At 53.2% G+C, this 139,086-nt stretch overlaps 5 protein-coding genes and 2 pseudogenes across 7 annotated transcripts in view; 3 read left to right on the top strand and 4 right to left on the bottom strand.

Moving 5' to 3' along the window:
- Lsm11 (LSM11, U7 small nuclear RNA associated) overlaps positions 1–2,652 on the bottom strand; it is a 7,112-nt gene extending 4,460 nt beyond the window's left edge. Inside the window, exon 1 of the mRNA XM_048334118.1 lies at positions 2,190–2,652. Coding sequence (XP_048190075.1) covers positions 2,190–2,652 — 463 coding nt within the window. The remainder of the gene's footprint in view (positions 1–2,189) is intronic.
- A 2,822-nt stretch (positions 2,653–5,474) lies between these two features.
- Positions 5,475–11,178, bottom strand: Thg1l (tRNA-histidine guanylyltransferase 1 like). Of its 2 annotated transcripts, XM_048334219.1 has the most exons (6): positions 10,987–11,178; positions 9,830–10,006; positions 7,982–8,151; positions 7,292–7,380; positions 6,611–6,718; positions 5,475–6,088 (listed from the first exon to the last, which is right to left on the bottom strand). In XM_048334219.1, the coding sequence occupies exons 1-6, from the start codon at positions 11,175–11,177 to the stop codon at positions 5,927–5,929; spliced, it is 897 nt and encodes a 298-aa protein (XP_048190176.1). In that variant the 5' UTR covers position 11,178; the 3' UTR covers positions 5,475–5,926. The 2 variants fall into 2 exon arrangements, with proteins under 2 accessions (XP_048190176.1, XP_048190177.1); XM_048334220.1 differs by lacking the exon at positions 10,987–11,178 and having other exon boundaries at positions 7,982–8,060; positions 9,834–9,896.
- A 6,536-nt stretch (positions 11,179–17,714) lies between these two features.
- On the top strand, positions 17,715–17,939 carry LOC125342088 (annotated as a pseudogene).
- Positions 17,940–20,164: 2,225 nt separating this feature from the next.
- On the top strand, positions 20,165–35,380 carry Sox30 (SRY-box transcription factor 30). Of its 2 annotated transcripts, XM_048334132.1 has the most exons (5): positions 20,165–21,254; positions 24,004–24,243; positions 25,762–25,941; positions 31,599–32,091; positions 34,999–35,380. In XM_048334132.1, exons 1-5 carry the CDS (start codon positions 20,165–20,167, stop codon positions 35,378–35,380), a joined length of 2,385 nt encoding a protein of 794 aa, XP_048190089.1. The 2 variants fall into 2 exon arrangements, with proteins under 2 accessions (XP_048190089.1, XP_048190090.1); XM_048334133.1 differs by lacking the exon at positions 31,599–32,091 and having other exon boundaries at positions 34,999–35,223.
- A 19,897-nt stretch (positions 35,381–55,277) lies between these two features.
- Positions 55,278–109,848, top strand: Adam19 (ADAM metallopeptidase domain 19). The gene is given in 29 exon segments (XM_048333901.1): positions 55,278–55,448; positions 58,404–58,489; positions 63,380–63,450; positions 82,964–83,042; positions 87,872–87,948; positions 91,216–91,408; positions 92,258–92,323; positions 96,028–96,099; positions 96,296–96,462; positions 97,705–97,789; positions 99,255–99,394; positions 100,251–100,404; positions 100,406–100,429; positions 100,663–100,752; positions 101,078–101,123; positions 101,126–101,272; positions 102,680–102,788; positions 103,313–103,478; positions 103,480–103,518; positions 104,709–104,786; positions 104,881–104,992; positions 106,779–106,923; positions 107,614–107,698; positions 108,008–108,058; positions 108,061–108,234; positions 109,116–109,157; positions 109,159–109,230; positions 109,232–109,270; positions 109,580–109,848. Coding segments are annotated over 29 exon segments (2,763 nt in total). The 5' UTR covers positions 55,278–55,348; the 3' UTR covers positions 109,634–109,848.
- Positions 109,849–116,068: 6,220 nt separating this feature from the next.
- Positions 116,069–123,774, bottom strand: LOC125341819 (annotated as a pseudogene).
- Positions 123,775–136,483: 12,709 nt separating this feature from the next.
- LOC125342015 overlaps positions 136,484–139,086 on the bottom strand; it is a 12,525-nt gene continuing 9,922 nt past the window's right edge. Inside the window, exons 5-7 of the mRNA XM_048334150.1 lie at positions 138,021–138,261; positions 137,633–137,780; positions 136,484–136,651 (exon numbers count right to left, since the gene is read on the bottom strand). Of these exons, the coding sequence (XP_048190107.1) occupies positions 136,484–136,651; positions 137,633–137,780; positions 138,021–138,261 (557 nt within the window). The remainder of the gene's footprint in view (positions 136,652–137,632; positions 137,781–138,020; positions 138,262–139,086) is intronic.

Below are 139,086 nucleotides of genomic sequence, written 5' to 3'. Positions count from 1 at the left end.
CTCGGACAAGAAGGCCTCGGCCCTGTCCTTGAAGGACGCTGTTCTTCCAACCCCCCCCCCCCCCCCGGGGCCGCGCATGCCAAATCCAGGTCAGCTCCACCTCCCACTTCTCCCTGAGGGCTGACAATGGATGCTGGGACAGAAGAGCGCCCCGTCCCGGCTTTCCCACAGCCCCAGTCAGTCCAGAGCCTAGCCAGGCAGCTCGGTCACTGCACGTCCCCGGTCCCCCTCAAACGTCCACAGCCGCCGCTTCTCTCCGGAGCCAGGCCCTGGGGTAAGCTTAACCCCCAGCCCTGACACCGAGGTCCTGCGCTCCGTCCCCATGGAAACGGTGGATAAGCCAAGTGCACCTCCCTGGTGTCAGCTCTCGGTGTTGAGGCCACCGCCCCGGCCCCCAGCAGTTAGCGGGCATAGCGTGTGGAGACCAGGGCTCTTAGTGCGCTGCTCCTCGGTAGCTGGGCCTGGGAACTCGCAAGGCATCTGGAAAACCCTTAACCATAAGGGGTTTGCAGCCCAGGCCCTTCCCAGCCCATCCTAGGCTGGTGCTGTCACTTGAGCCACTTGAGGCCGTTTGTGGCCTTATGGTGGTTCATTGGAGCTAAGAGTCTCGTGGACTTTACTGCCTGGGCGGCTTTGAACCATGATCCTCATCTATTAGCCTCCTGAGTAGCTAGGATTACAGGCATGAGTCACTAACACCTGGCTTTCTTTTGCTGCCTGCCCACCCTCCCTCTCTTCCTTCTTATACTGGGGTGTGGCCCTCGGGCCCTGAGCTTTCCAGCCAGGCTCTCTACCTATTGAGCTACACCTCCAGCCATCTCTGCTTTCTGAGGGTATCAACTCTCTGTAATGTCACCTCATGTCTGTCATGTTACCCCCAACTTCTTTCCTCTGCTACAAGTTAACACATCCTGTGAGGAGGCTGCATATTCTGAGATATTGATTCCAGGTGAATGTTTAACCGTGGGCTGTCTGTGTCTAACAAAATAAAACCACAAATCACCCACCCACAAAGAAACATCTCTTGACAGTCTTGGGAGAAAAAAAAAACTAATAAAAATGTCAGAGTTGGAGTGCATTTCAATAACCGCATTTTGATGAAGACATATAGTCAAAATAGGGCCTCCCTAAATGGCTCTTATTTTAGGAACATTCACATTTTGTGTTTCTACTGGGAAAACAAGCTGGGCAAACCCTCGCCTGGCCAGTGGTACCCTGGCACAGTAAATCACCCAGCCAACAGCAGTACCCACCCCAGCCCAAAGCCTTGCAGGACCCCTCTCTTAATAAAACACATTGTACAAATGAAATAAAATAATCTCTGGCTCTGTGCACTGCTTCCACTCAAAAGGGAGTCATTTGACAATGTAACAACTTAATGCCCAGGCTTTAGATTCTTTCTTTGTATGGCTAAGTAGGTCACTGTGCTCCACCGGCAGATTTTTAGGACAGTTGCTATATGACAGAAGAACCCTGGGCTGCTTGTTGTTTTTTTTTTTTTTAATTAAAATTCCATTTATACAAGACCTAACTCAGCCGTCAGAAGCTCTGCTGCTCTGGGCTTTAAGGGTCTATTCTGAAGCTCTGAGAATCTCCCTCGCGCCATTGACAACCTTCAGATCTTAAAATAACCTGCATTTATGGTATCGGGAGCGTGGCAGACACAGTCCTGCCGGGCCGTCAGCGCCTGGAAACCCCGCCGGTGTCTGGGTGGCATCGTGCGCCGGCTGCATGCCACCACTAGCGATGTGGTTCATTCTGGGGACCCCAGAGACCCCAGTGGCACCGCCGGCGCGGGGGTCACGAGATTGGACCTCTCCACACCCCAGCTGGACCTCAAGACCCTACTAACCGACCGTCCCCCGAGCGCTGGCTGTCCCCCAGATCCTGCCCCCCCGGCACGCAACTTCTGTCCACGCCTCCACCTCCATCACCACGACCCCCGGTCGCCTGTGTGCCCCCCCCCGACACTCCATCACCCCCACAGGCCTGTGATGTCCGTCCCTCCCCCACCCCCCCCCCCCAAGTCTACCACCATCTCTCCAGACCCCACCCTCCTCCTGCAGACCCTCTGCAGAGCGCGCTCCCTCCGCGGATCGCCTCCCTCTCCCCGCCCCGCTCCACCCCGCCCCGGGGCTCCCGGGCGCCCCCCCGCCCACCGCCCCGGGCCGCGCGCCCCCCTCACTCACAGGGCATCCGCGTGAGCACGTTGCGCGGCGCCTTGCGGGCCCGGCCCGGCCCCGGCCGGCGCGCCCCGGCCGCCTCCTCCCCGCCCTCCTTCACCACCATCAGGCGGCGGAGGCGCTGGATGCGCTCGGGGTCCGGGGCGGGGGCGGCGGGGCGGCGGCGGGAGGGCCGGGGCCCCGCGGCGGCGGCGGCGGCGGCGGCCCCGGGGGCGGCGGGGTCCCCCGGCCCCGCGCCCCGCGCCCGCGCCCCGCGCCCGCCCGCCCGGCCCCCGGTGCGCAGGAAGCTCTCGTACTCCGCCACGTTGTTGAAGCAGGGCGCGTTGGGGTAGGGGATGGGCGGCAGGCAGGGCGCGTAGAGGGCCAGCAGCGGGTCGAAGCTGTCCGAGCTGACATCCAGCCGCGGGCTGGGCGGGTTCGCGGGGCTGCCGGCCCGCGCCGACCTCGCCCCCCACTCGCGCTCCTCCATGTTTGAAAGGCCCGCAAGCCGAGGCCGATGGGAGGAAGGCGCGCGGGGCCGCCAGAGGGCGGCACGGCGCAGCCGCGGCGCCGGCACGCACGGCGCAGGCGCGGCCGCCAGAGGGCGGCCGGGGTCCGCGCGGGGCCCCGGGCGGGCGGGGTGGGCGTGGCCTCGCGGTGGGCGGGGCCGCGCGCTGCTGTAACCTGCCCCTCCTGGCTCCGCCCCCTGGGTGCGCCTGACAGGTGCGTGCGACCCGAGCTTACAGACTGCAATGAGAATGGGGGTAACGTCTCGGGAGTGGGGCGCAAGGTTGGCATTTTCACACCCTGCCTCCAAGCCCTCAAGTGGCTACGCGTGGGCTAGCAAGGGCAGGGGCCAGAAGACGGCCGGGACTCGGTGAGGGAGGGCGAACCCCCCACCCCCCACCCCGGGCCTCACCTGAAATGCAACCCGGAGAGCCCACTTCCCAGAACTAGAGAGAGCTGCTGCCTGCAGAACGCTCCGTGAATGGATGCTAGCCAGTACTGCCCACGTGTGCAGCGGAACCCTAAGCCCTCCTTTCCTTCATGACTGCCTGGGGGGAATTTGTACTAAGAGCAGGCAATTTCTAGTATCAAAGGAAATTTCACTTTATCACTGTTTCCCGAACACCGCTGACCCTCCAGGAGAAACCAGGACTCACAAGAACCCATACCACTAGCTACTTAATAGCGTTCTCTGTGCAGGGAAACTTCCTTTTCTATTAAAATGAGTCTCCTGTAGACATTAGCACCTCATCTAACGGCTGTTTCCAGTCCCCTGCAGGCCCCTGGCCACAACTCTCACACAGATAGCATGCAAGCCACAGTGGCTGCTTGTGTGTGTATTCTAGTGTCTCCCACAGCAAGATAAATACACATCTGTGAAATGCACATCGGAAAAGATACAAACCACCACAGAGGAAAAAAAAAACACTATCCAGCAGTGGTTTCTAGGCTTTACTGGTTAAGCCAGCTCCATTGCGGCTTTAAACCACCTGAGAAAAACCTCTAAGCTGTAAAAACTGCTGGCAATCCAAGCAAAGTGTGCTTAGTCTGGGATTTTAGGACAAAATCCATCGATAGGTTTATAGTGTTTCCTAAGACCCCAGAAAGCAGAAAAGGCCTGAGGGTGGTTTTTATCTAGAAAACATCTACTTCAATGCCTTCTTGTCTCTATTTATTTTTATATAAAATACTGTCAATTTACCATTAAGTTGAATTGGTCAGCCAAGAGCCATATTGGCTTATTCTACCAGGGAGTCTATCAAGACACTTGAATGCCCAAGAGTGGTATTGGCTGACAGACATTTCAGAAGCCAGAATTAGATGGCTGAGCCCCTAATTTTCATGAGCCTGAAATCAGCATTTTAAAAACAAGCAGTCCAGGGTTGTTTGTTTTGCAGTACTGGGGGTTGAGGGCTTTTGTTACATTTTGCTTTTCTTTTTTAGGGGGATGGGGGGGTCGGGGCAGTCGTTGGGCGTGGGCACTATCCCTGAGCTTCTCTTGCTCAAGGCTAGCACTCCACCACTTGAGCTACAGGGCCACTTCCGGCTTCTTCTGTTTATGTGGTACTGAGGAATGGAACCCACAGTTTCATGCATGCTAGGCAAGCACTCTACCTCTAAGCCACATTCCCAGCCCCACATTTTCTTTCTGAGACATGGTCTTGCTACCTTTGCTGGCCTAGAACTCCTGATCCTTCTGCCTCCAGAGTTGCTGGGATTACAGGTGTGTGCCATTATACCCATCTCTGAGTAATTTTTTTTTTTGTATTGAAGTCTAACAAACCCTGGCTCCTCAAAGACTTACACAAAAGACTCACATAACCATAAGAAATCAATAAGTAGGCCTAAGGAGTTGAAACCTTTTATTTTTTTCCCTTGAAGAGATCTGAACAATTACCAAACAGGAGGCTGCATCTCTTCTTCCTGTGTGTGGGAGAGAACAGGAAGAGGGGGGGGGGGGGAAAACAAACAACAAAAAACTGGTATGGACAGATGGGGTGTCAATTAAGAGGAGGATGAGGCCAGCCATTGCTCTTTCAAAAATACATTTTCTTCTTGGCTGCAGTTCTGTGATGGGAGACCAGGAGGCACTGGGACAGGGGCTGTCTCTTAATTAATATTTAATGGACGCAAATAACCCTTTTCCTCTAGATTATGAGAATAGGGCCGGACGATGCGTGAGTCACCAGCGGACCCGCCACCTCCTCCTGGGGCGCCCATCAGCTTGCCTTGAGGTGTGCGCTGCTACCGCATCTCCACCGGCCCACCAGCGGGTGGCGCTATTGAGTCCCTCATGGACACAGGCTACCGGGCCCTCAAGAGGCACGCTGGTGCCCCGGGGGTCTTTTCACTTAGGGCCCGTCACACTGGCCACCGTCTTGCCGCAGCCTCCTCTGCGGCGGCGATGAAAGGTGTGCACCTCCGCACTGGGCCCCTCCGCTCTTCGGTTCTATTACTGTTTGGATTACATAGACGCTCCCTGAGGATCTTTTTCAGGAAAATCCAACCAGAAAGCAACCTTGACGGGAGGTTCTAGAGGGCACGGCGTATCTGTCCGTCCTCGTCTGATCTCAGGTTGCCTTTCTCTGTATATGTGCCTCTCCTCTTCTGAACCTCTTCTTAGCAAAGGGGGGGGGGGGGGAAGGAGTCAGTGGCTTGGGAAACCACACCCTGGCAAGACCACGGAGCCCACGCCGACAGCACACACTCCCCCGCGGGCAGCCACAGCCAAAGCCTCGACCCGGGGCCGGGCACAGGGCCTGCACTTCCCCACCCTGGGGGCATGGTGCGGGCCGCCCCCACCCACCGTGCCTCGGGCCTGGCAGAGATGGATGCGAGCTGTCCCGAGGGAGCCTGCCAGTCACGGAGTCTCCTGTTCGTGAGAGCCGAGTGTGGGCTCCTCTTCTGTGGCAGGTGAAAAGCACTGACAAGTTGGGGTTTTTTTATGACTCGATGCCACAATCTAAAAACGACTCATCTTGAAAGGCATGAATACAGATCTTTCTTTATAAAAATAGTACCACATTTTTGAAAAAAAAAAAAAAAGTCATGATCCAGCATTGCAGGCAAGGCGTCTGCTTGGGCAGAACGAGATCCGCCGCCGCCACCGCCCGCCCGTCTCCTCCCAGGGCCTCCCCGTGCTGAGTTGTGTCAGCAGGTCACTCCTGGCGGCGGCGGGCTGGGAGGGGAGGCAGGGAGACTTGGGGGTGCCGTGGGGAGCCCTGCATGGGTAGGCCTGCCGGGCAGCCGGGCCTGGGTCAGCTGTCGTCCTCCAGGATCTCCGGATGCTCCTTCCAGAAGGCGTCGCCGATGATGTCGCAGTGCAGCGCCAGGGGCGTGGCCCGGACCCGGCTCACCGTCATCTTCTGCCCTTCTATCTCCGTGGGCAGCTTCACCTCCTTCGTCGTGACTTCTTCCACCTGTGGGTGGAAGTTAAATGGCGACGCTGTACACTTGACAGCAGTGTTGGGAGAAGAGGACGAGGGCGGAGTTCGCTTTCACACTCGGAGACACTTCTGCCTGCCATATCTTTGTATTCAGACAGGAATGGACGTTGTTACAGCTAAAAGTACGTTAGGAACGGGCGCCCACGGCTCACGCCTGTAATCCACCAAAAAGCCAGAGGTGGAGATGAGGCTCAGGTGGTAGAGCGCTAGCCTTGAGCACAAGAAGCTCAGGGACAGCACCCTGGCCCTGAGTCCAAGCCCCAGAATGGGCAGGGAAAGGGAGAAAGAAAGAAAGATAAGAAAAACCTTCCGCGATTTTACCTACAGAGGGGAGAGGGCAGGGCATGGCTGGCTCGAGAGTGAGCGAGCTCAGCAACCATGGGGGGGGGGCGAAGGGCCTGCTGGGCGTGGCAGGAGCGGGGCTGGCACCAGGCAGGTGGACCAAGCCTGGGAGGCTCACAGGGTTTTTGTCCTAATACTCCATAGCGTCATTACCTTCTGCCACGTCAACACGGTCCCTTTCCTGTACATCAGCGGCTCGTTATTGTAGTTGATGTGGAACTCGGAAAACAGGATCTCATGTTTGTCTGCTGCCAGAGTTCCCTGGGGGAAACAGAAAAGGTTGGGAGGGAGAAGCCGGGCCTGGCCTCGATCCTCCCAAGCCCTGGCTGTGCAGACGGAGCTTCCGCAAACAGATCAAGAAGGGGAACGACCTGATTAAACACCAGTTTGGGCTTCTGTGCCAGTTCCAGGACGAGAACCACCCAGTTCTACAGCCGCTACGGATGCCAAGGGCTGAGGAAAGTCAAGAAGGGCGCATGCTCTGCCGAGAGCTGGGGGCCAGTGGCTCACACCTGTCACCCTAGCTACTCAGGAGGCGAGATCCGAGGATCCCATCTGAAGCCAGCCCGGGCAGGAAAGTCTGTGGGACTTAGATCTCCCATAACAAGCAGAAAGCTGGAAGGGGAGCTGTGGCTCAAGTGGTAGAGGGCCAGCCCTGAGCACAAAAGCTCAGGATGAAATGCCCAGGCCCTGAGTCCAAGCCTCAGTTTTGACACAAAACCACCATCCACAAAGCTACAAAGGGAGCTACAGAGGAACACAGAGTGAACCTAGAGTGGTGCAGGGGGACAGGGGGCATCCGGTGTCCCAGCTCGGCGCTCTGCAGCCTCCTACCTGGAGTCTCTCTTGGGCTTGTACTGGCGTGAGTCCAGACTTGTGTATCAGTGCCCAGAAAACAGTGTTATAAAGGTTATTGATGTGACCTGTAAGAACAAAACAAGGCCGTTTCTCTTTGCAGCATCTTTCCTACCTATCCCTGCAGGAATACAAGGGGCCTGCCTCTCTCTTTAAGTGGGGACCTCGGTGACATCCGGCGGCTTCTAAGACAAGGGGAAGGCACAAAGAAGTGGCTGCGTGGCTACCGCTCTGCTGGGTCAGTTCAGGAATGCCTTACACAAACCTGCTAACCTGGGAGTTCATCTTCTAGATACGTGCAGAGCTGCTGGGATTATCCCAGTCTCCTTCCCGGTTCTGACTAAAGCAGACTACAACAAACGAGAAGAAGTCTCACCAACACCACGGTCATGTGAGTCAAACGTCACAACTAAAATATCCACGCACGTGCACGGCGGGGTGAGCGAGGGCAGCTGGGATGCTCACACGCACCTATAATCACAGCACCTGGGTGACCAAGACAGGAGGATCCTACGTTCCGGCCCAGCCTGAGCTACATGGCAAGATCTCCCTCGAAAGTATTTGTTTTTTGTAGATACTACTATTTCAAACAAAATGCGTATTAGCCAAGCCTGGACCACATCAACACCTGCCACCTGTTCGTGCCACGCTGTATACAGTGCCACTTACAATCTGCCTGCCGCCAGCTGAGGTAGTCCTTTAAGGTTTGGTTGTTTGGGTAGAGCACGACTCTTCCATCGAAGCCCGGGGGGTACAGAAGCTGCTGGTCCTCAAAGTAATCCCGCCAATAAAACACGTAACTGGAGGCAAACTGTGAGGCCACATGAGTCATGAACTTACTTGCAAACGGAAGGCGGGAAGGGCGGGGAGCAAGAAAAGAAAACACAGCAGACACTAAGTCCACACGGATCAGACCTCTGGTGCAACAGAGAGATTACACAAACTGCTGTGAGTGGAGAGATAAAACACATTCAGCTAGGAAAAACCGTTTTAGTATTTCAGCCTGCCTCTCCCTCCGGAACTATTAAGTTATTGACTAACACCAACTTTTCTCCGTAGGATGTGATATACATTTGTGGTTTAACTGTTTTTTGTGTTTAGACGCGCTGTACTCATAACCTGACGAGTTCAATTGATACTCTATTGTATAACTACTTAAAAGCTAATAACTTTTTTTTTTGGCCAGTCCTGGGCCTTGGACTCAGGGCCTGAGCACTGTCCCTGGCTTCTTTTTGCTCAAGGCTAGCACGCTGCCACTTGAGCCACAGCGCCCCTTCTGGCCGTTTTCCATATATGTGGTGCTGGGGAATCGAACCCAGAGCTTCATGTGTAGGAGGCAAGCGCTCTTGCCACTAGGCCATATTCCCAGCCCAAGCTAATAACTTTAAAAAGGGTTTTGTTTAGCCTTTTTGAGTCATGGATAGAAATGAATGAACCACTGCTTTAAAAACACACCAATTCATTACATGATTTTTTTTCCTATAAGTGTTCCAAAATAGTGCAAATTAAATCTTACATTTGTCTATTTTACACGAATACCCTCCGTAACTGGAAGCTTAAATAGAGGGGGAAAAAGGAGTAATAGTGAGGATGAGATTGATTAGAATGTATTGTACAGCAAGAATGACTGCATAAACGAATATTTTTAAGTTTAAATAATAGTACAATGCATGCAGGAATTACACTGGCTAAAGCCAACCAGCGGATCATTAATATGTGTGTATTCACATGGTTTTTGGTGTGTTTTGAGGAAGGGTCTCATTATGCAACCCAGACTAGCCTTGAAGTTGTAATCATTGTGCCTCAGCCTCTTGAGTGGGGTATTACAGACATGAGCCACCATACCCAGCTGTTTCTAGTTTCTAGTTGCCAATTTCCAGATCAGTCTAGACCTAAGCTGATGTGATACCGAGGGGAAGGAATGAGATAAAGGAGGCATACAAACACTCAGATGAAGGACAATATGCCAGTGCTGGTGCCTCACGTCTGTAATGTTGGCAAGTCAAGAGGCTGAGATCTGAGGATCATGGCTTGAAGGCAGCCTAGAAACAAAAATCCTCAAGACATTCCTCTCCAATTAACCATCAAAAAGCTGGAAGTAGGGGCTGGGGATATGCCCTAGTGGCAAGAGTGCCTGCCTCATATACATGAGGCCCTGGGTTCAATTCCCCAGCACCACATATACAGAAAATGGCCAGAAGGGGTGCTGTGGCTCAAGTGGCAGAGTGCTAGCCTTGAGCAAAAAGAAGCCAGGGACAGTGCTCAGGCCCTGAGTCCAAGCCCCAGGAAAAAAAAAAAAAAGCTGGAAGTAGAGGGGTGGCTCAAGTGGTAGAGTGCCAGCTATTAATGGGGAAAAGCCAAGCAAGAGCACAAGGCCTTGAGTTTTGGCACAAATATATAGCAAATCCCGCAGATGTCATCTGCGGTCTGTGAGGTCTCAGTGAAGAGCCAAAGTAGGCAGAAAAGCAGGTGCTGGACAAAAAGGTTCTGCAGAAAGGAAGCAGGTTGTGGGAGTACCTGGCTCTTCGTTTAAACCAATTGGTCTTCCTCCTGAACACAAAGCTGTACTCATCGCTCTGTCCATATGCCATCACAATATCCTCCAGTTCTTCCATGACCGTCTGGGCACATTTGTTCATCAGGCAGAGAGCTCGGGGGTCATTAGGTTTGGCAAAGTTATGTTTTTCAGCAAACCTTCATAGAAGAAGAGGGAAAAGGGCCGGGATGGCTAAGTTTGTCATTGTTCACACAGAACACTGATGTGGGTCAAGGAAGATACTATAACAGCCCAAACTAGCTACAACATAACACATTTCCTTAACAAAAGAGCCATCATTTCTAAGCCTCCCTTCCCTTTTCTGTGAAAGGGAAGTAGAGAATTCACTTCATTGAGGTACCCACTGGGAGATAAAAATAGGCCGGCCTCCTATTAAGTGCTCTACAAATATCGGTTAGGATGATAACTATTAACAAGGTTCCTTTTATAACCTAAATTCCCATCTTTGTTATATTTTCTCCCTCCTTTCCGAGTCTCCAATCCAGTCTGTGCGGCCTGTTCCTGATAACCATAACGCCAAGCCCACACATCTCTGAACAGCACACAAAAAGACATTGAACAGGAGAGCTGGAAAGTCAACTTGCCAGCCTAAATAAGCGTGACTTAAAAAAACAAACACATTTTTTCCTTAAGTAGTCATTCAACAAATCCGTTTTGGATACAATGCATCTTGATCGATGTCATCCCTGTCATCACCCTGTCCCCTCCCTCCCTCCCGGCCCAAGCCCTCCCCTCAATTTTCTTAATTCCACAGGATAAGCAATGACTGTTTGGGTTGCATCCCCGCCCTCTTCCTCTCTCCCACGATGATACTTTCCCCCAACCAGGTTCTCGCTAGGAGGTTCTGTCCACTTCACATGAACACCCCAGGCCCGCTGCTCGCTCGCTTTGTACCCTGCGCCCCCCCCCCCCGTCCCCCCCGCCCCCTCCACTGAACGCCCCTGGACAAGCCAGCCCAGGGAGCCCCGTCCCAGACCGCGGGCCGGGCGACGCTCCACGCCGCACGCTCATTGGCTGCCCCGTTACCGCGGTAACCAAAGCCCCCGCCCCCCCAGCTCCGCTCCCGGAAGTGCCGGCCCACCACGCGGTCCCGCGCCGACCGAGCTCGCTCGCTCACCGGTGGAAGCTCCGGCCGTCCAGCCGCACGACCACCCAGCAGTGAGGTAGGCAGGTGTCGTCCGCCTCGAAGTTCCGCACGTACTCGAACTTGCTCTTTGCCATGGTCACCCCCACTCTCAGGTACCGTCGGAGACGGACGGAAGCCGCGGCCGGGCGACGAGGAACCCGTGCGGCGCCGGCGGCCCACATTCCCCGGGGCGGAAGGGAGCGGGCCGCCTAGCCCCGCCCCGGAAGCTGCGGCGGCTCTCCGTGGCCGCTCTAGCCGCCGCGGAGGTCTTCGTCTCGCTCTCCTCCCCGCCCCGGAGCGCTGTTCTCAGTGGCGCCTGCGCGCTTTCCTCTCCTCCCCGACCTGCGAGGACGCTCACGAGCGTGTGCGGATGGCTACTGTGAACGTGCATTTGAGATTCCTTTTTTTAAATTATTTTTTTGCCTCTTTTAGGTAGCATATATTGATGCGTTGCAGAAAAGGCTGAATATGTGAGTTGCCTGCGAGGTTACCGGGCGAGGAGAGCGCGCCGTGGGCCGTTTCCCCGCGAGGAAGGAAGGTGAGTAACGAGGCCGGCTCGGACGGACGCCTGGATGTGTCCGGAGAGCCAAATTCCTAGCTCCAGACCGAAGGTCACGGACATGGGCGGCCTCTGTCCCCCCTCACCCCAGCCCCGGTCTCCAGAGGAATCGAGGCGTCCGAGACGATGGTGCAGAGAGGGGCGCGTGGGCGCTCAGGGCGAGCCCGCAGCAGGAGGTCCGGCCTGCCCCAGGACAGGGCGAAGAGGAGGAGGAGGAGGAGGAGGAAGGCCTAACTGGCGTTGAAAGCGTACATCTGGACCGCAGAAACGGAGTTTCAAGTCATGAAAGTGACTGGAAGATGAAGGGGTCCACTCACAGTATCAGTCAAAGCTGAAATCAGAGCGGCTGGGCCTCAGGGGCTCATGCCTGTGGGTGAGCTCAGGAGGCTGAGGTCTGAGGATTCAGGTTTAAAGCTAGACGGGGCAGGACAGTCCAGTTAACCAGCAAAACGCTGTTAGTGGAGTTGTGACTTGAGTGATGGCGTACCGCCCTTGAACAAAAACAAGCTGAGCAAGAACTCAAGGCCTTGAGTTCAAACCCCAGGACCAGCACAAAAGGATGTGTGATATGTATGTACCGTGGATGTTATTCAGCCTTAAAAAGGAATTAAACAGATGTTACAACATGGATGACCTTTGAGGACAACATGCCATGTGTGATAAGGTTGTCACAAAAACACAATGTGCAATTATATGCTCATGAGGTAACTGAAGTAGTCAAATCCATAGAAAAGTAGAAAGGTGGATGCAGGGGAAAGCAGATTGATAAATGTGCTTAACAATGACCATACACCTAAATATGGGAAAGATGTTAGGTTTTATGTCTGTTTTCCCACCATTAAAACTAGATAAATTCTATACTCAGTGTTGATGACCCAGCTGAATACTGGTGTATGTTTCTATTATTTCTACCACTTAGAAGATGACTGGCTCCCTGGGGATCAAGAGAAAGATTGTTTGGGGGATGGAAGTCCCCTGCAATTTCTCTTCCTCAGAGCTGACTCATTTCATTTGTACTAAGAGCTGCATTAAATGAATGAGACTCAGGGTGGAAGGAGGTAAAAAGAAGGAATAATTTGTCTTTGTAATCTCCTTCCCTAACCCAATTTCTGGCTGTGAGTCATTTGTCTGCTTTCAGGAATGGTGCCTAGTTCTGTCATGACTGAGGCATCTAGAAGCAGTAGGGTGTACCAAGATACAAAAGCAAACCAAAACAAAATGACTGCAGCGCCCTGAGATTTCTGTGGTTTTCCTGCACTTCAGGGATATTGCTTACATAACTGAGTGGGTTTTATTTCTAAATAATAGTCATTGCTTATATGGCCTTAAATGGACACATTCTTTCACTGCTTAGCAAAAGCCCAGGCGGTTCAGGATGGCCCAGAAAAGGAAGTTAGGAGAACAAATAGAGGCAATTAGATGTATATTTCTTAGTCTCCCCAAGAACTGCCAAGATGTAACTTGAAACGGCCAGTAAATATTTGTCAAATGACTCAAACAGAATCTGCGTGTGTATGTGACGGTACTATAGGGCTTGAACTCGGGGTCTGGGCACTGTTCCTCAGGGTTATTCACTGATGGCTAGAACTCTGCTACTTGAACCACGGCTCCACTTCTACCTTTTTGCTGGTTAGAGAGAAGTGTCTCACAGACTTCCCTGCCCGTGCTGGCCTTGAACTGCGGTGCTCAGATCTCACCCCTCTGAGTAGCTAGGATTACAGTTGTGACCCACCAGTACCCAGCCAATGAATTCCTTTCTCATATAGGTAACTGGTTAAAAAAATTAGTCTCGATTCATTGGGGTTATAAATAGTAATAAATTTAATAAAAATTTTCATACTGCCTGTCCTTCTGTGTTCTTTTTTCTTCCTACCTAGCAATTCCATTAAACACAGCATTGGCCAGGAAAAAAAAAAAAAGGATCTTATCACAGACTTCCACCTGTCATCCCCTCCAACATGGATCTAACTGGGGCATCTTATCCCAGAAACAAAGCCTACTGGTGAAAGAGAAAAACCCTTTAAGCTTCAATAAAAACTTGTGGGACTAAAAGTCATCGTCCTGCTCTCCCTAAAGATGATCTGCTTTCAGTCTATTGAAAGTATATCCCTTTCCTAATCAATTTTTCTATCACTTTTACTAAAAAATAAAGCTGTCATGGCCAGACTGCTTTATTCAGCAGGCCCTTTAAGAAAGTAGGTGTATCTAACTACAGAGCAACCATTAGGGTCTCTGAACATAGCTGACCAGTGGGTATCTCACTTTCTCAGCTATATGCCTTTTATCGGCTTTTTAGACAAGAGGAAAACTAATTCAGACATCTTGTTCAACATCCTGCTTATTGGCTTGGAATGGAATCAAGCCATTCATATAGATGGAATGAACTTCAGAGAGAATAGGATGACATTTTGAGTAAACTCAGGAGTGTGAATGCTGTATGCAAAGTGGATTGTGGAACATGCAAAGTTCCAAAAAAAGAGATGGTGGATAGGATGAAGGAGAAAGAATAACAAGCATAAACCTAAGGACTTGGGCCTTGATGGTGCTGCTTATGGCTCCGGAAAAATTAAAAAATCTGGCCAAAGACATAAAGAGTGAAAGCTGGGAGCGTCTGTGCCAATTGAGTCTCTGTTGATAGCTTAGATGTTCAGTGCTCATCAAGAGGAAAGCATTAATTAGCTTGGTGGCTCTTGCCTGGAATCCTAACTACTCAAGGAGGCTGAGATCTGCGGATAGCAGTTTGCAGCCAGCCTAAGCAGGAAAGTCTGTCTGACTCTTACCTCCAATTAACCAGCAAAAAGACAAATGGTGCTGTGGCTCAATGGTACAGTGCTAGCCTTGAGTGGATAAAACAAAAGGACCAGTACCCAGGCCCTGAGTTCAAGCCCCAGTACGGTATGGGCAATTTTTTCTTTCTTTTTTTTTTTTTCTTGGTTGTTGGGCTTAAACTCCGCCTGGGTGCTGTCCCTGAGCTCTTCAGCACTCTACCACTTGAGCCACAGAGCCACTTCCAAGCCCCTGTACAGGCACAATTAAAGAGAGAAAGAGGGAGGGAGGGATTTTTTTTTAAAGTTTGTTTTAAAAATACTTGAAGTCTTAAATCAAGGTTTTTTGTTTTTAGAAAGAGCAAAGCATTGAGATATTTTGAAATAACACAGATTGTTATAGATACAAAAGTAGAGTCATGTTTAATTAAATAAAAATTCTACCACAGAACTAGGAGTTATTTATAGGGCTGCATAGTGAATGCTGTGTAATAATTTAGCTCTGAACGGGCCCATAACTAGATATCCAGAATGAAACAGGAAGATGTGTTTCATATTTTCCAGTGCCTGAACTGTTCCATTGAATAAGTTGATTTCAAATCTTCATGCTTTTTGCAAAATGCAATCTGGAATGTGGACTGCTTTCTCTTTGGCCTGTATTGTCACCTATTGCCATGCAGTGGAAATTAAAGATGGATGAAAATCCAATAAAAATTGGAAGAATGGGAAGAATTATGTTCTAAACTCCGTAAGATCATCTTTTACTTTAGCAATGGGAAAAAAGGTGAATGATAAATACTACGTCCCTAGCTTGATGTTTATGACCTTTTTGGATAATTGGGGGGAAACTGGCTCCTTGAACACCAATGCACGGACCTTCCTCTCTTAATGCTTTTGGCATAGTTTGCCACCGAGCAAGCAGTTCTTGAAGAGCTGTGGAGATGGGAAGGGCTTGGAAGGATGTGAGAGCCCGCAGACCATCGCATCGCGACACTGCATCCGTTCACACCATTAAGGGAATGTTTTTCCTCTCCAACATGTTTTCATTTTCAAGAGCATTAAATGCCGGCAGTTCCTACAACCTTGGATTTCACTCATCACCAGTACAAGCTCAATGTGCTTATACATTTTTCAGGGTGAACAGCCGCAGAAGATTCATCTCCATATTCCTAGTTAACCAGGCTTGATTCTCAACCAGGCAGAGAGATCCTTGAGACTTCTGTCCAGTTAGCCAGCAACAAGGTGGACGCAGGGGTCGTGGCTCACGCCTGTCATCTTAGTTTCTCAGGAGCCTGAGCTCTGAAGACTGAAGTTCCAAGCTTGCCCAGACAGAGAAATCCTCAAGACTCTTATCTCTGACCAGCCATCAAGAAACCCTGGACTTGGGAGTCATGGCTTAAGTGATAGACTGCTTGCTGAGCGTGAGATAACTAAGCAAGAACGTGAGACCCTGAGTCTAAGCCCCATTACCAGCACACATACATAAACACACAAATCGTGGTTCAACATAGGGTCTCAGAAGCAAATGAATGATGAGTCACGGACAATATGACATCATTTTAGCTGAAACTCAAGGAGTTAGGGATCATAAGGTCTTACCATACAAAAAAGTCACTGTGAGGAGAGGAGAAAAAAAAGAGGATATATTAGTTTTCTAGGGATGCTGGAAGAAAGTACCACATGCTGGGTGGATTAAAATAACATTTATTTTGTCACAGTTCTAGAAACTGGTGTTTCAAAATTAAACTGTGGTCGAAAACCATTTTTTTCTGAGGGAGAAATCTGTTAAATACCTCTTTCCCAACTTCTATTAGCTCCTAATCATTCTTGGCATTCTTCAGCTTGTAAATATCTAATCTCCGTCTACATCTTTACATTTTCTTGTTTCCTCCTTATAAGGGCACTTGTCACTGGACTTAAGAGTTCACCAAAATCCAGTGTGATCTCATCCGAATCCTTAAGGGAATACATCTCCAGACACCCTATTTCCAAATAAAGTCACACGCCAAGGTTCTGAGTACAGACATATTGCGCTACTTAGCATACTGGCAAGAAAGCTGAAGAGTCTAACTCCATTGCCTGCTTGAGAAGCAGGGAATTTCTCGATGTCTCCTTCTTTAACCCTGTCTTACTAGAGTAAATCTCTGTGAAAACTTTACAAAGGAGAAGGAAATACAGGAAGGAAGGAAAGAAAGGAGAGGGAAGGAGAAAGGGAAAGAAAACTAGAAAGGAAGGATGAAACTGACCTGTAATCCTAGCTCATTAGGAGGTTAAGCTTGAGGACAGCCCGGGGAGAAAAGTCTGAGAATCCATCTCCAAAATAACCAGCAAAATGCCGCACTAGAGGCATGGCTCAAGTGGTGGTGTAACAGCTAAGCAAGCAAGCCAACCAAACTAAAGGCCCTGAGTTCAAACCCAAGTACCACCATCAAAACAAAACCCCAGAAGAAATCTGACAGAAATGACCAACGAAGGTAGATTTTAGTTATTAAATAGATACTACCTCCTGCTAGGTAACTTTCATTGTTTGACCCTTATTGATACCCTTCTTTGAGAGATGAGTAAAGAGAACAAAAATCTATCAAACTCTTACAAAATCAAAAGCATACACGAATAGAAACATATTCTAAGTGGAGCCAAGATGCTAGTTATGACAAAAACTTTAAAACTTTTTTTTTTTTTTTTTTGCCAGTCCTGGGCCTTGGACTCAGGGCCTGAGCACTGTCCCTGGCTTCTTCTTGCTCAAGGCTAGCACTCTGCCACTTGAGCCACAGCGCCACTTCTGGCCGTTTCCTGTATATGTGGTGCTGGGGAATCGAACCCAGGGCTTCATGTATATGAGGCAAGCACTCTTGCCACTAGGCCATATCCCCAGCCCCCTAAAACATTTTTTAAAAAGAAAACCTTTTGAAGCATTAAACTAGAACAGTAAACATAAATACATAGAACAGTAAACATAAATAAAACAATAGTAAAAGTTCACACTTTAGAGTTGAAAAATATGATTTGCCGGGTGCCAGTGGCTCACACCTGTAATCCTAGCTACTCAGGAGACTGAAATCTAAGGATTGTGGTTCAAAGCCAGCCCAGACAGCAAAGTCCCTGTGAGATGCCAATCACTCAAAAGTGGAAGTGGCGCTGTGACTCAAAGTGGTAGAGCACTAGCCTTGAGCAAAAAGAGCTCAGGGACAGCGCCCAGGCCCTGAGTCCAAGTGCCACAACCGACAAAAAAGAAAGTACAATTGAAATAAAATTTAGTCACTTACCAGCAAAACTGAGATAGTAAAAAAAAATTTGAGGGCAGTGACATTAGACCAACAGTCATTTCTGCTGCTGGCGCATGAAGCAGGCAGCAATTTTGGTTCCAAAGCATCTCAGCCCTCTGAGTAGACATCATGTGACAATCTCACCCACCCGAGCTAAAAAAAAAAATTTTATGGATAAGAAGCTATCTTTGAAATTAAATGATGGCAGACATGTCCTGCGTAGATTTGATCCATTTATGAACTGGTGATAGATGAATGTGTGGAATGGCTACAAGTGGGCACCAGAACAATACTGGGATGGTGGTTATACGAGGAAATAGTATCATCGTGTTAGAAGTCTTGGAACGACTTTAAAAATGACAGCTAATCAGAGAAATCTGCCTCCCCTCTCCAAAAGACTACTTAACTGTATAAAATTTGGTATGTGCATTTTTATAGTTGACTTTTTTTTCATAAACTTTGGCAATAGTCACAGAAATTGGAAAGCTTGAAGACAGATAACAAATTATGCAATCTGAAGAACAGGTGAGACAAGACTGAAATGAAGAGAGAACTTCAGAGCCTTGCAGAGTAATGAGAAGGTATTCCAACACTTGTAAGGGGAAGTCCCAGACCGAGTGGAATTGCCAAATGGGTAGGAAAATATTAAACACGCATTTTGTCTTATAGGAGAAATACTTTAAAATTCAGTAGACTGAAAACAGTAGTATGTGGAAAGATACATAAATCAAACTGCAACTATAAGAAATCTAGAAAATGGTACATTAATACAAGAAAAGTCACTAGCGACTGAAAGGAATATTCCATAATGACAAAAGGGCTCATTAATCAAAAAGTGCTTACAAACCTATCTGCATATAAAAGTTGTCCAAAAATATGTGGAGCCAACACTGAAAGGAGGAAAATTCAATTTTGGATATTTCAATATTTCTTTCTGGTTAATTGATAATCTAATTGGATAGTAAGCCAGAACTGATATGCAGAATTCTTAAGCATCATTGTCAATCATTATTAGACCATTATATCAGTTATTATTCTAGTTGAAAACACTCTAGCCAACAACAGTAGACTAATACACAGATGAAGTATTCTTCAGAATGGACAATATGCAAGATAAATTAGTCACAGTACATTTATAAGCATGTTCTTTGGCTAAAATGGAATGAAACTAGAAATCGATAATAGAAAAAAATCACAATCTCCATGTAGATGAGAAATAAACATGCTTCTTCTAAACAACTGTTGGGTCAGAGGAAATCACCAGGAATATGAGAAAAATATCTGAATGAAATAAACTCACAACGTTTCAAAACGAATGCAAAGTAGGTACAGTAAGACACGGAGGGAAACATACACAGTTTTAAGAGAGCAGATTTAAAGCCAATAATCTAAATAATAAATAAGCCTTCCATTTAATAAACCAAGGAAGAGCCAGAGCAGGAAATAATAATTTTAAAAAAGTTCCTGGCAGAAATACTGATGAATTTTCACTGTCCTCAAAAATGACATGTTTAATTGAAACTTCTTTGTACAACTACTTACAGATAATAATAAGAAATCAGAAAGAAAACAATGGCTAGGTACAGTGGGACATGCCTGAGACTCTGCCACAAAGAAAAAACCAAAAAGTGGGGCTGGGGATATGGCCTAGTGGCAAGAGTGCTTGCCTCGTATACATGAAGCCCTGGGTTCGAGTCCCCGGCACCACATATACAGAAAATGGCCAGAAGCGGCGCTGTGGCTCAAGTGGCAGAGTGCTAGCCTTGAGCAAGAAGAAGCCAGGGACAGTGCTCAGACCCTGAGTCCAAGGCCCAGGACTGGCAAAAAGAAGAAGGAAGAAAACTACCAACCAGCAGCTTTCATGTCTAACGAGCTGAAATCCCTAAAATAGCACCCTGGGTGGAGTAAACGATGAAGTGGTGACCGGCGGCGTCTCTCCAGGAAGGCGGATTGGCTTGGGAATCGGTGGGAGTCCTCGATGCACTCAATGGCAAAGCGTGACTCACAGTTGCCCCGGGCACCTGTCGTGTGGCCAATAAAGCTTTATTGGGACTCGGCCTGTTCATCCTGGAGAGGCGCGGGCCTGACTCTCCGGGCGGGCCCCGGACGCCCCTAGGTTCATCCTCCCCACCCCACCCCCGTTTCCCGGGCAACGCCATTGTCAGCGCTCCGGGCGGGCGCGGGAGAGAGGTAACCCTGGACGACGCGTGGAAGAGAACGCGGGAGTCGGAGGGGAGAAAATGGGGCCGCACGTGCCGCGGGGCCCCGGGGTAGTGGCGGCCAATTCGAGGGTGGGAACACGAGGCGCGGGAGCGGGGGGGGGGGGGAGGCGGGCGCAGCCGAGGCGCGCGCCTGTGATTGGCCGGCCGGGGGCGGGGGGTGTTCCCCGGCCGCTCCTGATTGGGCGAGGGTGACGACGTAAAAGGCGCGGCGGCGTCTTTTGAACCGCGTAGGGTTCTGGGTAATAAAGGGCTTGGAAGGGTCCTAACCGAAAGGGGGGAGGGGGAGAAAAGGCCGCCAACGGAACGGCTGAGCTCATAATCCGGCCGGGACCGGGCCGGGCCGCCCCCTCCCCCTCCATGGAGAGGGTCCGGTCAGAGCCGCCGCCGCCTCGGCCGCGCCAACCGCCACGGGCCACCCCGCGGCGCCCCGGTCCGCCCCCGCCGCCGGTCGAGGGCACCTGCTTTCACACGGCGGCCGCCGAGCCTCCGTCGTCGTCGTCGCCGCCGCCACCTGCCCCGTGCGCGGCCGCCATGACGACGGTGGCCCCGTCGGGCGGGGAAGGCCCGACGTCGGGCGTCCAGCCCGTGACCCGGCGGCTGCTGCAGATGAAACCGGAACAGGTGCTGCTGCTGCCGTCGGGGCCGCTCTTGTCTCCGGTCCCGGACGACGGCCTGGTGGCCTCGTCTGCGCAGGCGCGGTTGCTGCAGCTGGGTCCCGAGCTGCTGCTGTTGCCGCCGCCGCCGCCGCCCCTCCTGCCCGAGGGCGCCCCCTGCAGGCCGGACTCCCGCCCCGGGCCGCCCCGGGGGGCGCTGCAGGTCAAAGCCGAGCTGCCCGAGCCGGGGCCCGGCGGCCTGGACCTGGCGGCGGCGCTGGGACCCCGGAGGGTCATCGAGACGGGCGGCGGCGCTAGAGCGGCCAGGGCGGCCGCCCGCATGGACCACGCCGGGCTGGCGCTCGACGGCCGCCGCGCCGACGAGAAGGCGGCGGAGGAGGCCCTGCGGGACGCGGCGACGGGCGGCGACGGCGGCCGGGCGCTGGTGGCCATCGGGGAGGGCATCGTCAAGACGGAGGAGCCCGACCGGCTCCACGAGGACTTCCGGCTGGGCCCCGACGCCCTGGCCAATGGCCTGATGCACGGCGGGGGCAAGGAGGTCATCCTGGCGCCGCCGCCGCCGCCCCCGGGCGCCTTCGCGCCGCCGCCGCCGCCGCCGCCGCCGCTGCAGCCCCAGCCGCCCCCGGCCCAGCCGGACCTCCGGCTCCCGCTGACGCTGCACGCGGTGCCCCCCGGGGCCCGCCTCCAGTTCCAGGCGCCCCCGCCCTCCGAGCTGATCCGGCTGACCAAGGTCCCCCTCACGCCGGTGCCCATCAAGATGCAGTCCCTGCTGGAGCCGTCGGTCAAAATCGAAACCAAGGACGTCCCGCTCACCGTGCTCCCCTCGGACGCAGGTACCCCCGCCGACGCCGACGACGCCGGGGGCCCGGGCCGGGGCAGGCCCGACCCCACCACCTACCCACCCCAGCCCCGGACGCACCTCCGCCACCCCCCCCCCACCCCCGCCACCGAGCTTCAGACTCAGCAGCAGCCACGCAGGCATCTCCACGTGCACCGTGAAGTCCTCCGTGCCGCGTCGGGTCACGTCCCGTGCGTCCCGATCCGCGCCCACCCCACCACCCCTTCCATCATTCTTGCTCGTCGTCCCTCCCCCCTCCCATGCCCACCCCCAAGTTGCCCAGTTGAGTTTTCACGTACTATATATACACATGTGTACATGGACGACAATGACTGCAATGCTCGCCCCCCCCCCCCCCCCGCCTTTGTTCTCTTAGGTGAGGAGTTTCGCAGACTTTCCCGTCCGGCCCGGCTTTGAACTGCGATCCCCTCAGCTCTCAGCCTCCTAGGTAGCAAGGATGACAGGCGTGAGCCCCCGGTGCCTACCGAGATTCGGTAGCGTTAAGAATGTTCGTATGGGCTTCGGTGGGGGCGCCGGTGGCTCAAAAACCTGTCATCCTAGCTCCTGGGGGAGCCTGAGATTTGAGGGTCCCTGTTCAAAGCGTAGGCAGCAGGGCAGGGAAAGTCCGCGAGACTCTTACTTCCAACTAACTAAGCACCAGAAAACCTGGAACTAGAGCCGTGGATCGAGTGGTAGTGCTCGCCTTGAACACAAAAGCTCAGGGATGGCAGTAGCCAGGGTCCTAGTTCACGCCCCAGGACCAGCACAAACATCCCCCCCCCACACACACATACAAAAGGGTTTCAATTCATGTCAATGTATGAAAACTAAAGAGTTTTATAAAAAAAAAATAATTCTTCATGAAAATAGAAATATTCTTGCCATAGATGATACAAAGCCTTCAGTTTACACGTTGTGAATAACACCTAAAATACCCAATGATAGCACCTTGATGTATGTCAAGAAATGGAAGAAACTTTTGTTTCGTTTTTAAAAAATTATGATTTAATGGGAAAGTTTCTACTGATTGTGGAAGTTATCTTTTCAGACAATTAGTAAACATTTTGTAGAAGAAAAGAATACATGATTCGGTGTAAAATTTTTGTAATCCGAAAGCTATCACTAATATTAAGAATGGAAATACTGTAGGAAAAGCTGGAATTGTTTTTACTTAAATGACTACAGCAGCAAAATGGTGGTTACACATGATTTGTTGCCAGTATTTCCAAATACATTGCTGAGTCATTAAAAATTAGTCCATTATGCTAACAAATGCTTTGGAAGATCATATTAATCTTCAGTTCATATTTTCATGTATCTTTTAAAATTTCTTTTTCTTCCCTTCTTTTGGCCAGTCGTTAGGACTGAACTCAAGGGCTGGGTGCTGTCGCTCTACCACTTGAGCCACAGCTCTGCTTCTGGCTTTTGGATAGTTAATTGGAGATAAAAGTCTCAGAGACTTTCCTGTCTTGACTGGTTTTGTGTGCCTAGGATGGCTTTGAACCTCAGTCCTCAGATCGCAGCCTCCTGAGTAGCTAAGATTATAGGCATGAGCCACTGGCTCCTTGCTAGTATTTATTTTCTTTATGGATTATTTTTTTAGTTAGCATACATTATTGTACAAGGGGGGGATTGTTTCACTGCAAGATTTCCACACATGTATAAATAAATCCCAGCTAATCTTATCTCATCACTCTCCCTTTCCACCCCCAATTCGTAAAGCCATTTTAAGTTTTATTATTCTAGTTTCATAGATGCAAACAATCTTTTACCATATCCATCCTCTTTTACTCCCTTCTTTGTTTAGTGATTCTTACTGCCCACTCTCCCACCTAGCATGTAATTTTCAGCAGTTTTTAGACTGTTTTTCATTTTCTAAACGAAATAATAGAAAATCTTTCTTTATACAAAATATTTTAACAGCTTCATATTTTAAATTTTGTACATATTGAACAATAACAAAATAAGCAGAAGCAATATTAGAAGCTCATAGGCTATACACTTTTTCTGGTACCAGGATTTGAATGTAAGGCCTTAGACTTGCTTAACTTTTCCTTACTTAGCCAGTACTGTATCACTTGAGCCATATCTCTAGTTTTCTTTTTCCTTGAAGCACAATCTGGCTTTGGATCTCAGCCTCTGGAGTAGCTAGGATTATAAGTATAAGCCGCTGGCACCTGACATAGTCTGTATTTTGTATGAACTGCATAGAGGTGTGAATTTAGCCAGTTTCCTTCCTGGTCATTGCAACAAGCTCCCTAGCTCTCAAAAAGTCACTTATTTTCCTCTCAGGACTTGGAACTGATGATATTGGTGACTGATTTTGGTAGGACTTTCACCTTCAAGTAAATTATAAGTAATATAGTATTGAGATTTTTTGCACTAAAGCACACTTACAGCAGTTTCCTCAAACATTTGCCCAACAGCTATTTGGTGCTCAGTTTATAGTCATGAATGGCCCCATGATGACTATGTTTAGTAGAAAACAAACTAAAGGTCCAATACTTCAAGAGGTGATTCACATTATTTCTCAGTATTCAACAATATTCTCTTTTGGAGTCATTCTAAGCTGCAGTTTAGAATGCTGAGTTCAGGAGTTGTAAGGAATCCTGGGATATTGGAGGTTTCACTATATTGACGTGTGCTTTCAGGTACTTAAAACATAAACGTAGATAAAGGTACATTTGTCTTTAGGAATAGTGTGTGTATGTGACATTAATTTAGTCTCAATTTTTGTCATGTAGGAATACCAGATACTCCCTTCAGTAAGGACAGAAATGGCCATGTGAAGCGACCCATGAATGCATTCATGGTTTGGGCAAGAATCCACCGGCCAGCACTAGCCAAAGCCAACCCAGCCGCCAACAACGCAGAAATCAGTGTCCAGCTCGGGTTAGAGTGGAACAAACTTAGCGAAGAACAAAAGAAACCTTACTATGACGAAGCGCAAAAGATTAAAGAAAAGCACAGAGAGGAATTTCCTGGTAATCCAGCAAAATGAACCAAAGCCCCTTTCTAATTGCCTTTCAGTTTATTTCAGTAAAGACTTAAGTTAGGGTGAGATTGGGAGACAAAAATGTATAACTTTTTTCATAATCCCATATGTATAAGAAAGAGTAATGGCTAGTCTTGTAGTAATGATAGAGTGAATAATAGGGATACATTTCCTTAAAAAGAACCAATTTGGAGAATACGTGGTTTCATCCCAATTAATATAAACCAGGGGCAATCCCGTTCTACTCAAGTTTTGAGATGGAGGGTAAATAATATCAAAATACACGGTATTGGTATAAAGATAGCATAAGGAAACTCACTCAGAGTTACTTTTAAGATGATGGATTGGGGCTGGGAATGTGGCTTAGAGGTAGAGTGCTTGCCTAGCATGCATGAAGCCCCGGGTTTGATTCCTCAGCAACACACAAACAGAAAAAGCTGGAACTGGCGCTGTGGCTCAAGTGGTAGAGTGTTAGTTAGCCTTGCGCAAAAAATAAAAGCCAGGGACGGTGCTCAGGCCCTGAGTTCAAACCCCAGGACTGGCAAAAGAAAAAAAGAAAGATGGATGGATTGATCTTAAATGGATGGTAGAAATGGGATGGAGGTAAATCATACTTCTAAGGTAAAAGGTGCATTTGAAAATATACTGGACATATGAAAATCATAGTGATCGGAAAACATTAAAGAATATGCTTTGAGATCATGAGAATACAGCGATCACCACCATGTTCCATCTTAGTATGATTATCAAAACATAGTCTTTTCTGATTGACATACAGAGTTTGAAATGAGTCTGATTCCTTCCCAGTAGTAAAGACACTAAGATTAAGTTTGTGGAAAAGGTGGTAGGACTAACATAACCATGGGTGGCCTGACAACCTGCGTTTTTCTGAAACTCAAGCAGTTTTTAGGAGGGAGGGTCGGAGGCAAACAATGGAGGGAAGCATTGGTTCTTCTGATTCTATAGTAACTACAACCCTAACTCTTCCCTCTTGACTTTGGAAGGAAATGGAGTTGTTTGTGGTTTTGGAGATTGTTAAAGCCAATCATTCTTCCTGCGCTAGATAGAAAAATAGTGACTGATTATTTCATTGTAAGAAATAGACAATTGTATCTTAAAGAAAGTGAGGAAACAGGAGATGAAAAAATGTGTTTCTGGGGCATTGTTTTGTAAGTACAGGAAAGAAAGGCTTTGGGATCAATGTCAGTGATGTAGACCCTCCTACAGATTCAGTATGTATCCCTGAATGTGTAAGGCATTTGGCCTTCCTTTGAATTATAGATTATGAAGTTGGCAACTAGTTAGGAACTAGGTAGACAGACTTAAAATACAAAATGGAGAAGTCATCCACAGAAATAGTATCCTAAAGCTGAAAATATACTTTTGACAGTAACCTATTAAAATCCTTGAAGTGCTTTGCATTTTTAATATGAGAGGAATTGTATCTAGTATGAAAAGGCTAAGTCGTAGTATATATTTCTATTAAAAAGTCTATCTTTTCCTATAGGTTGGGTTTATCAGCCTCGTCCAGGGAAGCGAAAACGCTTCCCTCTAAGCGTTTCTAACGTATTTTCTGGTACCACACAGAATATTATCTCAACAAATCCTACAACAATTTATCCTTATCGGTCACCTACCTATTCTGTGGTAATTCCCAGCCTACAGAACACCATCCCTCATCCAGTTGGTGAGTGAATTTTATTGTAGATTCCTGTTTTTAAGTCCCTGTGTGAAAAAGAGTCATACCTATTGCAATGAAATTTGGTTTCTGTTAGACTCAGAATTCAGAGCAACAAAATTAAGCAGGAAAAGTCAAGAAGAAAATGAGGATGTTAAATAGGATGAGGAAAACAAGTTGAGAAGATATCAACTTAACTTATCCAGATATAAACCCTCAGCCCTTTTAAGCAAGTCAGGATGAGCCTCTAGATTAGTCCAATGATGTGGGAAATGGCTGAGGTAATTCAGTAAGAAATAGGAGCGGCTTTTGATTCTCAGCCTAAAAGAATGCCTTGCTAATTGGGTAAGAGGCATCCTGTTCTGGAACTTAGTGATGGTATTGATGATCAGTTAAAGGCTCTTCCCCCAACATTCTAGAAAAGCAATGGAAGTGACTCACTTTTTAAAATAACATTTTATTTATTTTTAAATTACATTTTGTTATCTTTAGTCATGTAAAGGGATTACGGGCCACAAATGAATGAGTAAGTGCCCTCCATCTTGATGGATGCTGCCCCCTTCCTTATTCTCGGCCGTCCCTCACAACCTAGCCCCTCTCCTCGGGAAGCAGTTCATTTTTAACCAATGTTTGTTCCATTTATCTTATTATCTATTGTATCATCTCTGTAATTTTTCTCCATTCTTAGTTCTTTACAGAGTTTCTGTTGACTATAGGAATCTGATATTAAGAACACTGTATCTTAATGCAGAGTCCTGTCACTCCCTGATTTGTAGAACCATCTCTAAGGAGAGCATTAACATTCAGCACTACCACTTCCTATCACTTGCCTTATCACTACCTAAGACAAATTTACCTCAAGTTGCTCTCCCATTTCTACCTATTCCCATCTTCCCGATAATAAATCTGCCTTTATGAGAGCTTTAGATATCTTAGAAATTGACTTATTAGAATATTGTGCATCTTCATTATTTTCTTTAAATGCATCTACTTGGCAACAAAGGCACTTTCAAGACGTCTAAAGTCCAGGAGTCCCAAGTTAGGTCTGGGCACTCGCCCACACAGGCCACGTCAAGAGAGATGGTGACGGCAGAGAAAGGAGGTTTATTCCAAGGCAGCCATGGGAAGGCAGCACTTCAGTGCACCTTTATAGAGAGAGCTGGGGGCTGGGACGAGAAGGATCTGCAGAGTTCAAACAGTGCTTCGCTGACCGTTAGGTGGTCTCTGTCGGGGAGGAGTCCCGGAGAAGTTATCGCTTTATCCCTGGAGCACAGGAGGAGGAACAGGTGGTCTTCAGAGCCTAGGGCTGTTTCCTTTAAGATAGTAAGTTTGCATGCCTCACGCGATAGTTATCCTCCTGCAAATGAAGTGATAGCAAAGAAACTGCAACAGAGAGGCGCTCAGACCAGGCACGGACACAAAACTGGGGGATGTTTAGTAAATTCCCAGGACCTTTGAAAAGACATCCTTTATGTTAGCCCTTACATAAGTTCAAGCCGATGTGTTGCCTTGTTCTGTCCTCGCACAATCAGGCCTTTATGATCATCCTTTATTGGTAGTGGTAGTGCTGCTAATTCTATGTCATTCCAAACAAAGATATATAACTAGAAGCTTCTAGCATTGGTTCTTGCACAATTATGTCGTATTTAAGTACGGTAGGCATACTTACAGGAAGTTTCAGAACTATGCACAACAGTAACCAAAGACATTGACTTTTCTGTTAGCCTTAAAAAAAAAACCACACAGAAAATATTCCTTATTTCTGGTGAAAACTAACGTGGAGTATTGCAAAAATTATTTTTAGCAAGCTTTGTGCATTAGTACAATACTGCTTAGATTTGACCAGCTTTTCAAGTAAAAACTCCAACTTAAGCTTAGGACGCTCATGGTTACTTCCAGTAGCTAGAACTGATACTCGCTTAGTTCTCTCTCTTTTTTTTTTTTTTTTGCCAGTCCTGGGCCTTGGACTCAGGGCCTGAGCACTGTCCCTGGCTTCTTCCCGCTCAAGGCTAGCACTCTGCCACTTGAGCCACAGTGGCCACTTCTGGCCATTTTCTGTATATGTGGTGCTGGGGAATTGAACCCAGGGCTTCATGTATACAAGGCAAGCACTCTTGCCACTAGGCCATATCCCCAGCCCCCTTACTTACTTCTTTAATGTACAAAAATGCTCCCACAGCAGCCATTTGCATTTGCTAAATCCAATATTCCTGTTTCACCTCTGAGTTCCTCTACAGTTTTTAGGTGAATGCTACCTATTTTCTAATTCTTTGTTTTCTGTTTGGCTAAAAACAACACCCTATGAATTCCCCATTATTTTGTCACTGATCTGACGCACTTAAACTATCTGCTATGAGAACTAATTAAGGTTCAGGAATCATCTCAAGTCCTTCAGTAGGAAGGAGTTTTGTCTTTTCAGTTGTCTTTCATAAGTTATGACTCAACACTTCCAACTTTTCTTCTTGCTGATAAAGTATTTAAAACATCAATTAGTATGGACTTTGTAGTCTCAGCTTTGGCTACCGAATTTTTGTTGGCACAAAGTTACAACATGTGGGCTCATTTGTTTTATACATTTGGGCAAGGTTTTGATAGCCATAACACCTTTCTGATTTGGGGACATGTTTTTTCTTTGTTTTTGCCATTGTCATATGAAACAACCACTTTTCTTTGATTTTTAAAAAGAAGTTGATTAGTCTAATCAGCCTTTTTTTCCCCTAGCCAGTATTTCTTTTCCAAGAATGGGAGCGCCTCAGGGTGTGTTTTTTTCTTTTCCCCATTAGGCAGGAATTTACATTCAAACATACTGTGATTATACTGCATATTTCACACATTTAATTCCTGAATTTTTAAAGCACTCTTTCTCTGTTATTTGACTGTGGAGCTTATTTTTGTTCCTTGTATATTTTACTGAGACTGTTCTACTTAGCAGTCATTTGCCCTGCAGCAGATCATTATACTAGCATCTGTATCTCATTATGACATCCACTGTCTTAGAAAACTGGAATGTATATTAGGTGTTCACCTGCTTTGGGAGGCTGTCTGTGTCCGGTGTCTTCATGCCTGGCCCCTGTGCATGTGTATAACACATATTCATTACCTATTATAGGCCAGACTGTGCTGGGGAGAAAATGTAAGGATATCAAAGATTTGACTCCATAAAGCAGTTGTAAAAAAAGATACATATGTAACTGGTTTTACTGTTTCCCTGACTGAATTGGTAGTTACTTTCTTGTGTGGTATTGCTTTTATGTCCAATGCATTACTTATTTACTCTGTTTCACACTTAATGCCAATTCCAAATTGTCTCTAGTTTCTGAAAATGCTTCTAGCATAATCATCGAGGATTTTCTTTAGCTTGTGTTAAGACATGTTCATTGCCAGTGCTGTTAACATCCTGATTCATATGAGGATTCAAATTCAATTAAAAGCTTACCAACTTTTGCTGAAGCTATAGAATTATTTTAGCCTGGGCTTTCAATATCATGTCACACATTTTTTTGAATGTTCTGATGATTGTATTCTCTACATTTTGCTTCTTAATCCTAAATTGGTTTTCCTTATTTCATCTTAACTCAGTGAAAGCCTACACCTTTTACGCTTCAGAATTGGAACATTTTCTCTAAATTATTAATTTTAAAATGTTTACTACCATTTAAAATGTTTAGTTGTAGCCATTTTAGTTTAGCTACTACGTAAACAGAACAAAAGAAAGCATTTCTTAAATATTGGTACTGTTATAATTCAGAAAAAAAGGTTATTTAGTCTATTTCCCCTGGGTTTTTCTTGTTTTTTTGTTTTTTGGGTTTTTTTTTGCCAGTTCTGGGCGTGAACTCAGGGCCTGAGCACTGTCCCTGGCTTCTTTTTTTTTTCTTTTTGCTCAAGGGTAGCACTCTGCCACTTGAGCCACAGCGTCTCTTCTGGCCTTTTCTATATATATATGTGGTGCTGGAGAATCGAACCCAGGGTTTCATGTATACGAGGCAAGCACTCTTGCCACTAGGCCATATTCCCAGCCCCTTCCCCTGGGTTTTATGGTGTGTTCTAGCAAAACATTATATCCATAGAAAATCAAATCTGGCTTCAAAACATAGCATTGATAGAGTGATACAGTTCTTTAATACACATTTTCTTAAGTCAGGGAGGTGAAAACCATGTGGTCCCATACAAAATCATGTTGGGCTCCACTTTTCTTAGCGTTGGCCAAACTATTCTTACCAGTTCTCCATCAGTCTCTCTATTCCTTCTCACCTGTCGCGTCACGCGCTCTTCTCCTTTCCATAGTACCTTCCTCTGAAACACTCTGCTCTGTGCTCCGTGTCTGCCATTCCCCACTCTACTGTTCATCCCCGTGACGACTCCACAAAAGCCTGCTGGTGCTGCAGCGCGCCCCGTGCTTTCTTCCTCTCCACGAGGGGGTGTTTGAGACCTGCAGGAGTTACTTTATATATTCTCTTTTCTTTCAGCCTCTTGAACTGCAGCAGTTCTAGCTGCTGTAACAAGCCCTAAAATAGAATCATTTCATGTGAAGCTTATTTTTTGCGCATGTAAAATCCGAAATGCGAGTTTGCAATAGGTAAATAGGGCTTTGTTCCCAAAGGTAATTCAAGGGCCCGGGCAGGCTCCCCCCGTGCTCCTCCGTGCTCTCATCTGTGAAGATCGGGGCGCCCATAGGCCCCTGTGAGTGAGACACACGGCCGGGACTTCGGCTTCTATTCCGGGGCCTTTAGTCTCATGGCCCCTCTAACTGCTAGGAAGGGTGGGAATTAGAATCTCGCTGTGTGCTAGAAGGTGAAAACAGGTGACCATTTCAGACTCACTACTTTCTATATCTCATCCACAGTTTCAAGTCTTTCCCATCCCTACACTTGATCGGACTCGACTATTTCGGATTCTAACCTGGATTTTGACATGCAGCATACTGAGCTTCTATATAACTCTCTTGGCATATGACTTTTGATCTTGGCACATGTTAGTGATTTAATGATATTTCTGAATTGAGTGAATGCTTGATTACCATCCCCCGCCTCAGTTCCACTCCTCCTTTTGTAGAAAATGATGAATGATGTGTCCTTCCATTAGCAACTGAAATATGGTCATTGGTTCTGCACAGGCTTGTACAGTTGTAAACAAACCAGAAAAGGTCTCTCTTTTCTTCTTTTCATGGCACTTAGAGTCTAACTGGGAAAAGCAAAAAAATTAAAAATAAGTCTAGCACCAGTAGCTCGTGCCTGTAATCCTAGCTACTCGGGAGACTGAGATCCGAAGAGCGAAGGTCAATGCCAACCAGGGTAATAAATCCAAGGGACCCTTAATCTCTAGTCAACTAGCAAAAAGCCAGAAGTGAAGGTGTGGTTCAACTGGTAGAGCACCAGCCTTGAGTAAAAGACCCACACAAGGGCTTACGGCTCTGAGTTCAAGCTCAAGTATTGGTACACGCGCACACACACACACACACACACACACACACAAATAAACTAGAAGTGATGACTTCAGTTTTTTCAAAATATCCCGAAGGAAGTGTGATTGTTTAAGATGCTAACATTAGGTAAGCCATTAGACAAGGCGCAGGGCTCTGCTTGAATAGTGCATTCACTTTAACTGAAGACTGAAAAGCCTGCAGTGACCCAACGCGTGGCTGACCCGTGGTCTCTTTCTGTCTAAAGGCGAACCCCCCCCTGCCATCCAGCTGCCCACGCCTGCCGTCCAGCGCCCCAGCCCCATCACGCTTTTCCAGCCCAGCGTCTCCAGCACTGCGCAGGTGGCTGTCCAGGCTCCGAGTCTGCCGCTCCGCCCAGCGCTGCCCCCTCCGCGCTTTGCTGGGCCTTCCCAAACCGACGGCCACCGGCTGCCCTCTGGAGCCAGCCACTCTATCAAGAGACCCACCCCGGTGTCCCTGGACACCACCCACAGGGTTCCGACCAGCGCCAGCCCTGCCCACGCCAGATTCGCACCCTCCACCATCCAGCCTCCCAAGGAGTATTCCGGCGTGGCCACTTGCCCCAGGAGTGCCCCGATTCCCCAGGCACCTTCCATCCCACACACCCACGTCTACCAGCCCACCCCCCTCGGCCATCCCGCCACGCTGTTGGGAACACCGCCGCGGTTCTCCTTCCATCACCCCTACTTCCTCCCCGGACCTCACTACTTCCCATCAAGGTAAGTGAGCATGGAGCTGGCGCGTCTTTACTCTCTCACGCACTTAAAAGAGGCCTCGCTCAGTCCTGTGCGGAACGTGATCGAGGGGCCACTTGGGAGCCAGGCAGTTAACAGGGATGGGGGTGCCAGTGAACTGAGGGTTTTTTCAAAGGAAATAAGGGAACTTAATCATGGGGTCAAATCCCATTAGCATGTAAACTCGGGGTGCTTCTCACACTTAAGTGCATGCCTAAGTCATGAGACTTCTCAGTGGAGTGCAGACCCTCATCACCGGGCTGGAGCGCCGGTGTCTGCTATACCAGGATGCACTGGCTTCGGTACAACACTTGCCTACTTTTTTTTTGTTTGATTTTGGTTTTGGCCAGTCCTGGGCCTTGGACTCGGGGCCTGAGCACTGTCCCTGGCTTCTTTTTGTTCAAGGCTAACACTCTACCACTTGAGCCACAGCGCCACTTCCAGCTTTTTCTGTTTATATGCTGCTGAGGAATCGACCCCAGGGCTTCATGCGTGCAAGGCGGGCACTCTACCGCTAAGCCACATCCCCAGTCCAACTATCTTTTTCTCTTTGATCCCTGTTGTTTCTAATGATTGCTATTGAAATATGCATTGTACATAAATTGTATCATTTTTGTTAAAATTTAATGTTATTGCATTTACTGATATCAATGCAGTAACTAGATATAAATATTAAGTTACATGGAGTTTTTCAAAATGGGAGATCAGTTTTATAAATTTATTTTCGCTGGTCGGTCCTGGGGCTTGAACTTTAGGTCTGGGCGCTGTTCCTGGGCTCAAGGTGAGCACTCTTGCCGCTTGAGCGGCAGAGCCACTTCTGGCTTTCTTTGAGTAGCTTGTTGGAGATAAGAGTCTCACGGCCTTTCCTGCCCAGGGTGGCTTTGAACTGCCATCCTTAGATTTCAGCCTCTTGAGGAGCTAGGATTACAGGTGTGAGCCACTGGTGCCCAGCTCAGTTTTTTTTGTGTTTTTCTTTTTTTTTTTTGCCAGTCCTGGGCCTTGAACTCAGGGCCTGAGCACTGTCCCTGGCTTCATTTTGCTCAAGGCTAGCACTCTGCCACTTGAGCCACAGCACCACTTCTGACCGGTTTCTGTATATGTGGTACTGGGGAATCGAACCCAGGGCTTCATGTATAAGAGGCAAGGACTCTTGCCACTAGGCCATGTTCCCAGCCCCCAGCTCAGTTTTATAAAGTTAAACTTGGCACTACTTTACAACTGTTTGTGACTTTTACCTCCGGGTCTGATGGTAATTTTCCCAAGGCAATACATAGTGTATTGGGTTGCAGGTGACCTCTTTGGCTCTGAGTAACATTGTCAGTGCCTATGAGTGTCTCGTGTAGATGGCCTCTGTCCTTGGAACTCGCTGCGGAGGAGGCACCCTTGGCAAAGCCTGTCCTCCGGTGCTGAGCTCACCTCAGCAGCACTGGGGAGCTGGCACAATCTCAGGTTTGGATTGTGAAGGTCCCTTGAGGCCAACACAGGCAACCCGAGGCCCGAAGGCAGAGGATGTGAAGGGGAGCTTGCTGGCCCCCTTCTTCCTGGACCTATGGCTCCCGAAGCCGTAGATGTGACCCACAGGGTGGGGCAGGACCGTCCTGAGGGATGGGCAGCCGTGAAGGTGAGCTTGCGGAACACAGAGACCCTGCAGGGTGATTCAGGGGTGGGGCTCATTGTGCTGGAAGCTACTTCTGGAGCCCCGGGACCCAAAGGGTACCTTCTCAGTTCCTGTAGGGACAAGCTCAGGTGACTTGAGCTGTGACTGCTTGCTTTCTCTAGGCTGATTACCAATTCTCCTTGCCATTTACAGTTGGACACCTTGCTCATTTTCCTCTCCAGCACTCCTCAGAGTGCCGCGGGTTTTGCTAATGAATCTGGTCATTGCGTTACCCAACACTAGGTGACGTCCTTGAGCCCAGTGCCTGCTTTGGCTTTCCATACCTCTTCCCAGTTGATGTTCTGCACCTTTGAAGAAGAGAATAATACTTAAAAAGAGCAACTACCAGCCTTGCCTTCAAACAGAACAAAACAAAACATGAGTTTGTCACTCTCCCTTTTCTAGGATGAGTGCATATGCCCAGTATTTTGTTAGTGTTAAAAAAAACACCTTCAGACATAGTATAATAAAAAGTGAGGTCTTTATTCCAATCCTCTCTACCTCTCCCTTCAGCTAAGCTTGGATCTAATTTTACAAAGCAGTTGTAAACGTAAAGAAAACTGTAGAAAAAGCATGAAATAGCATGCATGCTTTCTAGGTTGAATAAATTATTGTGTCAAACAAAAACCTCTGTTTGTAAAATGCAAGATAATCTTTTCTTTACATCTGCCCTCTAAAAATATTCTTTGCAGAAAAAGATCTTTGAAACCATAGTACAATATCAGTTCTAGATCTTTATAGCAATAATAGCACTTCTTTCTTTTATTTACTATCATCACTTAACAAGTTGCGCTCCTGTGTTCCAGGGCTATGATATCCTAGAGCCCTTGATTCCCCCCCCACACACACACAAGCTTCCTTGAGACAGTAGTGAGGAGCACTGTCTCGGCGTTCACTGTTCATTTCTTCGTGTGGCACGATGCGTGTCTGTGTCTTCCAAACCTCACCCGGTGGGAGGCGTCCCGAGAGGCCGTGGGCCGCCTAAGCCGTTTCCTCTCTTAAGGTCACCACCAGGGAAGAGGACGCAGTGAGGTGACCTCAGTGATGCCTGCCTTGCCATAAGCTTTGGGTGGGGACCAGCGGGGATGAGAGCCGGAGGAGGTTACAGGGCCGATCTTGGGGACTCTCTAAGCCCCAAAGCGAACGCAGTGACGTACCGGATCCGCCCCCACGCAAGGGGCGAGGCGCGGAGTGGGCAGGAACGGCCTAACCCTTGTTGTGCCTCTCTCTCGCAGCACGTGCCCTTACAGTCGGCCTCCCTTCGGCTACGGGAATTTCCCAAGCTCGATGCCGGAATGCCTTGGTTATTACGAAGACAGGTACCAAAAACACGAGGCTATGTTTTCAGCTTTGAATAGAGACTATCCTTTCAGAGACTACCCCGACGAGCGCGCCCACAGCGAGGACTCCCGGGGCTGTGAGAGCGTGGACGGGACCGCGTACTATAACAGCCACGGCCACTGCGGGGACGGCTACCTGAGCCCCGTGCCCCAGCTGGACATGGGCGCCCTGGACAATGTCTTCCCAGCCCCCACCTCGACCCCCTCCAGCATCCAGCAAGTCAACGTCACTGACAGTGACGAGGAGGAAGAAGAAAAAGTGCTCCGCAATTTATAACTCGCGAGAATAAACTTTCCCCCAAACCCGCCCCGGGTCCGTTGGTGTGACAGGCTCGAGTGCCTTGCTCCGTGCCAGCCGCCCCCCGAGGAGTCCAAGCCACACGCCAGCCCCAGCTCCGACGCGCTCACTAGCCACACGGGAGGCCTGGCGGCCCACCAGAGGAAGGTGTCCCCAGTCTGTACTTTGAAATCTGCGCCCCCGTGTACGTCTCATTCCTTTATCTCGGAACATGCAAAATAGGAAAGCCTGAACGGACAGCCTGTGAGGAGAAGGAGCTTGTCCCCGCTCTGCAAGTGCCATCTCCATTTGATCTCAGGACACTTTATTTTTCTGAAATAACTTCGTTTAGTGTTTATCTGCTATTTGTGAATTCTGTCGGTTTTAATGTAACATTTGAAAGTATTTTGATAACTTTTGTAAGTGAACTGGGACTCCGTTACTCCATGTAATTTCCACTAATAACCAATTATACGTTGCAAATGTGTCTTAATGACACCTGGGAAAACCGCCCCCCCCACTCCAGTTAGTCATTTCTTTTACTGAACATTGTTACCATCATTCTTGAATATCGTTTCCATTGGTGTACACTCTGTTGTATTTCTATTCCAATTAAATAAACACAGACAAAATTCTTCTTGTCGGATGTGTTCCTTGTGGAGGACAGAAACAAGCACCATGAGTGTTGCTCATGGAACGTATTTTGCACACCACATGTAGAAATTTCCTTTTGCCTAACAGCTTCCAGAATTGCACCGCATTCTGTTAGCTTGTGATCTTGGGTTGCATCCACGTAGATGTGCACATGTTCTAATGCTATTCTGAAACTCACTACGTGTGTGTATGTGATGGAACACTCCCCCAAAGGGAGGGGTTTTTCCAGATTTGGGTCTTCACCTGTCTTGATAACCATGGAGTTGAGTAAGCACGTGGGATTTACTTAGTTTACAAGCCTAGGATGGAAGCCCTACGTCGTGATAAGATCTTTCATGGATTAAGCCCTTTGTAGAACAGGATGAGAACCACGGGGTTTGGGAAAATATCTACAAAGCACTAAATTAATTGCTGTTGGGAAATTGCCACAAATCAGTATACTTTTTCCTCCATGATCTGTATAATTTGTGTAAATTGTGAAGCCTTGGTAACTTAAAACTGCTTGGCAAGTGTGAGGGAAATCCATTCTGAGCTTCCATTTTCTTCCTTCACTAAGTCTTCATCTGTTCCTTAAAGATGGTTAAGATATCTCACTCACCTTATGCTTGCCATATGTAACATTTTCACTGCCAGGGCCATTTTGGACCCACTTTTATACTCAGCGCAATGCCACTGACATGTAGCTAAAAAGGAAATCGTGAATTTTTCGACTGACAGAGAGCAAGCATTGCATTTCCCATTAGAACTAAAGCAGCATTTGGTTGTCTATACATTTAATGTCTATTGCGCAACAGAGAAATGTATGCAAACACATTGAGCTATTTTACTTCATCTCACTTGTGAAAGCTAGGCTTTCGTCATGGACCTCAGTCTTCCAGATGAGTGGCTTGAGAGACTAGCTGGGTGAAGCGGCAAAAAGTCAGAAGGCGTTCCTCGGTATTTCCTAGCTCTTCATGCTGTCCGGCACCTCAGATTTCTTCCCCAACCTTTTTCCTTGATGACTAAAGCTGGGTAACACTTTATTTTTTGTTTAAAACTTCGGTGATGATCACCAGGGTCTCAGTATGCAGCCAGGGCTGCCCTCTGACTCATGATCCTTCTGTCTCCCAGGTGCTGAGAGTAGAAGCACCTACCACCACACTGTGCCTGGTAACTCTTAGTAATCTTCCTCTTCCTCTACTGCAGTCCTGGGAGTGAAAGCTGGAAGCTTGAATTGTTTACAGATCCACAGTTTAATTGGAATTGGAAATATCTCTCTCTCTCTCTCTCTCTCTCTCTCTCTCTCTCTCTCTCTCTGCAGTTATGGAACTTGAACTCAAGGCCTGCATGCAGTCCCTGAGCTCTTTTGCTCAAGGCTAGCACTCCACTACTTGAAGCCATTGCACCACTTCCAGTTTTCTGGATTGGAGATAGTAGTCTCACAGACTTTCCTGCCTGGGCTGGCTTAGAACTACGATCCTCAGATCTCAGCCTCCTGAGTAGCTGGGATTATAACCACTGTGCTGGTCATACGTTAATCTCTTTTTTTTTTTTTTTTTAAGGAAAGTACCCAGTTGCAGATAAGCATGCCTATATTTGCTCATTTATAGCTCTTCAAACCCTTGACTACAGGTCAGCAGACAAAGCCTTTCCCTGTTGACAGTACTACATCCAGCTTTCAGCAAAGTAAAAATTCTCAAAGCCCCAATGCACAAGTACTTCTTAACAGGTTTTATTGCCTTGTTTGTTCTTAATATAAATTGGAGTTTGTGATACTTATTATAATAACTGTCTCCTTTTCAAAGTGTATTGAAATGTTTGTTTCCATTGCTTACCTTAAATTCCTTTATTGAAAGACCACAGTGCCTGAATAAAGATTTTGTTGTTGTTACTTTGGTTTTTGGTGTGGTTTTGTGTGTGTGTGTTTACTTTTTGTAAACTGCTGGTTCTGGGGCTGGAACTCAGGGCCGGGACGCTGTCCCTGAGCTGCTTTTGCTCCAGGCTGGTGCTCCACCACAGATGCCACAGCTCCACTGCTGGCTTTTGGGTAGTTTATTGGAGATAAGAGTCTCACCGATTTCCCTTTTGGGGCTGGCTTTGAACTGTGGTCCTCAGATCTCAGCCTCCTGAATAGCTAGGATTACCTGCCTGAGCCACCAAAGCCCAGCCTAAAGTTTAGCTAGTGGGCTCAACAGATTAAGAAACTGAAAATTGCAATTATCCACCAGTTGCTATTGGCTACTGACTGTCTTTTTAATGCTGCAAGATGATATTGCACCTAAGAATTCAAATAGGCAAACACCTAAAAATGCAATCGATTTCTTACTGTGTCAATCAAGGTCTTTCCTCAGCCAAAATACACGTTGAGCTGAGTGGATAACTCAAGCCTGTCATCACAGCTAAATAGGTGGATCAAGGTTCAAGTGTCCCATCAGGGAAGGAGGCAGGACCTTCCCTCAAGAGTTGCACTGAATGGGGTGCTTCTAATTTCAAGTGTAATTTTATGTGAGCAAAACAGTCCTGAAAACGTTTTGTCATGCTGTTGGAAGAGATTCTGTTCAAGCATGTCCTTTTGTAGCGCTTTGGAAATCATCTTACTAACCTTCTAGAATTTAAGAGACATCTCAAAGACATCAACATGAAGCTATTTATCTAAAAACAAGCTTCTCCTCTAGAGAGCCATCTTTAGTAGGGTGAGATGGAATCCCAGAGGAGTTTTGATTTGCGTTTCCTTTATAGCCAGAGATGTGGAACATTTCTTCATCTGTTTATTGTCATTTTCCCTAATGAGAAGTTTCTATTTCTATTTTTTAATGGGGTTAGGGATTCTTTGAGAGTTGAATGTCTTTTTTAACCCTTGTACATTTTAGTTATTAGGCCCTTGTCAGAATATAGCGGGCAAAGCTCTTCTGCTTTGTAGGCTATCTCCTTAGCTTAGTGAGTGTACCCTTTACTGTGAAGAAACTTTGGGGACTGATGCAATTCCATTTTTCAATTCTCTCTCCTATTGGCTGAGTCCTTGGGTTTCTACTTAGGAGGCGCCTCCCTGTGCCAGTAAGTTCTGCTGTTTCCTCTACACCTTCCTGCGGTAGTTTCAGGGTTTCAGGTCTTACGTTGAGGCCTTTGATATATGTTGGTCTGTTTTGAGTTGATTTTAGTTCAAGGCCCGGTTGCAGTCTTCTGCATTCGTTGAATAGGCCAGTTTTTTTTTTGTTTTGTTTTCCCCCAATATATACTTTTGGCTCTTGTCAAATATGGATTTATTTCGGGGTCTTGTCTGTTCTATTCATCTTCAGGTCTGTGTTTGGGTCAGTACCAAGCTGTTTTTGTTAGTGTAGGTGCTTCATTCTTGACTACACCTTACACCAGAGGACAGAGTAGAATCTGAAACAGACGCTAAATCTAAGCAATAATAATAACAGTAGTAATAATAATAAAGGCTATTGGTTCAAAACACTGAATCGAGCCTCATTTAGCTTATCCAGCCCAAGCAGAGCAAGAGTCCTAAAAATGACCCCGGCCGTCGGCAACAAGTCTGAACAAGCCAGACACAAGTCACCCAGGCATGCTGAAGGTTTATTTCTAGCCGCTGGCCAGATGTCAATGGAGAGAGCCCCAAGTCATGCCTCATGCTTTAGCCACGCGTGAGGTTAGTGCCCTATCCTTTTAAAGCACAAAGGGACTTTTGAGGGGAAAAAGTCCCCCCAAATCCTACGGAGGCTCACAGCCCGCATTTGGATCACGTTCCTGAGCAGTGTCTTCATTTAGAAGGCACAGCTGTTGCTCAGACCCCTGAATGCGGCCCGCTGTTCTCGGTGGAAGCTGTGGTGAAGTGAACTTGAGATGCAGCGAGCCCCGCCCACCCAGACCTCCCCTCCTCCCAACGGGGTCCCCACAGGGCTTCCATGGAACCCATGATTCTAGGAATATCATCAGCAGCCCCCTGCCGGCCTGGCATCTACTGCGTCAAGACACAGTGGGCTCCACGTCCTGCTGGAAACCTACCGACGCGTGTGCAGGTAGCGCTTGTGCTGTCCGGGAGGGGAAGAAATGGAAGCCGACGTTTCTAAATCAACCCCAGAAGTGTGGCTTTGAGAGAATTCCGTGAAACATGAGACACAGAGCAAGGGCAAAGCCAAGATCAGGTTGATGCCGCCAACAGCTGTGGCCTTCCCATTGTTCCAGGACCAAGGGGCTGAAAGCACAGCTGCAGATGGATTTCTTCTTCACAAGAGAGACGCCAGGCCATTTTCTCTTTCACCAGATCTCAATTGATCTCGATTTCCCCGATGGTGAGGTGGAAACGTGGTGACTCAGTGCAAAGGAGCCGAACATGAATACAGGAAGTTAGATACCTCCGCCCTCGGTTTTTCCAAAGTCACATCAACACTTTTGTTTAAAGATATCCAGACCCATCGGGCCATTAAGAATGGAAGAGTTATCAAGTGTCCATAGAGGAATAAGCTGGCTTTCCCAAGTCATTTCTTTCTTTTTTTTTTTTTGCCAGTCGGGCCTTGAACTCAAGACCTGAGCACTGTTCCTGGCTTCCTTCTGCTCGAGGCTAGCACTCTGCCACTTGAGCCACAGCGCCCCTTCTGGCCGTTTTCTATCTATGTGGTGCTGAGGAATCGAACCTAGGGCTTCATGTATACGAGGCAAGCACTCTTGCCACTAGGCCATATTCCCAGCCTCCCTAAGTCATTTCTTAGTCATAGACCCATAGAAGACATTACTAGTTGATTCACAGATCTCCCACCTTGGATCAGACATTCCTTCACATCAGAGAGGTGGTCCACACAGAATGACAGGAAGTTGCCCTCAAGGTAAAAGTCATTTGTTAACCCTGATCCAACACCTGCATCTTCCAGATGGAAAACTCATGTCTGAGATGGGAAGAAATTGGCCAGTGTCATGTGGTGAATCGATGTGTTTGTTGGATGCTAGAGAAAGGACCCAGGATTCTTGGAAATGTCAAGTTAAAAACTAAGTTTATGGGGCTGGGGATATGGCCTAGTGGCAAGAGTGCTTGCCCCGTATACATGAGGCCCTGGGTTCAATTCCCCAGCACCACATATATAGAAAACAGCCAGAAGTGGCGCTGTGACTCAAGTGGCAGAGTGCTAGCCTTGAGCAAAAAGAAGCCAGGGACACTGCTCAGGCCCAGAGTCCAAGCCCCAGGACTGGCAAAAAAAAAAAAAAAAAAACCGTGGGCTGGGGATGTGGCCTAGTGGCAAGAGTACCTGCCTCATATGCATGAGGCCCTGGGTTCGGTTCCCCAGCACCACATATACAGAAAATGGCCGGAAGTGGCGCTGTGGCTCAAGTGGCGGAGTGCTAGCCTTGAGCAAAAGGAAGCCAGGGACAGTGCTCAGGCCCTGAGTCCAAGGCCCAGGACTGGCAAAAAAACAAAAAACAAAAAACTAAGTTTATGGCTCCCTTACCCATTGTATGGTGCTTATCTTTCTATGTTCAAGATTGATTGTCTTGTTTGTTTTCCTTTCTTCTATTTTTCTTTCCTTTCTCTCTCCCTCCCTCTTTCTTTCTCCTTTCCTTTCCTTCTTCTTTCTTTCTTGAAAAGTCTCACTGAGTAGCCCAAGGTGACCTCAAATCCATAATCCTTTCACCTCAGCTTCCTGAGTAACTGAGATTTTGGTGTATGTCACCCTCCCTACTACTTTTTTCACTAGATAAAAGCAACCCATGAAACAAGAGGCCCATTCCAAAGCTCTCGCCATACATAAAACCATTGCAAACCTTTTCTGATGTGTATATAGATACCTCTCTATCTCTGTCTTCATATGGGAACAATTCAAGCTTCCTTCCTGGAATTTCTGAGTATAATAAATTCATAATTAAAAACACTGCTTTAGGGCACACACCCAAAGTGAACCCAGATTTAGCCTATTGTTCTGTGGCTTGCTTCATGTAATGTCCATTGATTGTTATATTTACATGTACACTTCTATGGTTAAACATATAAACTATTAGCAAAGTTTTGCTATTCTAAGTAATAATATCCAGGTGAACTTTGATCATAAACATTATTTTTAAAGAATATTTCTAGAGGAAATCTAGATTAAAAGGTAAACACATTTGAAAGACTTTTGAGGGGCCCAGGGGTAGCTCAGTAGTAGAATGCATGCTTAGTATTTCAAGGGCCGTGAGTTCAAACCCAGCATCAAAAGCAACCAAAAATTAGTCTTTAACACATATTAACAAATTGCTCCCCAACACAGCTCAAAAGCAGAGTATGAACAGCAGTGTATGAAAAATTAAACTTTATTATCATCATTGCTCTTCTCTTAGTCTTCTGTTTGAATGCTTTGTGTAGCAAATAATGTAAAATTTCTCCCGTAGTGGGAGCAAATAGTATAACATTTTGATCGAATACATTTCATCCTAATTTATAGTAGTGAATTCACATTTGCTAAAAATTAGTAAGTGGAAGACACTAGACATTTGCTTACAGGTTTAAAACAATCCAGCTTGTAAAAATGCAGAGAAGGGGCTGGGAATATGGCCTAGTGGTAGAGTGCTTGCCTCGTATACATGAAGCCCTGGGTTCGATTCCTCAGCACCACATATATAGAAAACAGCCAGAAGTGGCGCTGTGGCTCAAGAGGTAGAGTGCTAGCCTTGAGCAAAAAGAAGCCAGAGACAGTGCTCAGGCCCTGAGTCCATGCCCCAGGACTGGTAACAACAACAAAACAAATAAACAAATGGCAACTCCTCTGTACAACTACTTAAAAAAGGGAAATAATAATAATAAAAAAAAAAACAAAACACAGAGAAGCTGAGAAATTTGCCTAAAGCCACACAGGACTGGGGCTTAGGTTCAGTCTGATCTGTGTCTGCTCATATCACCCATACAAATAAATATCCTTTACCTAGATTCACTTGATTATTCTCTTCTAGTAGATCAGACACAAACAACCCAGAAAGAAGCAGCCATACAAATCCAAAAGAGCCATGTCACCGGCTCCCAGTGGCGTCAGACACGAATAGTCATCCCCTCCTGAGAATCTCAGCAATGCTAAGCTGGACGGGAGGGTATGACCTGAGCTCGTATTTTTGTGAAGGATTTCTTATGACTGGGAACTCTCGAAAGGAAGCTTGAATTATCCCATATGAAAACAGAGTCGTCCAAGATGATCGGTGGCATTTCCTTTTTATAGTGTTCGGTGCTAATAATAGCCCCAGACTCCTTACCCCAACTTTCCAGCTTTTTAAAAGAACAGTACGATGAGAAGGCCTAAGGCTGACTGGTAGAACTCATGGCAGCCAGTGACGTGGGGTGTGGGCGGGATCAAGGGGTTAGTGGAGGAAGGGAGGTTTGGGATGGAAGGCCCAGGACAGGACAGCAGCCCGGGGCGGTGGGGGGGGGGGTATGGTATTCAGAAGAAAGTCAGGTGATCCGCCTTAAGTAATTCCTCTTCCCACTTTGCTTGCGCGCAGCTCCAGGCAGGGCTTCAGTTCCCAGACTCTGAAAGCACGCAACGCCGTGGCATTGCTGACTGACTCAACGTGGTTCTCCTGGGGTTCGAACTCAGGGCTTTGCGTGCTTGTCAGAGCCATACACCTGTGTGTATGTGTTGTATGCTTGTGGGTGTGTATGTACATGTGGATGTGCGTGCATGTGTATGCATGTATATACATGTGAGCGTGCATAGGTTATGTGTATGTGCACGTGTGTGTCTGTATGTATGCATATGCGTGTGTATATGTGTGTATCTGTGTATGCATGTAGATGTATATATGCACGCATGCACAAGTGTGTGTCTATGCATGTGTGCGTGTATATATGTGTGTGCATGCATGTGTGTGTCTGTATATATGTGTGTGTGCGTGCATGAATGTCTATGGGGGGGGTATGCATGTATTTTCAGTGCCAGGAGCTGATCCCACGTCCCTCAGACACACCAGGCAAGTGCTGGAGCACTTGGCCACATCCCTAACCCGCTGCTACAATTTCTTCCAGAAATATGCTTTCCAGCTCTTCATGTCACTGTAGCCTTCGTGTGTGGCGTGAGGTGAAGGCGGGGCTCCCCTTTCCTCATGAAGAGCCTTCAGCCTTGTCTCCTGGACGCGCCTTTCTTCTCCCATTGCTCCCCTTTCCTCCCTGTCCCCGTCAGCTCCCCACTGTGGGTTCCTCGCCTCCTGCTGCCGCCTAGCTTCGTCGCCTCGGTGAGGACTTAGCATTCTGAGGCCCCATTTCTCTATCTAGAAAGTGGAATAGCTGCATCGGATCTGGGGTGGGGGGGGGGGCCTTGTATTCCTGCAAAGAATAAACGCGTTGAGAGCTTTGTCTGCCTTTGTGCGGCACGGCGGAGCCTCCATAAATGAACCGAACCCCAACACCAGGTCAATCTGCGAAGCCATCTCCAGAGTATGCGGTGCTTTGCAGTTGTGGTTGGATTTGGACTTTCCTGGGCGGCCTCCTCCTCCTCCTCCCCTCCCCCTCCCCCTCCTCCCCCTCCCCCTCCTCCCCCTCCACCCACGACCAAAGTGCTAAGCTACATACTCTTCAGTGCTTCCTGGCAATGTGACTTTCTCTCCCGGGCGACAGTTATCGTATTTCCTCTTCACATCTGGTCCTCCTGGTGGGGGAAGCCCCGCAGCAGCCCACCCTCTCCCAGCTTGCTTCCGTCCTCACTCTGCTGGCTCCCGTCCTCCCCCTGTCTCCAACACACAGGCCTAACACACACCAGCTCATCACCCCATCTGAATCCAAGCTCCTGTGGGTGTGAAAAGCAGAAGTGGAAAGCCGCAGGCGGCCGCTCACATCCCGGGGGCCCGGGTGCGAGCCCCGCGGGGAGGAGATCTCATGGGGGAGGAGATCCGGGGCTTATTTGAAACGAAGTCTGGCTGGACGTGGCAAGGGGAGTATGGCGGGAAGGGTCTTTCATTAGTACCAACGGAGCGGAGGCACCATTATATTTATTTATAATTATATTTTTATATATTTATAATTTTTATATATTTTATATATATTTATATTATATATTTTATAAATTTTATATATTTATAATTATATTTATAATATAATTATAATTATATAATTATATATAATTATAATATAACTATATATAATATAATTATATATAATTATAATTATATAATATAATATATAATAATATATAATATGTAATAATATATAATCTAATATATAATATATTTATAAATATATAATTATATTTATTTATATTTATGTATAATCCTAGCTACACAGGAGGTTCACAGGTCTGGAAGATCAAGGTTGGGAGCCAGCCTAGGCAAAAAAGCGCGCAGGACTCCATCTCCCATCCACTGAGAAGCCGGGCCCCCAGCAAGAAAGCGGAGGGAGAGCCGGCTGGCGGTTCGAGCCCTGCTACCCGCACACCATCGTGGTGGCCGCCACTGTGAGGTGGGATGGTACATTTCTCTCGTGTTCTTTTCTAGTTGTCTGAGCTCTTCTGAAATTTGCCTGGCAAGGAATTGAAGGCCTGGGAGGCATGTTCTGTAACTTAACCACAGGGTACCCCAAAACACAGGAGAGCAGCTGGACTCCAACCCAAGCCTTCCTGGCTTCAGTGCTCCCTAATAGTGAACTTCAGGGACTCCCCAAAGGAGAAGGCTCCGTGTAATTGGTATTGGCAATGTGCCCCCAGTCACCTGCGACGATTAGCCTGTTTGTGCCACACTGAAAGTGTGTGTGTGAGTGTGCGCGCGTGCATGCCCACATGTGTCAGTCCCTGGGCTGAAACTCAGGGCCTGGGCACTGTCTGTGACCTGCTGTGCTCAAGGCTAAGTGCTCCACTTGAGCCACAGCTCCACTTCTGACTTTTGGGGGGAAGTTAATTGAAGAAAAGAGTCTCACCTTGCCTGCCGCAGCTGGCTTTAAATGGCGACCCTCAGATCTCAGCCCCCTGAGTAGCTAGGATGACAGGCGTGAGCCACCGGCGCCTGGCCTTCAAGCTTGTTTGAATGGTGACTTGGTTCATCACCGAGATGAAAGAAAGTCATTGTTTCTTGTAACACGCGCTCTTCAAGTGGGCTTTTCAGCCCTGCCAGTATGGGCACTGGGAGGAAGCCTTGGGTAGCTCTGCTGACCTGCAGGCTGACTGCTTCTCTTTGAGCTGTTTCCCTGCCTGAGCTCTTTGCAACTGATACTGATCACTAAGCTCTAGGAAGGGGGAAGGAAATGACAGGCTTCAGCGGTGGTTGGAGGCTCGGCCTATGCCCAAACACAGTGCCAGGATGTCAACAGCTGCTCCCGGTGTTAAGACCATGCCTCGACTCAGTGGAACGAAAAGAAAAAAGAAAAGGCTGCCTGGCATATTTGTTGCGCTGTGTTTGAGATGGAATTCTTCGGAATTATTTTTAAAAAGGCCTCTGAGCTGTAGTATCTGAATCACGGGCCATGTATGGGCCTGAGATGTCTTGCCGGCCCGTGCGAGAGGCTACGGGGTTGCAGAAGAGGCTCCTGGCTCCCGGGAGGCGCGTGAATCACTCAGCCGCGGTCCCATTCAATCCAGCTCTCGCTCACTCTCCTCCTCCGCCATGGCACTGGGCTCTGGCAATTTGTCCAGCATACGGACGCATCAATATCAGCTGGAGTGACTTCCTAATGGACGTTACTTGCATCTATGTGCCTTGTAGTTTCCAAGAATCTTGCACCCTGTATTGATTGTTGATCATTCACTAACTGTGAACTTAATCATGACAGTCATCTTTTGGACCCGCTAGGGGACAAGCATTATGACAGACCTGAAGGTGATGGGCGTATAATTCCTATGACAGACTTGATAGTCCAGGACAGACAGTGAGGAGTGGCCTCACACAATTCAATAACATTCAGATGGGATCTAATATCAAGATTTGAGTGTGTGTGTGTGTGTGTGTGTGTGTGTGTGTGTGTGTGTGTGTAGCTGGCACCCAGGACCTCAAGCCTGCTAGGTTTGTGCTCTACCATTGAGCTTCATCCTCGGCCCTAAAATATGTTTCTTCATGAGGAGTTATGAAGAGGAGAGGACGGGGGAGAATGCAGTTAAAACTTGAGTCTCTCACAACATGGCCGGTTCAAATCCAGCCAGGAACAACAGAGCCACCTCCCACTTTCAGATGTTTCCACCTACTTCTGGAACAAAATCAAGCGGACATAATCACGTCCAGCCTACCATCTTGTATTGTGCTGGTTAGGACCAGGTCAGACATCTAACCCAGGGCGGGAATCACAGGGATGATTCTAGAATCTGGCTGCTTTTGAAGGGCTCCCTCAATCTTCCTCCATGTGAATGTCTTAGTCATTGTTTTCAGGGTACCACGGAGTCAGAATGAATACCTCGCAGTTCCATCCCAATCTTATCCTGAGAACTCAGTCATTGTTTGCAAAAAACAATGCACACAAATGAAAAGGAAGCACAGTTTTACTGTATTGGTTAAGGACCCCACTATTTCCCAATACTTGGGGCTCCTGTTGGCACCATACCGCTTCTCCATTCTCGCAGTCAGATTGGGCACCATTCTGCTCCTTTGTCCTGATTTCACGTGGCATTCACATCTGGATCACAGCCAATGCCAAAACAACAACAACAACAAATCAGCTGGGCAAAAATGCGATGTCATAAGAGGAGGAAATGTGGCAAGATTTAATGTTGAAAATGTGAACGGCTTCAGGCTAAAAGTGGTACCCAGCAGACATTCCACTGAATCCCCTTAAAAGGTAAAATGGTCCCTGGCGCCCCTGTGGGTTGGAAACTGTGGTACCAGGGTTGATGTGTTATATAATTTGGGAACCATGGCTATAGGAAGCGAAGGTTCTTCCTCTGTGCCTCATTCTGGAAACCGATAGAAATTTCAGATTGCAGATTCAAAAGTGAAATGCAAGTGTTTCTCTTTCAATTTTTGAGGAGAAGCAAACATGTGGTGTTTTCTTTTTTGTCCTGGAGTAAGAAGAAATTCCTTAAATAGGACTCAAAATGTGCTATTAGAAAAAAATACAGCCAGGCACCAGTGGTTCGCACCTGTAGTCCTAGCTACTCAGAAGACCTTGAGATCTGAGCATTGCAGTTTGAATCCAGCCCAGGCAGGAAAGTTTGTGAGACTCTTATCTCTAATTAACTACCAAAAGCCAGAAGTGGAGATGTTGTTCAAGTGGTAGAGCACCAGCTTTGAGCAAAAAAAAGCTCAGGAACAATGCCCGGGTCCTGATCAAGCTCATGTACCAGCACACGTATGCGTGCGCACGCGCATACACACACACACACACACACACACACATACACACTCACATGCAAATTCTTCTCTATGAAGATTTACCATCAAGAGTATAAAAACAGGGGCTGGGGATATGGCCTAGTGGCAAGAGCACTTGCCTCGTATACATGAGGCCCTGGGTTCGATTCCCCAGCACCACATATACAGAAAATGGCCAGAAGTGGCGCTGTGGCTCAAGTGGCAGAGTGCTAGCCTTGAGCAAAAAGAAGCCAGGGACAGTGCTCAGGCCCTGAGTCCAAGCCCCAGGACTGGCCAAAAAAAAAAAAAAAAAAAAAGAGTATAAAAACAGCCAGGTGCTGCTGGCTTATGCCTGTAATTTTAGCTACTCAGGAGGCTGAGATCTGAGGACTGTGGTTCAAAGCCAGCAGGGGCAGGACAGTCCATGAGACTCTTATCTCCAATTAATCACAGAAAAAGCTGGAAGTAGCACTGTGGCTCAAGTGGTAGAGCACTAGCCTTTAACTAAAAGGAGCCCAGGGACAGTGCCCAGGCCCAGAGTTCAAGTCTGAAGAATAGCTGAAAAAGACAGAGAGACAGAGAGACAGAGACAGAGACAGAGAAAGAGAGAGAGAGAGATAATAAAAGCATACCTCATAAAGTGAAGTAAGACATTTGCATACATAGCTGACTAAAGACTTAAAGCCAGGATATTTAAAGAACTCCTATAAACCAAGAAGAGAAAGGCTACCCAGTACGAAACGGAGAAATAGCTTTGAAGAATCATCAGAAAAAGCCCATACTCATATAGAGTATTCTCAGCTTCATTAATCATCAGAAATGTCAAAATTGAAACCAGTTTCCTCTTGTCATTCATCACATCTCTAATTTTTTTAAATGGAAAATACCAAATGTTAATAAGCATAGAAAGAAACCAGAACTCTTACAAAGCTGATGGAGTGTGTAAACGGGTAGTCATTTTGGTAAATTGCTTACTAGTATTTTCTATATTGATCATATACTGCAACCCAGCAATGCCCCCCCCCCCGCCCCAGCGCAGATCTATGTTACCAGAAGCAGTAAAGGTTCCAAACATCTATAAATGAACAGAACATGTAAATAAGTTGTGGTACATTCCAATAATGGCATAGTGTACAGAGTACATAATCTAGACTAACATTATCGCAGAATCTCACAAATGTGTAATTAAGCACAAGAAGCCAAGGACTCCCCATAACTCCTCCCCAAAGCCCGCATTAGTCAAGTAAAAATGAGGCCAAATGAATCTCTCCTCTTAGAAGGCTAATGGTTGTCTTGATTGGAGGTGTTGTGTCTTTTTTCCCCCACTCCTAGGGCTTGAACTCAGGGCCTGAGCACTGTCCCTGAGCTTCTTTTTGCTCAAGGCTAACACTCTACTGTTAGGTTTTTAAAGTAGGTAGCCGGTAAAGGAGAACACCATGCAGTATTCAGGCAGGAGAGAATGTTTATTACCGTTTATTACCGAACTGCTGGCCTGTGGCCAAGATGACCCATGGCCAGAGAGAAGGGAGAGAGAGAGAGCCACCCCCACCCAGCCCTGCTTTATTTAGGGCAGGGGCAAGGGGTGTGGCCAGGTGGATTAGGAGGTGACCTCAGGGAAAGGGGAGGTAACTGCCTTCAGGTCTGCAGGTTACCCAGGTAACTGGGTGGAGACTTAATGAGGTGGGGGCATCTGCATGTAGCCCTCAGGGAGAGGACCTAACATCTACCACTTGAGCCACAGCACCACTTCTGGCTTTTTATGTAATTTATTGGAGCTAAGAGTGTCATGGACTTTCCTGCCTGGGCTGGCTTGGAACCATGATCCTCAGATCTCAGCCTCCTGAGTAGCTAGGATTATAGGCACGAGCCATTTTTCATGAGCAATATTTGTTGGTGGGATTTTCCTGCATGTCTTTTTGTTTTTTTCCCTTCAGTGTGTTTGGGATATAGGAACGGGGTTTACAGACACACCATCCATTCTTGCCGAATCCTCATCCCAAGGTAGGACTGCCTGTGTGGTTTTCTTGGGGTGTGCCTTCATCTTTTGATCAAGCTGAGGAGAGAGCTGGATGGGAAGAGAGAAGCCAAGCATTCCCAGCTCCTGGCCGCCCCCAGGGCTGCAGCCTTGCTGACGCATCACTTTACACTGCTAATTTGGCTTCCTTTACCGGGTGTGACCGCGACCTTGAACAATTCCATTTCCTCTTTCTGGATGGTGGTAGCCCCAGCTATAAAACGGAATCGTTATCTTGTCTTTGGAACGAGGCAGTTTCCCTGCTGCTCCTCAGATCTCAGATCCTGGGCTTTCCATTTTCCCCCTCCTCAGCAATCTGGTCACGAAAAGGACACCTGCTAACCGTGGAAAAACCAGCTCCGTGACTCGGGGGTCCTACGACAAAATTAAAATGCCGATGCTTTGTCCCCAAATGATGGAGAGGTTTGATGATGGAATCCACAGAGCTGTTGGCAAACAAGTCTCTCCATTTGATTCTGAGGTGGGCTGGAAAAGAGATCACTGCCTTTAACCATCATGGTTTCTCTCTGCTCAGAGCATGGTTCCGCTTCAGAACATAGAGGAGTCTCTGACCTGCGTTTACTAGGCGTGAGTGTCTTAGCTTGGATGTACAATGTGTCTGAAAAGGCTCATGTGTTTTTCTCCTCAGCTCCACCTCCTTCCCTTTCTCTCTCTGACTCCCTGTAGTCTCATGGGGATGGTTGCCTTTTTCCCAAACACTGAACATGTCCTAGCTGTATGCCTTTGTGTATTCTAAAATTTCCTCCTTCAAGACTCACCCAAAACCCCTTCCTTCGGGAAGCTGTTTGAAATCTATAATTCATAGATTTTTCTTTAATTTTTACCCAATGTGTCCTTTTCCAGTGCCCACGCAACCCTTAACTTCCATTCCAGGTAAAACTCGTTCCCCCTTGGCCATAGGTGAAATCAAGTTTTGCTGCCTTTCAAGTTTTCATGTGCACACCAGTCACCGTGAATTTTGAGGTCTGGAGTCAGGGCCTGAGAAACTGCATTTTAGACACATTCCTAGGTAATGGGGCTGGCCGAGGGACCACACTTGATGATGGTGGCGGGGGTCTGTGGGAATCGAGTTTGAATCTGGGGCCAAGTTAGTAGGCTCTCTGTTGCTTAAACCACGACCCCAGCCCTGTGGATCCCATTTTGGACTTTCTAGAAAGCAGAGGTTCTTATATTTCCAGAATACATTACAGTGCTTTCCATAGTGAAGAATAAAGGATGTAGTAGGCTCAGGAGTTCCTGTTTATTTATACCCCTAGAATGCCAGTTTCTCCTTGGGCTCACCAACCTCCAGTGCACATAGCTTTTGAAATGCCCGAAGATAATGCAATGATACGTCTCTTAAAAGCATTAAAAAAAAAAATCAGGACAGGAAAAAGTGTCTGGCAGAGGATGGTCAGTCCCTGCGGAAGGAAGCAGCTGCAGGAAGCGGGCTCCTACCATACACTTGACATCATGATCTCTGATAAAAATATTTGACTTCCGGCTTCCAGTCTGGCAACGGAAGCATTTTAGGGTTGGCCAGTCCATCCTATGGATAAGTAAAAAGCAGAACAAGTCGAGAAGCCGACAACTCTTCTTAGCTCCCTCTGAGAACCAGGTACCCCCTAGTGGGAGAGATGGACGGGGAGCCCATAACCCTAACAGACAACCGCAGCAGCAACCCAGGGGCGAGGGCTGGGGGTTAGAGCTGTGATTGGTGACATGCTGGGGGGCGGGGTGTGACCGCTCCCCAGAGCTGGACATTCACACACTCCTCCCATGCGTGTGAGTTGTGTTTCCGGGAACTCTATTTTTCCCTCCAGGGAATGGCCGAGAAAAATCCCCTTGTACTTTGAAAGGAGGAGGGAAAAAGGAACCATTCAAAAAACAGACCCAAAGATTTGTGAAGCCCTGCCCTTAGGTGACACTATTTCCTTAGGATGCTATCCCAGCCGGATCTACCTGAAGACAGGGAAGATCCCGGTGCCTGCCACAGCCTTCTGCAGGAGGAAAGAGGAATCGAACTCCAGCCCTCCAGCCTCCCAGTGGAAGGGGGTTGAGAAACACAGGCTCCCCAAGGCAGACCTACTCTTAGGACTCTAGAATGCTGCCCTCTCTCCCAAATGTAAGACCACAGGACCAAAGGCCTATTCACTACAGCTCCCATTTGGACATATTTCCTTCCAGTCTTTTTTTTTTTTTAAATGTCTTTTATTTACATAGCTGAGATCATACTTAAATGTAATTTTGGATCCTGTAATTTTTTTTCACTTAACATCAGAGCATAAACTTTCATCATTTTAAGTGGTTTCACATTAATCCATCATAGAGCTATTAAATCATTTATGAACTAGTCCTTCACAGCTAGGCATTTAGGTTGTTTCCAATATTTTCACTATTATAAATAACCTGCTAGGAACATTCTAGTCCATAAATTCGTGTGTGCATTGCAGATTATGTTTTTTCTTTTCTTAGGATCTTTTCCCAGAATTGTAATTACTAGGCTCAATGTGATGAATATTTTAAAGTTTATATAAAGATGTAGGATCCATTATAAATAGCACATACCTTCTTCACAAATAAATGGAAAAGCTTCCGGGGGTCAAGAGTTGTAGACCTACTTGTTCCTTGGTGTGTGTATGTGTGTGTGTGTGTGTGTGTGTGTGTGTGTGCGTGTGTGTGTGAGAGAGAGAGAGACAGAGAGAGAGAGAGAGAGAAGAACATGAGAGACAGGGCTGGGAATCCACATTTCTTGGTGGAGTGTTAACACTGGACTTCTCTCATGAGCACCTCCCATGAATCAACCAAGGGTCCGGGGGAAAAAATGGAAGGAAAATAAGAAATCTGTATGTCTTTTATCAAGATTTTCTCACAGAATCAGGTATGTGTGATGTTCCCGCATGTCCCCCCCTGGCTCTGTGACTGTCACCCACCACTTCTAGAAGCTTCTGAATGAGATGGACTCAAGCTGACATTCCTGATCCCTGGTTGCTCATTGGAAACTCCAGCCTAGAAAGGGGAAGCGATTTACCCCAGGCCACAGAGTTTTCTGGAGAGATTAGTGGGACTAGAATCCTAGTCTTTTGGCTCTAGAACTACAGCTTCTGTAATGGATGGCATTTGTCCTCTATCTCAAATCCCGCCCCCAGCTAATGTAGTTATGTTGGGAGATAGAGCCTTCACAGAGATAATACAAATTAAGTGAGATTGGAAGGGTGACAGGACCTCTGTTCCTTCCAAAGCTCCTCCCTAGACCAGAGTGATCTCACCAGAAAGCATCCCAATGGCACCTTGATCTTGGATGTCTAGCCTTCCAAACTGGGAGAAAATCCATTTTAGTGGTGATATTTTGCTGATTTTGGTCCCGAGAAGTATGGCGCTCCCATGACTACGTGGAAGTGACTTGGGAGGAAGTAGTGGGAAAAGACTGGATGCACTTTGACCTGCACATTAGAAAGAGCCTAGATCACCACTAAGACATGGGTGGTGGACATGCAGATTCTAAGGCCACTGTAGCCGAGGCTCTGTGAGAAAAGCAGAAAGTTAGAGGTTGTCTTAGAGGCAACCTATGTCACCTCGAACACAGTGCTGGCAGAAATAGTAATATTCTAGGTGACTGGTGGTCACTTGGCTCCGTTGCACTGAGACCTAATGAGAGGGAGAGGTGGTGGGAGGAGGAGGAAGAGGAAGTCGAGGAGGAAGAGGGAGAATCTAAGGCTAAGACAGGCCGCTCAAAGTCAGCTCTGCAGAGACCCATTCCCACCGGGCAGACCTGTTTCGAATATCCTGCTGGGCTGTGCATCTGTCAGCGAACTAACCCAGGCGTGAAATGAGAGCCCACGGGGATCCAGTCCCTTCTCAATAACACCCACCAGCTGGGATCCAAGCCTTCAAGAGACGGTTTTCGGGGTGGACACTTCACATTCAAACCGTGGGTGACAGGTGTTTGGCAGGAGGGGTTCCTAATGCCCATCTCCCCCTGGGGAACAAGGGCAACTGAAGGAGCTGCTCGGCCCCAAGCAATCCCAAAAGTTCACCTCAGCCTGGACCAAAACGCCCCGTGGAGAGAGGGCGCGCCCCTTGCGTGTGGCCCCCCCACGAGACCGTCCTCACCCACGAGGCCCACGCGGCGTCGTGGCCCAGGCCGGCCGGGCGTCCAGATGGGATCTCACCAGCAAACACCCGGCCCCACGGAACACGGGCGGGGGGGGAGGGACGCGGGAGGAGGACGCCCGGAGGTCTGGGATCCGCAGCCCGGGACGGTAGACCGGCGGGGCCGGAAAAGGGAAGAAGGATGCTCCGCGTGGGATCCGTGTGCGGCTCCGCGTGGGATCCGTGTGCGGCTCCGCGCCGACCCCGCCCTCGCCGCCCGGGGGGGGGGGGCGCGAAGAACAAACGCGGGTGCTGGGGCCGAGCCCCCCCCGATCTCGAGGCCGGTCCTTCCTCAGCGACGGCCCGGCTGGTCTGCGGGTCTCAACTCCTTCCAGTTCACCCCAAGCCCGCGCGTCCCGAGCCGTCTCCGAGCCCGGGGGCCCCGCGTGCGGGCGGGCGGGCGGGCGGGGGGGCGCGCGCCCTCGGGGACCCCCGGCCTCCCCGGCCTCCCCGCGCGCTCCGGAGGCACGGAGGGCTCCGCCCCAGGCTTGGTTTCCCCCCCACCGATAAGAAAACAACTCCGCGCCCGGCCTGCGGTTAACCCTTTCCCAGCCGCCCGCGTCCCCGCTCCCCAGCCCCGGCTGCGCACCCATCGCCCCCGCTCCGGGAGCCCCTTCCCCTCCGGGGGTGGAGGGGGGGCTCGGAGGGTTACCCCCCCACCCCCGATCCCCCCACCCTCCCCCCATCCCCTCCGCCCGGGCCAACGGGGCTGCTCGGGGGCGGAGCCGGCTCCTCCCGGGCTAACGGCCCCCAGCCTCTCCCCCCCTCCCCCCCGCCCCCCCCCCCGCCCCTCCCCGCCCTCCTCCATCCCGGGGCGGGGCGTCTCCGGCCGGGCCGGGCTGCTCGGGGCCGCGCGGCGCGGCGGCCTCCAGACGCGCCGCCACCGCCGCGGGGCCGGGGCCGGGGCCGGCGAGCCGGGAGCCGAGGGAGCGCGGACGCCGAGCGGGCTCGCCGCGATGCCCGGGGGCGCGGGCGCCGCCCGGCTCTGCCCGCTGGCGCTGCTGCTGCCGCTGCTGCTGCCGCCGGCGGGGGCGCGGGCGCCGGGCCGGGCGCGCGGTAAGCGGCCGGGGCCGCCGGGCAGGGGCGAGGGGGGGAGCGGGAGGGCCGAGGGTGGGGGGGGGTCTGGGGGACCCGGGAGTCGCCTGCAGGCCCGGGGGGGGGGGAGTGGGGGCGCCGGGACCGCGACCCCGGGCTCGGTGGTTCCCGCGTCGCGCGCGCGCGTGGGGGAGGCGAGGGCCGCGCCCCGGCTGGTCCTCCCCGCTGCTCCCCGGGGTTCCCACGGCCCCGCATCCTGACCCGTCCCGGGGCCGCGCTCGCCGGCCGTGCACCCCGCCCCGCGCCCAACCCGCCCCGCGCATCCCTCCCTCGCCTCCGGCCCCCGCGGCCCCGGCGAGCGCGCGTGCCGGGCGCGTGCAAAAGAGGGGTGCAAAACCAGGCGTCCGTCCGGGAGGCGGGCGGGCCGGGGGTGGGGTGGGGGGGTGGGTAGATCCCCCCGATCCCCCCCACACACACACCGGGTCTCTCCGGGTGTGGCCTACCGGGGACCTTTACCTTCCACGCACGCGCCCATGGCACCGTTGGTAAACTGAGGCACGCAGCGGGAAAGCAGATGCTTAGAGCTATGTCTGTGCTGAGGGGCCCTGCTGGCGCTGGAAACCAGAGCCCTCCAGCCCGGCCGACGTCCGCCCGGGAGCTGCCTCAGTTTCCACACCTGTGAAGCAAGGAGGTTGGCCTCCAGCTGTCCAGCTTGCCTGGTGATGGTGTCCGTCCGTCCTTCCTTCCTTCCTTCCTTCCTTCCTTCCTTCCTTCCTTCCTTCCTTCCTTCCTTCCTTCCTTCCTCCCTCCCTCCCTCCCTCCCTCCCTCCCTCCCTCTGCAAATCTGGCCCGAGAGGGCCGGGTGGGGGCTGGGCATGCCGTCCCCCCCCTCCCTGGGGTGGAGGGGAATATCCCTGGGACTAGCAGGGTCCCCCTGGCAGCGCCTCCCAAAGGAGAAAAGCCTGGAGAAGGGGAAGGGAAAACCAGCAGCTGCTAGAAGCACAGATCGGGACACCCGGAGGCCTGGGCCCAGAGGGCCTGCCCTTGGATGGAGCACCCGGAAAGGGGTGGGGGGGGGCATCAGAAGAGTGATAATTTGCCATTGCTCTGAATGATTTGGGGTGTTCTTTCCATATGTTCCTATAAATGTGTATTGATAGCATTGCAAACATGCATTTGTGTTCTGCATTTGGTACTTGGCGTGTCCCACGTTCTCCATTCCGGTGAAGCTGGGTAAAAGGAGTCATTACTGGAAGTAACTGGCGTTGATGGAGAAGTCCCAGTCTCAGTGGCTCAGAAGCAGGGGCATGGGGGTGAAACAACGTAATATTGGTTATCTTTCTATTGTCCTCAGCATCGCTTGTCCTCCTGCCTCAGAAACTCACAGTGAATGCATCACATCACAAAGCATAGGAGTTTTTGTTTTCTGTGCGTGTGTATACTAGTACTGGGGCTTGAACTCAGGGCCTTGCACTCTAGTTTGGATCACAGTTGGCGCTCTACCCACGAACCAGGCTTCCGCTCTGGCTTTTTTTGCTGGTTAATTGGAAATAGGTACTTCTTGGATATGTCCGCCCAGGCTGGCTTTGATCTTCTGATCCTTAGATCTCAGCCTCCTGAGTATCCTGGATTATAGGTATGAGCGCCCTTAAGATTTGAGTCAGTAGCACATAAACAGCCAAAGGTAATTTTTGCCTGGATAAATCAAGACCCACAGGAGAAATTGCCAAACTGCTCCAACACTGACACTGAGAAGACATCTTGCCTTATTTCCAACTCCTTTGTTGGTGGTGGGGCTTGAACTCAGGGCCTGGGCTCTGTCTCTGAGCTTTTCGCTCAAGGCTAGCGCTGTATACCACTTTGAGCCGGAGGGCCACTTCGGGTTTTCAGGTAGTTTATTGGAGATAAGAGTCTCCTGGACTTTCCTGCCTGGTCTGGCTTCGATCTGTGATCCTTCGATCTCAGCCTCCTGAGTAGCTAGGATGATAGGCGTGAGCCACTGGCTCCTAGCTATTTCCAATTTTTGAGGGTTTCTTAAACTGTGCTATATGCCTCTGTTTTTGAGACTTGGAATTACTTTTTGTGTTTATAAATATCATTTAACTCCTTTAAATACTACACTAAGGATCCCATAGCTCCTTTTTGTTGGAAAGGACCAGGACTTACTGGAGCCGCTGGTCAGGGTTGGGCTGTTGGTGGAGGCTTGTCTTCAGATGGTTTGCACTCAGGGTGCGTGCTCTGCGGCGCCTTCAGCGAATCTGCAGCGTTTTCACTTCCTTTTCTTGCAAAGGAGAAATCCTCGTTTGCACGCGGGCGTGAGGAGGAAGGAGAAGTAGGGAGTGAGATTAGTCAGGACAGTTGAGAAGGGAGTCACCCGTGAGAGGCTGGAGCGCTTTGCTGGGTAGGAAGCCAGTTCATAGCGACTCTAGTAAATATGGCTGTCCTTGTGGATGTGAAGGCCCCCTGGGAACTGGGCCTTTGGGGAAGATACCTGGAACCCCCTCCTTCTCTTCCTGTCCACCGGTGGCAGCCCCCCATGGCTCCTACACCCCCTGCCCCCCCCCCCCAGCAGACACAGTGAGCTTTGTGCAAACATAACACAGATCCGATTACTGTCTTCGAAACCTCCAGTGCCTGCTAGGTCTATCTATAATGATATCCAGACACAGGGCTTGCCCGAGGCGCGCTCAGGCCCCAGGGCTGGCTGTCTGGCCGCGTCTCTGGTCCGGCTCGCTCCATCTTGGGCGTGTCCCCTCTACTCAGGCTGCAGCACCTGTCTCCTCTTCCCCCCGGGGCGCTCCCTCCTTCCGGTCCCTTAGGCTTGGATTAACCTGCGTCGGGGGCCCCCGGCCTGTCCCGGGTGCACCGGGTGCTTCCGGGGAGCCCCACGGACTGGGTTTTCTGAGGCAGTGACTGCAGCAGGCACCTGCGGTGCGGGTTTCGGGGCTCCCATGGCTGCGTGTCTTGTGTTGGCAGGAGGAGGTGAAGAAGGCATACTTCCGCTCCAGCATGAACTCGTAATACCTCAGTGGAAGATTCTAGAAAGCCCCTCCAAAGACAAGGTAAGGCTCACAAGCTCCCTTGCCCAGAGGCAGGGGTGGACCGCGCGGTCGCTCAGGGCTCCGGCTTTGACCGCAGGCCTAGGTCACAGCCACGAGGGTAGGCTTAGCCCGGATCCTCCACGCGTGTGGGACATGGAGACCTCAGACGGGACTTTCCTTCACCAAGTGTGGCCAGTTCTCAGAACATTCCCCAAGGTTATTCATAGAGGAAATGAAAACTCGAGTGCAAGTGGCATGGCGTGCCAACAATCCTCTGTCTCTCCTTCTCTCGCCCTTTCCTCCTTCTCTTCCACTCTCTCCCCGGCTTTCTCTCTCTTTCGGTGCTTGTCCTGGGACTTGAACTCAGAGCCGGGGTGCTGTCCCTGAGTTCCTTCACTCAAGGCTGGCCCTCTGCCACTTTGAGCCACAGCGCCACTTGTGGCTTTCTGGTGGTTAATTCGAGATAAGAGTCTCACAGACTTTCCAGCGTGGGCTGGCTTTGAACCATGATCCTCAGATCTCAGTCTCCCAGGTAGTTAGGATGACAGGCGTGAGCCACTAGTGGCGGCTGTGAGGAAATCACTTTTGATTGGGGTTCATTAAATAATCTCAGTGGTATTTTTGCACTGCACAACATGTAGTGGGAGGAAAAGGGATAGTTAAACTTTCTTTTTGAGACAGGGTCTCGTGTGTGTGCGTGCGTGTGTGTGTGTGTGTGTGTGTGTGTGTGTGTGTGTGTGTCGGTCTGTCCATCCATGTCTAGCTAAATATTTTATTCAGGGTCTTGTGCTTGCTAGCCAGGCTCTCTACCACCCCTTTTTCCTTTAGTTACTTTTCAGATAAGGTCTTGGGCTTTTGACCAGAGCTGATCTTAGTCTGTGAACCATTCTCCTGCGTCTCCCATGGCTGGGATCACGGGTGTGTGCACCACACCTGACAAGAGTCTCCACGCTCCCCACCCCACCCCCGTTTGGAATGGGGGACTAGGCAAGTTCTCTACCGTAGACTATTTCAAAGAAGATTCAGGGTCAGGGGCTGGGGATATGGCCTAGTGGCAAGAGTGCTCGCCTCGTATACATGAGGCCCAGGGCTCAATTCCCCAGCACCACATATACAGAAAACAGCCAGAAGTGTCTCAAGTGGTCGAGTGCTAGCCTTGAGCAAAAAGAAGCCAGGGACAGTGCTCAGGCCCTGAGTCCAAGCCCCAGGACTGGCAAAAAAAAAAAAAAGAAGATTCAGGGTCAGCACCTAAGATTGGGGAATGTATCAGAAAGTCTTACCTTCCGGCTTTGGAGCCAGATTATGAGCAACGTGCACAGGTGTTACCAGGGGGCTGGGGAAGGCGGGGGAAATGTTACTCTGTACTCTCAGAGAAGACCTGTGTGTCTACCAGTGTTCTTCCTGCTTCTGGTTTTTACTGCTCAAAGGTGATGAAATGCCTGTGTGATAGACTTTGTACTTCATAAAGAAGTTGTGTTTCCTCATTTACCAGCTAGGTCTTAGCGTGGTGCTCACATCTGTAATCAATCCTAGCTACTTGGGAGGCTGAGATCTGAGGATCGTAGATCAAAGCCAGCCCAAGCAGGGAATTCTGTGAGACTTTTTTTGGGGGGTCAGTCATAGGGCTTGAGTTTGTGGTCTGGACGTGTCACTGAGCTCTTTCACTCAAGGCTGCTGCCCTACCACTTTGAACCACAGTGCCAGTTCCTCTGTGAGACTCTTAGCTCCAGTTAACCACGAAAAAACCAGAAGTAGTTGAACTACTACACTCAGTGGGAGGGCTTGGTATCTGACATCCCTTGGTTCAAAAGGACCTGATTATTGGGCTGCATGCATGAGCAAAAGGCCTGCAAGAGAGAAACACATCATGAATGACTTCAGATTTTGTGGCTTTGGAGTCTGGAAAGATGATCGGAGAAGAGAAATATCCAGAATATAAACACGTCCCCAAATGTTCCGGTTTGGTTTTACTAAGGGAGAATGAACAAATAAAATTGCAGGACAACTCTAACCAAGGAACCTTTTGCCCTAAAAAGTAGGAAAGACTTAGAATAGCATCAGGAAAAGTCTAGACAGATGAATGGATGGCTATTATTATTATTATTATTTTTAAAATGGCTATCTTGGCTAGGTTAGCTCACCATTCTTGTGTAAGGAACAGATCGGATGCTTTTTATAGCGGCTCCTTTGTCCCTCCGTTGTGGGTATCCTCAGGAAGAGCCCAAGCAACAAAACTCAGGAGCAGATCCTGCCTTTGTCCCCAGCCATTGTCTGGCTAGAACGTGGGCACTTGTAGTCTGTTGAATGGTTAGCACAGTGCCTGGCACCATACACATTTTGTCGAATGAATAAATGAATGACAGAGAGGGAGAGAGAGAGAGAGAGAGAGAGAGAGAGAGAGAGAGAGAGAGAGAGAAATGCCAGTCAAAGCTAGATTTCACTCTGTTTTCTTAAGTTCACTTATGTAATTCATTCATTTACTAAACACAAATGGAGCCAGGCACCAGTGGCTTCATCTGTAATCCTAGCTCCTCGGGAGGCTGAGATGTGAGGCTGGTGGTTCAGAGCCAGCTAGGGAAGGAAAGTAAATGTGACTCTAAACTCCAAAGAACTGCCAAAAAGTTGGAAGTGGAGGTATAGACTCCAGGGGCGGAGTTCCAGCTTTGAGTAAAAAAACTAAGGGGGCCCTGAGTTCAAGCCCCAGTACCTACACAAAAATAAGCAAGCAAGCAAATAAATGCACACACACACACTAATTAAACACTGACACTATAGTAACTGCTAACACTCGATAGTAAGGATGCAAATGGACAGGGCAGGTGTGCAGTGCTCTCTGGAGCCGAATCTATCATAGCCCTGAAGAGAAAGGAAGGGCTCTGTAGCCTTCTGTAGAGAGTGCTAGCAGCTGGTTACCACACACACACACACACACACACACACACACACACACACACACACACACACACGAGCTGCTCAATGGCGCAGAGCAGGGTGTTGGCCTGAGGTGTCCCAGCACCTTCCAGCACAGAGAACGGCTTTGGGATTAGCCACCAAAAATAACCATTAGCGCTCAAGTTGCAGCTATGTCTCTTTGGAGGAGACAGCAGAGTGCTTAGATTGTGTCACTGTCCCTCCTCATGGCTGTCACATGGCTGCCTCTGTCTTGGGTTGGGAATTCTACCAGCTCTCTTGATGGGCGCTGTTTGTCAGAGGCTAGTGGGGACGTGTCCCTCTGTGGCTCTCTGCAAAACCAGGCCCAGTCCCTGAAACCCACCCTTCCTTCCTTCCTTCCTTCCTTCCTTCCTTCCTTCCTTCCTTCCTTCCTTCCTTCCTTCCTTCCTTCCTTCCTTCCTCCCTCCCTCCCTCCCTCCCTCCCTCCCTTCCTTCCTTTCTTCTTCCCTCCCACCCTTCCTCCCTCCCTCCTTCTCTTCTTACACCTTCCCTCCCTCCCTTTCTGTTCCTGTACTAGGTCTTGAACTCACAGCCTGGGTGCTGTCCCTTAGCCTCTCTCTCAAGGCTAGGCCTCTACCATTTGAGCCACCACAGCTCCAGTTCCAAGTTTTTTGGTTAACTGGAGATAAGAGTTTCACAGACTTTGCTGTTGGGGTTGTCTATACAAATAGCAGTCCTCAGATCCCAGCCTTGTGGGAGTAGGTAGGGTTATAAGCATGAGCCTTCAGCACTGGGCAGTATTTTGAACCCTGGATGCATCATCTTCCCAAGACTTGGTACCAGTTTAAATTCTGTGGTAGGGTTCAAGGTTGCCCATTTTCCTACCTTCTCCTTGCCTTCAGACGTACAGATTCCAATCTTTCCCCTTTGGTTTTGTGGATGGTGTCATTTGTGCTGTACTTTTGAAGTTCTTTTTTTTTGGCCAGTCCTGGGGCTTAGACTCAGGACCTGAGCACTGTCCCTGGCTTCTTTTTGCTCAAGGCTAGCACTCTGCCACTTGAGCCACAGCGTAACTTCTGGCCATTTTCTGCATATGTGGTGCTGGGGAATTGAACCCAGGGCCTCATGTATACAAGACAAGCACTCTTGCCACTGGGCCATATCCCCAGCCCCTGTGCTGTGCTTTTGAGAGGACTCATGGAACAGTTGTGATGTCAGACATAGTTTCCATGCTTTCTCTGTGTGTGTGTGTGTGTGTGTGTGTGTGTGTGTGTGTGTGCGTGTTTGACCCAGGCTTTTGTGTAATCCAAAGTTGAACCTGTAGTTTTTCAGTCCTGGCCTTCCAAGGCTGGGATTACAGGAATACATCACCATGCTCCTTTCATGTATCTCCAGTGCTCTGGGCGTAGAGCATCTTTAACTCACTAGAAAGACTGCTTGTGTTAAAATATAGCTACTTCTGGGCTTATGAAACTGCAGCTTAAGGTGCTCTTAGTTACTGCGGCTGAAGTGACTGGAGTTTCCAAACTGAGGGCCAAAACAATATACTAATATAAGAACACATTCTGAAGAGATCCCCCTTTTATCTTACAAATGGTAGCCAACATTTTATTGAGCGATACACTGTTCACACTCATCTCATTTAATCCTTACAGGGTCGACTATTATTATTGTTGTTGTTGTTATTATTATTCTCAGTATCACAAAAGGAAACACATGATCACAAGTGTTGGCTCCAGGTCTGACACCCCCCTGCCCCCCAGGAGATTCCTCTCACTAGACCACACACAGGCAGCCTTGGCGGACGAGCTCAGCCTCAAGCTCCTTTCGCCTGCTGGGAAGGGGGAGAGGATGGGGGGGGGGGATTGAGGTCATTTCATGCCTGGTCCGGAAGTGCAGTTGCCCTGGTGTGACTGGCTTCCGGTGGCCGGTCCCCGGTGGCCGGTCCCCGGTGCCCGTCGGGGCGCTTCAGTCCCTGCCTTCAAGGAGCTCATTCTCTTGTGTTGTTCTTCCTTCCAGCATCCCTTGGCGGCTGAGCTCAGGGTGACGGCCCAGGGCGCTGAGCTGATCCTGGACTTGGAGAAGAACGAGTAAGTCAGCTCCTTCCTCCTTTGTCGGCATTGAAACCACGACCGCGCATGTCAGCGCCGGATGCAGGTGCCCCTGTGTGGGAAGGAAGTGGTTCTTGGAGCTGACCCCCCCCAAGTTCTCAATCCTTGCTCCCTTTGTGGGAGCATCTTACAAGGACAGAGGGGTGGTTTTTAATTATTATTTTTTTAATTGGCTCTGGATTTGCTGAGATGGCTGGACTGCTTTAATGGTCTGCTCCGATTTCCTCAGGCTACATTTCCGGTGTCTGGTGTGTGTGTGTGTGTGTGTGTGTGTGCGTGTGTGTGTGTGTGTGTGTGTGCGTGTAAGGGAGGGGAAGCCTGGAGGCTGCTGCCTTTCCAGTTCCTGAACCCATGATCCCGAGGACGAGCGTTGTCAGCAGAAACCCGGGCTGCTTCCCTCGCCTTGCCTCGTGCGTTTGCGTTTAGGGTGCCGAGCCCCGGCCCAGAAACGTCTCCATGCTGATTTTCCATCAAGAATGGGTGCAGCCAGCCACGGCCGGCTCAGGCCTGTCATCCTAACCGGAGGCTGAGGATCACGGTTCAAAGCCAGCCTGGGCAGGAGGGTCTGCGCGGCTCTTCTTGCCAGCTCAGAAAGCTGCGAGCGGAGGCCGTGCAGCTCCAGCGGTGGCTTCCAGCCGAACAGCCGAGGGACGGCGGCCAGGTTCTGAGTCCCAGCTCCAGTCCCAACGGGGGGGGGGGGGGGGAGTGTTTCGTATCTCGATTCAGGTCACCGGGGGGTGCTAGGCATGGGGCAAGGCTGGGATGTCCGGGAGGCGGGAATGGCTGCGTGGCTCCCATGCCAGGGAGAATGTCACTCGTGGCGCCTCTCCTCTGGAGTCCAGCCGGCCTTTCACTGGTTTGGGGAACGGCTGCTCCCTCCCTCTTGCGTTGGTTTCTCCTCCCTGGGTGTCCTGTGATCATACAAGAAAAGGCCCCCCGAGGGGCTGTTCCTGGCCGTCCGTCCCGGAGACCCGCGCTGACCCCGGCCGGTCCCCCGCCTGTCGGCTCTTGCTGAAACGCTTCCTGAGCTCGTCCAGCTGTCTCTGTCTCGCTCAGGTCTGCAGCGGAGCCCGCGGGCCCTGAGCTCCCGCCGCTCACCCCACGTGGCCCCTCGGGCAGATCTTTCGAGAGTGGGTCCGTGGAGTGCCCTTCCCTCCTTTTTTGGAATTAGGGCAGAAGAGCGGGGAAGGAAAAATGAATATCAGTACTTGCGTGTGGTGTCACGCGCCTGTGGTCCCGGCCACGTGGGAGGCTGAGGTTGACCTGAGGATCACAGTTCAAGGCCAGCCTCAGGCAGAAGAAAACAAAAGCTTGTGAAACCCCATTTCAACAGAAACAGCGAGATGTGGTAGCACGATCTGCCATCCCAGCTCTGGTGGGAAATGGAAAATAGGAGGATGGAGGGGGAAATGGTGGAGAGCTTATCTTAAAAATAATCACAGTGAAAACAGGCTGAGGCCTTGGCTCGAGCGGTGCCGTGCTGGCCTAAGCAAGCACGCACAAAGCCCCTGGTTCAAGCTTCAGGGCTGCCAAGACAAAATACTAATCACACCAGCCGCTGCCCTGGCAGGCAGAGGAGGCAGAAGCTTCAACGCAGACAGGGCGAGACCCTTGTGTAAAACCACACAGCGGGTGATGCGGTGTGTGCGTGTGAGAGTAGGCATAGGGAATTGCTGGTCTTCTTGGCTTGGGTCTAGAGTCGCGGAAGGTGACCTCGGGCAGCTTGTGGAATCTTCTGGAAGGTCTGTGGGTGTACTCACTGGTGAAGTGGGGATAGGAGGGGTTGTGAGAGTCTGAGGTTGAGCTTTCCAACCCAGGCCCCGAGGTCCAGGAGTCTCCAATTAGATCCGGCCACCTTAAGAGACAAGGTGAAGGCAGGGAAAGGAGCTTGGTGTCATGGTAGCCGCAGGAAGTTAGTAGACGGCATCAATCATCTTCTGGGATGTAGACGGTGGCTTCAGGGTAACCGGGGACAATTGGGGGTGGGGTGAGAAAGGTAAACTGAGTTCTAACAGTCACCTTAGCCATGGGGTCTTTGCCCATGGAGAATTGTTATCACTTTTTTTTTTTAATTTCCTGGACTTGGAGAGTGTAAAGGTGGAGCTTTTGATTCTTTTCTTCTGAAGATAGTGTCTGTGGGCGGGGAGTAATGCGAATCCTGACTGTTCTCTTCCTTCCTAAAGCCAGTGGCGATTGCGGGAGTTAGCTGTGGTAAAGCGTAGCTCAGCCTGCCCGGCGGTTACGGGCTCACTGGCGGGGCCCGCGGGGAGGCTGCGGTGTGATCTTTATTGCCCCACGCTGAGCTCCCGGGGGCTGCCCAGATGTGGTCCCATTGTCTGCTGCCGGATTGCAGCTCTCCGCTAGACTTGGCAGAGGGCAGGGGGGTTCTGAGACTATGAGAATGGAAGCCCTGTGACCTCCCCAGGTGTCCCAAGGGCCTGCTTCTTGCTCTTTGCATCCAAATCTGGCCTATTTTTTTTTCCTTTGTTTGTTTTTGAACATGTGTTAGTGAGTGGAACTCCAGTTGCGCATGACATCCGGCTGCGTTTCTTTCTCCCGGCCTCCTCATTCACTGTGTAAGCTGAGTCCAGACTCAAAACAGCTCTGAGGGTAGTGGGGGGGGGGGCAGCAAGGCCTTTCTGAGGTTTTCAAGTGGCTGTTTCTGTAATCCCCTGATAGCTGCGAGGAGACCAGCCCTGGTCTGTGATTTCTCAATGCTATTTCTTAACCTTCTCAGCCAATTCCATCATTCTCAATCTACCCCAGGGCTGGCAGGAACATTCCAGGCACTGGTATAGGTACTTAGGGGTCAAGCTGAGATAAGACAGCTTTGGGAGGAGGGTGGGGGCAAAATACACACACACACACACACACACACACACACACGCACGCGCACACACACGCACGCACACGCATGCACACACACATCGCTCAGGGAGGGAGTTCACCATTTATGAATGGTGGTTTGGTTTGGGACGGGCCTGCCAGCTTTGATATTGATTGTTGATATCTGAGATGCATCCAGACCTGAATGATTGACCCATGGACGTGGCTGAGAGAGAGTTCCAAGGCGGTGGTAATGGCCAGGTTCAAAGGCCTCAGAGAGCCGGGTTCCAGTGGCTTAGGCCTGTAATCCTAGCTACTCAGGAGACTGAGATCTGAGGATCATAGTTCAAAGCCAGGCAGGACAGGAAAGTCTGTAAGACTCCTATCTCCGGTTAACCACCAGAAAACCAGAAGGGGGGCTGTGGCTCAAAGTGGTAGAGCGCTAGCCTTGAGCTGAAGACCCCCATAGAGGATGGAAATTTCTAGTCCTCTTCCCTCCCTCCAATATTTCTCCAAATGGTTGCTTTTTGGCCATGGGTGAGAGTTTCTGAGGCCTTGGGGGGAGAGGTGCAGACAAGAGGATATTTTAAATTTCTCTTTCACCAGCCCAAGGTGTCTGGCCTTTTCCTATCAAATCAAAGCCCCGGTGCTAATAATGCAGGGCCCCAAAAATAGCCGCGGGTAGCCTTTAATGGCATTCACACATGGAGAGAGGTCATTCATTGCCAAGAATGGAGAGGATGGGGGGGGGGGGCGGAGAGGGGGCGGGGCCAGCGGCGCGGGAACCCTGGGACTGTCCGGGAAGCAACTCAGGGAAAGCCTGGAAGAGGGATGACACCCCCACACCCCAAGAAACTACGCCTTAGCGTGGTCTATCTGCAGGCACCTTTACGTGGGGCGGTCCTGCATTGGGATCTTGGCTCTTTAGACCTTGCCTGGGGACACAGTCCCAGTCCCTGGGTGACACAGACCCTGGGTCACCGAGCCCTGGGGACCTGCGGTGACTCTGCCACAGGTGAAGACTAACCCAGCCTTGAACCAGGATCCTCCTGACTTCAGTAGGTGGGATTCCTATGCTATTTAAAGGGCGAGTCGGAAATGGGGATGGAGGTCCCTGACTCAGGGCAGTGGGATGACCAGAACGGGGACCCTAAAACCAACTTGAGGTTGGGCATGAACCCTGAGTCTAGGACTTACCAAAAAAAGAACAAACAAATGTAATTACAGGAGAGAAGTCCCAGGCTGCTGCTCCACAACCCGTAATTCCGAGACATGAGCCATCATATTTTTCTCCGTGAGTTGAGTCCAGTTCTCCTGGCTGCCTTGTCACCCCTAATCGTGTGGCGCCTTCCTTAGCATCTTGGGAGCCGCACCTACCTCCAGGGAGGCGTGATGGGTCCTGGAAATCCTTTCCCTCCTCCCTCTCATTTCTCTCCACTTACTCCTAAGAGAGGGCAGATTGGCCTTTGGACGTCCGCTTGGCTGTGCTAGTGGTGGGAATCAGTTAGTAGATTACAAGGTCACCTTCAAAAGCCAATGAGCAACTGGGCGCTTTGCCCAGTGGCCCGATGGCCATGCCCTTCTCGCTGCTAACATCCTAAGCGCATTGTGGAATCTCCTCTTTAGCCAACTCTGCTTCCTGGAGTCCCAGTGATGAGATAAGGATTTAGGTGGAGAGATGGGGGGATGGCCTTTATTCTCATTGCATTTATTGTACCCCAGCCCAGAGAGGCAGAAAGAGGTCCTGTCTGTACCAAGTCTAGTGAATAAGCATTGGCCGTTTGTTTTATGTGCTGCTTTATTTATTGGCGCTCTTTGGGGAAGACTTGTCAAGACAGAATTCAGGCAGATGGAGGTTTATGGATTTTCATAGGCTCCATGATTTCTGACCTTAATTTCTCTTTGTAGCTCAGAGACATTACAGGAAAAGAGGATTGTTTTTGTTGTCCTAGAAATGATAAGACTGCCTGGAAAATGAACCATTCTTGGTGATGGATGTGATCTAGCTCTCTCCTCCTTTTCCTCCCAAACCCGTTTGTGCTAGACGAACACAAAGGAGAGAAGTAACAAGGAGAAAGCTTTCTAGCGATTAGCAGGATGGGTTAGTTACTATCCTTTTATAAATTGCTTTTAGTGTGCTGATCTTGAGGCTTGAACTTGGGGGTACCCTCTCAAGCTTGGCTATTTCACTCATGACTAGCAACCTACCGTTTGAGCCACCGCGCCTCTAGTTCTGGATCAAATGGAGATAAGAATCTCTGATGTGTCTGTCTGGGTTCACTTCAGATTGATGATCCTCAGATCTCAGCCTCCTAAGTAGCTAGGATTATAAGTGTGAGCTACAGGCACATGCTAGTTACCACCTTCTTCCCGCTCTTGTTCTCTTCCTCTCTTCCTTCTCCCTCTCCCCCCTCTCTCTTTTTGTCAGTTATGGGGCTTGCACTCAGGGCCTAGGTGCTGTCCCTGAGCTTTCTTGCTCAAGGCTAGCCTCTACCAGTTTGATCTACAGCGCCACTTTAGTTTCCTGGGGGTGAATTGGAGATAAGAGTCTTAGAGACTTTCCTGCCCTGCGTGGGCTGCACTGGCTCATACCATCTCTTATTACTGTACTTCTCTCCCAAAGATGTCTGGTAGAAATGCATAGCGGAACCCTCCCTCCCGCTTCCCTTTAGCTTCCTCTAGGGTCAGCAGAAGACTTCAGCATCTTTTTTTTTTTTTTTTTTTTTTTTGCCAGTCCTGGGCCTTGGACTCAGGGCCTGAGCACTGTCCCTGGCTTCTTTTTGCTCAAGGCTAGCACTCTGCCACTTGAGCCACAGCGCCACTTCTGGCCATTTTCTGTATATGTGGTGCTGGGGAATTGAACCCAGGGCTTCACGTATAGGAGGCAAGCACTCTTGCCACTAGGCCGTATCCCCAGCCCGACTTCAGCATCTTATCTAGGTTAAAGGACGCTTCTCTTTGACCCTGCCTTAACAGGAGCTTCATTTGTTGTTGGCGGAATTCAATTTCCTGGATCCAAACGGGCTCAGAATGGCTCAGCCACTGTCCCACTGCTCCTAGCCGATTGCTCGGCTGAGTTACACGGACATGAATCACAGACATATGGATTCCATTCCACTTGAAAATGCACATGGCTGAGGAAATGAAAGGATATCATTCTTTAACCAAGTATTTGGCAGATCCGAAGCACTCAAAATGTTTCTCCAAGCTCTGCCTGCAGCTGGGGCTCTGCATTCCTGGCAGCTGCAGCTCGAATGGAGGAGGCTGGTGCCGAGGAAGCAGTTGGGTGCATGGGCGGGGGCCCTGATTTGATGCCTGTCGGTGTCTGCAGTTTCCTTCCAATGACTTCCTTGTGGTTGTTGTTGTTGGAGGACCGCGTCAAGAATAGATTCAACCCTGCTCCCTTGAAGACAGGGAATGAATGCGTGGGTCAGTGGATATTCTAAGTGCCGAGTTGGCCGCCCCTGTCCTGGAGGGGCCTGGCGGTTCTGGTTTTCTTTAGGCTGAGATGATTTCATCTGTAGCCTTTGGAGACACCACCCCCCCCCCCCACATCCACACTCAGCCCCTGGAGTTGCAGAACAAATGGGTCGTCGGTGCCAGCTGTGGGCTTTGGCTAAGCCAAATTCTCAGCCACACCCTTTCATAAGCTAGGTCTCAGGACTGCAAGGAACTGAAGGTTTATATCTCCTTCAGAGCCAGGGGTCCCAAGTCCTGAGCCCCCAAGGGGATGATATTTGGAGATGAGGCCTTTGCGGGGGGATGCTAAGACGGTGAGGGCCCTGCCTTCATCCACAGGCCTGGGTGTTCTTACCAATGATTCCCAGAGAGCTAGCTGGCCCCTTCCTAGTGGGTAAAGATGCAGCTGGAAGCAACGTCTAGGAAACCAAAGGGGGTTCTCGCCCCCACCAAATGGGTAGAAATGAATCTCTGTGGTTTGCAAGCCACTCTGTTTATGGCCTCTTGTTGTAGCCGTTCAAGTGGACCAAGGCCGCATTATTTCTACAGCTTTAAAAACATGGTAGCAGCGGTTAGGGATTCCGTCCCTGTGATTGGACCTGGCACCGGAAGTTATACAGGAACATCCCCAAATGGAAACAATGTAGATGTGCTCATTCTAAAGGCCAGGAGCTCATCTGCTCCAAGTAACTTGATCCATGGAGTGGATCCAGGCTTGGACTTGCGTATGGTACGTACCGGAGAGGCCCAGATTCTGTTCCAGCCCCTGGTTGGGTGCCTGTTGCTTAGGTGTTTGGTGGTTCGGGCAGGCCTCTTGACTTCTGAGTCTTCCTCTCTTCAGATTCCTGCCAATGCTCACTGTTGAGTAAGTCCTGACCAAGCTGCCCTGTGCAAAGACTCTTCAAACAACGGCTTATTTCAGGAATGATGTTGTCATTATCCCCTTTGTATAAATAAGGAAACTTAAGCATGAGGAGTTGAGCCTAATTTACCAGTCATCAAGCCTCCAGAGTCAGGGGGTCAATCTCCCATGTGTCTGACTCTTAAACTACAGTTTACACCTTCATGGAAATGAGCAATATGAATACCTTCATTGCAGGGTGTGCTGTAAATTGAAAAATGCATGCTCTTCTCCCCAAACACATTCTTTTTTTTGGCCAGTCCTGGGGCTTGGACTCAGGGCCTGAGCACTGTCCCTGGCTTCTTTTTGCTCAAGGCTAGCACTCTGCCACTTGAGCCACAGCGCCACTTCTGGTCATTTTCTGTATATGTGGTGCTGGGGAATTGAACCCAGGGCCTCATGTATACGAGGCAAGCACTCTTCCCACTAGACCATATCCCCAGCCCCCCAAACACATTCTAATCTCTGTAATATATAGCAGTATTGCCTTATAAGGAACAGGAAGGTTCTGGAGGCGTGTTTTAGTTAACTTAAGGCATGCTTAAGTTAAAATAGTAGGAGATGATCCCAGAGCACTTAGGAGAGGCTTTATATTTAGAGAGAGAGAGAGGCGAAGGGAGATTTGGACACAGTAAACCCAGGAAACAAATACACAGGGTTTGTGGTGTGGAGATGTTCAATCTCTGTGAGCTTCCTCCAATGCCTGGCACACAGAGAGCAGACCTACCATCCATGCCAGCTTTGGTGGACAAGGATGAAGGTTCTGTGGAAGGTGTTGGTGAGGGAGGCCAGACCACCCTCCTTCCTCCATCCTGGTCAGTGTATGGTGGGGTCTGGGCAGGAATGAAATGGACACCGGCTCCTTGCATGCTCTGGAGCTCTGAGCGTGGCCAAGTCTCCTGGCCTTGGGGCGTCTCCCTATTCCTCTGCTCCAGGAACCTCATCCCATGATGCTCTCTGAATCGGCGGCATTACGCACTAACTGGACTTACAGTGCCCGGTGCACACAATCAATAGCCGCTGTTGTTTGCATTTTGCAGGGTCAGGAAAACAAGTAAGGATGATGTCAGAGGGAATTCCCCCGAGTGGGTTTCCAAATGCAAGGAAGAGAGGTTGGCCTTCAGATCCGCTGCTCCGGGAGGAAACCACCCTGCTCCTCAGCGGGGCCCGGCTCTCCCCGCACCCCGGCTGTGTCTGCACGGTCCCTGGCCCTCCCCGGGGCAGGCCTGGACCATTCGATAAGGGCTGGGGGGATGGATGTTGGGATCTGTGCACCGCTTCCGGTTCTATCTCTTTCCAGGGACCCAGCCCAGGCTGCCGGCATGGCCGGAAGGATATCCACTGTCTTCTTTTGTCTCCAGCTTATTTCTCCTGGCTGCCCTTCAGCGGGAGCGTGGCGGGGGGAGCAGGGAGTGAATGGGAGGAAACCGCCCGCCCGCTGCCCTGGTGGCCTCAAATGGACCCTCGTCAGGGCTACGGGATGCAGGGTGGAACTGGGAAGAAATCCGGGGCTGGAGCCCTTCATCCTCAGGCTGCTGACCTAGAAAAGAACAGCACCTCACAGGCACTTGTTAACTCTTACCTACATTGACCCAGATGGCAGTCATCCTGGATCCTTTGTGTGTGTGGGAGTGTGTGTGTGCACACGTGTGTCCGTTCTGAGGCTTAACCTCAGGGCCTGGGCACTGTCCCTTAGCTTTTTTTTTTTGCTCAGGGCTAGTGCTCGACCACTTGTGCTACAACTCCACATCCGGCTTTTTGGTGGTTAATTAAAGGTAAGCGTCTCACAGACTTTCCTGCCCAAGCTGGCCCCACACAGCGATCCTCGGCTCTCAGCCTTCTGAGTAGCTAGGATGATAGGCCTCAGGCACCAGGGTTAGGAAGATGGAGGAGAACGGAAAAGGAATAGGCCGGACTCCATCGTCAACGGGAGAGGACTTTATTGAGGAACAGCGAGGGGCTTAGATCTTCCTGAGGAATTGGATCGAGGTTGTATGGGGGACTGGATTTGGGGGGTGGGTGGCTTATATAGGGTTTAACACGGAGGCAGAAAATAGAAAATGGGTTATGGTCTCTTGGGGGCCCAAGGCCAGGCCCACAGTGGAAGGCTCCATTTGGGGTGAGAGGGGCTATTGATCCCTGGGGACCAAGGGTGGTGTCCTCGGCCAGGCCCTGCCTGTGGACAGCCATGTGGTCAAGCCTGTTCGTGTGTACCTAGTGTCTTGGTGGGCCTGGAAGGATAAGCCAGAAGTCAATCCTTCATAGTCCATCTTCAGATTCATAAAAAGAGGGGGCCTAGAAGGGCGAGGCAGTTCCTTCAACCAGTGCCGGGCCAATGGATGGCTTTAGATGAGGCCAGGAGGAGAGGTGACTGGGAGTCAGACTGAGAAAACAACATATAAATTATCAGGCTGAGTCAAGGGGAATTGGAGCTGTCGTCCTCATAGTCTCAGTATTCCTAACCAGACACACGGCTTGTCACTCCCAAGAGGGAGGATGAGGAAAGGGCTGGGCCTCTGTACCAGGAGCCTGGACAAGGGCTCTCCACAGCTCCCCGGTTCCCCTGAAGAGTCGGAGCTCCTTGAGATCCACTCAGAGCGCTTCCCAAAGAGGAGAGCCTCCCGGGGTGCAAGTTTCAGCACTGATTTACTTCAGTATAACAGGGCTCGAGTAGGGAGAAACAGGGTAAAGGGAAACCTTCCCAGCTCTCCTGCAGGAAATAGGAGTTAAAAACTCAAAAAAAAAAAAATGACCCCTCCTAACTGTGGCTTTTATACTTCACTGGGCGAATCCCAGAATACCAGGAACTCTGGGTCCTTGGACAATGGTTCTGCGTGGGTTTAAGATGGGTGAGGCCCACCCCAAACCGAGGTGACCCAGGATTTCCATTAGCCAGATCAGCCCTTCATTGTTGGTTTTTTAAATTTTTCTGTCTCCGCGCATGCAGGGGAGTTCCTAGATGTTTACCATTTCAAAGGAGAGGGCGGATTTAGAGAGCCTTACCTCACCCTCCTACCCACAGAAGTAGGCATATGGAGAGGGAACTAGAGTGTGTGTGTGTGTGTGTGTGTGTGTGTGTGTGTGTGTGTGTGTGTTTTGGTTACTTCCTGGTTTCATCTTAAAAATAATAGCATTTCCTCATCGCTTCTGTCCATCCTGCCTCGCTTCCAGGGGGTTTGAGTGGTTCCAGGCGTGAAACTGGATTCTCCTGTGTTTTCCTCCGGGTGGGGTTCTCCCTGGTCTAGCTGTGCTTTCTGTACCTTGGCTGAGAAACATTTCCTAAAGAGACATTTGGGCCCAGCCGGGTGGATGGAGCTGAGCACCAGAGGGGAAGAGCCAGGCCAAGATGGCTTCTTGACACTTGTCCTGGAAGCGGTGCATGCTGGGAGGCACTTTTGGACTGGGGGTGATGCCCCGGAAGTCCCGCCTTCTGGTCTTTCCTTGGCTCCCTCCCAGCTTCGGGGGATCTGACCAAATGGTTCATCTAGGCTCCCTCGACATTTGAGGGTGCTTCTGCCCCCCACCCCACCCCACCCCCAAGTGTCCTTCTTCTTGGCCAAATAGAACATGCCTGCTGTGGTGAAGAAGAAGGAAAATTCTATGCAAAGCGAGGCCGATCCCGAGAGCCCCGGGATGGCGGACTCTGTCCCAGGAGAGAAGCCGAGCTGCTTCCCGGGGAGATATTTTGATTTTAAGAAAATGTGTGTCTAGTAGAGCACCAAGGCCAAGGCATGCACAAACCTTTTGGCTGACCCCCTGAGTTCTAACTGAATAGGCTTCCGGGAAAGTTGGGGTGCAGTTCTTGATTAAACTCAACTGGGGACAGATGGGGGGTTCAGAGAATCTCTGGCTTGACCGCCTTCCCTTCCTCCTGCCTTCCTTCCCTCCTTCCTTCCTTCCCTCCCTCCCTCCCTCCTTCCCTACTTCCCTTTCTCCTCTTTCCCTCCTTTGCTGGGTTTGAACTCAAGGCCATGCAGGTGCTCTGCCCCTGGAGCCACACCTTGTAAGGAGAATGGAGGAGAAGGGAAAAGGAATGGGGCAGGCTGGATTATCCACAGGCGAGGACTGTTTATTGGGGAACAGCAAGGGGCGCAGATCTTCCCGCCGGTCGGAGGTTGTGCGAGGGGGTGAGTTTGAGACCAGGCTTATAAGGGGTCTGAGCAAGGAGGCAGAAAGCACCACTAGGTCTAGGAAGTTGGCTTTTTCTGGGGGCCACAATGGATTGTTTGCTACTGGGCCTAGGTGAATTGCCCTGCCTGCACATCAAGGCAGGGTGGTGTGGCCCTGAGGTTTTGCCTGGTGTCTGTAGGCGCCTGGGGCAGTAGGGCAGGTAGGTGTCTGTCCGTCGTTTACACCGGAGCCCTTTGGCTGTACTTGGTTTCCAGATAGGATCTCGCTGTTGTTTTTTTTTAAATCAGGGCCTAGCCTCAAGCCACCATCTTTCTTCCTATGTCTCCCAGTAGCTGGTATTCTAGAACAAGCACTAGCATGGCTAAACTTGTTTGTTGATAGGAGAATCTCACCAACTTGTTGTTATTGTTCCTGCTGGGCTTGAACTCCAGTCCTATTACTGCCTTCCTCGCAGCGGGTATTATAGGAGTGAACCATCTCGCTCAGCGTCTTCTTTTCTGACTAGTCTCCGAGACCTTGTGCTTGAGCTTCTCCACTCCTTCTTTCTCCACCGCTTCCTTCTTTCTTTCCTCCCTCGTTGGGCAAATGTGAGTGGTAACCGCGGCCGGCTGGGGGCCTGGAGAGGCCCCGGCCAACCAAACCCAGTCCTTGCCAGCCACGGGACTTAGGACAACGTAAACAAGAGCAGATGCAGGACACACAGGGTGCTGCAAGGATGGGGGGAGGGGGAGGGAGTACCCCTGGACTGGGCATTCTGGAGGCTTCTAGAAGGAAGTGAAGAAAGGAAAGTGAGGAGGATGTGGCCAGGGTTGGCTATCCATGCCGGATGTGAGTTACCACATATGTACTAGGGCAGGAACAAAGGCCCCGGGGCTAAGGAGGGGGGGGGGGCTTCAGTGCTTAGAGCCCTGGGGGGGGGGGGCTTGGAGAGACCCCTAGGATGAGCCCTTGGAGAACCTTGATGAGTCCCCCGTATTTACAATTCAAAGGACTTCATCTCCCAGGAACTGGGAGACCCCCCTCACTCCCCCCCAATGAGCAGGGGGTGGGGGGTGGGGTCTTCCCTGGGGATTTCACACCAGCTGTTGTTGACAGCTGTGACGTCACTGTGTGGGCGGGGCCGGGCTGGGCGTCCCTCTGCCCCTAGAAGGAGCAATGGGGTCTGTATGACTTGCAGGCCCCCCCTTCCTCCTCCTCTTCCCCTCGGGGTTAGGGGTTTGGTTGCCACATCCATGCCCTTGCATCACCCTCCCCGGGAGAGGGGCCCAGATGGGCCAGAGGCAACAATGGCGGCATTCTATCAGGCCTGCCTTCCCCTTCCGACACCCCCTTCCCGGAAGGGGGGAAGTCACGGAAGGGGACTCTCGGCGGGAGGCTGAAGAGGGTGAGGGGTGAGCCACTGGCCTTGGGGGGGGGGGCGGATGGTGACGCCAGCCCTCTGTGTGCCTGCCTGCCCTGGCCAGGGCGAGCTCTGCCATCACTGGGGTGACAGAGGCGTCCATTCTCGTGGCGTGAGTGGCCCGGGAGACGGGGGGACCCGGGACTCAGACGACGGCAGCGTGGCCCGACACCCAGAGCCCGCGCCGAGACCAAGACGGGAGCACCGTGGCTCTCCCTCGCGTACGCAGCACCCTGGACCATCTGACCTAGTGCTTGCGGTTCCTGGGCTGCTTTCCTGCCCTTCCGGGTGTCCTGGTCTACCCCAGATACTTAGCTATTTAACACGCTCTAACTGACTGAGCTGGACCCAAAACAGTACTGTGGCACTGTGTGACACTGGGTACGTTGCTCTCATTCCCTCCCTTTTTTTTTTTTTCCCAGTTGTTGGTACTTGGGTTTCGAACTCAGAGTCTTGTGCTTGCGTGCGGCTAGCGCTCCGCCGCCCCCTTCCAACCTAGCTTTTGTTCCTTATTTTCCAGTTGGAGTTTCACAGACGTTTCTGCCTGGGCCGGCTTTGAACGGCGACCCTCCGGGTCTCAGCCTCCCCGGTAGCTAGGATTGCAGGTGTGAGCCGCCCGTGCCTGGCTGGCCGCTTTTATTCTCCAACAAAAAACAAAAAGATGTGTCCAAGATAGGAAGTGGGCAAAGGGAGCAGACTATGAAGATGGTTTGTGGGCGGGGTGTGGTGGTGCACACCTGTAACCACAGCTGCTTAGGGGGACCAGGTGTGAGGATCGCAAACTTAGCTCAGAAAACCTAGCTGAGGACGGAACTCAAAGCAAAAGGCCCCCTGGGGGAACCCCCCCCCCCCGCCCCCAGCGACAGCAGGAAGGCAGGAGCATTTTAGACAGATGAGTGCCAGCACATGGAAGGCCACGGGAGGTCTGGGTTTGGACTGGGCAGCCTCAGCAGCCTCAGCGGTTCCCACGCCACGGCCCTGGCCGAGGTCTCACCCGGCCTAGTGGGTTCCGGGTCCTCGGTGGATTCCTGGTTCCCGGGTCAGCAGGGCCCTGGCCTCCAACGAGGAGGGCTGCTGCTTCTCTGCTTGCAAATTAGGCGGTGGCGTTTCTAGAATACGGACTGGACACCGGCCAGCCAGGGACCGCAGGTCGCCTGGACTCTGTGGGGGCTTCTTGTGTCCCCAAGTTCTTGGCTGGCCGGGCACCCATGGCTCGTGCCTGTGAGCCTAGCCACTCAGGAGGCTGAGATCTGAGGACTGAGGTTCAAAGCCAGCCTGGGCGGGAAAGACTCTGACAAGACGCCAGCAAAGAGCTGGATGGAGAGGTGTATCAAGTGGTAAAGGACGCCAGAATAAAGCTAAGAGACGGCACCCAGGCCCTGAGTTCAAGACTGAGGACTAGCACACACCAAGAAACCACGATCTCTCTCTCCCCCCCTTCCTCTTGCTCTCTCCCTCTTCCCCCCTCCCCCCGTCTCCCACTCTTTCTCACTTCCCCTCTCTCTCCTTCTCTGTCCCTCTCCTTCCCTCTTTCTCTTTCCCTCACTTTGAGTTCTGGCCATGACTAATGGTTGACAATACTAAGACGTGTTGGACAGGTTTATCAGAGTCACTGGAATGTCTGGTCAGAGTCTAAAACGTGGGGTTGCTCTCCCTGCCCCCCCCCCCCCGCCCCCCCTCGTGTGACATTTGCTCCTTTGCTTTTTCAGGGAAGCTTCCTCTCCCCCCCACCCCCACCCCCCCTTCAGCTCTTTTCTTCAACCTTCTGAGTTTCCTCCCCCAACCTTATCTGGGCAGCAAGACTGACCCCTCCTCCCCTGCCCCTCCTCCTCCGCCGCCCGCGTTTCCCTCTTCTGTGGTTTCCCTTGACGGCTGAACTGATGGAGGAGCACAGTGGTGGTTTACCCCAGACTGGTTGCTGAAGGACTACTTGGAAGGGAGCACATGTGCTTTGCCATTTCAGAGAACCATTTCCTTTCCTCCAGCTCCCCTCAGTCGATTGCAGTATACACCCATGGAAGGGAGGGAGGACGTTCCGTGGGGCCCTCCGCTATCTGGCACCGCTGGTCATCTTGGTAGGGAGGTGGTAGAGGATTGAGACCCTGCCGGCCGGAGGAGTAAACAGGGAGTCGGGTGGGCACATTGGGGAGCTGGACGGCGCCTTTCCGTCCTCCAAACAGGGTGTGCTGAATGCTAGAGCACCTGCCCGACACGTATGTACAAGGTCCCGGGTTCCCATCCCCAGGGCCAGAAGGAAAGGAGAATTGTCCGGGGCTTGAGTAGCTTGCGCAGACTCCATTCCCACTCTGGTTAGCGTGTTGCTATCTGGATGGATGCACGGGCTGGGGGCGCGGCCACCGTCGGGAAGCAAGCCATCATGGTTGGGGTTCTAAATGGAGGAGGAGGAGGAGGAGGGCTCCCCGGGCCTGGAAGAGCGTCTGGGGAGTAACTACCCACGAGCCTTCCTGGCACTGGGGGCCCGCTGGGCTGCATCCCACGATCACGGCCTTCAGAGAGTGAGCGGGGAATGGAGGGGGCCTAGGCCACGGAGAGCTCCCCGAGGGCAACCACGACGGAGCCTGCCCAGACATCCCCAGGGCCCACACAGCTGTCCCACATCTGTCCATTCTTGGTAGGACCAGGTGGAAGAGGAGCGGGGCAGAGGAGGCAGAGGAGGGCTAAAAGGGGGGAGATGGGAGGGAGGGGGAGGGAAGTGGGGGAGGGCAGCCTCTGGAGGAGCAGGGGGGTTGCTGTGGGTACGGGTTTGTTTTTCAAGGTAGTTGGAAGTTATTTTAACCCAATTTGGTGATGGTGGGGACAGGAAGCTTGAGTTCTGTGGGTTTCTTTCCACCCCCTGCCTCTCCCTCCTGAGTGGGGTTGGGGTTTGTGTCTGGTGTGTGTGTGTGTGAGTGTGTGTGTGTGTGTGTGTGAGTGTCTGTTGGGGTGGGGGTTTTCCTGCTGGGATTCAGAGCAGGCACGGTTCTCTTCAGGCCATTGGGGAGCCTGAGCCGCCTGTGTTTCACCCTGGGCCCGTGTGCCGCCCCACGGTGCCTGTATTGGGGTGCGAACACAGGGCCTGAGCACTGCCCCCGGGCTTTCGTGCTGAGGCTAGCGCCCCTGCCGCTCGAGCCGCTGCTTCAGTTGGAGATGAGTCTCACCGACTCTCCTGGCCCAGCCGGCTCCCAGCCGCGATCCTCAGATCTCAGCCCCCTGAGTAGCCGGATGGATGGCAGGCGGGAGCCGTGGGCCCCGGCTTCGGCTTCGCTTTAGGAGCTAAGCTGACAGAGGCGGCGTTGGAATTCAGCTTGGGCCCTGTGATGGGGCCGTGCGGCACCTCCCAGGCCTCCACTGTGGGCCGGGGCTGGTCTGAGCCAGGACCTGATCCCAGCACGGAGCCATGGCATGTGCGTGCTTCTCGTGGGGAACTCAGTGGGTTTTCAGGCTCGGTGGGGCCGGGGTGGGGCCGGGGTATCGATCGAGGTGAGCGCATCCTGCCTGACGTGGCTGAAGTTTGCTCAGAACCTTGCCGTCTAGGGCAGCCGTTCTGAGTCTTATCAGAATCACCAGGGAAGGAGCGAAACCCGTAGTCTGGGCCCAGGCCCCGGGGTTTCTATCTGATTCAGTGCGTCTTGCTTGGGTGGAGCCCAACATGTGCATTTTTTTAAACTCGATGTTGATTTGCAAGTGGGTTATGGGACAGAGAAAGCCGGTACAGAAGATGGAATGGCCGGTGACAGGTGTGGGTGCCCCTGACAGAGATAGTTCTTAACTCAGGGTGAGAACGGAATTACATGTGGTGAGGACGGGCCAGGGTAGTCAGGGGTGTGCCACCCCTGGAAGTTTCCATTGTTGAAACAGCTACCAGGCAGACTCCCTAGACAAGGGAAAAATTCCATCCATCCACCTCTATCTACCCACCCATCCAGCTGTCCATCCGTCCATCCACCCACTCACTCACCCACCCATCTGTGTGTCCATTTATCCACCCACCCGTCCGTCTAATTCATTTATCCACTCATCTGTCCATCATCAGTTCCCCCATCCAACTGCCCATATATCCACCTACCCTTCTATATATCATCCATCCATCTATCCATTATCCATCCACCCATTTATCCACCCATCCATCCATCCACTCACCCATCCTCCATGTATCCACCATATATTCATCATCCATCCACTCACCCATACCTACACCATTCATTCATCCATCCTGTATCCATCCATCCATCCACCTTCTATCCATCCATTCATCCATCCACTTATTCACAATAAACAGGCTCTGCCTGCTTGCTAGGGCTGACAGCTAAGCCCACTGCTCAGCTAGTGGGGAGCTAGCCAAGATAGTTGGGAGTTGTCTGGAAAGACAGCCATGGTCCCTGCCTTTATGAGTCCACAGTCTAGTGGGTTTAATTATTATGACTTCAGGGGACCCTTTCAATGCTAAGACATGGATGCTGGAGGCAGAGCCTCAGAGTAAGAACCATAGAAAGAATCTTCTGAGGATGTCTGGCTGAGAACCAGCAAGCATGAAAACCTCCAAGGCTCAATGCAGAAGGCTGTCTTTGGACGTGGCATTTAGACTGCATTAGTATGCGTGTAGTATACTTTGAGAGATGTATTAGTATGCATTGATTCTTTCCTTGGAGTGTGGGGAGCACTGGGGTTTGAACTCAGGGCTTGGGCACTGTCCCTGAGCTTCCTTTTTTGCTCAAGGCTAACACTCTACCACTTGAGCCACGGCGCCACTTCCGGCCTTTTCTGTGTATGTGGTGCTGGGGAATCGAACCCAGGGTTTCATGCATGCTAGGCAAGTACTGTGCCACTAAGCCACATTCTCAGCCCTAATCTACCTCTTAAGCCATGCCCCTAGGCCTTTTGCTTTAATTCTTGTTCAGATAGCCTTGAGTCTATTGCTCAGGTTAACCTCAGACTATGATTCTCCTAAGGCCTATCTAGGCCTTTCTCATAGCTGGGAATCTTAGGTGTATGTCATCATGCCTTTGATGATAGGGTCATGTAAAAACGTTTTCTTACCTGAACTGGCCCCCAACCATGATCTTTCTTTCTCTGACTCCAAAGTAGCTGGGATAATAGCCCTGGGCCATCGCTGGGCCCTGTGACACTTGGTTTTTAAGACAGCTTATCAAAGAGATACATTTTTTTCTCTTTTTTTTTTTTTTTTGCGAAAGAGGAAGCAAAGGTCTGGATAAATGATTTATTTTGCTTCTGCTAAGACTCAGAGGAGGATGAGAATGTATTTACCACAAGTGCATTTCCTGTGGGAAGAATTCACACCTTCCCTCTGGCACGGAGAATGGGCCATTACACTCTAAACCCAGGCCAGCCATCGTTATGCAGTCTCTAAAAGCAACCCAGGAAACCGGCTGCAGGAATGAGCTAATTGCTTTATAGTCTCTTCAAGACTGGCTGGAGAGGGTTAGAGAGAAAAGGAGCTCTATTCCATCAGTGTTTTGGGGGTTCTTCCAACCGTAAGCCTTGTTAAAAGCAATGGTAAATCTGGTGCTTACACCTGTAATCCTAACTCCTTGGGAGGATTGAGAATTGAGGCCAGCTCCGGGAGACACGTTCATGAGGCCTCCTCTCAACAGAGAGCTGGGTACAGTGACCAATGAATGCCTGTCATTGAGCTATGGTGGGAAGCCTAAAGTAGTCGGTGGACGATGGCGTAGGTGGGTAGGTGGGTACATGAGATCCTATGTCAAAGATAGCCAGCACAAAAAGGGTCTGGAGGCATGGTTCAGAGGCAAAGCACCTGCCTGGCAAGCACAGAGCCGGTGACGATAATGGCTCACGTTCACTCTGAACCAGGTGTGGGATGCGTGTGATCTCGTGTCGATTCTTGAGACAGCCTTTGCCAAATTTGGGAAGTGAAAAATCTAAGAAGGATAGCAAGATGGTAGAAATGGATCAAAAGCCAAGTCTTCAAGCATCCGGCCCGGCTCGCCTGTGTGTAGACAGGAGTCTCACTCCCTGGGCACCACGAGTCTCCCCGTCTGGCCCCAAGGTGGCTGGGGTACCACTAGCTGGGCATCCCTTCGACGTCCATTTTTTTCCTGTAACTTTTGAAGGACGTTCTCTCCGGTGTCACCTGGCCTTTGGCAGGAGATTCTTTGTGTCCACGTCTGAGGATCTGTAATAAAAGAGAAGCCAATGTGCTTAGGAAAGAAAGAATGGGCAGAGCCACTGAGTCAGGGAACAGGAGCCCCGGTCTTGGAAAGAGGGCAAAGGTGGCTCCAGGCACCCCGGTAGCAAGAGCAGATCTCTGACGCCCATCCACTCAGACCTGGAAACAGCTGTTGGCTGGGTTTGCCCGAAGCATGGACCAGTCGTTGGCCAGGGGCAGTTGGGACCCCTTGATTGACAACCCCACCCAAACATGCAACAGAAGGGAAGTTACTCCCTTGAGAAGTGGATGGACCGATTCTAAACACTGTCACATGTAATGTTGGAAGAAAAACCAAACCGAATCAGCAGCCAGGTGCTGGCGGCTCACGCCTGTTATCCAAGCTAATCGCAAGGCTGCGATCTGAGGATTGTGGTTCAGCCTGGGCAGGAAAGTCCATGAGACTCTTGTCTCTAATGAACCATCAACCTTGAGCTGTGGCTCAAGGGGTAGAGCCCTAGCCTTGAGTGAAAAAGCTAAGGGACAGAACCCAGGTCCAGAGTTCGATAAATGGATTAATCAGAAACATCGCTGGCTGTGGTCCCAGGAGGATGGAAAAGAAATTAACATCTGCTTTTATTCTTTTCAGGTACCTTTTTGCTCCAGCCTATACAGAAACTCATTATACCCCAAGTGGCACTCCTCAAACCAGCACGCTGAAATCCGAGGTACGGTTAGCTCAGCCGTTATCCATCCTACGGTGGCTCTAGCTGAGTCCTGTGGGTAGGACCAAGGAGGTGTGTGGTGGCAATGGTCCCTTCTCTGAAGAGATTGTTTCCCCTAACCGAAGACCAAGGGAGTGAGCAGGAGTCGCCCGTCCTTTGTGGCTAAAATGCCTTAACCGAGGGGGCGGAAGGGTTGAGGGTCATTGCACTGATCGGAAATGAACACAAGACATCTTGAAGTATGTGTGGTCTTGACATGTTCATTACTCACATGCTAGCAAAATTTTTATGTAAAAGAAATGCTTTCCACATGATTCTGTCAAGCCATCCAATTAGATATTTGATTAGTCCCTTTCCCAATAGAGACGTGCGGTGTATGATGTTCTGACCAGGATACAAATTTCATGGTCTGCCTTTTTCATGTGATTTTGAAGTTATAAAAGTTGTCTTATTTTGTGTCTGTTTTCTTAGTGTGTGTGTGTGTGTGTGTGTGTGAGAGAGAGAGAGAGAGAGAGAGAGAGAGAGAATCACCCACAGCTCGGCTTTGGTTATCAGCTTCCCCTGCGTGACGCGGGACAGGGCAGTGGCGGATGGTTCTAGAAGGTGGAGTGTGGGGTCACGTGGAAGTTGAAGGGCTCCCCACGCTGGGTGTGAGTGAAAGTCCATCACCTGTACCAGGGCCTTCCTGGTTCCCGCAGGAGTTGAGAGGGTGCCCCGTGGTGACCCCGGCCTTCACCAGGCTCCTCCTCCTCCCTTCCTGCCTCGGTGCTCGGCCATCGGGGCCAGGAGCAGGCGTTGGTCATTTTCACCAAGACAGCTTCACAAAAACGCCTCCGTGTTTGGCTCCTCTGCCCTCAGACCCACAGCTCAAGAATGGTCTGTGTCCCCAAGTCGTCTATGAGCTCATACTTTCTGGTATGAGAGCCCCCCACCCCCCCCCAGGGCGACCCCCCCAACCCGAGAACCCATGGAATGCAGTGACTTCATCGCTGGTCCTCCATCAGGGCTTTGTGTTCTCTGCTGGCGCAGAGAAGCTTCAAGGCTCTCTTAGAAACAGAGAAGTAGAAGAGGCCTTCCACCCAGCCCTCCTTCCTCCAGGGCCTTGTTGGTGGAAGCATATCCCAGCTGGACTGTGGAACGGCTCACTGTTTTCTCTGTTTCTTTCTTGTAATGACAGTACTGGGTCTTAGACTCAGGGCCTGAGTGCTGGCCTTTAGCTTTCTGTGCCATGTGAGCCCCAGCTCCACTTCTGGCTATTTGGTGGTTGGTAAGAACTTAAGAGTCTCACAGACTCTACCTTCCCCAGGCGGGCTTCAAACCGCAATCCTCAGTTCTCAGCCTCCTAAGTAGCTAGGATTGCAGACGTGAGTCCCCGGCACCTGGCTTTCATTATTTTCTTGAATCCTCTGCTACTGGACTCTTGCAAAGTCCCCACCCAGACCCAGGAGGCTCGCAGCCTTCTCATTGGCAAGCTGAGAAATCAAGGAGAAACAGGAATGGAATAAACCCTTCCAGCAGCAGCCCTTGGCCCACAGATCAGGGCTGTCTCCTCCTCCAAACTTGGCCTTCTGTAGTGGGAATTCTGGGAACCTTATCTAGATGGAGGGCTAGGCCTGCGGGCTGTGGCTCTAATCTAGGCCAGGTCATTGGGGAAATGAATCTTAGCGTAGGTGCCAGCAGAGAGAGAGAATTCCAGGCCTGACTCAAGTCCACAGCTGTGTAGTCTTGGCTTTAACCGGCTTGTGGCCTTCATCCACCCCTTTGACCTCAGTGTTATTCAGTGGTTGTTGTTGTTTTATCTTAAACATTGGAGATGCTGGTATCTTGAGCGCCAGGGCGGTGGTAGCAAACAATGAATCATCGCTTCTTATGGGAATTTATAACAGCTTTTCCAACTGCAGAGTGTGCAGATGAGGGAATTTCGAGAAGAGGAAAGATCACGTGCCCGAGTTCAGAAGTGGCGAGGCTAGGGGCCAGGAATATGGCCTAGTGGCAAGAGTGCTTGCCTCGTATACATGAGGCCCTGGGTTCGATTCCCCAGCACCACATATACGGAAAATGGCCAGAAGGGGCGCTGTGGCTCAAGTGGCAGAGTGCTAGCCTTGAGCAAAATGAGGCCAGGGACAGTGCTCAGGCCCTGAGGTCCACCCCGCTCTGGGGTTCCAACACCACTTGGTGGAGTCTCTCAGCCACCATCATGTCCCAAGCCCAGGGTGACCGGGTGGTCACCACCGGAGTTCCTGAACTCAGAGCCCAGGATCACTGGCTTGGAAGGAGAGAGGCGCAGCTCTCCCCGTGGATGCGGGGTCGGGCCCGGGGGAGGGGCGTGTCTGGGTCGAGGTGTTCCTTGCTGACGTGAGGATCTGCCTGCCTGCAGGCCCCCGAGCCTTTGGGGGAGCCATGTGACAGGCAGATGGCTGCCCGGCCAGGGGCGGTTGGCCTGCCCCGCCCCTCTTTCCTAGCTGCTAGGGGATTAATTGCCCCCTTGGCCTGGTGACTTTCCTCTGCCAAAGGCCGAAGGCCACCAACTGCCTCGTTTAAGACCCAGGGAATTGTGATGCCTCCCCTGTGGCTCGAGTGATGGACAAGAAGAAGCTGGGTGCTTACACCCCAAAGTCTCGGAGTCTGCAAAGGCAGAGGCTTGGCGAAGGCAGAGAAAGGAGGTTCATTCCGTGGCAGCCGTGGGAAGACGGCACTTCCAGCGCAGCTTCAGGCCTCGTGGGGGGTGGAGGGTGGGGGGAGGGAGGGCGGACACTGGCTCCGGTTAAATAAGGAACTTGGGGGCAGGAAGGTGGGGAAGGGATGGAGAGTCAAAGTTGTCTCTAATCATGGGCGCGTGGCCTGGTTGACGGTTAGCTCAGGGTTGGTGTCTGGAGCGACGCTCCAGCGTGACCGCTTCCACTGGAACAGAACCGTGACGGGGTGGCCTCCTGCCTCCGACGAAGAAGGGGCTTCCGGTGCCTCAGGAGGCTGAGATCGGAGGAGGGTGGTTCAAAGCCAGCCCGGGCAAGAAAGTCCCTGAGACTCTTAATCCCCAGTGAGCCACCGGAACACCGCAAGCGGTGCTGCGGCTCAAGGGTAGAGCGCCATAGCCTTGAGTGAACGAGCTCAGGGAGCGTGCCCAGGCCCTGAGTTCAAGTCCCACAACTGACACACACACACCCCTTCTCCCAAAAAAGTGGGAAAGGAGGATGCTGCTCAGAAGAGCTCAGCTCAGAGGGCCCCTTGTTCCCCACCTCTGCGTGCGCGTTGTCTGGCTCGGCAGTCATGTCTGCCTGGCAGCTGCCGCAGCCGCTCTGCTTGGGCTTCGTGGTTGTGCTCTTGTCGGCGCGGGGCTTGAGAACGCCGGGCTTCGTGCCTGCGAGGCAGCCAGTTGGCAGCTGAGCCCCGTCAGCTTTGTTTGAGACGACCTTTGACTTTCTAAGTGAGGACCGACCCCCACAAGACCACGGGCCCCTAGAAACGGCAGCTGTGTCCCCGCCTGTCCGTTACGGCCCCTCTGGGGCCCTGCCCGGGGCTGGTAATGTGCTCATCAGCAGCCGTGAACAATGAGGGGGGGATGCAGCTGGGTTTGGGGGAGTAGATGACCACAAGGCAGGATGGCCAGGGAAGGCCATCAGGAACCCCTGTTGCCGCTCACAGTTTCCGGGGGGCTCCGTGGGGTCCCTGGGCCCGTGGCCCCTTCATCCCTGTTCTCGGCCTCCGGCTTCACGTTGGCTGCTTCTCTTTCTGGGGGTCTAAGGCTGTAAGATGTTGGATCTGGGACCTCCCGTGGGTCCATGTGAACAGATGGGAAAATCCGGGGCTCTCCCAGCAAGCGGGGAGATCTTTGGAAGAAGCCCTCGCCCCCGAGTTCAGCTGCTCAGTGGGCAGAAGGACACGTGCCAGCCCCCACCTTCCAGATTTCAACAAGAATCCAAACAAGATGGTAGCTGGTTGTTGGGGTTCTGGACACCCCCTTTCTCCCCCCACGGGGAGAATGGTAACCACAAACTCTATGAAAGAGCACCCAGCCTGGCCCTCCGCCAGCGGAAGGCCAAAGGCGTGCTCACATGGGCAAACGCTAAGTTGAGGACGGGTTGCTGAAGCTTCCCCTCCCCCCAGTCCCCCCCACATGTTACCGAGGGCGGAGGCGAAAAGGAAGGCATCAGGGACACGCTGCGGTGGTGGAATGCGTCTCAAAGACTTTAATATGGAAGGGCACTTATATAGAAGTAATGGTGGGAAGGAAAGGGGGCTGGCCAAAGGGTCAGTCATAGGCTAGGGGTCACGTTCATCAAGTGACATCACGAAACTTCCCTTTGTGGGCGGGACAACCCCATCATGGTGGCACGCACGTGTTCACCTCCCAAGGGGTGGAGGCCAGAAGGTGGGAGGGACTTCTATTGTCCCAAGGCTGGTGGAAGGGCAGTCTTTCCCAGGCCATAATAATCCCCAACAGCTGGTCGCGTCGGAGGCCTTTTACATTTTTGGTCAGTTGTGGGGCTTGAACTCAGGGTCTGGGCGCTGTCTCTTGAGCTCTTTTTGCTCAAGGCTAGTTTTCCACTTCCAGTTTTCTGGTGGTTCGTGGGAGATGAGGATCTCACGGACTTTCCCGCCCCGGCTTTGAACTGTGGTCCTCAGACCTCAGCCTCCTGAGTAGCTAGGATGACGGGCGTGAGCCACCGGTCCCCGGCTTCAAAGGCTTTTTGACACGTGGGCTGAGGTGACGCGGAGTCAGGGTAGAGATGGAGCTGACGACCAGTCACCCGTGTCACAATCCTGACGTTCACCTCGCCGAGCTTCCGCCCAGCGCCGGGGACCCTCACCTCCTCTTTCTGTTCCTTCGCCAGGACCACTGCTTCTACCACGGCACTGTGAGGAATGAAGGAGAGTCCAGCGTCACCCTCAGCACCTGCCGGGGCATTCGGTAAGAGACCCCGAAACTACGGGAGAGCCCCTGGAACTCTCCTGAGAAACGAGGTGCACAAGGCAAGCGGAGCTAGGCCCAAGGCCGAGGATCTCGGGGGGTTGGGGTGGGTGCCGGCAGCTGACCCCCACGCGGGAAATCCTAGGTACCCCCTCACATTTTCTGGAATTGAGCTCTGCTTTCCCCAGGATTGTGTTCACATGTGGTGATGGAGAGTTTCGTCAAAGGGAGGGGGAGACTTTCCCTCGGGGCTGGGGAAAGGAAAGACGTGCACAAGTGCTTTCCGCGTGTATTTCCGGGGAGGTACCAGCTTCTGTACATCCTTCCATCATCATGCAATGATGATGGCTACTTCCATTCTGCAAGTTATTATTGAGTGCCTGCTGTATGCACTAAGTACCACAAGCTGTTGTAGCTTGGGAGCCCTCAGTTTCCCCATCTGTCACCTAAGCATCAAGGACGGGCATGGGCTTCACCTCCTCTTGTAGCGGTGAAACCCTGGGAAGCGTTTGCCAGCTTTCCATAAACAATGGAGGGCCCCTCTTCCGGCAGGCCCCGCGTGTGTTTATGAATTGGCCCCGGGCTCCGCGGTCAAGCTGTGCGGTGCGTCTCCTGTGGGAATTAGGCAGGAAATAGGTTTTGCCCGGAAGAGGCCATAACCCAGCCAGCCTGAAATCCCCCCCCCCGCCAAGCGATTTGGTTGAGCCGAGCCAACTGGCCTCTCCGTGGTGTTTACAAGCCCTGGCCATTCCCAGCTGCAGTCTGGGAGTAAACAGTGTCCTTCCCTAGAAGAGGACCAGACCGGCACAGGTGTGACCCCCTTCTTACAGTCTCCCCTTCCATCCCCTGTGCCTGGAGTGGTGGGAACTTGGCCGGGCCGCTGGTGAATCACTCCAGCAGCTGTGCCGAAGAAGCCCAGCCGCCCATGTGTTTCTGGTTTGTATGCTTCCTGCTTGGGGCGGGGGGGGGGGGGGGGGACCCTGGGATGGGGGAGGGACCCGGCCCCCTCCCTCCATACCTGAAGGAACCAGGGTTGTGGATGACTGGTGTCATGAGCTGGAGACTCGTGTCCCATGGCTCCATCCGGTCTTAGGGGAAGGAGCAGCTGCCACCCGGCCGGGTTCAGACCCAAGCCACCTCCCGGGGACCTTCAGGCCACCCTGCCTTGAGATGTTGCCATGGAGACCGGGCTCTCCTGGAAACCGGGTAGGACTTCCACAGAGGGATCTGCAGGCTAAGAGACAGAGGCCCTCAGGGGCCTCCGGCTGCTGTCTGCACCCCTTGTCTAAGGCAACTCTGTGGGTGACTGTAAAGTTGAAGAAGGGATACCCCAGCATAGTAAAATAATGCCAAAGAGTGTGCGAGTGCATATGCGCTTGGAAACACTTGCAAGAGGCAATGTGCCTATGTGATACCGTACTTTGTGACATCATTGGGGTTCCTAACATCTTTGAGGATTTGGGCTAAGTTAGTCACTAGGGGCGTTTGCAGACTCCGAAGGGGTAACCCACCATTTCCTTGCGAGTGCCAAATGTCCGCATCATCCCCAAACCTGTGTCCGATTAAGGTGCCGCCGTGTAAATGTTCCCCTCGCTTCTTGCATGCCCAAATCTGTCTGGTTTGGCTTTCTTCTGACACAGGGACTTGAATGTGGCCTGTGACACTTGTGCTCATTGGCTGACGCGGTACCGCGTAAGCCACGCCTCCAACCCCCCTAACACAGTAGCAATGTGAGGAATAGCTACCATTTGTGAAGGAATCCAGCCAGTACTGGTCTGTGGGCTCTGCCTAAGCCTGAGTGCCCTGGAAAATGTGTGTGTGTCTGTCTGTCTGTCTGTCTGTCTGGGGATACCGTGCCGGTCCCCTGGGCAGAGCATTCCTGACGGCTGGGTCAGGCCCAGGTGAAGATGGAGGCGCTCCGCCACTTACTTTACTACGTGTGTGGCTTTGGGTTAAGGAACGAGCCTTGCTGAGCCCCCGTGTCCCCCTCGTCCCCCGGGGGATCTCCATCGTGACGATCGGGGACGTGTGGTATAAATAAGGAAAAGACGTTCTAGAGCCCGGCGGGCAGCAAAGGCTCCGTCCTCCATAGCCGCCGTGATGATTCGCCCTCCTCATGCCGCTCATTTAGACGCGGCCGCTGCCCAGAGGTTTCTTCCTGTGAACCGACGGCAGCGTGGAACTTTCCACTCGCTGGGTGCAAGAAGGACGGCCCCACCCCCGTGCTCCCGGGACCACCAGCTGGTGTAGCCCAGCCCAGCATGGGGTCTGGGGAGGGCTACAGCCGCTCGCCGACCAGTGATGTCTTTCCTGACACCGTTGTCGGCTCTTCCCAAAGGACAGAACCTGGGGCTGGCACTGGGAACGAGTGGGGAGCAGCGGTGGGGTGGGGTGGGGTGGAGACCGACCTGAGAGGACAGGACTGCCGGTGAACGGCGGCAGAGTCTCGGAGCTGGGAGCTGGCTGCGAGGCAGGACGCCGAGTGGGGTCTTGGAGCACAGGAAATGCTCCCGGGATCCCCGGGAGGTCGTCCTGGGCTTCATCCTCCATCCTATTCCCTCGCCGTGGCGTTCCTCCCCCTGTGTGGAGGCGGGTAGCTTCCACGTGGGCCCTACCCGCCTTCCCGAGGGTGTGTGGGAGCCACCGGCAGTGGGCACTCTCTTGTGAGCCTCCGCGGCCCTCTGAGGCCTAGCCGATGTGGCAGTCCAGGCAGTTGTGCCCATCCATCCCTGAAGGGAGGAGGATCTCCTGCACGTTACAGTGTCGACGCTCTGCTTCGAGAGGGCGGGCACTTGGTTCACTGTTAGAGCCTTAGCAGTTTAGCCCAGCATCTGTATACAGCTGGAGCCTAGTAAATGCTTGCGGTGTAAGCGGCTGTCCGGCGGTAGGCTGTGAATTACAGCCGGGCTTTTGTACCCGCGGGGTTCCACTTCTGTCCACCCAATCCACTGTGGATCCACAAAGCCGTGGAAAATCATCTAGGTTTCTCTTGGATCGTAGGCAGACTTGTGTTTTGTCATGCGAAGCTCAGAGCTTCGAAACCTGTGATGGGTTTCGGGGGGGGGGGTCGAAGCCCCCTGAGGTTGTGGACTCTCTCCCCACACCGCACGCGTGTGTTTCCAGAAAGGGAGAAGACATTGAGCTTGCATCTGACGCTGATGGTAGGAGGGGAGTTGGGCGGCGGTCAAGCCATCCATGCCGTTTTGCACGTGGGCCTGTTGCTATCTCACTGTCCCTGACCAGAGATTCTATTTCTCCTGTCAACAGAGGACTGATTACAGTGAGAAGTAACCTCAGCTACATCATCGAGCCCCTCCCTGACAGCCAGGGACAACACCTTATTTATAGATCTGAACATCTCAAGCTGCCCACTGGGAACTGTGGGTTTGAGCACTCCAGGCCCACCGCGGGGGACTGGGCCCTTCCGTTTACACAACAGACCAAGAAACAACCTCGCAGGGTGAGTTCCAAACCCCTCTGTGTGACCCTCAGGCTGGGACTAGGTTTGTCCCCTCGGGGCACCCTTTCTTTGAATCCAGGAGCATTTCCAAATTAAGGGAGGGAAAGGTGGCTCATGCCTGTCATCCTAGCTACTCTGGGATCTGAGTTCTAAGGACTACGGGGCAGGAAAGTCCCTGAAACGCTTAACTCCAGTTAATCAAAGAAATATCCAGATGTGATGCTGTGGCCCAAAGTGGTAGAGCACTAGCGTTGAGCAAAAGAGCTCAGGGGCAGCTCCCAGGCCCTGAGTTCAAGCCCTACAACTGGGGGGTGGGGGGTGAGAAGGAAAGAAAAGAAAACTACAGAAGGTGAAAAAATAGAGGAAATTTGAGATCGCCACTTTCCTCATAGGCACAGAAGTCATGGTTTATACTAAAAAATGTAGGAACATTGTCTTTTTTTTTTGTTTGGTTTTGTTTTTTGACCAGTCCCGGGGCTTGAACTCAGGGCTGGCCTGAACACTGTCCCTGGCTTCTTTTTGCTCAAGGCTAGCACTCTGCCACTTGAGCCACAATGCTAACTTTTGGCTTTTTCTATATATGTGGTGCTGAGGAATCAAACCCAGGGCTTCATGTATACGAGACGAGCACTTTGCCAGTAGGCCATATTGCCAGCCCCAGAACATTGTCTAAAGGTTATTTAGGAACTTGGCCATCAGTGTGTGAGTCCCTACTAGGTGGGCCTACGTTCCACCACTTAACTAACCACCTCCTGTATTTCTCAGCAGGCTTTTTGTTACTGTTTTGTTTCTTTACCTGAGGCCAAGTCCACCATCTCTCCAGCTCTGATCTGCTTCTGTGTTTCTTAGATGAAAAGGGACAGTTTGCACTCAATGAAATATGTGGAGCTTTATCTGGTGGCAGATTATGCAGAGGTAAGGGGGACGTGGTGGGTTTAGCGGAATCATGGCTCTCTTGATAGTGGCCATTCCAGGCTTCAGACTGCTCTGGGGAAATGACCCAAATGGGGCAGAGGGGGCGGGGAAATACCTCAGTGGGAAAAGCCTATCCTAGCTCAATACACCAATAAGATAGAAAAGCCGGATGCTAGACAGGCTGGGACAGGTGGCTCACGCCTATAATCCTAGCTACTAAGGAGGCTGAGGACTGAGGATCAAGATTGGTAGCTGGACGTGGAGGTGTGGCTCAAGTGGAAGAGCACTAGCCTTGAGCACAAAAACTAAGGGACAGTGCCCAGGTCCTGAGTTCAAGCCCCAGAACCAGCATGAAGAAGAAGAAGAAGAAACCTAGAGAATGAAAATGTGGTTGGCATTTCTTAGATACAAGTGCACCGTGAAGGCCTTCATCTCCTGTTATTTATTCATATGGGGCGTGGTCTGTGAATTCTCTATCGCAAAAGAAGAAAGTTTTAAATCTGCTGTACTAAGTTTCGTATATTTCCCATTGTCTTACGGGATGCCACTCTCTTGCTCGTGTTGCTCTGCTGCCCCAGGGCCGTCCTGGTGGGTGCCCGACCGTCCAGGTTCCCCCAAACCGTGTCGGCTCCCCTGTCCTGCCCACTCCAGCACCCCAGGGGCAGAGCTCGTCCAACATGTCCCCAGTGTGTCTCCCCGACACACGAGCTACCCCCCAAAAGACCTCATATTCCCCTCGGCTCTGCTGGGTCCTGGGGGCCGGGCTTGGGGGGGGGGTGGGGAGAGAGGGGAGGCCGGGCCTCCGAGCTGCTTTCCAGCGTGGGTGGCAATCGACCGGGGGGCCCTTGAGCTGTGTTGAAGGACCGGGAGGGGGTCACGGGGCACAGGAGCGGGGGGCGAAGGGCATTCGGGGAGGGAACCTGGTGTTCGCTCTGAGGAGTGTTGGTTTTTCCAGACTGTGTATGTGTGTGTGTGTGTGTGTGTGTGTGTGTGTGTGTACACACTAGTGTTTTCCTTTCCTCTCCAAGGACTAGTGTGGTACAGATGTGGGGGGGTAGGGGGTGGAATCGAAGTGGGGAGCAGGCCCCAAGCCCCCACCCCCTTCAGCACTGCCCTGTGGAGCACCAGCACATCCCCCTCTCCACTTCTTCCCCCCCTCCCATCTTCCAGGCGCCTCCCATGCCGTGCAGGGAGAAATAGATTCCTGACAGTTAATTCATCTGGCAGGAGCGGGGGAAGACAGAAAACAGGAGGGCTGCTTGGCTGGTGATTTACAACAGGGTGCAGAGACAGAACAGCCTCCTCCCCTGGGCGGGGGGGGGGGGGGGCGGGGGGATGGGGACTGTCGGGGGGGGGGGGGCAGGGGGAGCAGAACTGGCGCAAGCAGATCCTCGAGTCCCCGCCTGGGCCTCTGTGGCAGCTCCTGGGTAGTTGTCCGCATGATCTGCTCCTGACGTGAATCCGGATCCAAGGGGGAACTGGGAGCAAGGCTCACGATGGAGGGGGGGACGGCATCGCTGTGACACAGGCCTGCAAAGGACTTCCATGATGCCACAGGAAGGGAGGTTGGTGGGGATGCCATGTACTTTCGGCATCGCTCAAGGAAATGAAAGGTTCAAGTCTATGTTTGTTTTCTTGAGTTCCGGGGTTATAAACTACCCTGCGACCGACCAAATCCGTTCCACCACGTGCTGTGTAGTTTCCTGGAACCCAGTCGTGCCCGTGGGTTGGTAGTAAACAAGGCTGCTCGTAGCCCACTGAGGCAGGGTTGAGGAGCTGTGGACGGGCCCAGCTAGCCTGAAATATTTGCAGGAAAGAAAGGTTTACAGATTCCCGCTGCTGACGCTTTTACGCAATGCCTTCCACTATGGTGGCCTTGCTGTTTGGGGATGGGATTCATGGATTTGAAAGAGCCAAATCCCACCCCAGTGTTCTAATAAATATTTACTGAGCAGATGGTGTTGCTGTCAGAGCTTTTCGCCACCCAAGACCAAGTTAACAAATGGCGGGCCTTTGTGATGGAAACTTCCAGATTACCATTTTGCTGAGATCTGTCTCCCAGGAGCTTAGAACTTACAACTCTGTAGAAAGCAAGGATGACAGTCCTGAGGAAGGTCAGGAAGTAAGAGAAGGGAGTGAGTGTGTGTGTGTGTGCGTGCGTGCGTGTGTGTGCGCGTGTGTGTGTGTGTGTGTGTGTGTGTGTCTTCCCTGCATGAGGACAGGCACACCATCTTGGCCGAGCAAACACCGCAGGTGTTGTATTTGGCTGTGGTCATCAGCTTGTTTGGTTATTCCCGTGGAGGAGGATAGAGGAAGGATGTGAAGGTTTGGAATGACACAGATTGAGGGTGACGCTTAAGATCAACACAAACCGCTACCCACATTCAGTTTCCCGGTGGGAACACATGGAACAGTCTCGCCTCTTGCAAATTTAAGTTTCAGCTACAGGAACCTTGTTCTTTTTGTCTTTTAAATTACGAGGCTCCCCTGCATCGTAAATAGTTGGCAGAGATCTTACGGTTCTGAGACAGAATGATAATGCTAATAGATTCTCCTGGCAGCCACGACAGATAGCGCCCACGAGACACAGCGCTCTTCTTCCGCCGGATTATCAGTGTCTGGTTCAGAGTCCTCTTCCCCAGGGAAGGCACTGCCAGATAAAGCCGGTTTGCCAAACATCTAACGATCCTGTTGCCAACGCCCATCGCATGACACCCTGTGGCCTCCCAGGGCGGCTATTTCTGCAGGTGTTTTTTTCAGCAGGCTTCATGGCCCGTTTTAATTATGTGCTCCTTAAACTCGGGATCTGTTCGTGTGGTTATTTCCGGTCCTCGTGGCATTGTAATTGAAGGTCGTCCAGTCTGGGACCAACATGCTGAGCACAGTGTCTTGCTCACAGCAGCTGCTGTTTTGATGAGTTGGTGGGAAGACAGAGGAAAACCTATTATCTGGGTGACCAAGGAAAGGATCGGATCCAGACCTCTTTAAACCCCAGAGGGAGGTGGCCAGGGGCCTTGTCATTTGAGGGACAGGAAAATAAGGTTGTCTGGACTTCGTGCGCTGGAAGCATATGATTCAGTTCACAATTCTCCCTGCACAATCAGCCCAGCATTGAGCAGGCAGACGCCAAGACAGCTCCGACCTAAGAAACTCACTCCCAAGAGTGGTGGAGAATATGATCGTATAAAAACGACGCCACTGGCTCACACCTGTAACCCTAACTTCTTGGGAGGCTAAGAACAGCAGGATTGTGGTTTGAGGGCAGCCTGGGCAGCACAGCTTGTTAGACTCCTTTGTGAGCCCCTCGCTAGGTGCGGTGGTCTATCCCTGTCATCCCGAGCTACAGGGGAGGCTGAGAGCGCGAGGATCATGGTTCGAGGCCAGTCCAGGGAAGAAAAGTCAGTGGCGTGGGACTCCCTCTGCGTAGAGGGAGCCCAGATGTGCGAGTGCTACCCCTGTCACGCCAGCTGTGACTGGAAGATGACAGTGGCTGTATCCCACCCAGGTGGGAGGTGAGGCCCTCAGAGATAACCAGTATCGCAGGCGACCGAGACGTGGCTCACGTGGGTGACCATCAGCCTGGAGTGACTGCACACCGAAAGGGGGGGGGGAGGCGGGGGAAGAACGAGGGATGAAGCCCAGGAAGGGCCTGGGAAGAGGCACGGGGGGGGGCGGTTCTTACCTGGCTGTGTTGTTCCTCCTAGTTTGAGAAGAACCGCCGAGACCAAGACGCCACCAGGCACAAGCTCCTGGAGATTGCCAACTATGTGGACAAGGTGAGATGGGGGGGGGGGGGACCGGCCACCAGGGGGCGCACGCGAGCGCCCTCTGCCGGATTGCTCGCCACCAGCCTGCACCGGGCATCCCGAGGCCCTGGCTGGGGGTGGGGTGGGGTGGGGGGGGGCGCTGTCGGGGCAGCTGTATCGTCCCCACGGGGTGCTGGCCGAGGGGGTGACGTCCGTGTCCTTGCAGTTTTACCGGTCCTTGAACATCCGGATCGCGCTGGTGGGCTTGGAGGTGTGGACGCACGGGAACATGTGTGAGGTCTCGGAGAACCCCTACACCACCCTCTGGTCCTTCCTGGGCTGGAGGAGGAAGCTGCTCAAGCAAAAGCACCACGACAACGCCCAGCTCATCACGTCAGTCCCCTCCCGGGGGGGGTGGGACGGGGGGGGGGGCTGGGTGTGTGCTGCTGGCCTCAGTTTGCCCTTTCTGCCCCCTCTCAGTGGAGGGCTGGGTCCGGATAACCAGGCTTCTCTCACACGCGTGCTCTGTGCCCGGCGCCCCGCGGAGGGAAGGGTTTGCTGATCCACGGTGGGCTCCTTGTTTTTCCAGGAACTCGGGGGGAATCAAGAAGTGACAGAGTGTAGGAACGGTGCCCCGGGCCGGGGTGGCTCAAGGAGGGACTGTGGTTAGTTTAGCAGCCTCAGGAAGAAATGTACACAGCGATGGGGTTCAGGGGGCGCAGTCCCCAGAGTGTAATTGCTTCGTATGGTGAGAGCGGCGAGAAGGAAAGGCACAGAGACGATGCACACCGCCTTCTTCGGTCCCCGAGACGAGAGGACTCGGCGTGGACGCCGTTTGACATCTTACTTTTGGGGTTCTCTCAGAGCCCGAGTTCGAGTTGCTAGAACACCAAGGAGGGCTTTAGATAAGATTAGCGTCTGTTTTGCATATTCCCTCACCGCCCGCTTCTCCGGAGACGAGTCTCTGGAATTCGGCCAACCTCCCGTCTAGAACCCACTAGATGGACGTTAGAGGCTCTAACGCTCCCAAGTAGACGCAGATCCCCACCCCGACACAGCATCCACGGAGATCCCTGAACGACCGCGGAGGCCGCGCTGCGGGAGTTCCACGCACCCCTCCTCACTCCCCCTAGACACAGATGCGGCTCAGAGAAGGATTTATCAAGCAGGGCAGGGAGAGGAACCGGGGGGTGGGGGGGACCCCATAGCTGGCTGCTGGCAGATTTAGGCTACCCTTGCAAAAACAAAGGAAGAAACAGCTCAGCCGTGCACCCGGCTGCACTCTGGAAGGTTCCTGATGGGACACAGCTGTTTCCTTACGCCCCACACCCGGGCCTCCGAGTGCTGGAAGAATGAATCTGGCCCGAGACACAGCACGGAGGCGGGGCTGAGGCCGGAGCCCCCTCCGCCTATTTCCTCGGTGGCGGCGGGGGTGGGGGGGGTGGGGGGGGTGGCTCTGGGCAATGGAGGGGGAGGGTGTCTGGGACAGTGTGCAGCCAGGGCTACCGGCCCCTCCCCTGGGGGATGATCTGTGAATGGCGGGGCGCGGGGTGGGGGGGAGGGTACCCACTCCGGGTGCACGGGAGCAGCTCTGGGCCCTGCTCACGTGGTCGCCTCTCCTCTTCCCTCCTCTAGGGGCTTGTCCTTCCACGGCGCCACCATCGGCCTGGCCCCGCTCATGGCCATGTGCTCGGTGTACCAGTCCGGAGGGGTGAACGCGGTACGTGTGCGGCCATGTGCGGATGCCACCAAGGGCGATGGCCGCTGGAGGCCGTTGTTTGTGTCCCTCGGGCCTCACGGGCTCGGTCCTGGACAGCTGGGCTTTCCCACCCCCTCCCCCGGGCCGTCTCCAGGCAGGCTCCCTGCCCCTCGCGAGGCTGCGATTACAGGCATGTAGGGGAGGCCACGCTTCAAAAAGAAGTGGACGTTGGTTATGGAGGAAGAGGGACTCCCCGACATTAACAGGAGCCGTCGCTGAACGCGACGTCACTGAGCTTTAAGAGACGAAGGTACCCAGGGATGAGTTTTCATTTACTGTAGTTTGGTTTTTACTTTTTATTTATTTTTCAAGCTCAGGAGAGCTCTTGGAGCTCTCTTATCTTCTTGTCTGTTGCTCCAAGCCAATAGTAAGGGAAGGAAGACGGAAGGGTTTTCATAACAAGTCTTACCTAAGTAGGTTTGTCACTCTGGGTCTCGGGCCTGCCCCGGCGTCAGGGTTAGGAACATGGCCGTTTCGTGAAGTTCCCTCTGACTTGCTGAGAGTGTGTTGTTGACCGGGTGTCCTTCTGATCTCCCGGTTCTAACCTGGGAGCAGAAATGGAGCGAGTCCACCCGGCCACCTGGGGGGGTCTCCCCTCCCGCTCTTCATCCTCGATTGACTGATGAAATGGCGTGAAGTTGGAAAGCACAGGCATCCGCTGAGAACCTACTGGTTTCGGAGAGAATGTCTGTGGCTTGGGACGGTTCGCGAGCGTCCTCACTTGTCAAATCCAGTTCATAGTCTCAGAGTAGGAATAGGATTGTTTAAAAATAGATGTGGGAAAGACACAGAAATGTCTGGTGAGTCTCTTGGCTGCCTCTGTGTTGCATTGACTTGTTGGTTCACGAACTCCTGGGCTCAGGGGTCTTCTTGCCTCCGCCTCCCAAGTATCTGGGGTTACAGATCTGCAACACCATTCTGGGCTCTACCTGCTTCGGCTTTGTCTGCTGTTTTTCTTTTCAATTTGTAGTACTGGGGGCTTGAACTCCGGGCCCTCTACCACTTGAGCCACATCCCAGCCCTCTTTTTTTCCAATATATGGGGTCTTGCGTTTCGATTGAGCCAACCTAGACCACAAATAGATGTTCCTGTGTGCGTTTCCTGTCCAGCTGGGATGACAGGCGTGTGCCACTGCGCCCAGTGTTTCATTGGTTGAGATGGGGGCGTCTTGCAGTCTTTGGGGCTCAGCTGGCCTCAAACCGCGGTCTTCCCAGAGGGTGTACCTGTATCGGGGAGGGGTTGCCCTCGGCACCCCCATAACTGGCCTTGATGTCAGTGTCTCTGGGCTCTGGTTGAAAGCAGGCCCGAGGAACCTGGGGTAGAGGACCCAGGAGGAAGCGGCAAGGGTGGCTGAGGAGACTGGGGGGTGCAGGTGGGGGGAGTGGGGAGGTGGCCCTCTCACGACCCGGCGTCTCTCCCTGGGCAGGACCACTCCGACAACGCCATCGGTGTGGCCGCCACCATGGCCCACGAGATGGGCCACAACTTCGGCATGAGCCACGATGTGAAGCACTGCTGCCCGGCCAGCGCCCAGGACGGCGGATGCATCATGGCCGCCGCCACTGGGTGAGTGGAGCCGCAAGGGCCTTGGATGGCGCGGGGAGGAGTCGGGCGGGGCCAGGCTTCCCCCCCCCCCGCCCCCCGCCTCTGCCAGCTGGCCCCAAAGAGCCTCTGCTAAACAGTGTTTGTGTTTGAATGTCGTGACCGATTCCCAACGTGTTACTTTCCCTGCGAAGCCACGGGCAGGGAAGCCAGGGCAGAGCGTAAGGAGGACATTGCGATTCCATCCGCAGGTTCGATGCCGCTGAGCCCTGAGTCTCCTTCATTGCTAACAGAGGATAGTCACCCATAAAACTGTCCCTGCCGGATGTTTTCCTTTGTGATCCCCTCTCCCCACCCCCACCCCCCACTTTTTTTTGGTGCTGATGCTGGGGCTTAAACTCTCCCTCGGCTTTTTTTTTGTTGGTTGGTGCCGGAACTTGAACTCAGGGCCTGGGCGCCGTCCCTGAGCTTTTGCGCTCCAGGCTAGCGCTCTACCACTTTGAGCCACAGCTCCATTCTGGATTTTTCTTTTTAACTGGTTAATTGGAGATGAGAGTCTCTTGGGTTTTATCGGCCTGGGCTGGCTCCAGACCTCTGTCCTCAGATCTCAGCCTCCTGGCTGGCTAGGATGACAAGCGTGGGCCGCTCGCGCCCGGCAGTTGTTCTGGTTCTGTGCGTTTGCGTAAGATGGCATCTCACCGTGTTGCCCAGCACAGCGCCCGCCCGGCGCGTAGGGACACACACCAGAGACCAGGAGCGGCATGGCGGGGCTCCTGTTTTCCCGAGGCAGGCTGGGAGATCGGCGTTATCAAGGGCGTGCCCCGTGGGGCTGCGGCGTCGGACGACGCCCCCGACGCGTTCCGCCCTCGTCCTCCCGCAGGCACCCCTTCCCCCGAGTGTTCAACGGCTGCAATCGGAAGGAGCTGGACAGGTACCTGCAGTCGGGGGGCGGGATGTGTCTCTCCAACATGCCGGACACCAGGACGCTGTACGGAGGCCGGCGGTGCGGCAACGGGTACCTGGAGGACGGGGAGGGAGTGCGACTGCGGCGAGGAAGACGTGAGCGGCCCCGGGCGCGGGCGGCGGCTCCCGGGGGCGTGTGCGTGTGTGCGTGTGCGCGTGTGCGTGGTGTGCGTGTGTGCGCGGCGCGCGTCGGTCAAGGCGTCCTAGAGAGTTAGGGGCTCCCGGCGTGGGGGCGCGGGATGGGGGTGTGGGGAGGGCAGGGACGGCACCCCCGGGTGGTGGGGGGGGGCGCGGCCGGGCTCTGACTCCTCCCCCCGCCGCCTCCCCAGGAATGCAACAACCCCTGCTGCAATGCCTCCAACTGCACCCTGAAGGCGGGCCTGGCGTGCGCCCACGGCGCCTGCTGCCGCGACTGCAAGGTGAGCAAGCGGCCCCCGCTCCCGCCGCTCCGCCGGGCGCCGCGCTCCCCTCCATGAGCTGCAGTCAGGGCTGGAGTGTAGACCCGCGGTAGAGGCCACGTGAGGCCGCAGGTTCAATCCCCACTGTTGCCTACCCCTCTCCCCCCCCCCCAAAAAAATGCCCACGCTCGTGGAGTCGTGTCAAAAGTACCCGGGAACCACAAGGGGTGGAACCTTCTGGGGAGATTCCGCCGCCCTGGTGTTGCTCGCCAGCCCTGGGCTGCCCGCTGGGGCCGAGGCCGGGCAGCGGGAACTGAGGTCTCCTCCTCCGCGTCTCTCCACGCAGCTGGTGGCCGCGGGCACCATGTGCCGCGAGCAGGCGGGGCAGTGTGACCTCCGGAGTTCTGCACCGGCAAGTCCCCCCACTGCCCCTCCAACTTCTACCAGATGGACGGCACCCCCTGCGAGAGCGGCCAGGCCTACTGCTACCTCGGCATGTGCCTTACCTACCACGACCAGTGCCAGCGGCTGTGGGGCCCCGGTAAGCAGAGACGGGGAGTGCTGTCACTGTGATGTTCACAATCACAGTAGCCACAAAAATGGCACGGGGGGGGGGGGGGGGAGGAGCGTGAGGAGAAATAGAGGTCAAGCGGCCCTGGAATGAGTTGGATTTCGTTAGGTGTTTGTGCGTTATGTTCCCGGCGTGAGTTCGCTCCTAGCCTGGGTTCTGTCTCTGAACTTTTTTTTTTTTGCGCTCTAAGCTAGCGCTCTGCCACGTGAGCCACAGTCCCACGTTGGCTTTTTTGGAGGTTCATTGGAGATAAGAGTCTCACAGACTTTCCTGCCTGGGCTGGTTTCTAACTGCGATCGCAGGCCTCAGCCTCCTCAGTAGGTAGGATGACAGGCGTGAGCCACCGGCACCTGGCATATAGCAAACATTTTAATGCATCTATGGCAGCCTCAATAGTTTCAGTTTTACTACTGGAAACTACTGAGGCTGCACTTGTGCTTGCACGTGCATGAACATCTGTCTTCAAAGCTGTTGTTAATCATAGATAGCAGTTACAACTGTGTATGTGTATATATATATATATACAAATATGTAAGTATATATTTAGATATGCATATAAATGTAAACTTTATATATATTTAAACTAGGTACCAATTGGGTTTTTTTGTTTGTTTTTTTTTTTTTGGCCAGTCCTGGGGCTTGGACTCAGGGCCTGAGCACTGTCCCTGGCTTCTTTTTGCTCAAGGCTAGCACTCTGCCACCTGAGCCACAGCGCCACTTCTGGCCATTTTCTTTATATGTGGTGCTGGGGAATCGAACCCAGGGCCTCATGTATATGAGGCAGGCACTCTTGCCACTAGGCCATATCCCCAGCCCGACCAATTGGGTTAATTCTGGGAAATCCAGACAACAGAATGCTGCGTGACTACACAAATGGAAGCAGCTGAATAAAATCATTCTCACAAAATGCAGTGCAGAATAGCACCTTAGAATTATACCTGCATTCTTTGTTTAGATTCTTCCTTGAAGTTGCTTCTAGAATCTTATCCAAGACAGGTCGGGCAGAGGCAGAAGTGCAGTTATTGCTAGAAAATACCCCACAAGGAATTGTTGGCTTTTCTAGGATATAAGCCAGTAAGAACTGGAATGACCATGAGGCAAGAATTCCAGAAGCATCTGTGACGTCTTAAAATCTTGACGCATGCTTTCCCTATCTTTCTAAATCCTGAAACTGGACGGTGCTTTTTTCTTTTTATTAGTGAACAAGATGAGCATGCCAAATCCAGTAGATAATAATCCTCTATAAGGTATTACAGTGAAGGTAGAGCTTTGTGCCGAAATGGACCTTGGTGTAAATACAGGTCCCCGAGCTGGCTGGGCCCTGGCTGGCTTCGGGCAGGCTAGCGTGCTGATATGGGTTGTGTCTCGCGCCTCCAGGAGCCTGGTCTGCCCCGGACATCTGCTTCGAGAGGGTGAACGTGGCAGGAGACCGCTTTGGAAACTGTGGGAGAGACATACATGGCGAACCCAAAAAATGCAATATAAGGTAAGAACCCCGGGGCCACGCCCCCCCTCCTCCCCAGGGGTGTGGAATGACAGCTTCATCCCTGCTCCGCACGCCTCCCCCCCTCCCCCAGCTCACACTGGGCCTTCCTGCCGGCCCTCGAGGGGAGGGTGTGGGCTTCCCTCTGGGGCCTTCTTGGATCCCCTGTGCGCATCCGTAGTTACGCCATGGTCCGAGGAGTCTGTCATTCTGTCCCACCCAACTCGAGCCTGGACCAAGAAAGACAGAAGAGTGCCCCTGTTCTTTCTTTCTTTCTTTTTTTGGCCAGTCCTGGGCCTTGAACTCAGGGCCTGAGCACTGTCCCTGGCTCCTGTTTGCTCAAGGCTAGCACTCTGCCACTTGAGCCACAGCGCCCCTTGTGGGCCGTTTTCTATGCATGAGGTGCTGAGGAATCGAACCCAGGGCTTCCAGCATGCTAGGCGAGCAGGCTACCGCTAGGCCACCTTCCCAGCCCCTGCCCCGTTCTTATTCCGTCTCCTCTCCCCCTCCCCCCTCGCGGGGGTCAGAGATGTCAAGTGCGGGAAGATCCAGTGCCACATCTCCGCCGCCCAGGCCAAGGAGTCCAACGCGGTGCCCATCCAGACCACCATCAAAGTGAACAAGAAGTCCATCCAGTGCTTCGGGGTCCACTTCTACCGGAACAACGACGAGGAGGGGGACGCTTTGGACCCGGGGCCTGGTGATGACAGGGACCAAGTGCGGCTCCAACCACGTGAGTCCCTCCCGGAGCCCTAGCTCCGGCACGCGCCCCAGAGGGACACAGAGAGAGTTCTAGAAGGGAAGGCTCAGCTCTGGGTTTCTGAGCTTCCCCAGGCACGTCAGAGCCAACACGACTTCCTTTATGAAAGCGTGGAGAAGGACGGCAGCAGAGGGTGGCTGGCTGGGTTCCAGCAGGAGCAGTGGAGGAAGGGCTCGCCAAGCTCCTCTCCATGAGCGCCCGGCCCGGTCAGCGGGCGCCATTCCCCTCCCGGCTGCCGGGTATCAGCCGGCGTGAGGGGGGGCCTGAGGAAAATCACCCCGGCTAGCTCACGGCATGAACCGCGGCCTTGAGAACGCGTTTTGAGAGATGTGGGGGGCGCGGCTCAGCTCACTGGGTAGAGCAAGGAGGGAAAAGCGTCAGGGGCCAAGTTCAGGTCCTGGGGGCTTGGACCTAGGAAAGAATGCGAAACACACAGCATAGTTCCTTTCGCTCCTAGCACAGAATCATGTTAAAATGAGTACACGTTAGTCATCGTATTTGCAATCATTGTTGCACACTATGTGTGTACATATATATTATGATGTATCTGTATAACATGTCTATATAGTATATATAAAACACACACATAAATGGGGATGGATATATATATATGTATGTATGCATATATATATACACACAGAGTGTGTGTGTGTGTGTGTGTGTGTGTGTGTGGTGTGTGTGTGTGTGTTGGACAGGCTTGAACTCAGGACATTGAGCTCTCGTCTGGCTTTTTTGCCTACAGGGTACTAAGCCACTTGAGCCATGCCTCCACGTCTGGCTTTGTGCTAGTCATTTGGAGATAACAATCTCATGACTTTGTCTGCTGGGGCTGGCTTCAAACCGCCGTCCTCAGCCTCCTGAGTCGCGAGGAGGACAGGCGTGAGCCACGGGTGCCCAGCGAGCAATCATATTTTAATAATGCAATATATTTTTTATTTCCAACCCTAATCATGAGGCTCATAGCAGAGTTTATTGAACCACTGTCCTTGGCCTTTTAGCTTCTTTCATTGACTACTGTAACAAGGACCCCGGTGGCTTCCTTCTGGGGGCTCCCGTGCGTTTGAAGTGCAAACTCTGGGGTTCTGATTCGCACCCATGTCCTTGCTCTGGTCCTGAAGGCTCTTCTCGCCCCACCCCCACCCCCCACCCCGTGTCCCTTGCAGATTTGCTTCGAAGGTCAGTGCAGAAACGCCTCCTTCTTTGACGCTGGAAACTGTGAAAAGAAATGCAATGGTCACGGGGTAGGTGGGCTGTTCCTGGGGGTGCAGGCTGGGTGGGGGAGGGGGGTCCGGAGCTGTCCAAGGTGCTGATGGCTCTACCTTCTCCTCATTCTAGGTGTGTAACAACAACCAAAACTGCCACTGCTTCAGCGGCTGGGCGCCCCCCTTCTGCAACACCCCAGGCCACGGGGGTAGCCTCGACAGTGGTCCATGCCCCTCATGAGTGAGTGCGGGGTCCCCTTGTGTGTTTGGGGGGGGCAGGGTTCTCCCCAGCCAGCCGCCTTGGGAACTGGCCTGGTCTCTCCCCGGGGAGGGCGAAGCTGCTTGGTTGAGTAAGGGATGAGGGGGGACTGAGGTCATTGCGTAGCCTCACTTGGGGGGAGGGTAGTAACTGGTCATCCTGGGGGCACTTGATAATCAGGAGCCTGAGGCACATTGGGTTGGTAGGATGAACAAGGGTACAGAAACGCCTGATGGTTTTTCAGTCTGGAACTTAGCCTGTGACTTCCAATTTTTTTTTCCTTTCTCATTTTTTTGTTCGTCTTGGTGCTTGAGGTTTTTTTTGCTGTTGGTTTTTTTTTTTTTTTTTTGCCTGGGGCTTGAACTCAGGGCCTGAGCACTGTCCCTGGCTTCTTTTGCTCAAGGCTAGCACTCTGCCACTTGAGCCACAGTGCCACTTCTGGCTGTTTTCTATATATGTGGTGCTGGGAATTGAACCCAGGGCTTCATGTATACGAGGCGAGCACTCTTGCCACTAGGCCATACTCCCAGCCTCATCTTGGCGCTTGAACTCAGGGCCTGGGCGCTGTCCCTGAGCGTTTTCCCTCAGTGCTACGCTGGCGCTCTACCACTTTGAGCCCCAGTGCCACTTCTGATTTTTCTAATGGTTCGTTGGAGAGTCTCATGGACTTCGCTGCCTGGGCTGACTTCAAACCATGATCCTCAGATCTCAGCCTCCTTAAGTAGCTAGGATGACAGGTGTGAGCAACTAGCACCCAATGTGTTTTTTGCTCTTCATAGTAATGAAGTTCTTTAAAAATGGGGGGGGGGTCAGAACATTGGGGCTTTGGTGGATTTAGAGATATCCAAGCACTGGTGGTTTATGCCTGTAATCTTAGCTACTCAGGAGGCTGAGATCTGAGGATCATGAGTCAAAGCCAGCCCAGTAAGAAAGTCCGTAAGACCCTTATCTCCAGTTAGCCACCAAGTATACCTAAGTATAGTTGTGGCTTACGTGGTAGAGTTCCAGCCATGAGTGGAAAAGCTAAGGAGCAGTACCCAGGCCCTGAGTTCAAGCCCCAGTTCTTACACACACCACACACACACACACACACACACACACACACACACACACAAATCTAGTCTGATTGGTTTAAACTGACCTTGTTACTTTTTTTTTTTTTTGGCCAGTCCTGGGCCTTGGACTCAGGGCCTGAGCACTGTCCCTGGCTTCTTCCCGCTCAAGGCTAGCACTCTGCCACTTGAGCCACAGCGCCGCTTCTGGCCGTTTTCTGTATATGTGGTGCTGGGGAATCGAACCTAGGGCCTCGTGTATCCGAGGCAGGCACTCTTGCCACTAGGCTATCTCCCCAGCCCCCTTGTTACTTTTTTAAACTGACTATTTGGGGAGAAAGGATAGGGTTTTAATGGAACCAAATGGGAAATCGGGAGTGGTTCTAGTATTGAAGCAGTTGCTCTCCCTCTTTCTTAATATTTGATCTTTGTCTTGTCCAGGAAAATCCTGACTTAGGCTGAAAGCTAGTAATGCAGGGTAGAACTTGAACTGCTTATACCCAAAACAGAATGTCCCCAGTTAAGCAGAAATAACTACCAAAGTTTCTCATTTAAGGTCTGGGCAAAGCAAGCTGAGCTAAGTCTTTGAGCTACGGCTAGGGCATAATGTCATAATTTATCAGCTCACGTACGTCACACAAATGACTCGTGAATCAGAGGTCTGTTTTGCTGTAGTCGGAGCCGCTTTTCAGTCTCCTGTTTGGGCTCTGTTTCCGTAAGGTGCTGGGCCTGTGGTGGCCGGAGTGTTCTCTGCCCTCTTTGTCCTGGCAGTCCTTCTGCTGATATGCCACTGCTGCCGACAGAACAACAGACTGAGCCAGCTCAAGCCCTGGGCCCTCCCGTCCAAGCTGCGGCAACAGTTCAGGTAACAAACAGCGGGGGGCCAGGAAGGACTTGGGGGGGGGCGGTCCTACTCCCGGAATGCACAGCTGTCCATCGGCAGAATTGGGTGAACGAGGTTGGTGGTTCCCTGATCCTGGGAAGGAGAACGCAAGGGGCATGCTGCCCTTTCTGCGACCCTGGCAGACATTAGTAGACGATCCTTCTCTAAATGGCAGACATTAATAGATGATCTTCCTCTAAGTCATCTCAGCCTGGTCATGGCTTCCGGATCCTCAGTGTCCCAATTGGAATATAAAGTAAAACCCATTTGCTATCCTGTATCTAGCCGATTTATCTTCCAGGGGGATGACCTTTTTTTTCCCCGCTACATGATTCATTCCTTTGGATACTCCTTTGCTGTGTATCCTGAGTCTCCTATTAATTACACGGGTTCTAGAAGGGGATTTTTTTTTTTAACCCCAGGTTTTTCTGGCCCCGTGCGTTCCCCTTTTAATTGATGGTTTGTATCTCCTCTGGGGAGCAGAGAGCTGCTCTGTGTAGCACGGGCTTTTCTTGGGATTTCTCCATCCTCCGCACAGAGGCAGCCCTGCCTAGGGACATTCCCGAATCCGCATGGGGGGGGACTTGGTGGGTGCTGGCCGGTGCTTGGATTGGGGGGGACCCCGCTCACTGTCCCGGGCTGCACCATCTCCTCCCGGTTCCTCCTTGGCAGCTGCCCCTTCAGGGTGCCCCAGAGCAGCGGATCTGGCCATGCCAACCCGACTTTCAAGCTGCGGACGCCCCAGAGCAAGCGGAAGGTAAGGGCCTGGTGCCGGGGCGTTTCCTCGCTTTTCCTTTATCCCAAAGGCCGTGCAGCCCGTGTGGGGAAAATGTCTCGTTCACGTTTACCCAGGCTGGCTTTGATCCAGGGTCTTCACCACCACGCCCCCCCCCCACCCCCCAGCAGCTGGGATTACAGGCGTGCCCACCATGCCTGGCTCTCTGATGACTCCAATCTGAGTGTAGGGCTAACAGCTCGCCCGTCCCAACAAGCCCCAGGGCAGCCTGAGCCCTTAAGGGCATCGAGGGTTCCCCACCTGAGGTATTCCTTGTCTCACGCACCACAGGTGAGCAGCACCCCGGAAATCTTCCGGAAGCCCTCCCAGCCGCCCCCCCAGGCCCCCCTCCCGACTACCTGAGCCACGAGTCTCCACCGGTGCCGCTGCCCGCACACCTGAACAGGGTGCCGGGGAACCCCCCGAGCCCCGGGGCTCACGTACAGAGAAAGGAGTCGTCCAGGGGGCCTCCCCCGAGCCGGCCTGCACCCCCAGCCCCAAATGGCCTCCTCTCCCAGGTAAGCGGGTTCTCAGAAAGGTGGTCCTTGCTCGTCCGGGTGGGGCGGGGACTTCCGGGAGGGGACAGGGTGCCTAGGAAGGCAGCAAGCCGGTGTCGGGGTGGCGGTGCGTGAGACCCTCCATCCACCCTTCCCCCACTGGGGGATGGGGGCGTCAAAGAGCCCGGGGCCGGCGTTGCCAGGGGAATGGGGGCTGCCCAGCAGCAGCGGGTATCCCAGCACCCAGATCCCGGACCTGCCGGGCCCGGGGCTCACACACGGCTTTCTCCAAGGATGGGGGTGCGGGGCGAGGAACCGGGGGCCCCATGGTCCCTCGAGGAAGGGGGTCTGTGGGCTCACGATCTCTCTGCTCTTCCTTCCTCTGAGCTTTAGTTTCTGCTTCCAGACTTCTCCTCACACTTGGAGCTCCTTGCAGAAAACGTTAGCTCTTGGCATTGTTCCCGCCCTCTCCATGCCAGTGTGTGCGTGTGTGTGTGCGTGCACACGAGTGTGTGTGTGTACACACGAGCGTGTGTGTTTGTGCTCCATCCTGTCCTGCTCTCGAGCAGCACCCTCCCTCGGGAGCCACAGGCTGGCTTCTGGCCTTTCGCTGGTTGGTGGAGAGAAGGGCCTCACGGATTTTCCTTTCCACGGCCGGCTTTGAACTGCCGTCCTCGGATCCCCGTCTCCCGAGCGGCTGGCATTACACGCGTGAGCCACGAGCCCGCCCTCTATCCCAGTTTTCTGCCGGGGCTGGCTTTGAACCGTGGTCTTTGGGCTCTGGGCCTCCCACGCGGTCTAGGATCACAGACGGGACACCTGCCTGTGAGCGGCGAGGGCCGCGGGGCGCCCGGCTTCCCTCCCGCCGCTCCCCTCCAGCGTCCGCTCGTTTCTTCCTCCAGGACTTTGCCAGGCCCCGGCCGCCCCAGAAGGCGCTGCCGGCCCAACCCGGTGCCCGGCCGCCGGGCCTTCCCCCCGCCGGATGGGACCTGCGGCCCCCAGCCCCCCGCTGCTGGCCCCCCCCCACACGCAGCCTCTGCTTGCTCCTGCCCCGAAGGTGAGTTCACGGGGGGGGGGGGGGGGTAGCGGGGCGCCGGTGTGGGCTTGTGCTTCTTGTCTGTCAGAAACTTCCAGAAGGAAAGCCAAAGCGGGTGGAAGCTTGCTGCTTCCGGACGCCTGGTTTGCGTGACTTTGTGTGAACCAGGGTGATGGACGCCCCTGATTCTCAGGGCTCTGGGCAGACTCTGGCCCCCCCCAGATGGCACCAGGAGCAGTGACACCCCCTCCCGCCACCCGTCCCCAGGCCCGTTGCATTCTGGGAGCCGAGGGCTGACGTCTTTCACCGCCTGCTTCTCCTCCCTTCCAGCTTCCCCAGTACCGATTCCAGAGGACCGGAGCCATGACCAGCTCCAAGATCTAGAAGCGCCTAGAAGTTTCTGGAGGATGCCGGATGTCGCTGAGTGGATCCCCAGAGTCGTGGGATCCGGAAGAAACCTGGGTGGCCGCCTTGGAGGGAGGCAGCTCCTCCCGCCGCCTGGAGCCTCATTCTGGAACTCTCCGTCCCCGCCGGACTCGGGAGGAGCGCTCCCCTCCGACGGCTTCTCAGTGTTGTTCTCGTGCAATACACGGCCTCGAGCGTTCAGGGGACCCCCGAGGTGGGGGGGGTGGGGGGACGGACGGGGGGGCAGCCGGAGTATCATGAACTTAGGGCCGCTCCGCGCCTCGGGCCCGCGCCGGGCCTGGAGAAGCCATGCAGGACCTAGCGTGAGGGATAAGCGGGGGGACTTCCCCCGCTGCTCTCCCTGAGGTCCCTCCCCCTCCGTGTAGCTCTTGAGGACCCAAAAAGGGTCCCGGTGGCCCCGCCGAGCCCTGCCCCCGCCGCCTCCCCTCTCCTCCCTGTCCCCAGCGGGCACGACGCCGACAGGTACGAGCCGCGGGCCGCGTAGACAGCGATGCCGAAGGCGGCCATGTTCTCCGTGCTTCCCTGTGTTCCCTCGCGCTTCCTGACCGCTGCGTGCCGTCCAGTCTCCCGTGGTGCTTTGGGGTGGGGGCCCCGAGCAGTTGGGGTGCACTGGTGATGGGGTGCTTGGGGGGGGTCCCGCCTCAGGGGCTGGATTCACGCCTGGCCGCGCCGTGCCCGTGGCTTTGTCTGTCTGTCTGTCATTTGCTGCCCCACGAGGGGCAGGAACTTCCTCTCAGCCCCTGATCTGATCTGGGGTGTCCCCCGCCCCCCCCCCCCCACCACGGGAAGACAGTGGCATCCAGACACGGGGTCCGCCTCTTGGACACAGGTCTCCGCCCCCCCCTTGGAATGGACAGCAGGCTTGCTTCTAGCCACACGCATCCCAGGATGTGTGGGTTCGAGGCCACGGTGAGCAGAGGCTCTGCCGGGGGTCCCCCCCCCACTTCCCCATCAGGATTTTATTTTGTGTGTGTCGGGGTGTGGGGGGGGGGGCGGGGGATACTGGGGCTTGAACTCAGGGCCTAGGCACGGTCCCTTAGCTTTGCAAGACCCCCCCCCCGAGCCCACGGCAGACTCAGTTTCCCCCGGAGTCCGCCCTGCCGGGGTCGGGAGCGGAGGCTGCGTGGTGCTCTGCTAGCGGGGGCGATTTTTACAGAGGAGCTGGGGAGGGGGGCCCTGAAGGGCCATCTCCCACTCCCCCGCCCCCCGCCCCCCAAAAGGTGCTGAGGGGCCTCGTGGCCTCTTCTCCCGGGGCGCCGCCCGGCCTCAGGGAGCGTCGTTTACTCTTGGAAACCTCAGTGTCCGGGTCCTCCTCCTCCTCAAGGCCTCCTCCCGGCTCCCCGCACGCCCGTGCCGGACTCTCGGAGCCTCTTGGGACAAGGGGGTGTGGGGATGGGTACCCCAGCCACGCCATGGGGGTCCCACAGACCCCCGCACAGTGCGTGTCCCGACCCCCAAGCCCCGTCTGTGATTCGTGTGGCCCTCTTTGGATTTCCGGCAGAAAATAGCCCTGTGAGCATTGCCCCAAAGAGCCCCACGCCAGAGTGGGGGGGGGTCCCGGAAAAGGGGATCCCTCACCCCAAACCAACAAGCCAAGTGCTTCGGCCCAACCCTGGGCCCCTCCTACATGCTCCTGTGGGGCTGCGTGGCCGGTGCACCCCCGCGCTACGCGCACGACGCGTGTCCGTTCGCTCGCGTGTTCGCTCGCCGGCCGTGGGGTTTGGGCTCGGAGCCCTGGTGCTCGGCCGCTGGAGCCACGCCGCCCAGCCTGGCTTTTCGCTGGTTGCATTGGAGAGAAGAGTCTGGGGGTGTTCCCCGTGGACCCTCAGCCCCCCGTGTGGTTAGGAATGACAGGCGTGAGCCACTGGGGCCTGGCTCGTGCGGTCCTCCCCAACCCGAGACCCGCATCCCTAGACCCCTCCCGGGAAGTAGCCCTCCCGCCCTTCCCTTCCTCTTTGCCGGGGTTCTGGTGCCGCCTCCCATCCCGAGAAACGATACTGTGAACTGGAAGCCGGGGGACTTTTGGAATCCGCTCGTAAATGTTGGATAACGAGTTCTGTTTACCGCCCGAGCATTTCCACGCACGGCGGGCGCTCTGCCGCGTTGAGCCGCAGCGCACTCGGTTTTCTGGTGGTTCAGGGGAGGGGAGAGTCTTCTCGCAGGTTTTCCTGCCGGGGCTGCTTTGAACCTCGGCCTGCAGATCGCAGCTTCCTGAGGAGCTAGGGTGACAGGCAGGCCGGCACCTCAAAGCCTGGCCACGGCGGCTGGCCGGGGATGTGTGGGCCTGGGCTGGGGGTAAGTTCTAGAAAGCCCCGGATCAGAGGGAAGCTGAACTGTGGTGTTGCGTCAATGCGCATAGTGGGAGGAGGACGTAACTCTTTTTCCCCCGAATAAAATCAACCTCCCGCCAGTTTCCCACCTAGGAAAGCAATCGGAGATACTGCAAGAGGATGGCTGTCCATCCGTCCATCTGTCACCCCCCCTCCGCCCCCCCCCCCCCTTTACGCCAGATTGAATTTGTTCTCGTTGGAAGGAGGGCAGGCAAGACACGGATCTTTTTTTTTTTTTTAAATGGGACAGTTCTAAAGGTAGTGATTTTGTTCAATGCGTTTATCATCGCTCCCCTCGGCCCGCTTAGCAAACTAGGGGGACCCCCTGGAAGGGGACCCCCTTTCCTGGCTCTGTCAAGTCCAAACCCCGACGCCCCTCCCCCAAGGGCCCCCTCCCCCACCCATCATGCGTACGGATGTCCGAGATCCGGGCCAATGTGAATTCTCCTTTTCTTTCTTTTTGGTTTTAACGTAGGCGATTATTATAGAAAACCTCCTCTCTCTCTCTCTCTCTCTCTCTCTCTCTCTCTCTCTCTCTCTCCTCGTCACTTTTAATTGTTTACAATACTTGTACATCTATGCAACAATACTTGAATGGGCCACGGTGCCTTGTGGGGTTTTTGTTCTGTTTTGTTTTTCCCTCGTTTTGTATTTAATTAAAAGGAATCGTCGTGGCAATGGTCTGTGGTTGTGGCGGCTCTTTCTTTAACGCCCCACCGCGTGGTCCACGCCGGAACCCGCGTCCCGTGGACCTCTTCTCAGAAAACGGTCCATCCACCCACCCTGCGAGGCTAAGGTGCTTCCAGCTTCGGAGCCCTGGCGTCCGCCATGGCCAGGAGAGGGCGCTGTCTGCTTCCCGCTGGGCAGAGGCCGGCCGACATCCTTTCCATCTTGGATCGCAGAACACCTGGATGATCTTGAAACCCTGGGATCTTCCTTCTCCCGTATTGTTGCCTTTGCTTTGCTTATTTATTTTGGGTGTTAGTGGAATTTGAACTCGTGGCCTTAGCTACTTGCTAGGCCACTGGAACCAGCAGGTCCCATCTTTTTTTTTTTTTTTTTTTTTGCTTACCGTTGCTTTCCAGAGGCAATCAGTGCTTTTTGACCAGGGCAGCCTGCCCTGATTCTCCTGCCTCTGCCTCCTCCTGCGTAGCTGGGATTGTAGCAGTGCACCGCCGTGCCCATCCTGCCTTTAGGAGGACGTTCAGCAGCTCAACTCACCCTTCACTGCATTGCTGAGGTTCGTAGCTTACAAAAGGAGGCAGAGGCAGGAGGACCGGGCTGGGTTTGCTGTTGATCCCAAACCCCGTGTTATAAAAAAAGACTCTGCCCTCGCCTGTCATCCTGGTGACTCAGGAGGCTGAGAGCTGAGAGGATCGCAGTTCGAAGCCAGCCAGGGCGGGAAAGTCCGTGAGACTTGTCTCTAATAAACTACTCAGAAAAAGCTGGAAAGTACACAAATCCTCAAGGCTCAGTCCCTAGGGAGTGGCTACCGGGAGGTGGGGGACACTTTTAAGGTGGGCTCTCTGGTGGGGCTCGGAGGTCCTGTCTCATCCTCATTCGGATCCGCCAGGCATTACTGTTACAAACCTAGAGCCGAGCAGCCATGGCCCAGAACCTCCTCCAGACTGTGAGCCAAATTAAGCGCGCGTGCACGTGTGTGTGTGTGTGTGTGTGTGTGTGTGTGTGTGTGTGTACACTTGGGGCCTTCATACTTTCGCTGGGGGGCTGGGGATATGGCCCTAGTGGCAAGAGTGCTTGACTCATATACATGAAGCCCTGGGTTTCAATTCCCAGCACCACATATACAGAAAATGGCCAGAAGGGGCGCTGTGGCTCAAGTGGCAGGGTGCTAGCCTTGAGCAAAAAGAAGCGCAGGACAGTGGCTCAGGCCCTGAGTTCAAGGCCAGGACTAGCAAACACACACACACACACACACACACACACACACCACACTTTCGCTGGGCTTTTTTCCTTTTCCTCAAGGCTGACCCTACTTGAGCCAGACAACACGGCTCCACTTCGGCTTTTTTTGGCTGATTAATTGGAGATAACACGTGTCCTCTGATTGCTCTGCCGGGACTGGCGTGGCACCAGGTCCTCGCCGGCTCAGCCTCCTGAGCCGCTGGGATTCCGGCAGACGCTTCATACCGGGGTGGAAAGCTGGCTACTGTAAACCCCGACTCAAAAGTGCTGGGAACGCCTGTGAGCTATGCTCTGAGAAGGCCCGGGCGAGGGGCTCCCCCTCTGCTCCCCAAAGAATTTAGGCCAAGAAGGACTTGAAGCTGGCATTTGTCCTTTCAATACAAAGCCATCCATACGTGTGTGGATGCATGTATTCTATACGCAATACATGCGTATTCTATGCAACACATGCGTAATCATAATACATAATGCATATGTCTTATATCAATAATATGTATTTCACGAATAACATACATTAGTGCCAACTATGTGTGAGTCACTAAGGACACTTAATAAACCTAGACCGGTTCACACAGCTCATATCCAAACTCTATTCTATCTGGAATACAACGTCCATATCATACCATGTGAACGTGGGCTTGACTATGCAGTGGGGAGATTCAGTTTTGGGGAGAGGCCTGCTAGGGCCTCATGGTTGAGACCGTGGGCTTTAGAATCAGCTATCCACTTCGGCTCTTCGGTGCTGTGTGACCGGGGCCAACTCCAGGGTCAACGTCTCCGGGCCCCTTTTGTCACGTGTAACTTGGGAATGAAGGTAGGACGCGTGAAGGGTTCGAGGTGTTCGCACGGAACACCTGCTGTTCCTCCTGCTTGGTAAGGGCTCGGGTATGGAGGAGGGAAGGCATTCCATCCCTCTCTAGTGAGGTTATAGGAGTAGAACATTCTAGAAGCGTCAGCCTGCTCTCTCAGAGATGCAGGACTGGCTTCCTTAGGCGCTCATGGTCAAGGCACGCACACGGGGTCAGCCGCTCGGAAAGATTTTTATTCTCAACCCCGGGGTTGGCACTCGGGGGGGCCCTGGCTCGCGCCATTCCCAAGCTCGGAGGTGTTGCATTGACTTCGGTTACAGACAGAAATCCACGTTCACTGAACGCAGGGCCTGGAAGCTGGGGGGGGGGGGGGGAGCAGGCACAGCTGAACCTGCCGGGGGCTGAGATTCAAGCCTTCCCTTTGTCCTACTCACTAGCTTTCTGATGATCCTTGTAACACACACACACACACACACACACGCACACACACACACACACACACACACACACACCAGAGAATTCAGGAACTTTCCTGCCCAGGCTGGGCTTCGACCCTGCTCCTCAATCTCAGCTTCCTGAGTGGCTAGGAGTTCATTAGAGGCGCGAGCCACGGGCCCCCGGCCTGGGCCACTCTTCAAAGCAGGAACGTTGTCCTCTGTCCAGGGGAAAGCAATGATGACACGTGGGGCTGGGTGGGCAGAGGCTGACATCCTAAGCTGGCGTCTTGGGGGTGGCCAGACATCGGATGGCAAGATGGAGGCCCCCCCCCCCCCCGCAGCACGCGGGGAGAGCGGGGCGGGGAGAAGCTTCCCAGAGACGTCAGGTGGTTTTCACAGTAAGGTCGGCGGAGATCGGACCTGGGTCCGTCTTCCAGGAGGATCTGCCCCCCTTGCCACGGGGTGGCCGACACCTTCCTCTCGGGGTGTCCGGGTGCGTGTCCGTCTCGGGCTCACGCTCTGCGGGGCGATGTCCTGACGCCGGTGGCTCGGGCAAGTCCGGGGCTGTATTACATTCATCGGGTCAAGTTCTACCTTCTCCACCACGCGGAGAGATGGCATCCAGGGAACCAGTGGGCAGAGGGGGACGGGGGGGGGGGTGTGTCCAGGGACCGACTGGTTCCACCATCCATCAGGAGATCTGGTCACTGAGGCTGTGTTTCCAGAAAGTTCTGTCACCACTACTCCTCGGGTAGGGGTTCTGTTTTTGCTTCTGTGATGAGGTATAGAACGAGATCTCACGCGATGCCCGCCCGCCGGCCGCGGGGTGGGGTGGGGGGTGGGCTGCCACGTGAGGGGCCACCCGCTGTGGGGGCGGACGACTCCTGGACCCCCGCCCGCATGTGGCTTACGAATGGATTGTGAACACTTTGGGCTTCTGCTCCGGGGACGGCGTGCTGCTGGAAAGTTCGATGTTGTCCACCAGGACGTCTTGTCCTCCAGCCTGACGACGGCGGTGGTGGCGGCGGCGGAGGGCGGGGGGCGGGGCGGCCGCGGGGGCGGGGCGTCTGCGCATGTGCGGCAGGCAGGTGCGGCTGACGTCCAGGTCTTTGAAGGCGTGGAGCATGAACACGCCCAGGATGATGGTGACGAAGCCCCGAGAAGGTGCCCACGATGTCCACGGCGGTCATGGTGTGCCACTCCTTGAAGAGCACGATGGACGAGAGCACCACCACCGTGGTGAAGACCACGTAGTAGATGGGAAGACCAGCGACGTGTTGAAGATGTCCAGCGCGCGGTTGAGGAAGTTGACCTGGGTGCCGATGGAGAGGGCCAGGACGAGGGACAGGATGTAGGGGAGGGGATGGTGTACGACCGGCAGCCCCTGGAAGAAGTTCCTGATGGTGATGCCCAGCCCCTTGACGGCCGTCACCGAGAAGGAGCCGATCACCGAGCAGATGACGATGTAAATGAGGATGTTCCTCTGCCCGTACCGAGGGGCGACCACAAAGATGAGGACCAGGCAGGACACCAGCAGGAGCACGGAGAACACGATGAACCCTTCCGGAAACGAGGGAGACAGGGCACCTCCGTTGTGAGCGGCGGGGACAGCATCTAGGGACTGTTCCCCCCGCCCCCACTCACCCAGAACCCATGACGGGGGGACATAGCTCCAAAATCAGACACACAGAGTATCTTGTCTCAGTGCTTTTTTGGTTGGTCATGGGGCTTGAACTCAGGGCCTGGGTGCCGTCCCTGAGCTTTTTCATCCAAGCTACTCCTCTACCATGTTGAGCCACAGCTCCACTTGCAGTTTTCTGGTGGTTCCCTGGAGCTGAGAGTCTCACAGCCCTTCCTGCCCAGGCTGGCTCGGAACTGCGATCCTCAGATCTCAGCCTCCTGAACAGCTAGGATGACAGGTGGCTGAAAGTTCTCATAGCTCAGGTAAAGTTATTAAACCCCGGAGGCCTCAGTGTTCCTCATTGGGAAGAGACCAACAACAGGTTATTTTTTTTTTCTTGTAGGACTGTTGGGTGAGACTGGATGAGACAATGCATAGAAAAGGGCGCAACAAAGGCCCCTTGAATGCATTCTATCTAAATACTTGGTTATATATATGTACATTAGCATTACTCGCCCTCCTGCTTTCTTTCCCCAGCTTGCATACGTGGGGGGGGGGGGTGGAACCCCAATGAACCAATGGGATTCCCACAGGGTTTAGCCTCCCCGCCCCCCCCCGGCGCTGCTGCTGGAAACCTACCTGTGTCCTTCATCTTGGAGGCCATCTCCGTGACGGTGGTGACCTTGGCTTCCCTCGGTGGCGTGAATCACCATGACCGTGCTGCCCGCCATGCAGATCACGCAGCCCAGCTTCCCCAGCAGGTTCAGGCTCTCTCCCAGGAAATAGGAGGAGAAGACGGCACTGGGCGCAGAACGGGAGAGAGGGAGGGGCAGAGTGGAGTCCACGCCCGTGCCCGCGTCCCACCAAAGGAACCCGGGGGTGAGCGAGCACCTGTGAGCCATAGCAGATCCGAAGCCAGTCCTCTTTCTAGACTATGTCTCCCCCCTAAACATCAGAAATAGGAAATCACTTGTGGGAGGGCTCCTTGTCTGTCTACCTCTGGCAGTGGGAAGAGCTCATCCCTTTTCAGAACAAAGTGAGCTGGGGGGGGGAGGTTGTAGGTTCCATCCATCCATCCATCCATCCATCCATCCATCCATCCGTCTTCAATTCCCACAGAGGATGGGTTCTGGTCTGCGGCTTGGGAGGACTAAGAGTCTGTGAGAGGTGTCTACATCTGGTATCGGTTCTTTTCCTTGTTTGTTTTTTTGTGTGGCAGCCCTGGGGGTTGAACTCAGGGCCTTACGGCCTCGCTAGCTCAGTGCTCTACCACTTGAGCCACACACAAACCGCGCCCCCCACCCATGTCCTTTTGCTTTTAGTTTGTTTCAGGTAGGATCGCAAGCTAACTTCTACCCAGGCTGAACCACGATCCTCCTATCTCCACCTCCTGAGTAGCCAGGATTACAGGCACATGCTACCATACCCAACATTATGACATATTCTCTCTCTCAACTGTCCGCGGTCACGTGACCACTACGCGTTAGGGTGAGGATTAGAACTCACGCAGCGTCAACCTGGGGCTCAGTGGGAGAAGCACACAGAGTCTCCCCGGGAGCTTGCGGCCTGGTGGCAGTTGGGTGACAAGTCTGGGGTTTGGCTGTCCCTCTGTTGCTCCTCTTCCCAAGGCCTGGGACCCGCCTAGACCCCTGAATGCCCAGAGAGCCCCCCCCCCACCGCCGCCCACCAGGCCGGCTAGATGGGAGTCGGCCCAGGGCGGACAGAAACCTGATGAGGACGCTCAGCGCTCCCAGAGGGGTGACGACGGTCGCGGGTGCGAACGCGTAGGCCCGAAGTTAGCGACTTCTCCAGCTGACACTGCGGGAGAGAGGGAGGGAGGGAGGAGGAGGAGGAGGAGGGGAGGGAGGGAGGTTGGTTGAGTCCACGGTGGCCCTCACCTGCCACCCCAATGCAGCAGCTCACCCCAATCCGTGAACCACAGGCCTCCATCCATCCGTAGGGAGGGGTCATTTCTACCCCCAGTCACTAGCCACGCTCCACAAGCCCCGGACGAAGGGGGGGGGCGTAGAGGACGCGTGAGTGTGCAAATCTGAGCCACGGGAGTGAGAGGGCCCGCGAAGGCCGGGCGCCAGCGGCTCACGCCTGCCATCCCAGCGGCGCAGGAGGCTGAGATCCGAGGATCACGGTCAAAGCCAGCCGGGGTTCAAAGATCCTCGTGAGCCTCTTCTCTCCAAGGACCCCCCACCCGAAAACCGGAAGTGGCGCTGGGGCTCACGTGCTAGAGTGGCTGCCAGCCTGGAGCAAAAGAGCTCAGGCCCAGAGTTCAAGCCTTACCGCTGACCAAAAAAGAAGGGGTGGGGGTGGTGGGGAGGGAGAGGACCGGCCCTGGGTGGAGAAAGCATGGTTCTGAGAGGACAGGAGGGGGGGGTCACAGGGTAGGGATTGCCCCCTGGAAATGTGTCCCCAAGCCCGGGCTTCCGACAGCAGAAAGGGAAACGATGCAGGCCCCGATCTCGCCACCCCCCACCCCCCCCCCCCGCCTTCCGTGCCCAAAGGGGCCACTTACTGGTGGCGAATCCCGCCCACCACATGGCGTCCTTCAGGTACCCGTAGCCACCGTCCACTGTGGAGGGAAGGGCCAGCGTTAGAGGGTGGCCACGCCCCCTCGGGCTCTCGGTGTCACCTGGGAGCTCGATTGTCCCCTGTGAACTCGGGGGCCCCAAGCTGGCTGGACGAGCGCCCCACCGCCTAGCCAAGCCCCCGCATCGCTGCTGAGATTCCGCTACCTCCACCCCCTGAGGAGCTGGGATTACAGGCTTGGGCCACCGTGCGTGGCTCAGTTCTAGTGGGGGGGGGGAAGGGGTAGTAGAGTCAGCGCTTCCGTGGGTGGAGCTGTTTAAGCCTGTGGAGTCTGTCTCCAGAAAGGACTTCAAGGCGATCGGCTCTTCCGCCAGCCCTTAGGCAAAGCCACTGTCCTCTCCCACCCGGCTTGGGCTGGTGGCCACCTTCGCTGGTTAGCGAGCTCTTCCATGATGCGTTCTTCGGGCTGGCGTGCCACTGCACGTGGAAATTTCCATCCCGTGCAACGCAGGCTCACGTACACAGATCGTTACGCATGCTGTATAAAATTACCCCCAGGCCATGGTGAAGAATGTATTTTCATGTTCAGTCTTGGCTCCTGCTCTCACCTGGGATACTCAAATATTCCAAAATTGAGGGTGAGTGAGAGAGAGAGAAGGGGGGGGGTGGCATTTCTGGTTTCTGAGCAGTTTAGATAAGAACCAGCCAGGAGCTGGCGCTCTCGCGCCTGTCATCCTAGCGACTCGGGAGGCTGAGATCTGAGGATGGCGGTTCAAAGCCAGCTGGGCAGCAAGGTATCAATGAAACTCTCATCTCCAGCTAACCTCTAGAAAACCGGAAGTGGTAGAGTGCTGGCCTTGGCCAAAAAGAAGCTCGGGGACAGTGCCCTGAGTTCAAGCCCCATGAGAGAAGGGACCGGGAGGGAGGGAGGGAGGAAGGAGGGAGGATACAACCTACGCTTGAATGACCCTTGGGGATGCCACTGCTCTCGCGCCCACTTCACAGATGAGGGAAACTGAGGCACAGGAACCTTTCCCTTGCCCAGGGTCTCGTCACCGGCGCCCTCATGGCGTGCGGTATGGATGGCGCATGTGACAGGCGTCGACCTTGTTCCAGCGGTGAGCACATCCGCCCCCCCCCCCCCGTGCCTCTTCCTGGCCCACGATCTGTTCAGCTCACCTCATTCTGCCCCCCCCACCCCCCCCAATCATTCCTCTCCCCAACCACCAGGGACCTTTCCCCAACCACAGGTCAGACTGGTTCCTTCGCCCGGCAAGCCAAGCCGGCTTTTCAGTCCCTTCGCTGCGGCTCCAGCTCCACACCCCGCTTGTTCCCAGGCCCCTTCTGAGCTGCCCGCGCCCTCCTCGCCCTCTGTACCCCGATTCTAACACGGCTCGTGATCCCACCGCTGGGCCTGTGCGCTGCCCCTCCCTCCTCCCTCCCTCCCTCCTCCCTCCTCTTGGCCTTGCTCTCCTCCTCAATCCTTTAGGTCCTTCCTTCTGCCCCACCCCCAGGTCTGAGCTGTTCATGGCCCCCCCAAGATATGTCCCCAGCCCTGAGTACACGCCCCCACGGGGGCGCTGTGAGTCTGGCGGGCAGGCGGCGATAGACAGCCATTCCAAGGGTCCGCTTCCCTTCTCCCCACACCCAAGTCCTGTGCGGGCAGAGACTCAGGCTCGGGCCAGCGGGGCTCCCGAAGGGCTGAGAGCCGCACTGCCGTCTCGGGGAGGTGTCGGGACTCGCCCGGGCTGACGGGCGGGGAGGAAGTGGAGGCCGAGCTGAGCTGCTGGGTCGTCACTCTGGCTCCCCCCGTTCTCAGCCACCCCTGCGACGTGGGATGGTCCACAGGATCGCCCAGGAAAACCTGTCCCCGGCCCCCCCCCTCCTCCCGGGCCCCCGCCCCCCCCCCCCAGGCGCCTACCAGCCGAGTGGCCCCGGTGGCGAGGAGGCGGAGGAGGCCTTTCTTCTTGAGGATGACGCTGCTCCCGATGAGCAGGCAGGAGAGCAGGGCCAGGCCCCACGCCGATGTAGAAGCCATAGCGCTTCCTGAGGCGCTCCTGCCAGCTGAGGGCCGTGGCGTTGCCCGGCGCCGCGGGGCCGGGCTGCCCACGATCTGGCACAGGACTTCTTGCGAGGAGCAGAGTAGAGGCTGATCAGGGACCCTGGAGGGGAGGCGACGGCGGGACAGTCACGCTTTGAGGAGCCTCAGCTGCCAGCGACCTCATCCTGGCCACCCGGGAGGCTGAGGCTGAGGATCGAGGTTCGAAGCCAGCCCGGGCCAGAAAGTCCCGTGAGACCCTGCTCTGCAATGAACCAGCAAAAAGCCAGAAGTGGAGCTGCCCCACCCCCACCCCGCCCCCCGCCCGACTCTCGGGGCTCCCAGAAAGGAGAGTCACCCGACATGCAGCCAGGCTGGCTCGCTCAACTGTCAGCTGGGGAAACTGAGGTACTGTGAAAGGAAAGGACTTGCGGGGAGTCACGCACACGCCCGAGCGGGGCCTGGAACCCGCCGCCGGCAGAGCCATGTTTTGCAACAGGAGGCCTGTCGTGACAAACACCCGTGTCACCCGGCAGGCCGAGGCCATCACAAGAAAGCTGTCAGCTCAGCTGCTCAGCCGACTGGATCTGTGCGCAACTCCCGTTCTGCCAGCCCCCCCACCTCGCCCGGGACTCAGATCTGGAGAGTTCTCTGGACCCAGGAAATGAGCCAGAGGCAAGCGGGAAGGGGACAAGGGAAAACCAAGCCCCGTCCCGGCCCCCGCACCCTTCTCCTGATCCCTGAAGATGCTTCTGGGTGGGGTGCGGTCACTTTGGGGCTTGGGCCACCGCTTCCGCCCCTCCCATGACAAGACACCCAGAAGCAGGTGCGAAGGCAGCCTGGGCAGGAGCGTCCCGAAGACAACTGATCTCCAATTAACCAGCACAAACCAGAAGTGGAGCTGTGGCTCAAGGGGTAAAGAATGAATGGAGGAAAAAAACACCAAGTGAGGCCCTGAGTTCAATCTCCAATACTAACATGGAAGAAAGGAAAGGCAGAAGGAAGGGAGATAGGGAGGGAGGGAGGGAGGGAGGGAGGGAGGGATGGAGGGAGGGAAGAACAAAAGAGGAAAGGAGGGAAGAAAGGAATGGCTGAATGAAACCAAGTTCTGAAGTGGGGTACTCATCTGAAAAATAGTGGGCAGATGATTCCTGGTTTCTCTAGAACATTCCAGACACAGAACACCTCCCCTAGGGGTAGGGGTGAGACTGGCAGTGCCTGTCTCCCTGCTCAGGACACCAAAGTCAGCCAACAGCAGGTGACTGTTTGGAAAGCACAGACAGGGCAAGAAGGAGCCTAGCGCCCCGGCGCCGGCCATCCTAGCTACTCGGGAGGCTGAGATCTGAGGATGGAGGTTCAAACTCAGCCCTGGGAAGGAAAGTCCACGAGACTGTTTGTCTCCAATCGCCAAACGCGGCGCCGTGGCTCAAGTGGTAAAGCGCTACCGTTGAGTACAAGAAGCTCAGGGGCAGCGCCCGGGCCCCGCAATACATAAAATCAAATCGGAATAAAAAGCAGGGGCGGGCAGGGCGGGGGCCGGGTTCCCTGCTGCCCCTCTGTGCTGGCCCTGAGCGGATGCTTGGCCTCGCCGGAGTCCCCACAGTCCCGGAATGGGGGCCACCAGCCTCCTTCCCAGAGTTACCCAGAGATGAAAGGAGCCAGCGCAGGCCTGGCTTGGGGTCCTCTGCCCGAGAGAGGAGGAAGGGAACTCGTCTTCCACGCCAAGGGTCTTAGCCCTCGGGGCTCCTTCTCTGGCCCCCTCCTTTTGTTTTACTTCTTGGTGCCAGTACTGGGCTTGAACTCAGGGCCTCAAGCTCTCCCTCCCTCCCTCTCCCCTCCCCTCCCTCCCTCTCCCTCTCTCTGCTTTTCTGCTCAAGCCGGGCGCTCCACCACCTGAGCCACGGCTCCCCTTCAGGCCTTGTGCTGGTTCATCGGCCACAGGAGTCTCGGGGACTTTCCTGGCCAGGCTGGCTTTGAACTGTGACCCCCCAGATCTCAGCCTCCTGGGTAGTAGGGAGGCCTGCGGGCCCCCTCAGCTCTGTAAAAAGCGAGGTGTTTTCTTGGGGGGGGGGTTAGGTGTGGGTGAGCCTGGGTCTCTGAGCCCCTCTCTCCTGGGTCCTGATGTGAGCAGGTACCGGGGTCTGCAGTCGGCGAGCCCCCAATTCCCCGGCCGGGCTCCCCTCGGGCCCAGGGCCCCCCCTCCAGCCCCCCCGCCCCCCCCTCCAGCCCCCCGCCACCCCGCACCCACCGAGCCCCTCTCTCCTGGGTCCTGATGTGAGCAGGTACCGGGGTCTGCAGTCGCCGGGCCCCCAGCTCCCCTCGGGCCCAGGCCCCCCCAGCCCCCAGCCCCCCGCACCCACCGTTCTCGCAGCTGGCGTTGCGGGCCCGGAGCGCCATGGGGTCCCCGGGCGCCGGGTCGGGACGCGGCGCGGGCCGGCGCGCGGCTCCAGGGCGGCTCGCGCGGGGATGGCGGGCCGGCCGGCGGGCAGGGTCGGGCCGGGGGCGGGGAGAGCGCCCGCCGCGCCCCCGGAGGGAGGGTCCCCACCCCGGAGGAGGCGGCGGCGGCGCTCCGGGGGTGCGCACCCGGCCACGCCGCCGCCGCCACCGCCCGTGCCAGGGGCCGCTCGGGGGGCGGGGCGGGCGGGAGGGGGGGTGGGGGGGGTGTGGGGGGGTGGATTCCCCGGCCCCGCCCCGCATCCGGCCCGCAGAGCCCGTGCGCCCGCCCGCCCCCCCCCCCCCAGGGCGCGGCAGGGCCCCGGGATCCCCGCGCCCCCCCCCCCCCCCGCCGCCCTCCTCCCCGCCCCGCCCGGCTCCCGCGCTCAGCCCAGGTCTGATGCGCTTCACCAAAGCAGGAAACCCGGGTGGAACCGCGTGGACGTGCGCACACGTGTGTGTGTGGTGTGTGTGTGCACATGCAGGTGCGGGCAGCCCCGGGGCAGGGCCCCCCGCCCAGTGAACACAGACTTGCCTGGCTGGCGCTCCACCACCTGTGCCAGGCCCCCGGTCCAGCATTTTGCTGGTTAACGGGCAATGAAGTCTCTTGGACGTTTGCCTCCTGGCTGGCTTTGAACCTTGGTCTCTGACCTCATGCGTCTTGATGACAGGGCATTCCTCCAGCCCAGGGTGTGTGTGTGTGTGTGTGTGTGGTGTGTGTGATGAGAACACTCAAGACCTAAACATCTCTTGGGTCGGGTGTAGTGGCACACGCCTGGAATCCCAGCTACTTGGCAGGCACCAGAAAGGGGATCAAAGCCCAAGAGCAGCTTCTGGTCACCACGGTGACACGCTATCCAAAAGATAACGGAAGCGGAAAAAAGGCTTACAAGCGAGGCGCAAGTGCCGGCTGGCAGGGCCGGGCCTGAGTTCAAGCCCCCCCCCCCCCACCATACTACAACTAGCAACGTCAACAATCAAACCCGAGTGGCTGGGCTGTTAGAACAACCTGGTCTTTTTAAGTCAAAGAGAGGATGCTTGGATTGCACTTGACGTTCGAGGGGCCACTTCATTTCAGGGTCTGAGTCACAAGTCCTCTTCTTCCCCCGGGGTTAAAGGCAGTAAGCGCCAAGCTCCTCTTGTGTTTTCAGAGATGGGTGCGTCTTGGCTTTTAGGGCAGGGGGCTGAGCCTCCGAGTCCCCATCTGCCGCGGGAGGGGGCTGGGCCTTGGAGGGGAGGGGCAGAGACATCCTCTGGGGCAGACATAAGGGCCCATTGACCGCAGGGGCTCCGCACAAAGGCCTTTTCTCCTCCAGCCACAAAGGCCCTGTCAGGCAGGTAGCAGGGCCTGAAGCTTTGTCTCCCCGGAGGAGAACAGAGCCCATTGTCCGCCCCAGCCTGGAGAGGGGGGGCCGGGCTGGCTTTGGAGGGGTCGGGCCCCTGGGCTCTGTCCTTGAGCATGGAGGGTCTGGTGAAACAGCCTGGAAATCTTGGGCCGGCTCTTTAGGGATGAGCAGGAAAACGAATCAGAACCAAAGCACCCAAACCGGGCCCAAGAACCCCGAGTTTCTAAGCCCTTGCCTGACTTCAGGACACAGGCACGGTCCGGACTGTGGCCCTCCTGTCTGTATCGCCCTGGGTCACCAGGGGATGACAGATGCAATACCCTAGCACCCAGCAGCCGTGGTGCTCCTCCCCGGTAGCTGGGGTCGCACGCAGTTCCACCGTGCCGGCCGTGGATCGACAGGGGAGCCTCTTCAACTTCTTCATTTTTATAAATCTGTTCTGTGATTCTCGTGTCAGAAGAGGAAAAGGGAAGTCGAATGTAGACGACTCGGCCCATAAGTTGAGAGGCAAAGACTGGAAGCCCAGTGCTTGTCAATCCTCCATGTACCGCCTCTCCCCTGCCAGGCCAGGGGCATTTGGGGAGACCCTGGCTCCCGGGGAGCCCGGCCTCCTGTCTCGGGGTGCAGGGGAGCGTTGGTGAGGTTTTCCTTTAAAAGCCACTTCTGGCTTTCCTTTTTGCTGGTGAATTGCAGAGAGGAGTCTCCCAGAATTCCTCGCCGGGGCTGACTTCGAGGTGATCCTCTCCATCTCCGCCCACACCACGCCTGGCTAGTGTGTGACCGAATCAGCGCCCGGGCACCGAGTTCAAGGTCTAGACCGTGCCCAGGCCCCGAGTGCAAGCCCTGGAGCCGGTGTGCCCCGCCCCCCTCCTTTCACACACTAGTCTCGCAGAACTCAGGAGCCCGCAGGACACCCAGGTCAGGGGCTGTGTAAAAAGCCAGGAGCCGGCCCCCCGGGGCTCACGCCTGTAATCCTGCATACTTAGAAGGCTGAGATCTGAGGGTTGGGGGTTCAAAGCCAGCTCAGGCAGAAAAGACCATCCGTCTCTGATCGCCAATGAGCCCCCAGGAAACCGGAAGTGGCGCTGTGGCTCAAGTGGTAGAGTACTGGCCTTTAGCAGAAGAGCTCAGGGACAGCGCCCTGGCCCCGAGTTCAAGCCCCATAGCTGACCCTCCCCCACCCCCCACCCCCCCCCCAAAGAAGTCAGGGTTCTAGTCTCCATTCTTTCTTATTCTAAGATACTGGAACCTGAGACAGTCCTCCCATCCGGTCTCAGTTTCCACATACGTGCAATGACACTGGAGGACTACAAAAAAAAAATTGTGTGGAAAGACAATCTACACATTCCTTGGCAAAACGTCTTTTGCCCGGTGCCGGAAGTTTATGCCTGTGATCCTGGCTACTCAAGGAGGCTGAGATCTGAGGATGGCAATTTGAAGCCAGCTGGGGAAGAGCAGTCTGTGAGACTCAGGTTCCAATCAGCCAGCGAAAAGCTGGACCGGAGGCATGGCCCAAGTGGGAGAGCACCGGCCTCTTTCATCGTTTAGGGAGGGATTCAAGGAACCTCGCTCCTGGGTGTCCATCCTATCTCCCTGCCACAGGGGGAAGATCTCTGCTTGGAAGCGTCCTGGGTTGAGGGGCCTGTATGGTCTCCTAGGCATAGACGGTCTACAGTGGCCATGGCTCTTAGGAGACGCTCCTTAGAGCTGGGTTAGGGTTCAGGAGGCTGGCCAGAGGCCTCCCCACCTGTAGAGAACGAGGGGAGAATACGGTTAGAAGCTCTCCGTTTTCCAGATCCATTTGTCCCAGCGTGGCTCTGAACCCCTGCATGGGTGGGGTGGTCCCTCACGTCAGTTCCCACAGGTTCCTGACGCGTGTAGGCCGTGAGCCTCCGAACGCGAGTTTTCTCCTTCACTTTATTCCTAGGGAAAAGCCGCGTGGTATGATTGCTTGGCCCGCGACTACATCTAAAGCAAGTAGAACGGTAATGATCAGAAGAGAAAAGAACAGAAGGGGAGCGGGAGGACCCCGGGCCGGGGCTGCACCCGAGATTGGATGGGGCCGGGGTGGGGGGGTGGGGGGCGGGGGTTCGGTTCCCGGATGCTGTCTCCCCCATCCTTCCATCCCAACCTGCTTCCTTCCAGCCTGGCGCGCTGCTCACCAACTCTCTGCCAACAGGGTCACACCGGAAATTCTGGTTTGCAAGCCTGACGTGGGTGAGAGACCCGAGCGTGGGGGAAGGTTTGCCAACCGCTCGTCAGGAGAGCCCCCCCCCGCCCCCCCCAAGCCCAGCCCGCTGGGATCTGCACTGCCCATGGAGGCACTGGGCCAAGAGGGAGCCTCGCCCCGTCCGTTTCTTTTTTTTTTAAGTGGCACTAAAGATCAGCGGGCGATAATTACTTGCATTTCTTTTCCCTCCCCAAATAAAAACAAGTCACGATTTGGCAACTGCCCCGGCGGCATCTGAGCCTCTGCGTCCGCTGACTCTCAGTCCCCGGAAGCTTTATGGGAAGAGCAGCACGTGTAACACTATTAGGAAGCATACAATGACACAAACACAACGCAGAGGAGGGGCGATGTGTGAAAGAAACTCAGTGGGCCTCGACTTATTCTTTTTTTTTTTTTTTTGCCAGTTCTGGGGCTTGGACTCAGGGCCTGAGCACTGTCCCTGGCTTCTTCCCGCTCAAGGCTAGCACTCTGCCACTTGAGCCACAGCGCCACTTCTGGCCGTTTTCTATATATGTGGTGCTGGGGAATCGAACCTAGGGCCTCGTGTATCCGAGGCAAGCACTCTTGCCACTAGGCCATATCCCCAGCTCCTCGACTTATTCTTATTGGTTTATTTTTGTGCAGGTACCAAGGCTGGAACTCAAGGCCCCACTGCTATCCCTTAGCTTTTCTTACTCAAGGCTAGCACTTTACCACTCGAGCCACAACTCTACTTCTAGCTTTTTGCCTGAGCTGGCTTTGAACCGGGATCCTGAGCTCTGAGCCGCCTGAATAGCTAAGATGACAGGGGTGAGCGCCCAGCACCTGTCTTGAACTAGATTTTGAATAGAGGACGTTGGTTAGGGACAGACTGACTGCAGTTTCTCTCGGATAAAGTAGAACCCCAGCTTTGGGTAGGGACAGGTGTTGGAGACTTGAAGACTTGCGGGGTGGGGCGTTTGGGTAGACCGCAGGTGTGTGCCCAGAGCAAGGGGGAGCCCCGCCAGGGTGTCTCAGAGCGTCCCCCTTCCCGGTGGTTCGGCAGCTCCCGAAGGCGAAGGCCTGGGATTGAAGTCTGACTAATGAAGGTGGAGTCGAAGGGCTGCTGATTCCCTGCTGTGATTGCATCACTCAGCGTGTTTTTTTGCCAGGGCACCATTTGGTTTGCCTGGTTCTACCGGAAGCCTGGACTTGGGAGACAGGACGGGGAAGCTTCTGGAAGCCAGTCGAAATCCCCCACCCCACCCCCACCCCCAACAAAAGATCTCAGGAGTAGAGATCAGAGTAAATCAAAGCCTAGAGAGAAGGAGAGAGGCGGCTCCACACACAGAGAAAGGTGGGGTCACCTTTGTCACTTTCCAAACCATTGGCTAGCTCGTCTTTCAGCCTCCTCCCCTCCCCTCGCCTTTCCCCTTCCTTCCTTTCCCACTTCCCCCCCTCCTTCCTTCCCCATTACCTCACCCCCCCCAGCCCGTCAACATCAACAGGGTATGGACACAAAGTACCAGGTGCCTATCAATAATGACTAAATGGACAGAGGTGATCAAATGCAGCGGCGGTGCTCACCAGACACTGGAAAGTGAACCCCACAACTCGTGGGCGGGGAGGGGAGGGGGAAACTGGGAGAGAGCGAAGGAAGTGGGGACACTGTCCAGAAAGACTGACTGACTACTCGGCCTGACTTGCAAAACACTATGCGTGCTGTACATCACCTTTATAAGGACAATCAAAATACTTCCTAAAAAAATAATGGCGAGGTTCTATATATAGCACCCAGGTAAGCAGCAGCCCAGAAACCACGCGGACACAGAGTCGGGTAGAAGAGGGCATTTTAATGTCAGCCGAGTTGGCCACCCCGGGGTAGAGGAGCGGCTGGCTCTCAGGCAGGGCTAGTGATAGAGTATCAGGGAGGCTGAAGGCTGAAGGGGCTGGGAACAGCAAGTCTGCCCTAGTCACAGCGGGGCACTGGAGATATCCCATCCCCAGGGCCGGACATTCTCCAGGTGACTCATAGCTGGGGAAAACATCCTATATCTGCTGCAAAGATGGGACGATACTTTCCATAGCTACCTGGACATTAGAAATAGCCAAGGGACCAGGGCAGAACATCCTGACTGTACAGCAATGTGTGGTTGAGCCACTGGGGCTGAGGGTACATGGAGTTTGGGTGCCTGCTTCAATTTCTTTCATGAATATCTTATGGGTTTTATTTATGTTTTATTTTTGCCAGTCCTGGGGGCTTGAACTCAGAGCCTGATCATTGTCTCTGGCTTCTTTTTTGCTCAAGGCTAGCACTCTACCACTTGAGCCACAGCACCACTTCGGGCTTTTTCTGTACATGTGGTGCTGAGGAATCGAACCCAGGGCTTCAAGTTCTCTACCACTAGGCCACATTCCCAGCCCCACGGGTTTTATTTTTGTAATCTTTTACTACCTCAGTTTAGTCCTAGGTATTGTAAACATGCTTTGTAAATGGGATTGTTTTCTTGGTCATTTTCGTTACTTCACTTCTGGCTAGGTCATTTCTTGTGTACGGCAATGGTACAGATTGTTCTATATGTTGAATTTTATTAATTTCCCTCAGTTTTGCTCAATCCACTCATGAGATGTGTTGGGGTTTTTTTTTGGGGGGGTGGGTTGTGATGTTCTATGTACAGGATACTGTCATCTGTGAATAGGGGTAATGTTGTTATTTCCATTTAGATTGGCTCTTCTCATGCATGTCCATGTATGTTTGTGTGTGCGCATGTATATTTCCATGTGTGCACGTGCACACGTGTGTATGTTTGTGATTGCTCCTGAGGGACACCTTCTACCGTGCACTAAGGCTTAGGGGAAAAGCTTTGTTTCTGCCCATTGGTTGCTGTATTCGCTGTGGATTTCTCCTCATCAACCTTTATTATGCTGAAGAACTTTTAGCAGTTTAGTGATTTATGTCAGGGAAGTTTGTTGGCATATGTTTATTCTGCCTGGGTTGATATAATCGGGCCAGTTTTGCTCATCAGCAAATGTGACATATCACATGGGTTGATATGTGTGTGTGTGTGTGTGTGTGTGTGTCAAACTAGCCTTGCATGCCAGCAGTCAATCCCACTCAAAGCGTGTAATCTGTTTTAGATGATGTTGAATTCAGTTTGCTAATATTTTAAATTTTTTCACATCAATGCTCAGCACCAGCCTGTGATTTTTTTCCCCTTTTAGTTGTGGGGCTTGAACTCAGGGCCTGGATGCTGTCCCTGGGCTCTTTTGCTCAAGGCTAGCACACTACCACTTTGAGCCACAGAACCACTTCTGGTTTTCTGGTTGTTAATTAGAGGTAACAGTCTCATGGGGACTTTCCTGCCTGGGCTGGCTTTGAACCACGATCCTCAGATCTCAGCCTCCTGAGTAGCTAGGATGACAGGTGTGAGCCACTGGTGCCTGGCTTAATTTTGTTTTCCTGTGGTGTCTGGCTTGGATATGAAGGTGATGCTGGCCTTTGTAAAATGTGTTACGATTTCCTCCAGGTCTACTTTGGTTGGGAATTTTGTGTCATGTATTGGTATGAATTCTTCTTTCAAAGATCGATGTAATTAAACTGTTAGCCGTATTCTTTCTGGGCTTTTCTTTGGAAGTCTTTGATTTGCTAGTTCATTGGAGATAAGAGCCTCATGGACTTTCCTGCCCGGGTTGGCTTTGAACCGTGGTTCTCCGATTTCAGCTTTCCGCATCGGGAGAAGCCAGGATTATAAGTATGGGCCACTTTCGGATTTAACTTGGATACGTTGTGGTTTTCTAGGAATTTCCTGTAGGTCATCAAATTTGTATACGCTTTTTAAAATAGTTCTTTCTAGTCCTTCCTGAGGCAACTTTTGTTCCCTCTCTACTTTCACTCCTCATGGGTTAATTTGGATATTCTCTTTTCTTAGTCAAGCTCAGGGCTTGTTTTATTTAAAAAAAAAACAAAAACAACTTCATATGGTTTTTCTATTTTTTTCCATTTGATTTATTTCTGTTCTGGTTTATTTTCTTCAGCTAGCTTTGGATTCAATCATTTGTTTTTTAATTCATTTGAGAGACAGTATTATGCTGGGTTTTTTTTTTCAAAAATTTTTATGCTGGTTTTGTTGTTGTTGTTGCTATTGTTGCTGCTGTTGTTTTTGTTGTTGTTGTTGTGTTTGCTGATCCTTCATCTTGAACTCTGGGCCAGGGCACTGTCTCTGAGCTTCCTTACTTAGAGCCATGGCACCACTTCCGGTTTTCTGGTGAATTGGAGATAAAGTGTCTCACCGGCTGTCCTGCCCCGGCTGGCTTCTAGTCAGCATCTTCAGATCTCAGCCTCCTGTGTGGCTAGGATTACAGACGCGAGCCAGGGGCGCCCAGCTTTATTTTTTAAAAACAGATATTTGTTGCGATGTTTTTTTTTTGTTTTTTTTTGGCCAGTCCTGGGCCTTGGACTCAGGGCCTGAGCACTGTCCCTGGCTTCTTCACGCTTAAGGCTAGCACTCTGCCACTTGAGCCACAGTGCCGCTTCTGGCCGTTTTCTGTATATGTGGTGCTGGGGAATCGAACCTAGGGCCTCGTGTATCCGAGGCAGGCACTCTTGCCACTAGGCTATATCCCCAGCCCCAAGTTGCGATGTTTTTAATCTTAGAACTGCATTTTGCTCTCACCTATATAGGTTTTGGCTCATTGTGTCCCTTGTCATTTGCCTCAAGATATTTTACATTTCTCCCTTTTGTTTTCTCTTTTGACATATTGGTTGTTAAGGAGCATATGTTCCTGTATTTCTGAAGTTTCCGAATTTCCTGTCTGTTGTTGACTTGTTGTCTCAAACCCCTTGTGGTAGAAATACTTGGTATAGTTTAAATAGTCTTCAAAAATAGAGAAGACTTGCTTTTGGTCTACCATCTGGTCTGTCTTGGATATTATGTCAAATGCATTAGAAAAATACATTTTTTGCTGCTGCCAGATGGAAAGTTCTGTATATAGCAGGGAGCTCTATTTTATGTAGAGAGCATTTGAATCCCAATCTCCTACAGAGAATGCATATTGAATCCCCTGTTATGCTTGATATCTTCATGTCCAGTAATGTTTGCTTTGTACATGCAGAAATATCAAGCCAGGAGCTGGTAGCTCACGCCTGTCATCCTAGCTACTCAGGAGCCTGAGAGCTGAGGGTCATGTCTGGAAGCCAGCCTGGGCAGTAAAGTCCATGAGACTCTTATCTCCAATAAACCAGCAGAACGCCAGAAGTGGAACTGTGGTTCAAATGCTAGAGCACTTGAGTAAAAGAGCTCAGGGATAGCCCCAGGCCCTGAGTTCAAGCCCCATGACTGACCCCGACCCCCCCCCCCCCCCAAAAAAAATCCAATGGTACTTTGCATCCTCAACAGGTATCCTTGTTGCATAGATAAAATACAGTGTGTGCTTGTGGCTCACGCCTGTCATCCTAGCTACTCAGGAGGCTGAGATCTGAAGGATCACAGTTCAAAGCCAGCCCAGGCAGGAAAGTCTGTGAGGACTCTTTATCTCCAATGAACCACCAAAAAAGCCAGAAATGGAGCTGCGGCTCAAGTGGTAGAGTACTAGCCTTGAGCACAAAAGCTGCGAGACAGTGCCAAGGCCCTGAGTTCAAGCCCTAGGAAAACAAAACACACACACACACACACACACACACACACACACACACTATATCATCCTTTTCATGTGAGTCCTTTATTAATAACCATCTTTTTATGTCCTGTCTCTTGTGTATTTCTGTCATTTGGTGACTTTGCATAGTGGTTAAGTTTTGGAGCTGCCTGTAGATGTAATGGATGTATTTCTGGGACCTCTCCTTCTGTGTTCACTGTCTGTCATCTGTCTATCTTCATGATGATAGCATATTTTGATCACTAGGGCTTTGTAAACTATGTCTTTAAAGCAACTATTGTGATGTCCCCAGCTTTGCTGGTTTTGATCAAGATTTCTTTGACTGCTTTGCTTTGGCAATTTCTTTGGTTTCCAGGTGATTCTTTTTTTTTCAGGTTTGCTTTTTGCTTTATGTGGAAAATGACACTGGAAATTGTGGGATGGCCTTAAACCTGCAGGTAGATTCTGGCACATAAACTGGTTTTTTGCTTCTTTTTCCCCTCGTTTTCTTTCTTTTTTTTTGACAGTCCTGGGCCATGAACTGAGGGCCTGAGCACTGTCCCTAGCTTCTTTTTTGCTCAAGGCTAGCACTCTGCTACTTGAGCCACAGTGGCCACTTCTGGCCATTTTCTGTATATGTGGTGCTGAGGAATCGAACCCAGGGCCTCATGTATACGAGGCAAGCACTCTTGCCACTAAGCCATATTCCCAGCCCCCCCCCTCGTTTTCTTTACTAAAATTATTATAAAAATATTATACTGGTAACTGGGCTGTGAACTCAGGTGTGAGCCCCTGGCGCCTGGCTTCTAGGGCCTGGTGCTGTCTCTGAGCTCTATGGCTCAGGGCTGGCGCTCTGCCATTTGAGCCACAGCTCCACCACTGGGGTGCTGTTTTTTGGTTCGTTTTGGTGGTTAATAGGAGATAAGTCTCAAAGACTTTCCTGCTTTGGCTGGTTTCGAACCATGATCCTTAGATCTCAGCTTCCTGAGTTGCTAGGATGACAGGTGTGAGCCACCGGTTCCGGGGCTGCAGGTCTACTTCGCCCCGCAACTCTCCTTAGTCATTATAGCTTCTGGAGATCCCTAAGGACTGACACAGAACCACGGCACTGGCTTCACCAGTTTGGAATCCATTTTTAATGGAGGTGAAATGTTTATTAACTCAACACGGGTAGCCCCAAAATACAAATCAAAATATCATCTTCAGCTGCATAGGCAAATACGATTGAAGACTTGAACATCATTTTTTTTTTTTTTTTGGATCACAAGTGTCAATATAAGTCACCATAATAAATGTAAATTCATTGTACAAAAATTACCTCGACAACTCTTAATACAAATATGGTACACATTTGCAGTTTCTGAAACAGATTTTTAAAATTATTTTTTAATTCCCTTGGTTCTTAGACATATTAAAAAAAATCAAAAGGGGGACTGAAAGAACACTGGGGATAAAAGAACATGAACGTGTCCAGTGTTCAGAACTAAAAGTCACTGGAGAGCTGAGGAGATGAAACCTCAGGGGTAGAAAAGGGAAGATCACTATCCTGAAATCAGAGCCCCTGAGGATTCTGGGAGGACCCACTTCCGGGCTTCGGAATTGATGCAGGGTTGGAAAGGGTGGGTTGCTGAAACCCCACACATCAGTACAGGACTACTGTCCACATTTCCACAAGGCAATGACCGAAGAGTTGGGGGGTGAACTGTAGAACTGAAAAACTAGGTTGTGTATTTGGGGGGGGGGAGAGAGAGAGAGAGAGAGAGAGAGAGCGAGAGCGAGCCAGCTATTGTTCCTGGACAAGACTGGAGATTTGGAAGGTTCTGGAAGGTTCTGTGTGGGGCTTGGAGGTGTGTTTTCCTGTGGTATCTACCCCCCCCCCCTCAGGTTCTAGCTAAGGTCATCAGGGGTGGGCGGCCTGGGGAACCGGTGGTGTCAGGTGAGGGCTACCTTCCTGGGACAGATAACTTGCTCTTTTTCTCTGTGTCAGCCCTGGGGCTTGAACTCGGGGCCTAGGCGCGGTCCTTCGGTCGCTCTCCTGCCTGGGCTGGCTGTGCCCGGTGCTCCTCCCATCTCAGGCTCCCCAGCAGCTAGGGTGACCGGCGTGGGCCACATGGTAGCGGGCTCCGGGCCCTAGCGTGCGGGGTGCTGCCGTTCTTGGGGGCCCAGGGGCGGGGGGGGGGGGGGGAGGATCCACTGACGGCAGCAGTCTTCCCAATGTCCGCTCCGGCAGCGCACGGAAATGCAGATTTCCGGGCCCCCCTCGTGGGGGTTTCAAAGGGGGTTTGAAGTAGGGCCTGGGAATGGGTTACCCCAACCTGTGCCTCCCGGGAGTTCTGAGCTGGGCACCCCGGGGTCCATCCTTGGGCCCTGCTGTCTCGAGGACACGAACATCTCAGCCTGGTTCTAGAAACTCTCCTGCGCTAAGGCCCTTCTGATTCAGTGAGGACAGAAGCCTCGGCTTGCCAGGGATCATTTCCAGTCACCTTCTGGGGACCAGGACGAACCTGCTGCCCCCCCAAAACCTGAGCACTTTCCCATGATCCTGCGGGAGAATGGCCTTTCCATCCGGGAAGCGCAACAGAGTGCACCCCAGCAGAGCACCTGTACCCCAGCAGAGCACCTGTACCCTAACAACATCGAACCAAGGAGAACTAGGAGGCTGAGCGCAAAGGACAGAAACCTCCCCAAAAGGTTCCAGCAGCTGAGACACGGAAAGTTGGGGATCACTGACAGGAGCACGGCTCTGCCCGCCCAGCCCCCCGACACCGTTCTTCCCTTACAGTTTTCAGCCTCCATGAGATCTTGTGCCCACAAATCGGCGCCCGCCCTCCCGCCCACGGGCGAGGGCTGCGTGATCCCCGCCGCCTTCCCCGGACTAAAGGAGCCCCCCCCCCCACGAAGCTGGTGAGAGGCCTCCTGTCTGTCTGTCTGTCTGTCTGTCTGGGATGGTCGTGAATGCATTCCTGACCGCTCCAGGCCCTCGCCGAGCGGTGGGGAGGTAGGAGGAGGTCTGGGGGCGCCCCTGAATGACCGGAGCTCCAACCATCTACAGTTAGGGGCCTTCTAGCAACTTCATCCTGGTTAGCAAGCCAGCGCCTGGCAGTGGAGTCCCCAATACCCAGAGTGGGGGGGGGGGGACACGGGGGAGCCACAGGCCTGGCCCGGCCGGGCGGCGGGGGGGGGGACACAGCCTCGCGGGTCAGAGGCCACGGATCTCTGGCGGCAGCCGTGGGGGGAGGCCGGAGGCTGAGCCCCCGCGCTCGGGAGGATGGACACGAGGCGAGGGGACAATGGAGGACAACAGAAAACCAAAGCACACGCTGCCCTGTTTGGCTCGTCTGTGATTTTCATTTCCACGGTGGAACCTGCGTGGCGAGGCGGGGAAGAGCATGCGCACGCCGGCCCGCGGGGGGGGGGGGGGGGGGGGACCTGTTCCCCATCCTCGCCCCGGCCGGCCGCGGCCTCCTCTCCCCCCCCCCCCGCCCCCCCCCCCCCGGGCGCCGGCCTAGCAGGTGGTGGCGAGCGACTGGTGGATGGGCGGCTGGAAGCAGCGCACGTGCTCCACCGTCGAGCTGTCCGTCTCCACCGACTTCATGTACTTGTTCAGGATGGCGAACACCTCGTTGTTCAGGATCTGGTACTTCCGATCCGGTCGGCCCATCTTCTTCAAGGGCTAAGGAAGGACAGGGGGTGCACAGGTGAGCGGGAGGGCAGGAGGGGTACAGGAATAAAGACCGGCATCGAAACGGGGTGCCTCTGCCATGAAGACAGCCCCTCAGGGCAGGCGGGGGTTCAGCCTGCAAGCCTAGCTACCTGAGTATCTCAGATCTGGAGGACGATGGTTCAAAGCCAGCCCAGGCAGGAAAACCTGTGAGATTCTTAACTCCGATTAACCAGCAAACAGCCAGAGAAACAGAGTGCCAGGCTTGAGTGGCAAAGCTAAGCACTGTGCCCGGGCACTGAGTTCAAGCTCCAGCACTCTCTCTCTCTCTCTCCTCTCTCTCTCTCTCTCTCTCTCTCACACACACACACACACACACACACACACACACACACACGGAGGCAGCGCTGTGGACGGATGAAATGGAACCGCAGGCCCTCGCCGTGTGTAATCAAGCGGGGTTGGGGTAGAAGGATCTGTTCCGCAGCGTGGACAGCTGGGTGTCTCCTTGCAGAACAAGGCTGGGATCTCGCTCTACGCTGTGCGCAAAAAAGCGCCCAGGACGGAGGAAAGGCCTGACCCCAGGAGCTTCTGAGGACGCACGGGGGGAAGGAGAGGCATTCCGGGGCGGTGGGGTGCGGGGTATGGTGATGGCGGACCTGTACATTCCACTTCACCTCTGTTTCTCTTTCCGTGCCTGTAACTGGAGCTCGAACCCAGGGCCCAGGCACCGCCTCTCCGTTGTTGTGCTAGTGGCTGGCGCTCTACCCCTTGAGCCACAGCTCCACTTCTGTGTGGAGTTTTGCTGGTTCATTGGACATAAGAGTCTCAAGCACTTCTCCTGCCCAGGCTGGCCTCGAACCGCGACCCTCGGATCCCAGTCTCCTGAGTAGCCGGGATTACAGAGCGGCCCGGCCCCTGGGTCTGGACCACCCTCCCGAGCCCTCCCCTCCCCCCCCGGCCCCCCCCCCCGTCCCGCCCTGCCCCCCTCACCACGTTCTTGATGATCTCGTCCTTGCCGTCCTGCCGCTGCACCTTGAGCAGGTGGTAGCAGAAGTCGAACAGGTCGAAGCGGCGCTGCTGGCCCAACAGCACGATGATGGAGCAGCCCGCCCAGTTGAGGCCGTCCCCGAAGCACTGCCTGCGGGAGGGAGGAGGGAGGGGCGGGTGGGAGGGAGCAGGGGCGGGCGGGGGACCCCCCCCGCCCCCCAATCATCTCCAGAGGCAGCCTGTCTGGGCTGCGTGGTGGAGTGGGAGGGGGCGGGCGCTGGCCCCCCCAAGTCAGCAGGCAACCGGAGACCCACGGGGGCAGCCCCCCTGCCCCCCTCAAAGCTCTGAACCCATCTGGGGGTGCCCGGGGGGGGGCGGGCGGGGCACTCACTCGGCCGTGAACTCGTTGGTGCCCACGGGGATGCAGTAGACGAACTGCATGGCGCTACAGAGGCGGTGGAACTCCACGCACTCGTCCACGTGCATGACGCCGTTGGTGGGGGGCGGGCCCCGCGCCACACGGGGTCCTGCAGGTAGCTGCGGATGCGCGTCAGGATGACCTCGAACATGGACAGCCCGCAGCACAGCCGCTCCTTGGTCAGCAGGTCCCCCTCCCGGGCGATGGCGATTTGCTGGGGGGGACGGAGGGCCGGGTGAGCCTCGCCACCCGGCCGCTGGGGGGGGGGGGGGCCGCCTTCCCACGCCGCGCCACGCCGCGCCCCGGGGCTGCGGGGGCCACCGGCCACACTTCTGCTCTGAGCACAGAACCCACGGGGGGCGGGGGGGCGCGGCCGAGTCTGTGACCACAGCGGCCCTACTGTGTGCGGGCCTGCCCTACTATGTGCGGGCCTGTCCTACTGTGTGCGGACCCGCCCTACTGTGCTGTGTGCGGGCCTGCCCTACTGTGTGCGGACCCGCCCTACTGTGCTGTGTGCGGGCCTGCCCTACTGTGTGCGGACCTGTCCTACTATGTGCAGACCCGCTCTACTGTGTGCGGACCCATCCTACTGTGTGCAGGCCTGCCCTACTGTGCTACTGTGTGCGGGCCTGCCCTACTGTGCGCGGGCCTGCCCTACTGTGTGCAAGCTTGCCCTACTGTGTGCGGGCCCGCCCTACTACGTGCGAGCCGCGCCGCTCCTCGTGCATGCACACTACGGGGGACCCCAGGTCCCGCGTTCAGCCTCTGACGGGCACCGACTGGACTCGGGCTCACGAGCCAGGTGGGGAAACTGAGTCTGGCAATCCCGGGGCGGGAACCCGGCGGTGCGGCAGCCGGCACCTCGATGAGCCACCCAGGCGCCACGGCGCAGCCCGACGCGGGTCGCTCCGGGAGACGGCCGGCACGGAGGACGACCGCGCGCTGCACGCCCCCACGCCGCGCGTGCCACGGCATAACGCGGAACGCGCGCGTGTTACGTGCTATACCGCGGCACGCGCGCGGCCCACGCCGCCATCCC

The sequence above is a fragment of the Perognathus longimembris genome, chromosome 25 (assembly GCF_023159225.1).
Source record: "Perognathus longimembris pacificus isolate PPM17 chromosome 25, ASM2315922v1, whole genome shotgun sequence".
Lineage (NCBI taxonomy): Eukaryota > Metazoa > Chordata > Mammalia > Rodentia > Heteromyidae > Perognathus > Perognathus longimembris.
Note: the sequence above shows the minus strand (reverse complement) of the source record. Positions and strands in the feature narration are given on the sequence as shown.

Bases quoted from the DNA above. Each gene is read 5' to 3' on its own strand.
- Thg1l (XM_048334219.1), bottom strand. From the start codon at position 11,177: ATGTGGGCCGCCGGCGCCGCACGGGTTCCTCGTCGCCCGGCCGCGGCT. The intron at 10,007-10,986 runs GTGAGCGAGCGA...TCTTCTATGAAG, and splicing joins GACGGCCGGAGCTTCCACCG to GTTTGCTGAAAAACATAACT. The intron at 6,719-7,291 runs GTAGGAGGCTGC...TGTTTCCCCCAG, and splicing joins AAGCCCAAGAGAGACTCCAG to GGAACTCTGGCAGCAGACAA.
- Sox30 (XM_048334132.1), top strand. From the start codon at position 20,165: ATGGAGAGGGTCCGGTCAGAGCCGCCGCCGCCTCGGCCGCGCCAACCG. The intron at 24,244-25,761 runs GTAATCCAGCAA...CTTTTCCTATAG, and splicing joins GCACAGAGAGGAATTTCCTG to GTTGGGTTTATCAGCCTCGT. The intron at 32,092-34,998 runs GTAAGTGAGCAT...TCTCTCTCGCAG, and splicing joins CCTCACTACTTCCCATCAAG to CACGTGCCCTTACAGTCGGC.